Here is a 143,654-nt window from a genome sequence, read left to right on the forward strand (position 1 = left end):
AATAATATATTTTTTGTTCAAATTTTATAAGTGATAGTTGTTACATAAATCTACCGTACAAATAAATAATAATTAAAGTACACCAAAAAAAATATAATAATAATGATCAATAAAAAGTAAAAATATAAAATTTAGGTAAGACCAGAAGTAATTACGCCATTATTTAACAAAGAGGAGTAGACATATTAAAATGAGTCCCTGTTAGAATCAAATGCAAGTGATAAACTAAAAGTTAGTTGCAATAGATTGAGGCTAAAAAATTGAATAGTATAAAATAATAACAATGATCGAGAAGAAGTAAGTGGTTCTTTTATTACTCCTATAATTAAAAATTATCTAATCATGTTGCCATTTTCTTTTGCTGCTTCAATTATTATTTAATCTTTTGTATTTTATGCATTATTAGCATAAGAAATTTCGTAAAATAAATGTATTGATATTTATTCACTGTATATAAACTTTTATTATTTAATTATGTTTGATACATATTGACATCAAATTTAGAATTATTTAGACACAACTTTTTAAAAATAATTTTTTTTATGATCAATAAAATATAACTGAATAAATAGGATTAAGTACGTTTTTTTGTTCTTATGGTTTAAATCGAAAATTTTATTCATTTTCATTTTTTTTTTGTATTTAAATTTATTTGTCCCTAAAATTTAACTTAATTTTAAAATTATTCTTTTTACCTAAATCTTAAAATTTTAGACCAAATTACTCATAACAAAAAATTATAAAATTACAAAAAAAAAAGAAGAAAAAGAACAAAGAAAAAGAGAGAAGCCGAAAAGAGAAAAGCATGGGAGAAGAACAAGAAGAAAAAAAGGCATCTCCTGACACTGCAGCCTCCTTATCACTCTTTTCGTTATGCTCATCGTGGAACAAGAGAGCGATGGAGAGAGAGACCAAGATGAGAGATAGAGGAATGAAGAGAGAGAGAGCTCTTGCTTGCGAGAGATATAAGAGAAGGGGAAGGTGACGACGATGTCGGTGAGGGAGATAGCGTGCGCTGCTGTTGCCGTTTTTGCTCCTGCACCAGCACATCCATGAGTGAATGTGGTGGAGATGGCGTCGACGCAAGCAGATCAGATAGCGGAGTCAGAGTCGCGTAGGTGGCTCCTCCAGTTTGCTGTTTGGTAAAGAATGTTATTGGATAAGGGTTATTAAAGAATGGTATTTTGATCCAAAAGACAATTTTAAAATTAAGTTGAACTTTAGAGACAAATTTGAACTATGGTTATCCATTGTATTTTTTAGCCCGACAGGCAAAGAACTAATCTGATGTAGATCTTAGCTCCATTTAAGGATTTGTCGTTGGCTAATAAATTACTGCATACACAAAATAAAATTCCAACCTCTAACATTTATTTAAACAAATGAGTGAATCAACCACTCAAATGACTCAAGTTGGTTCAAAATTATTAGTAATTAATAACTTATAACACACTTAATCTTCATTCTCATTGGTCAGCTATTTTAATTTTCTCACGTGTACCTACATATGCATTCCATACATTAATTTTTATGACAATCAAATTAAATTTTGTTGTTAATTTAACTTTTTTTTTTTAACTATTAATAATTTAACTTTTGCATATCAAAGTTATCCTCTAAAAGAATACATATATAATTTTTTTTTTCAGGACAAAATTTCCATTATGCTTTGCATACCATTATATAACTATTTTTCTAAAAAACTAATATGTGTATTTTACCATTATATGATATAACTATTACTATTTATTTTACTATCAGCTAGGATTTAATTTAAAAATATTATAAAATAATTATAAAGCAGACAATTTGACAATGACTTATTTATTAGAATAATATTACCTTATTTATCAGAGAGGTTAACAGGTATCATGACCTCTGCCCAACCTCTCTCTTTGGCTAACACATAAGAGTCATATAATTATTTCTACCTCATTCATTCCTAATTTCATCATATTTCTATAAAACTAAGGCCTAAATGTATATTTCTCAGACAAAATGTCTTTTGGCCTCTAATAAAATAATAGAACTCATCAAAATGGAAGTTTAATTTTCTCATAGTATAACTTCAAATGATGCATGTGTCTTTATTCGAATTAAAGAAATACACATTAACCTGCAATAACAAAAGATAACGTGCAATCAATAAGATGAAAATAATTTGACAATAAATTTAAGAAAATGCATAATGAATTAAAATAAAAAACTTAATGAAAAATGAGAAATTTAATTAAAAATAAAATATGTAACAAATCAATTTTATATCAAAAGAGAAAATAATGAGATTGATGAACAATAAAAATAATTTTAATTTTTTTTAATAATTACACTAAAATATCACATCTAATATAATTAAAAATAATTTGTATTATTATTAGTATGTCCCTTTAATTTATATTAAATTAAATAATCTTTAGAATTTATTGCTAGAATTAATTATATATTCCTAATTAATTAAGTTAGATTAATCAAGAAACATTACCAAGAACATGCTATATCATCATGAAATTAATGGTAGAAATCCGATCTTAACTGTATATGAAATTAATGGTTATTAAACTTGATATAAAATAACGTAGATTTGGATTCTCTAAAGTTTGAATTTCACTTTAGAAAATAAAGTGTGATCTCTTACTATTTATTTTATAGGCAGGACCAAGAATAAATATGAGAGAGAAACCATTCAATAGGGGTGAGTACGGGTCGGTTTGGTTCGGATTTATGGTAAAATTAGAACCGAACTTATCAAAATGTAATTGGTTCGGATTAACATTTTTTTGTACATGTACCCGAACCAAACCAAACCGATTAAGAATGGATTAGTTCGATTTGGATAATTGGGTACCCGATGACTTTGAAATTCATAAAAAAAAAACCAAATTTTTATCTTAAAAATTCAACAAGTACAATAAACATGTAACATCAATAGAAATAATCCAAACATATTAAACACCAAATACATTAAAAATTAAACTCATTAAAATCCAAACATATTAATAATAAATAATCATTGTCTAATGGAAAAGTCATATTTTTTTTATTTAATTAATATATAATCGGGTTTGCGGATTGGTTCGGTTCCGCACCCCCAAAACTGATATCCGAACCAATCACTAACAAAAACTATCGGGTTGTACCCGATCACCCGTTGGTTTCAGAACCAATTTAATTGGTTCGGTTCGGATTTGGACGGGTAATCGGGTACCACTATCCGTGCTTACCCCTACCATTCAAGGATAAAAGACTATACTTTATCCTCTAAAATACAAATTTAAAATTTAGAGGATCCAAATTCAAATAACATTAATTTTTATATACGTATAAAAATTATAAACAAAACCTAATTAATTCATAATTATCGCATTTAATTTTAATATAAAAAAAAACACATAAATAAACCTAATATAATACATGAAAACAGAAAACCAAGCCAAGAATAATTTAATATTAGACATTGTTTCATCAATTAATATATATCATGTCATTTTTTAAAATTAATAATAAATATAACACATCAAATCAAATAACTAATTTCAATCTATTTTAAAATAATTATGTTATAGTCGAGATTCTCTCTAACACATCAAATCAAATAACTATTTTTAAAACTGTTCTACTAGAATTTTTGCTTGGCAGAATTCTCTTATCACAGCTGATCTCACATTGGCTAATAAAATTCAAGTTGCATTGTACTCCATCAGAGAGTAATGGATACTCCAGGCGAAGAAAGGAATGTGAGGGAAGAGGAGGTTAGGAGAGAAGATGAGGAAGGAGTTATTTTCTTTGATGAAAACTGTAGTGGCAGAGAGTTTGCAGACCTGTGCAAAAAGTCTAGTTGGCAGAATCCTTGCTGACAGATCGTTCAGCTAAGGTACAGTGGAAGGAGCATTGAGATCAATTTGGTCTCAACCTGATGGCTTTAAGGTGTTAGATTTGGGAGGAAATGTCTTCCAATTCTTTTTTTGAGAAAGAAACTGAGTTGATAAGAATTGAAAGAGGGGCTTCCTGGTTGTTTAAAAACTACTTAATCAACCTACAGAGGTGGTCTAAAGATTTTGATGCTGAACATAATGAATTGTATCTGGTTTCGATATGGATGCAATTATGGGGGATTCCTGAACACTATAAAACTAAGGAGCTTGAGAGAAAAATAGGAGGTAATATGGGAGAAGTGATTAATGTGAACTTTTTCTCGATGAAAAGCAAAGAGAATCATATTTTGAAAGTGAAGATCAGATTGGATGTCACAAAGCCTCTAAGGAGATAATTGAGAATCGCTGGTCCTAACAAAAAGATCATTGAACTCTCTATCAAATATGAAAAGATTGGGTGCTTCTGTAACTACTGCGGACACCTAGGTCATGAGGTTAGAAGCTGTGGACGTTTTTTGGAGGACTCGATGACAAGAGATGTTATGGAGGAAAGGTGGGGAAATTGGCTAAAGGCAGAGCAGATCTAATGAAAAACTTGGAGCAAAAGGAGAACTGTAACCCCAATATGCCTAAAGTTGAAACAAGCCTGAGGGAAAAATCACACAAACCAACTCCAGTGAGTTTGCTCAAAGGATTTGCTAATCTGTCCGTGCAAGAGAGTAGTCGAGAAAAGGAGTTAGATAATTATATATCAACTGGTCGAATAAGGGGGATGGAAAATGAGAAAGATAAAGGCAACTCGGAGGATGGGGATAGGCGGGTTACATGTGATAGAGTTAGTGTTCAAAAGGAGATAACCAGTAAAGAAGTCGTGCTTTATGAAGAGAAAGAGGGACAACAAGTGGATAAATGGCCAGAGATAGAAGAGGCTGTCAAACATGGTTTCACATTGGCAAACCATCCGGTGTGGAAAACTAGAAACACAAAACTGTTAAAATTAAACATATGGCGAGAAAGATGGGAGAGGGAGGTAGCAACAGATTGAGTGGAGAAAAAAGAAAGCAAGAGGAGGAAGGAAAAGGAGTAACAACGAGGAAGCAGAGCAATGATGAAGAATGAATGCTGAATACGGGGTGGGTGCCAACCCCAAAAATGGCACCCCACGGACAATGAAGACAGTAATGTGGAACTATCGGGGTTTGGAGAACCCCCTAATAGTTCACAACATACAAGAGATCCAAAGATCTCATTCCCCTGAGGTTTTGTTTTTGTGTGAAACTAAAAACAATTTCTCGATGGTAACTATGCACTGTAAGAAGTTTGGCTTTGAAAAGGTATATTGTGTAGAACCATAAGGGATAGCAGGAGGTTTGGCATTGTCTTGGAAAAGTACTGTTGATATTACAGTGATGAATAATGGAGAATACTTCATTCATTGGAGGTGGGAGGATTCAATAAGAAATTTGAAGTGGCATATAGTGGGAGTTCACCTTCATAGTGATGAAAATCAATGAAATCAGTAATATGAGGAGCTGATAAATCTAGTAGCAATGTTGGAAGGTGATTATGTGATAATCGGAGATTTTAATGCTATAACGGCATATTATGAAAAGGAAGGGGGCAGATCAAAATCAACCTCATCGATTGAAGGTTTCAATAATTATATCAACACAGGTGGTATGGTGGATTTGGGGTTTGAAGGGTGTAGATTCATATGGAGTAATAGGCAATATGGAGGCAACCTTGTCCGAGAGCGGCTTGATCGGTGTTTGGCTACACCAAATTGGTGCGAGGCCTACCCTAGATCTGCCGTGGTACACCTAAATTATCAAGGTTCAGATCATAGGCCTATTCTGTTGATTACGGAGGAGGAGTAGAGGAGGATCAAAAGATGATTTAGATTTCAGAAGAGATGGTGTAAGGAGGAAGAGGTTGGATGGATAGTTAGAGAATGATGGAAAGAAGCAGTGCAAGGGTCTCCAATGTTTCAGTTATTCACCAAACTCAAGAGATGTTGTCATCACTTGGTTGAGTGGCAGCGGATTAAGGGCAGCAACTCGCTGCAACAAATTAATGATCTAAAATAGTGAATTGATGAAGAGAAAGGTAAAGGCAATCAGGCGGACAAGCATCAGATTCTGGTTTTAGAAGAGGAATTGGCAGAAGCATACTTAAAAGAAGAAAGGTTCTGGCGGGAAAAGGCAAGGGTTCAATGGCTCAATTATGGAGATCAAAATACAACATTTTTCCACTCAAAAGCGCATATCAGAAACCGATATAATAGAATTCAGCAACTGGAGGGTGAAGATGGAGCAATGCATTCAGACCCAGAAGGAATTAGACAGGTAGCTCAACATTATTTTGAGTCTCTTTTCAATTTGTAAGGTGTACATGATCCTACAACAGCTATTTCCACTATGAGAAGAAAAGTAACAAGGCAAAATAACCAGTTGCTTATAAGACCAGTAATTGAAATTGAAATCAAGAAAGCAGTATTCTCAATAAATCCATTTTCAGCTCCAGGAGAAGATGGATTTACAGCAAAATTTTTTCAATTTTTCTGGTGTGTTATTAGAGAATAGACAGTTAGAGCAGTGCAAAGTTTTTTCTCAGGTGGAAGAATGCTCAAATCCTTCAATTATACTCATATATATCTAATTTCAAAAATTCCAAATGCTACGACAATGACCCAGGTACGATCGATTAGCCTAAGTTTGGTCCTTTACAAAATTATTTTGAAGATATTGGTGAATCGTATGCAATTTCTTATGAATAAAGCGATTAGTGACAATCAAAGTGCCTTCATTAAAGGCAGACTTATTACAGATAATGTACTAATTTTCCATGAATATATGCATTTTTTGAAGAATAAAAGAAATGGGGATTAGGATATGACACTTAAACTAGACATGAGTAAAGCTTATGACAAAGTGGAATGGAGTTTTTTGTGGAAGGTAATGGAACAACTGAGTTTTTGTAACCGGTGGATTAATTGGCTTAAAGAGTGTGTGATGACTGTTTTCTATTCTGTTACTGTGGATGGACAATCTAAAGGTTTGTTTAAACCTACAAGAGGTCTTCGCCAAGGGATCCTCTTTCTCCTTATCTTTTTATACTTTGCACAGAGGGGCTAAGCCATCTGCTCCACAGAGGAGAATAGAATCATGAGTTAGTTGGTTTAAAAATCAACAGTAATTGCCCTATTATAAGCCACTTATTTTTTCCTGATGACTCAATCATATTCACAAAGGCAAATTCTACTTCTTGTCAGAATGTACTAAATACTTTGCAGATATATGGAGGATTAAGTGGTCAAGAAATTAACCTGGCCAAGTCGGCAGTTTTCTTTAGCCGTAACACACCGCAACAAGAGAGGATACGACTGGCGAATTTGATACAAGTTCCAAATGTGGGAGCACAAGACAAGTATCTAGGTCTGCCTACAACTGTACAAAGATCCAAAACATCCACATTTAGTTATGTAAAAGAGAAAGTGACAAAAAAACTACAACAGTGAAAAAGATCATGACTATCAATAAGCGGTCGGGAGGTGCTGATAAAGGCTGTTGGAGCTACTATCCTAGTCTACACCTTTGGATGTTTTAAACTGCCTGAAAAACTCATAGAGGATATTCAAAGACAATTAATGCAGTTTTGGTGGGGTCAAAAACATGATGAATGGAAATTATAGTGGATCAGTTGGGACACATTGTGTAGACTAAAATGTCAAGGAGGTATGTGTTTTAAAGATCTCAAATCTTTCAATCTTGCGATGTTGGGAAAGCAAGGGTGGCGATTTCTTACAAAACCTTATTCACTGGTTGCAAGAGTCTTTAAAAGCAAGTATTTTAGACACTGTGATTTCTTGAAAGCTGGTGTTGGGAATAATCCTTCTTAGGTGTGGAGAAGTCTACTGAAAGGGAGAAAAATCATTGAACAATGAGCAATTTGGAAAGTAGGGAGACAGAGCTCAATACACATTTAGGAAGCAAACTGGGTTAACAACGAAGGGCCCTTAATAGGCAAACTACACATTCAAATTCAGCCAAACCTCATTTGGGTTTCTCAATTGATGATAAACTCATGAGAATGGAATTCTCAATTAATTAATAATTGTTTCCCATTAGAAATTGCACAGTCAATTCACAGAGTCATATATGAAGACGGTGATAAATTGATATGGAGCAAGGAAAGAAAGGGAGGTTATGGAATTGCTTTCCAGTTATACCATCCTCCAATTGAATTTCTTGCTGATAGATTTAAGAACAAAGATCTATGGAATTCTGTATGGGACTTAGAGACGCCAGAAAAGGTGAAAGTTCATATGTGAAAAACACTCCATGGAGGGCTCTGTCCGATTGAAACTGCACAGAAGAATAGCTACAATCTCTGAAATATGTCCTCGCTGCAACCAAGCTCCAAAGTTAATTATGCACTGCTTCGTCTCTTACCCACACTCGAAGGTTATTTGGTAGCTTGCTGACATGCATGGAGGAATTGGGGAGGAAGATAATGAGGCTTTTCGCACATGGTGGATGGAGGTTATAAGGGGGCGAACAGAAGATCTAATACTCGGATGAGGAGTAGTTTAGTAGCAACTCTGCTATGGAGAATATGGGCAGCAAGAAACAAATGAATTTTTGAAGAAAGAAAAATGGCACATCAAGAAGTATGGAAAGAAGAAGTGGAACTCAATGAAGAATATCGTTTCAAAACCAAGCTAATACAGTAGCACTAAAGTTTTCTTTTTTCTCTTAATGTTTGTTTTATTATCTGATTTTTGGGATGACCCTTTCTATTCCTTGTGCGTGTCCTGTAAGGACTTCTTTGTACTCATTTTCCCAATGACTGCAATCCTATCTTATTTAAAAAAAAAATTAGGTCACACTTTATTTACTGTATTCGGATTTTGATTTATAGGTATAATTGGAAAATGTTATAGCTAACGAAGTATAACTCACCCCTCTGTTCTCTCATTACCGAAGTATAAATCATCTTGACGAAAAGCATATAGTTACTCATCGGCGGACAAGCTATACAGCAGCCAACCTCCACAAGAATAATTGGTGCCCACCATGGGGACCAGAAACAAAAGTCCTTTTTTCCTTTAGGTCCTAAAATTTTCAGATCTGCCTATGGCTGACTAACCTCCTCCCACACCTTTCGAGCTTCTTCAGATGGTAACAGAGTTACAACAGGCTAATAAGCACATGGCAGAAGAAAACCAAAGAATGGCAAATCAGATAGCCGAGCTAACCAATGCTCAGAGCTAACCAATGCTCGGATTGCTCATAATGATAATCACAATGAATGATAAGATGACGAGGAAGAAAACTCTGATCCAACGATGCTCTGAAACTCAACAACCAGAGGAAGATTAACAAAACAATGAAGGCAATGAATCGGACAACGCAGTTGGACCATTCGCCGAGGTCATGGATTTTAAATTGCCCAGGAACTTTACGTTACCGATGACACTAACTCCTTATGACGGCATGGGAGATCCAAAAAAGCATATTAAAATATTCTGCACTTGATTAGTTTTTCTCTTTGCCTACAGATTCTATCTCACGTTTTTAGTCTCAAAATGCCTATATCTAACCGAATTATAGGTGCACAAATTGATGTCGTCTACAACTCACTCGAGCTTCCATCCTTAGCCGAGTTAGACCCACGAGCTGAGTTTCAAAATCGTCCCACCCTAATGGAGGAGTTACGAAAAATGCCTTTAACTAACGATCCAAACAAGTTCACTTTTGTAGGTTCAGCTATGTAGGAAGACGAGAAAGAGAAGCTCAACCGATTTCTTCAACAAAATGCCGACCTCTTCACTTGGACTTCCGTCGACATGCCCGGCATCGATCTTTCTGTAATATCTCATAAGTTAGCAATTAACTCATCAATCAAACCTATAGCACAGAAAAAGTACAACCTCGGCTTGGAAAAGAAACAAGCATCCTTGGAGGAGATAAAAAAGCTCATTGATGCCAATTTCATTTGAGAAATAAGGTTCACAACATGGTTAGCTAATGTTGTCATGATAAAGAAACATAATGCTAAATGCCGCATGTGCGTTGACTTCACTGATTTAAATAAAGCATGTCCTAAAGATGCATACCCTTTACCATTTATTGATGCTTTAGTTGATAATTCATCTAGCTTTGGCACTTTAAGTTTTATGGATACATATTCTGGTTATAACCAGATCCTAATGCATCAATCGGACCAAGATAAAACTACTTTCATAGCTGAATATGGTAATTTTTGCTAAAAAGTTATGCCTTTTAGCCTTAAAAATACAGGGGCTACTTACCAACGACTTATGATAAAATGTTTGCCAAGCAAATTGGTCGGAAGATGGAAGTCTATGTTGATGACATGGTCGCAAAAATCAAAATCGGCAAGTCTCACGTAGACGACCTTATGGAGATTTTCACACAAGTAAAAAAATACAACATGAGATTAAATCCTGAGAAATGTGTCTTTAGTGTTCAAGAAGGTAAATTTCTCGACTTTTTGCTTATGAGCCGAGGTATAAAGGCAAATCCTAAAAAATGCCGAGCTGTTATGGAAATGCAAAGTCCTCAAACAGTAAAAGAGGTCCAATGATCAATAGGGAGACTTGCTGCTTTATCAAGATTTTTACCTTATTTGGCTTCCAACTCTTTTTGCTTTTTTCAATCACTCAAAAAGAAAAATAACTTCAAATGGGATGATAAATATGAAACTGATTTTCAAATCAAAAAACTATTCTTTCAAAACCTACCATTTTGCAAAAATATGAAATTGGAAAAGAACTTTATCTTTATCTATCCATTACTAACTGGGCAATTAGTTCTATTCTTGTTATAGAAAGGGAAAATATGCAAAAGCCTATTTACTTCATTAGCAAATCTTTGCAAAATACTGAGCTTCGCTATCCAAAGATAGAAAAGCTCGCCCTTACCTTAGTATTCTCAGCTAGGCGTCTCCGACCTTATTTCCAGAGTCATATCATTAATGTTAGAACTGAGCAACCGCTACGACAAGTACTGACAAAACTAGAATTAGCTGTGCGATTAATAAAATGGTCCATCAAACTATCCGAATTTGATATCAGATATCGAGTCCGAGGATCCATCAAATCACAATACCTTGCCGAGTTTACTGCTCCCAATTTCGATGATATGCCAGCAGAATGGACACTATACGTTGACGGCACCTCTAACTCCCAATGGTCAGGAGCTGAAATTCTTCTTAAAGATGATAGTGGAATTGTTTTGGAACACTCTTTACATTTCTCCTTCAAGGCCAACAGCAATCAGGCCGAATATGAAGTACTAATTGCAGGCTTAAAGTTAGCCATTGAGTTAAATATTTTTGAAATAAAGAGACACCGTGACTCTTTATTAGTAGTACAACAGGTAAATCAATCTTTTCAAGTCAAAGATCCTCTCTTAACAAAATACTTAGATGTTGTCAAATCACTCATATATTATTTTTTAAAATTTGAAATTTATCATATTCCAAGGGAACAAAATCACCGAGCTGACATTCTGTCAAAACTTGTCAATACACAATCACACACTGCCACTCTCTTGCAATCCACTCTGATTACACCAAACATCCATTTCATTGATATTTGCAACATTCATAAAGACAATGAGTGACGATGGCCTGATATCCAGTATCTGAAAACTGGAAACATTTCGCCTGAAATTAATAATTTGAAGAAGTTCAGGAGACAAGTTTCATTATTTACATTGTTAAATGATAACTTATATAGGCAAGGATATACTCATCCCTTATTAAAATGTCTAAACAGGTCAGAGGCTGATCTCGCCCTAGCCGAGGCCCATGAAAGAATATGTGGTACACATGTAGGGGCACGAAGTCTATCCTAAAAAATTCTCCGTGCCAGCTTCTTTTGGCCAAGCTTACAGAGAGAGTATTATCAAAAGGTGAAAGACTGCACAAACTGTTAAAAACATGCTCCAATAATACATGTACCAGCCAAATTATTACATAACTTTGAAGTAAGTTGGGCCTTCTATCAATGGGGAATTGATATTCTTGGTCCATTCCCCATTGGACCAGGTCAGATAAACTTTTTAGTTGTAGCTATTGACTATTTTTTAAAATGGATTGAAGCACAACTATTAGCTAAAATCACATCACAACAAATGATTTCCTTTGTTAGAAACACATTATATGAAAATTTGGTATACCTCAACATATTATCACTGACAATAATCGCTTGTTTATCGATCATAATTTCACATTGTTTTTACAGAAGTTAAAAATCCAGCAACACTTCTCTTCAGTGGAGCATCCGCAGAGTAACAGATTAGCTGAAGCCACAAATAAAGTCGTCTTACATGCTTTCTGAAATAAATTGGATGATGCAAAAGGACTTTGGGTTGAGCTGATTCCTGAGATCCTTTGGGGATACAACACCACTACACATTCTACTACTAAGGAAACCTTGTTCTGTTTAGTCTATGGATCTGATACTATGATTCTTCTAGAGATCTCTGAATTCTTGCTAAGAACGCAAGCAATCAATCACAATGATGTTCGGAGGCTTGAGTTAGATTCAATTGAAGAGATCTGAGATATAGCCACTCTTCGTCATCGAACAATGCAGCTCAACATAGCTCGGCGATATAACCTCAAGGTCAATCTTCGCTCATTTCAAGTCGGCGACCTGGTACTCAGGAAAACTGAGCAAGCCAGACGACCTCCATCTCATGGAAAACTTGCAGCCAAATGGGATGGCCCATTGCAAATTGCCTATGTCCTAGGAAATGGAGCATATAAACTCCAATCTTTAGATGGTACAATTTTACCTAACAGTTGGAATATTTCATCTTTAAAGCAATACTACAGTTAAAAGACAGGGACAAGTTTGCACTCTTTTTTCTACTCATAAGATTTTTCCCAAAGAGGGTTTTGCTTGGAGAGGTTTTAATGAGGCAAGCCTACCTGAACCTTTGTAAACAAAAGTTATATGATAATCCATTATGGCTCAAGAAAGGCCGATCTATATCAATTATCTTCTTTCATCCGATCTCTATCAATCTGACCTATGACTATTTGCAGTCAACTAAACCATTCAATCACATACTGAATAAATACCAAAAGATTTATCCACTAATGATAACTCTTCAAATTCAAAATTGCAATGATTAAACATGCGCAATCAAACTCGATCATACTCAATTATCAAACAAAGTTCAACGAACAAGATATTCTTGTCAAATCTAAGTGCACTTACATCAAACCTATGATAAATAGGGACTAAAAGTTCGGTATAATATGATACCAACTCCCTGCCATCTAAAATAGTCATTTCCTAGTAATCAATCCACAAATCAAAAGTTCATGACATATCAAACACTCATTAGATATTATCCAAACAAAATAAGTTCAAAAAACTACTTATTACAATCTAAAATAGCCAAAATAGATTGGCAAAAGTTAAGTTCAAATTTATCAAATCATTGATGATCAAAAGTACTAAAACCAAATTATAAATAAATATTAATCTGTCAGATTGTCATCATTATCCTCGCTTCATCATCATCCACTAACACTCCATCTCGAACAACTTTACCTGGGTCCATCGCCGAAAGGTCACTATCCGAAGTTAATAGCTTTGATTGGGTAATAGCACGCTCAAAGTCTTTAGCAAAAGCATTGAGAATTTCAGTCTCCCGACTCTTCTCCATATTCTTCAACTTCATAGTCACTTCCCAATTTGATTATTCATATTAGAAAGATCACTTTCCTTTTTCTTCAACAATTCTATAACTTTGTCATGATTATTCTTCTCTGATTTCAACTCTTCTTCATTTGCAGCCAACTTCTTTCTCAAATCATCAATTACAATTTCTTTTAAATCAAGATCTTCCTACATTCTTCTGTAGTAGTTTCTTATGCCTCCTCTCCTGGCTCCGACTAATACTAGCCAAACGGAATCCCAAAACCTACACAATCATCAAAGTTATACAATATATAACTCATTACTATCAAACATCTACAAACAAATACAATCTAATACTTGTAGATACTGGTCAACCGCAATATCTCCAACCTCATCAATCAGTAAAACGTCAGAAGACGCCTGCAATACCTTGTCCGCCACGACCATAAATGGAAACTTTTTATCCCACACTGAGGAACCGTCCCCATCCTCGAAAAAACTATGCAGCTTCTCCTGCTTGCTCACAAACATAGTTATCTCTTCCAAAAGAATCTTCCTCTCTTTCTCAGCAATATCGTCACCTAAGTTGATAATATCGACCTTCCTTTTCTTGAAAATGAAGCTTTTCTTCTTGTGGCCGGTTGATTTACCTCTCCCTCTCCATCAATTTTTTTCAGGATTTGAAGATGACCCCTCTTTCTCAAAATTTCTCGTCTTCAGACGAGCTTTCAATCTCGCCGCAGATACACCTATATACTTTTCACCTATAAAACAATTAAATAATTTCAAAAATATAGCCAACTATCACATCTTCAAAAACAATTTATCAACTCTCACCGAGATAGTTTACCACTGACGTTCTATCTTCCTCCCATGGAAGCAAATCAAAGATAGATATTAAGTTTTCTCTATCAACAACCTCAACCAAATACCCTATTATACACTCATTCCAAGGAGTTATCTCTTCTGGACCCAAAATATGTTGTGACTGTGAACACCAAAACAGAGAGAACTTCTCACCTAAGTGCTCGTCCAAATAGAAGGAAAAATCTTCGTCGACCGACTTTACTTTCAAAAACATTTCCTTGAAATATTTAAAGGATAACTTATAGAGTTTGAAAACAGCAAAATCTAGAGCACTATTCAGATTAACCCAAACTCCATTCCAAACCCTTTTAGCTTGAAACAAAAAAGAACAACTCAATAGAGGGCTTTATTTCCAAAAACTCCATCAAAATTTCAAAACATCTAAAAAAAGCCCAACCATTTGGGTGAAGTTGAGAAGACGTACAGTTTAATTGTTTCAACACATCACATTCAAGAACAGTAAATAACAATTTTATGCGAAACTCTTTAAGAACATGGCTATGCATGTAAAAATACTCAAAATCTAATTTTCTATGAAAAACACTATTAGCCCTGGCGCGTGGCAGGAACTCAACCCTCACTCCATAATCTCTCCTAACTATTTTTGAAACGTCAATCTCACCCACACTATCCGTATCCACAAAAAGAGAACCTCGAATTTTAATATCCTCGCTAACCCATTTGTAAGATCCATCATCATCATCTTTTAGTTTCTCATTTTTCTTTTTCTCACCATAATTTTTTCGAAAGAAAAATGGAGAAAAAGAAGACACGATAGAACAGAGAAATAAATAAAGCAAACTAACCTCTTTTACTCATGATTTTATGACTTTACAAACTACTTCAAAGAAAGTAAAATTGTCTTTATGAATCCCTTCAGGATTCCAATAACAACTCAAAATACCATATTTAATGAAACTATTCAGTTCCATAAAAAATTCTTGACCGTTACTTCCCTTCTACATCAACAAATTAGATTGCATTGGAAAATGCAAACAGTACAATCAATGAAAAGACTACTACACTTTCTCATACACGTTAACTTCAATCATCTCTCGTTTTTAAATTATTTTATTTTAATAAAGTAAATTGATTTGGGGACTCCATACTTATAACTCATATCGCCGAGTTATAACTTAAAAAGCTCAATCTGGTTTATCAAAATATCACCAGGCCAATGTTGGGGGTTATGATATGACCGTTATAACTCGGTTAAAACGTTATAACTCGGTTATGAAAATATCAAAACGTATAATAATGTTCTAAAACATTATTATTCCTCATTCAAGTGAGTAACAGAATACATCTCATTTCAAATATAAAAGGAAGATAAAAAAATCATTTTGATATATTGCAATTTGTAAAGCTTATTATTCACTTACTAATTTAAGCGTCGGAGTGTCTTTTGCAGGTACCCATCCTTTGTTCTCTCATTGCCAAAATATAACTCATTCTGACGAAAAAAATTTGTAGTTACTCATTGATAGACAAATTATACAGCGGCCAACCTTCACCTTCACAAGAACAAGAATATTGTTAGTAGTTAAGAGCTCTTCCCCCTTATTAATAATTAGCCATTGCTAGTAAGTAAAAACAATCAACGAATTTTTATTTTTGTATATTGGATTATAAGTGATGAATTTTTTAAAAATGACCTTAATTATGTGTTATAAGTTGTGGGTTTTTACAAAATGTAAATGATGTTTTATCTTTTCATAATTAAAATAATATTTTTTTACAAAATATCAGCGATATTTTATTTTTAATAATTAAAATAATATTTTTTTACAAGACATCAGTAAAATTTTATCTTTTGATAATTTAATTTTTTTATCATCATAATAAGTTAAAATATTAGAATTAAATAATCAAATATTCTCATGTTTCACACTAAAATTATTCGTATGTAACAAATTTTAGTCACAAATTATATAGTATAAGAACAGTGATAATGATATTCACAACTAAAATTATTGGAACATCAGAATTTGTTCAGTACTTGAATTTTTCTATAGTATATGGGTTATTTTATTTTTTATTTATTTTAAGTGAAATAGGTTATTGTAAAATGTTACATTAAGATGGTAACAAATTAATAATAATAGAAATAAAATAAATAAAGATATACTAAATATAAAATAAAGATGTGTAAATAGAAGACTCTAGTATTAATATAATTAGCTCAATAATAATAATTCATATATTTATTTACTAATATTATATATATATATATATATATATATATATATATATATATATATATATATATATATATATATATATATATATAAAGAGAGAGAAGTATTCAGTAAAATTACAACGTAAAGAAAGAGAAAGAATTAATTTGTTTATTGTTGTGTATCGTGTTACTCAGTTGCTTCTCTATTTATAGGTAAGGAAGTTTTACATTTTTCAACTTCATTAATTTGGTTTGCCTAGAGAAGTTAAGTATTGAGAAAAAATTAGCCGTCCATATTAATGGGCATCCATCTTGACCATTTTGATCTTATCACAACACTCCCCTTTAGATGCTCATTCAGGATTATGTCTCGTTAAAACCTTACTAAAGAAAAATCCAATGGAAAAAAAACTTTAGTGAAGGAAAAAGAGTACAATATCTTTTGATGGGAACTGCCTCATCAAAAATCTTGTCAAGAAAAACCCAATGGAAAAAAACCTGACCAAGGAAAAAAGAGTACAGTCTCCCCTCTTGTCGACATTATTTAATATCTCGAAATCGGCGCATCCCAATCTGATGTACCAATCTTTCAAAGAAGGAATTTATGAGTGACTTTTTAAATAAATTTTCCAGATTGCCACTTGAGTGGATCTGTTGGACATCAATTGTCCCTTGATTTGGAAGATCATGAGTGAAGAAGAATTTGGGAGAAATATGCTTTGTTCTATTACCTTTAATGTATCCACCTTTAAGCTGAGTAATGCATGCTGTATTAGTTTCAAACAGGACAGTTGGAGCTATCTTATGATCAATCAGTCCATATGATGACAGAATATATTGGACCAAACTCCTGAGCCAAAAACATTCGCGACTTGCTTCATGAATCGCTAGTATTTCAGCATGATTAGAGGATGTTGCTGCAATTGTCTGTTTCGTGGACCTCCATGATATAGCTGTACCACCATATGTGAATAGGTATCATGTTTGAGATCTCCCTTTATGTGGATCAGACAAGTATCCAGCATTTGCATAGCCAACTAATTATGACTTGGATCCATATGGATAAAACAATCACATATCAACCGTTCCATGAAGATATCAAAAGATTTATTTGATTCCATTCCAATGTCTTCTGATTGGAGAAGAACTATACCTTGCTAGTAAATTCACTGCAAATGATATATCGGGTCTTGTATTATTAGCAAGATATATTAGTGCTCCAATGGCACTAAGATATTGTATTTCAGGACCAAGGATATCTTCATTTTCTTGCTTAGGACGGAATTGATCTTTTTCCACATCCAAAGATCTTATGATCATTGGGGTACTTAATGGATGTAACTTATTCATATAAAATCTCTTCAAAATATTTTCTGTGTATGTTGTTTGATGAATAAAGATTCCATTTTTTGTATGCTCGATCTACAGGTTGAGACAAAATTTAGTCTTTCCAAGATGTTTCATATCAAACTCTTCTTTTGGAGTTTTTATAATTATTGGAATCTCTTCAGGAGTTTCAATGATATTTAAATCATCAACGTACACAGCAATTACAATGAATCCAAATGCATATTTCTTTATGAAAACACATGGGCAGATATCATCATTTTTTGAATCCATTTTTGGCCAGATACTCAGTAAAACGATTATACCACATTCGTCCAGATTGCTTTAGACCATATAAAGATCTTTACAATTTAACTGAGTATAATCCCTGTGAATATTCATTGGATGGTTTAAATATCTTTAATCCTTCAAGGACTTTCATATAGATATCACGATCTAATGAGCCGTATAAGTAGGTTGTTACCACATCCATTAAATGCATATGTAGTTTATGATATGCAGATAAATTGACCAAATAACGCAATGTTATTGCATCCACTACAGGGGAATACATTTCTTCATAATCTATACCAATGGTCCTTTCCACCACAACGGAAACATTTATCCTCAGTTGATTTATTTTACCCATTGTTTCTTTCTTGATCCCACTTCTGGTGAGATCCTTTCTTATGAACATAATTCTTTTTCCTTCCATAATTTTTCTTGATACTAAAACCTTACCATTTACCTCTTCTGGGGTAATGATTTGCCGCATTTACTTCAGGAAATGGGGCGGCGCCAGATGGACATGCTTCATGATTTCTTAAAAGTAATTTATTATTGCGTTCAGCAACAAGAAAGTAAGAAATTAACTCAAAATTTTAAATCCTTTTTCTTGATACTGCTGCTGCAGGAGCACATTCGAGGCATGGAAGGTCGAGAAAATTTTCTCTAACATATGATTATCAGATATCTTTTCTCCACATAATTTTATTCGTGAGGTGATTCGAAACATTGCTGAATTATATTCATTTATGGATTTAAAATCCTGTAGACGCAAGTGCGTCCATTCATATCGGATTTGAGGAAGTATCACCGTTTTTTTATGATTGTACCTTTGTTCAAGGTCTTTCCACAGATTTGCAGGATCTTTTAATGTGAGATATTCATTTTTTCAATCCTTCGTCAATATGACGATGAAGAAAGATCATGGCTTTGACTTTATCCTTCTGGGATATATTATTTTTAGCCTTAACGGTATCTCCAAGATCCATTGAATCAAGATGGATTTCAGCATCTAGTTTCCATGATAAATAGTTGTTTCCAAATATATCAAGAGCATTAAATTCAAGATGAGAGAGTTTCGACATAACGAAAATTTGTTACCTGAGTCTTTCTAAAATTTGATTAGAGTCTCGTGCTGATAACGTGTTATAAAATAAATAAAGATATACTAGATATAAAATAAAAATGTGTAAATAGAAGACTCTAATATTAATATAATTAGCTCAATAACAATAATTCATATATGTATTTACTAATATTATAAGTTGTAATATATATATATATATATAAAAAGAGAGAGAAGTATTCAGTAAAATTGCAACGTAAAAAAAGAGAGAGAATTGATTTGTTTATTGTTGTGTATCGTGTTCCTCAGTTGCTTCTCTATTTATAGGCAAAAAAGTTTTACATTTTTTAACTTCATTAATTTAGTTTGCCTTAAGAAATTAAGTATTGAGAACAAAATCAGCCGTCTGGCAATCTATCTTGACCATTTTGATTTTATCACAACAATCTTTTTATTTTTATCTAAAAATTTTGAGTTAGAATCTCATTTCTAATTTAGAAAAAAAAAAAAACAATAATAGAAGGAGTGACGTGGTTTAACGCTCCCAGACACAAGCCGAGGCATTTGGCAAATATTAACGCTTGGCACTTTCAAGTTTCAACAACCATCAGTCCATTACTGATTCTTTCTTTCAATTTTCTCATTAAATCCTTCTTTGAATATCACACGCACACTAAACTCCCAAATTATACCCTAACCTAGAAACTAAAACACTCATAAAGTGAATCAAATTAAAGTAAAGGAGGTCATTTTACTCATTTATCATAATGACTTTTTGCCCCCTCCCCCGGTCGCTCTCTTAAGTCTTAATTGTAGACCTGACTTGAAATATTTATTATTGATAACTTATGTATTATTTATTATCTAATTATATTTTTATATATAAATGAAACATTTCTTGGTGTCTAAATTTTATATTTCTAAAATGCGTTATTTTTTAACTGTCAATTACATATGCATATATAGATATTTTCTTTTGAAAAGTTTATATTGAAAAATAAGATTTTAAATTAATAATTATAAATATAAATAAATTATTTATATTTTTATGTTTTTAACAAGCACATATTTGTTAACGAAACTATATATATGAATATTGTTGACTATAACGTTTTTTTCCTAATAACTTTCAAAATGTTACTATTTTTAGTTAGATTTGTTTTAACTTTTTAATAAACTTAAGCAAAGACACACTGTTAATTCTAACAAAAAGAATAAATTTTCATACTTAATACGCAAATAATTATTTTACTAGTATTTTTATTAAATACATATAATAATAAAAGTAAAATGAGTTAGGATAATAAATATTTTATTCTTCTTTAACACATATTTTAAGAATATTATTTAAAAATGACTTATTAAATTTATTTTAAAATATTAAATGTATTAAAAATTTAAATTTTATTATTATTATTATTATTATTATTATTATTATGCCGTGTGCCTGTTTCCTTAGTTGAATCTATATCTATATCCATAATTTATATAACCAAGTCACTTTCCAAGGTCATAATGGTCATCGCCTCGCCAATCTGATTCGCCACCTGAATCTGACGGCGGAGGCTGCTCGCCAACACGCTCCCTCGCATCTCGGTTACGTGCAAAGGGCCAGCGCGTGGTTTCACGCAGACAGTAACCTACCCTTTCTGTCGTTATTCACTTTCCCGTTACACGTGGTTTCGTCCGTTAATTATTTTCTATTAACTTGAGCTGTGCCCCTGACGCTCTCTGGCAGCAGCGTGAGATTCGGTAAGACACGGAAATATTCGCTACACCTCACTTCTCCATGCTTTCCTAGATCCTCATAATCCAAGCCACCCAATCACAGGAAAATTATTCAGACTGCAGAATCAAAAGGGAAAGAGGGCGAGAAAAAGAGTCGAACACCAGGATTCACATGAACCTCACCGCACTTTAACATTTCAACTTTCTTCTTTCTCACGAGAAATAATTATTTAATCAAATTAATAATTCATTAATAAAATAAATAAAGCTCCTCTGCACCATCGTGGTTCTTTCTCTGAGTAAACAAATTCCCATTGCGATCTTTCTCTCCCCGTGCGTCTCTTCAGTGAGAGATTTCTAGGGTTTTCACTGAGATTCAGATTTGGCGCGCTCGCAGAAAACTAGGGTTTTCGATTTTCTTCCCCTCATTTTGTACCATTTACCTTCATGGTGAAAACGAAAGGTCATTGCATTGGTTCCTGAATCCCAAGATTTTCGACAATAACCGAAATCGCGCGAAAAAATCTCAGCTCATTCCCTCAATGTAATGACTTCTGTCGTCAGCGAATGGCTCAATTTCGTTTCCGGCGACTCCGTACTCTTGCCATACTCGTCCTCGCCTTCGCCGGTGCCGCCGTTTTCGGCGATGGAGAGCAATGGACAGCCCCGACGATCGATAATAACGACATAGAGCAGGTGACTGATCTAGATTGGAGCAGGTTGTTCCACCATGACTACTCGCCGCCGTCTCCTCCACCTCCACCACCGCGCCCGCCGTCGGTTTCTTGCGAGGACGATCTCGGCGGGGTAGGTTCGCTAGACACGACGTGCCAGATAACGAACGACTTGAACCTCACCCGCGACGTGTACATAGCAGGGAAGGGAAATTTCAACATCCTCCCCGGTGTGAGGTTCCATTGTGAGATTTATGGGTGCTTTATAACCGTCAATGTCACCGGGAACTTTACCTTAGGCGCCAACTCCTCGATTGTGACTGGAGCCTTCGAGCTCGAATCGGAGAACGCCGAATTTGGTAACGGTTCGGTGGTGGATACGACGGGGATGGCGGGGAACCCGCCACCGCAGACTAGCGGGACGCCAGCAGGGGAGGATGGAGGCGGCGGGGGGCACGGTGGGAGGGGCGCGAGCTGCTTGACGGACACGTCGAAGCTGCCAGAGGATGTTTGGGGAGGGGATGCGTATGCTTGGGATACGCTTCAGAACCCTGAAAGCTTTGGGAGCAAAGGTGGGTCTACGAGCCTCAAGGTAGACTATGGTGGGTTAGGTGGTGGGATTGTGAAATTGATGGTTCATCAGGTTCTTGAGATGAATGCTAGGGTTTTAGCTGATGGTGCAAATGGAGGTAACAAAGGTGGAGGTGGCTCTGGTGGCAGCATCTACATCAAGGCTTACAGAATGTAAATAATTTATTCGTTTATTTTGCGTCTGTGTTTGTGTGTGTTTCTTGATTGACATAAGAATATTCTTGTTGATTTTGAGCTATTTCAGTTGTCATATATCTCGTGGTTCTCTTGTTGGACGATTTTGATATTCATCTTGGAATCTTCATTATTGCTGTTTTCACTTTTGTTTTCATTTTTTAAGATATATGTATATTATAAAACAAATAACAAAGAGCAAAGAATCTGTATTTTGATTTCATTTTTAAGTATGGCTACGTAAATTGACACGCATTTAAAGAACAAAGAATCGTTTGTCATTTTGTGAAGTTAAGACGCAAATTATCCCTAGATTTGAAGTTTATTTTTGCCTTCTAATCTGTTTATGACAATATCTACACACAAAATAGCATGCTGAGCCTGGAACACACCGTCTCTTGCTTATCGGATTCCATGGTCTTTTTCCCCATATTAATATGCGTTGAGTCAAAGACATGTATTGCAACTAGTGGAATGTTTGTACATTTGTTCTGGTTTTAATTGCAGCTGAAATGTAATTACTATTCATGAAAATTGCTTGTATGCTTTTTCATTGATCTCTTTAATTGTTTTAAAGAGCAGGACTGGTGGTGGGATGATCAGTGCTTGTGGTGGTGATGGTTATGCTGGTGGTGGTGGTGGCAGAGTTTCAGTTGATGTTTTCAGCAGGCACGATGAGCCCAAAATTTATGTACATGGTGAGGATTTCATTATGTTTAGTTCTTTATGAATATACCTGGCAGAAGAGCTTCTCTGCAGATTAAGTACTCATTTTATGCTATGCTCTTAATATATAGTGTGACATGACCCTTTTTTCCTGTTTTTTTTTTTTGCACCTGGCAGATGAGGAGGGAGTTCTCTCCTACTTTGCCAGTGAAATTTTAGTTGCACTCTAGAATTAACTTGCACTTTAGTTATAAACACCTAGGATTTGGGAATTACTCTCATTCTACTCTGGAGTTTTCTTTAACCAGTATCCTATTTTTATGGACAACCCTGGAAGGTTGGGCAAGAGATCTTTAACTTGTTGCATGAAAATTGATTGCTTTCTCTTAACTGCCAATTGATTTTGCTATTTCAGGTGGTAGTAGCGTGGGCTGTGCTGAAAATGCAGGTGCTGCTGGAACTCTTTATGATGCAGTTCCTCGAAGCCTCATTGTTGATAACTTTAACATGACAACTGATACGGAGACACTTCTCTTGGACTTTCCTAATCAACCTCTTTGGACCAATGTTTATGTTAGAAATAAGGCTAGGGCCACGGTTCCTTTGCTCTGGAGTCGTGTACAGGTTTGTCAAATTCAGCTCAACACCCATTTCTCTCTGGAGTGTGTGTTTTTATATCCCTGTGATCATTTGATTGATGTATATTGCTTTACACTGCAAGCTGTCTATGCCTCTCTTAATCTTAAAACCATATATTTGTGTTTTCTCTTATTCTTGATATATAAGAGATTGAGTATTTTTTCAAGAGCTTTGTTGGTATTCATGATCTAATGTTCTTGCCGTTTTGCCAGTGTATTTTTACGATGCAAGGAGAAGGGTTGTGGGGGGAAAGGGGGGAGGTTGTTAGGTTTGCATAGAGATCAGAAATATGAAAGCTCATATGACCGTCACTTTAGTATTCTGTTAATATTATTGGTTTGTTTCTTCTTAGTGGATGGCTTTTTTATTTATTGTTTTTTTCGTTTTTATTCTGTCTCTGTATTCCCTTATCTTTTTCTGGTGAATTCTTGTCTCTAAAAGAGAGAAAGTGAGAACCTTCTGCTCTTCTTTTAGGCCTTGCTTCTTTAGTTGGTCATAACCTAACTCGTTGGGTCATGAGGTTTCATCCAATGGCTTTGGGAGAAGTTTTATGTTCATATACAATCTATGCTACAATATGATGTACTTTGCTATAGAGCAAAGCTCTCCTACTTCTAAGGAGGTTGGAGGTTTCTAAGTGACCACCTTATATGGGATAAATTCAGCTGTTAGTGTGATATGGTTTGAAAGTTCATAGCCTTTTTATCAGGATGTCTTTAAATCCATGTTGAGGATTTCAAGGCTTTGTTACTGTGATATCTGCTTCCATGTTTGTTTTTTGTCCTCTTTCAAGGTTTTTTAGAGGAGTTCTTGTCTTCATCTCTCTTTGCAATTCTGTTCTGGCATGTTAATTCTTTACTCCCATGCAAAAAAGGAAGATATATTGTGATACCTGTCTGTTTTTCATCTGGTTTGGAGAAAAAAATATCTGCCATGTAAGGAAATTAGTTCAACTGTGTTTCACATTCATTATGTAGGTGCAAGGACAGATAAGTATCTTGCAGGGTGGGGTGTTGAGCTTTGGGCTGCGACATTATGCTTCTTCAGAGTTTGAGTTACTGGCTGAAGAACTGTTGATGAGTGATTCTGAGTTGAAGGTAGTTGGAATATCTGTCAGAATTTGTTTACTAGATCTTGTTTGTTGAATCTTCAGTCATTCTCAATCCACTAGCTGTTGTATCTTCGAAGTGTGAACTGAATGTTGACTCATACACTTCTTTATCTTCGTCACCTATTTTATCCAGAATGACTAGATATAAATGAGCATATCCGAAATGGGCTGACATTAATTTATGCCTTATATTCACTTATTTTGTGTGGCAAAGGTATATGGGGCTCTACGTATGTCAGTAAAAATGTTCTTGATGTGGAACTCAAAGTTGCTCATAGATGCCGGGGAGGGAACTGCTGTGGCAACTTCTTTGCTTGAAGCTAGTAATTTGATTGTTCTCAGGGTATTTAACAACTCTGACTCTAAAATGTTATTGCATGTGGTCTATCATTTAACTCATCTGGTTTTATTGACAGGAGTCTTCTGTTATACATTCTAATGCAAACCTTGGAGTTCATGGACAAGGTCTATTAAATTTGTCAGGGCCAGGGGATTGGATTGAAGCTCAGCGCTTGGTTTTATCCCTATTTTACAGTATTCATGTGAGATTTTATTTTTATACTGATCATTTTCTGTTTTTGCCAATTGATTCATCTAATATGATGAACTGGAATATTTCCTTTTCCAGAAATATTTTAATATTATTTCATTATTTTTTCCACACAACAACATTTTATGTCTATACCAGTGAAATATGAATATCTTACATTTGTTATTTTATTGTAATCATCGAATGCAAATTGTTCTTCCTGGATAATAGTTTAGTAAAAGATTGTAGTTGCAGTGAAGTTCTTCAATTCTCCGAATAGAATCCTTGTATTCAATCTATGATATATATAGGTCCATAATTCAATGGATACATCTGAAAACTGTTATTTGGCTCCATTCTTATATCCAATGCTATATGATCCATGTAGCCGACCTCACATAGTGGAATAAAGCTTTGTTGTAGTGGTAGTAGTATTCTTATACCCAAATCTTTGCATATATAGTTCTTAATGATAATAATCTCTTTACTACCTATATATATTTCTAAAATTTATTTTGAAGAAAAAGTGTCTTTCTGTTTATGCCAAAATATTTATATTTAGATAATGATAATAATCTTCCTAAATAAATTTTTTAAACTTAAATGAAGAAACTGCATCATTTTTGTTTATGCTGAAATATTTAGAAACTGTTAAGAGAAAAATTCTCTTATAGATTGCAAACTTTTGTTCCTCTCTACATTTTCATCTTATCAGGATCATAATCTTCATGTGGTGCTTATTCTTTACCTTTTAGATCAAATATACTGTCTTCCCCCTTTGGGTACCTTTCTTTTTTTGGTGTGTGTGTGTGGTCTTTGCATATATAGTTCATAATGATAATAATCTCTTTACTACCTATATATATTTCTAAAATTTATTTTGAAGAAAAAGCGTCTTTCTGTTTATGCCAAAATATTTATATTTAGATAATGATAATAATCTTCCTAAATAAATTTTTTAAACTTAAATGAAGAAACTGCATCATTTTTGTTTATGCTGAAATATTTAGAAACTGTTAAGAGAAAAATTCTCTTATAGATTGCAAACTTTTGTTCCTCTCTACATTTTCATCTTATCAGGATCATAATCTTCATGTGGTGCTTATTCTTTACCTTTTAGATCAAATATACTGTCTTCCCCCTTTGGGTACCTTTCTTTTTTTGGTGTGTGTGTGTGGTTCTGTTGCAATCTGAGATGTTCTTGGTACTATGGACTCTATTTGCCCTTGGGTTTTGGATGTTATCAATTTTCTCTTGTTTTTTAAGTAGAGCCATATTGTTAACTTGCTTTGTGGCAGTAGCTAATGTGATAATAGTGCATGTGTTTACACTTTGGTTAAGCAAGATTTAGTCTTAACTCCCGAACCTGAGTTTGCTTTTGGCATTTTCGGTAGGTTGGGCCTGGGTCTGTCTTGCGTGGTCCATTGGAGAATGCAACAACTGATGATGCGTATGTTTGGATATTGTTAAATATATTTGTTAATTTCTCATCTCATTCTGTACACTGATTTTTAGTTCTGCTAAATTTATGTACTCGTATGATTTGACAGGACTCCCAAGCTTTATTGTGACAATGAAACTTGCCCCTTTGAATTACTTCATCCTCCTGAAGATTGCAATGTGAATTCATCATTGTCATTCACACTTCAGGTACTTGTAAACTATCCTGAAGTGTGGTGAATTTGGTTATGCTTATATATCTTTAGTTGAAAGTTCTTGTGTATCTTCCTTTCTAGATCTGCCGAGTTGAGGACATTCTAGTTGAAGGCCTTATTAAAGGTTCTGTTGTCCATTTCCACAGGGCAAGGACCATAACTGTGGAACCTTCTGGATTAATATCTGCCTCTGGAATGGGTATTTTTCTTTTCAAGAGGCTATTATCAGCTGTCACTTTTTAGCTGAAACTACTGTGCATTTCTATATTCATTGTGTCCCTTGAAAATTAATGTTCACAGGCTGTACTGGTGGTTTGGGCCATGGAAATGTTCTAAGCAATGGTGTTGGTAGTGGCGGTGGGCATGGTGGGAAAGGAGGGGCTGCATGTTATAATGATAGTTGTATTGAAGGTGGCATTTCATATGGGAATGCAAACCTGCCCTGTGAACTTGGTAGTGGAAGTGGAAATAGCAGCTCAGCTAGTGGAACGTCTGGGGGTGGTATTGTAGGTAAGCTTATGTTTGGATCAGTTAATTAATTGGTTCATTTTAAATACTCAAAGATGTTGATTACTACAAATTTTCTCTAACTTCCAATCTTGTTATGTGTGCTGTGCAGTCATTGGATCATTAGAACATTCTTTGTCAAGTTTGTCCATTAAAGGTTCTATAAATGCTGATGGAGAGAATTTTGAACCAGCAACCAGGAGGGAGAATCTTGCATTTTTTGATAATTTTACTGGAGGTTCTGGGGGTGGATCTGGTGGGACCATACTATTGTTTCTCCATACCCTTTCACTTGCTGAATCAGCTATTCTTTCTAGTATGGGCGGTTATAGCACAAATGGAGGCGGTGGTGGAGGTGGTGGACGAATTCACTTTCATTGGTCTGACATTCCCACTGGAGATCTTTATCAGCCTATTGCTAGTGTAAAAGGAGACATTCATACTGGGTATGTTGTTTAGATTCTACTATGTGTGCGTTCTGTAAGTTTGCTTCTGAATTTCCTTAATATTTATGGCTGCAAGTAAATGGCAGTTCTCTGAGTTTTTTCTTTTACATTCATATGTTATAATGGTAATTTCAAAAGGTTATCCTTTTATATGATTATAATAGGGGAGGACAAGGTAAAGGACAGGGTGGTTCTGGAGAAAATGGGACAATAACTGGAAGGGATTGCCCCAAAGGGCTCTATGGGACATTTTGTGAGGTATATTTTCTTGACAGTTCCACAATTTAATTGTAATTCTTACATGTATATGTGGTCTTGCTTGATCATGAGTTTCCATGGATGTATGATCTTGTATGTTTCTTGGTGCTTTTGTTTACATCTGTGACTATATGTTGCAAGTATTGATAGAATTGAGGGTGGTGGATTTGACTTTTGTTTGTTTGTTGGGGGGGTGGGGGGGTGGGGAGGGGAGTAAAAGAAGAAATGAGTTTCATGGAACCTGGGCCTTCTTTTCTGCAATGTCAAAGTTGTGAGCCTTTTGTCCATCATGCCTTGCATAAGTTCATTTGATGTGGCTACTGCCCGTTGTTCGCTCTACCTTTCCTCAATGGCAGTGAGCTGCTTGACTGCATCCTACCCTGCCCTCAGTTCCTTGGCTGCCAATGCTTTTGACAATGTTGGATTGGAGGAAGCTTAGTCAAATTAATTGGAACTTTGATTTGTTTACCCCACTTCAATTCTAGGAGCATTCCAACTTCTTTGACTAATTGTTGGTTCCACTTCTAAATAATCTACTAAGGTTTATATTTTTTGCTTGCCTACAGGAATGTCCAGCTGGCACTTACAAGAATGTTACTGGATCTGATAAATCTCTCTGTCGCCAGTGTCCAGTTAATGAGCTTCCTCATCGTGCATCATATATTACGGTTCGAGGTAGACTAGACAACATAAAGGATTTTGACTGAATTAGCACGGCACACTATTCTGTTTTATTTTGAAGAATTATATTGAAAGTTAAAATGCACAAATTTTCATATTGTCCAATTGTACAGGTGGGAATGCTGAAACTCCTTGCCCGTACAGATGTATTTCAGACAGATATCACATGCCAAACTGTTATACTGCTCTCGAAGAGTTAATCTACACATTTGGTGGTCCATGGTTGTTTGGTCTTTTTCTTACTTGTCTACTGATCCTGTTAGCACTGGTGCTTAGTGTTGCTAGAATGAAATTTGTTGGGGTTGATGAATTGCCTGGCCCAGCACCCACCCAACATGGTTCACAAATAGATCATTCTTTCCCCTTCCTGGAGTCGCTAAATGAGGTATTCATCAAGCATGATTCTTGTTTCCTTGTTATATTTATGAATTAAGATGCTTATGTCTTTCTCTCTTATTAGTTTTCTTCTCTTTACGTCCTTGGCAATTGTATGGTGATGACATGATGTTCTGCAATGCCTAGGTCTTGGAAACAAACAGAGTTGAGGAGTCCCAAAGTCATGTTTATAGAATGTACTTTATGGGGCCTAATACTTTCAGTGAGCCTTGGCATCTGCCACATTCACCTCCTGAACAGATACAGGATATTGTGTAAGGAGAAATCTTCTCTGTTTGATCATTGTAGATTCGCTGGTTGGAATTTAAGAATCTAGCTAATTTATTTTTTCTTGGAATATGTTTTGTCATGATATTAAAATGGATATCTTTCAACAATTGTTATGACAGTTTTGAAGGTGCATTCAATACTTTTGTGGATGAGATTAATGCTTTAGCAACATACCAGTGGTGGGAGGGTGCAATCTATAGCATTCTTGCTGTTCTTGCATATCCTCTTGCATGGTCATGGCAACAATGGCGTAGGAGATTGATGTTGCAACGTTTGCGTGAGTTTGTTCGATCAGAGTATGATCATGCTTGCCTTCGTTCATGTCGTTCTCGAGCTCTCTATGAAGGGATCAAGGTTTGACTTGTTCATATGTATATTGAACCGGTGAACAATTAAGTATTTGATGGTATTTTTTACTTGTTGATGATTGTGTTGGTTAAATTGCATTTTTGAATCCTTTTGTATTGTGCATTCTATTATCAACAATAAATGTTAACTGTATCAGTATGGATAAATGGTCATCAGATGATCTAATGGTTTATTTTCATTTAATTGCCATCCCCTGATAGGTGTGTTTTATAGTTAAACCAACAATGATCTTGTCATATGAGATGCCTTCTAGTTCATTGCATTGTTGTTGATTGCTTTTTATTTTGTCTTTTTTTGCCCCCGTAAATGCTGAGAAATTCCAGTTAAAACCCCGGTGAACATTGATTACTAATCTGAGATAAAAATCTCATCATTGATTTAAAGTTCATTTTTTCATTGTATTTTAAATTGAAGAGCTGTTTAAAATAAAGATTTCTTAAGATATCTGTGCAACTTTTCTTTCCAATTGAAAAATCAGAATGCTAATTGACCTGTGAAATTATAAAGGTGAATGCAACTTCTGATTTGATGCTTGCATATGTGGACTTCTTTCTTGGTGGAGATGAAAAGAGGACAGACTTGCCTCCCCGATTACATGAAAGGTTTCCAATGGCATTGATTTTTGGGGGTGATGGAACTTATATGGCTCCATTCTCCCTCAACAATGATAATATTCTTACCAGCCTTATGAGTCAGGTTTGTATAATGATTTTTGTACTATAAAATGAGTTTGACAGACAGATACATTTTATTTGTTGCATTTTGTTCTATTTAGGGAAATAAAATTACTTGTGTTTGTCTAATATGTTTCAGTCAGTTCAACCAACAACATGGTATCGATTAGTGGCTGGACTTAACGCGCAGTTGCGCTTAGTTCGTCGAGGACGACTAAGAGTAACATTTCGACCTGTCCTCAAATGGCTAGAGACTCATGCTAATCCTGCATTGAGTATCCATGGTATTCGTGTTGATCTTGGCTGGTTTCAGGCGACAAGTAGTGGATATTGCAACTATGGGCTTGTGGTTTATGCTCTTGAGGATGAAGGCTATCCGTCCGGTGCAGAAAATATTGATGTAGCTTCAAGAACTGAGGAAAGATCACGGTAATCCTTTTTTTTTTTTTTTTTTACTTTGCAACATCACCTTCTTTTCATGTCATCTACAGAGAAACTATTTTTCTTTTTCTTGTTGATCTATTGAAATTTATGGTATATTTTTTGGTATGTGATAGTTGTATTATGATTTGGTTTTTGTTATTTTTGTTTCCAGGCTTAATATTAAGAAGGATCGACCCCCAGTTCTTCCAAGAAGCAGAGGTCACTTAAGCCCTCGTGGAAGAACTGAGAACAATTATATGAGGCGAAAGACACACGGAGCTGCTTTAAGTGTGAACAATTTGCATATGCTTGATGAGAAGAGGGATATCTTTTATCTTCTCTCTTTTATACTTCATAATACAAAACCTGTTGGCCATCAGGTATGTTGCATTGATCATTGTGTACTCACTAGATATAATTTATTCGTATTGTTTTTTAGAGCTGACATGTTCCCCCTTTCCCTTTTGCACTGTTGTTGCAGGATCTTGTTGGTTTAGTAATCTCAATGCTACTTCTAGGAGATTTTAGTTTAGTATTACTTACGCTGCTTCAACTGTATTCAATTTCGATGATGGATGTCTTCCTTGTTTTGTTCATATTGCCTTTTGGTATTCTCCTCCCGTTCCCTGTTGGAATTAATGCTCTCTTTAGTCATGGACCAAGACGTTCTGCAGGCCTTGCACGCCTTTATGCTCTATGGAACCTTACATCTGTTGTTAATGTTGTGAGTTCTCTCTATCAGGTTTCAGCTGATCAGTTGCAGTTATTCTTTTACCTTATGCAATGGGACAAACGAGGTTTATTCATATTTTTGGTTAGGGGAATAGGGGGTTTAAAATAGGCTGGAAATTTTCACGGATGGGTTTAATGTGTAAACTTACAGAGGTCTTCTATGAACGTTCTCATTCCATTTTTTTAACTCCAACTAAACATACCTTAAAAGAGTTGAAGATATCAACAGAGACCCTTTCCCTTTATTTATTCATTTTGGATTTAGCATAGCCCTCTTTTCAAATCTAAGGGACTTGGCTGTTTCTTTTGTTACTAGGTCATTGCATTTCTTTGTGGATATGTTCATTACTACTCTCAATCATCTTCGGGTAAAAAACAACCCAGCACTCAGCCATGGAGTATTGGCATGTAAGTGTATTCCAAGCTTATATATAACAGTTTTTTTGCTTGGGAAATTTGATTAGTAGAACTTTTTCTCTTTTCAACTTTATGTGGATGCAGGGACGAAAATGAATGGTGGATTTTTCCAGCTGGACTGGTGTTGTGTAAATTGTCCCAATCTCAACTCATCAATTGGCATGTTGCCAATCTGGAAATTCAAGACCGTTCCTTGTATAGTAACGATTTTGAGCTGTTCTGGCAGTCATGATGGTATGTTCACAGCATATATACATATATTCAACAGTAACTCATTTCCTCCTTCCCCTCCTTTTCCCTTGATCTAATACATGTTTAATTTGAGTACGGCCATCTAGAATTAGGTCAAAGATTGACATAGAGATGGTAGGAAAACTCAAGGTGGGGAGAAATAGCACTACAGAAAATCCAAAGTAGAGTTTTAGAGGCATTCATTACTGTAACACCTGATGTTCAATAGTTTTTGTTATAAAAAAAAAGAAAATTTTCACCTTGAATTTCCCTACTGTGTAAATATAAAGTAAATAAGCACTCTCTAAATGTAGTTGTAGATTAGTCTTAATGCATACTTCGTCATTTTTGTTCATTTGGGAAATGCCCTCAAGTTTAGTAAAAATCAACCATGAGAATTTGGCAGTCTTGGAATAAGATTTTTTGAGCTTCAATCCTCCGCCAACCTTGCCACAAAAGAGAAGTTATTGTTTCATATTTGTTGTTTCAGCTGTTGGTCATTTTTTTGTAATCAAACTTAGTTATACTACAATTGTATTACTTAGCATTTTTGTTTTAGATCATGGTTGGTTTTCAAGATTACGATTGATTATGCTACTGTGTATTTAATTATATTTAGACAGCTTCAATTATGCAGATTTTAAAGCTTTATTGGGTGGGGTTCTGGTTTACGTTTCTAGATTGATGGGGTGAGGGAGGAGCATATGGGTCGTTGAGGGCTTGTTTCGGTTTCAAACAGTTGCCAAGCTTATTAGCTGTGCTTAAATGAGGGCTTCTTTTGTGCTGCACCTGCCCTTTCTCTAACTCTTTGTTTGTATCTAATCCTTGTCCAAGTCTTTGGTAATATCTCACCCAACTTCCTAGGTTTTCCTCACAAACTAACATATTGTCATTTAATATTATCATTTTATTTTCGCGTAACTCCGTTTGGTCTGGTTCTTGAATGAATCCCCGCAATGAACGGCTGCTAGAGTTCTAATATTCGCATTGTTAACTTTTTGTATATTACGAAGTAATGTTTCTATAAATTTTATCCTCATCTGATCAGGTTAACACAGCAGACCATTTAGAAATGGTTACGGTAGGATCAAAATGTTATACGTTATGTCTCGATTTGCATGGATTGTATAGTCATAACTAATAACAGCACGGTACGGTGGATGTGGCAATGTGGCATGTGAATTTGGAACTGAATGCGTTATGCGTTATTAGTGTGTTAATGCATTACAAGATACCTAATTTATCATTCGCCTCCCTTCCAGACTTAAAAAAAACAAAAAGTTTTGATAAGGATTTAGTTAAAGAATGTCCTAAGGATATTAGTTTTCGATTCAAATTTTCTACTCGTAATATTTGTTGGGCACTAGCTAATAAGACTCTTTCGGAATAATTGTGATAAATATTCGGAAGGGAAAGAAATGTTTTATAGGTTCCACGTAACAAGTTTAAAATGTACATCTCTTTTGATAAAATGTTCAAACATTAATTGTCAAAATTATTGGTTTAAAATTAATACTTTAGGTGAAATTTTAAAAGTAAAATAGGTATATAAAAGATGATATTGTAATAAGATTTATATCGTAAAATCGATAAATATAATAGAAATTTTGTAAATTGATTGAGTTATTTAAAATTGTAATATCAAAATATTTTATGAGTTAAATTGACATGCAAACTATTATGTTTCTAACAAGAAGCCAACAGCACTGAAGATATCATCAATCAATTTAAAACCCCAACAGGGCCTAACCCACCGATAAGCAAGCTGGTAATATTGAAAGCGTAACTTAATATTCTCAAAATGGATGTGAATCTCCATTGGTTCTCTGGCTTCCCATTCTCCACTGCATGCATGGGTTTCCCATCAATATACTAAATGAATGACCAGAAGCAAACTGTCTTTTTAGATAAACATCCGTGAATGAGTTTGCAAACATAGCTTGAGCCTCGCTCGGCAACATGAAAAGTATAAGATCCATCCATTTTTTAACAAGGGAAGAAACGGTTTCTCTAATAACCTTATCGCCAAACTAACTTGAGTTGCTCTAATAATTAGCTCACTAATTCGCTTAAGTATCGGACATTTAAATTTCGTCTTGTGCATGTGACAACTCATTGGTCAACAACACCCTTAAATAGAGCTCCAATTTGTAACAGATTAATCATTGGCTAACCAGACTGAAAGATACAGTGAAAAGTGAAAAAAAATAAAAGAAAAGAAACCTCTGCCAGAAGTGCTTGATTAAAACCACATGAATCCTGAATCTAAACAATCAATCCCCCCATTCTTTGGATTACAAATGGATCTCTTCCGAACCATCCCTCAAAATGTCCATTTGGAATCTAGAAGCATCCCATTAAATAATTATGATCAGCCTGCGCCACTTAATTTAATTGGAAACTCTTTCACTGCTTTGATAGAACCTCCCTATTCATCGTTTGATTTTCTTCCAGACTTTCTAGAACAAAATTGAAAAATATACCTTGGGTCTCCCATCAAAAGTGTAGGCAAATGTACATGTAGGTAAAATAACCTTGTGCCAATAAACCTTAGCTCACATGGCATATTTTTCTCTCTCCACCTCAAAAGTCTCAAGCTCAAGTCTTATTGAGGAGAAAAAATTTGGTAAATGTGAGGAATGTGTGGATATATGATGTGTATCTAAAATTGGAAATTGTCCAATTCATCTTAAGTACTTAAGATTAGGAGTTATTCAATCTATTGACCAAAAAAAAAAAACCCTTGTGAGTAAATAATTAAATTAGCTCTCGAAAGATCACTTATTCTTTAAATTAGTTTCCAAATTTTTTTTTAATCAAATTCGTCTTTCAAAAATTTTAAATTAGTCATTTTAGTCCTACCGTTACCAATGGTATCAAAATTTGATGATGTGACTCATCAAGTGACACCACAATACACCTAGTAGTCCTAAGACGAATTTGACCGTTACCCCATAACCTTGTGTTGCGCTTAGACTAACAACCTAATTCAAAAATAAATAAATGAATAAAAGAAGGGAGAAATCAGAGCTATTCGTTGCATATTGCGCAGTTTTAACATCTCAACTAGAATCCTATTTACATTTTGCTGAATCTTTTATATAACACACCAAGATTTACAACTACTATCTAGTATCTACATCTTCAAGCCCTATTGGCAGAGCGCAGAAGTCAGGCGGCTATTATGAGATGTGCCTCGTAATTTTGTACAAAATCAATTTCCATCTGCATCTCCTTCTCGAGCTGTCAAATTGGTTCTTTCTGCATCATTAGTGGTATTTTGATGCAGGTGGGATGGAAAAGCAAAGAGATTCTTTTGAATCTCATCGGAACTCACGAAGTTCGTTGTATTGCTGCCAGGCAAAGAACCAGACCCGACTGCTGTGACTTGGGTAGAATCAACATCACTACATCCTGCAGAATTTTGTACACTTCTGCTGCTACCTACAACAAGCATGTAGTAGTATCATTAAAAATCATCGCTTTCTATGTGTATTTACACTACACTTATTTTTCCTTAGATCAGTATGTCTAAAATAATGGGAGTATATAATCACGATGTAGGGTAGAAAAATATCATGAAAAGATGTGGCGATAGACAATAATGAGTGGCACTAAACTCTGGCCTAAATAACATTATTGTCGAGGACAAAATAACCTGGAAGAGTCGAGGCAGCAGGTGAGTTTGAAATTCCGGGTGAAGTTCCACTTCCTCTTTTCATCTTTGACTGCAAAAAAGAAATACAAGTTAGGAATGGCGGTCAAATGATTCTCTTACTTCAGGATAATGTCTGACATTGTCAACTAAACATGAAAGAAAAGATTCTTAATCCTTTAAATATACAAGACAACAATAGCCATAGAAGTACTGCATAATTCCCCACTGTCCCGTGGAGAAGTACTCCTAATTCATACTGTACGGTGTAAATCCAAGGTCAATTAGGAACACTCGAATGTCGAGCGTCAAACAACTCCAGCAGAGAAATTCAGTTAGCCTACCTTTGTGAATTCTTCACAATGCTTTACAACAAAGGAGATATTTGCATATCGTCCGTGCAGTAGAGCATATGCCCACAAAAGAAGCTTCCTAGGGATGCTCAGATCAAGTGCTTCAATCCCACTCATATTAGGGTTTAATGGGGTCTCTGCTGCTAATTGGTATGGGATCAAATAAGAGTTGAGCCCAGAGGAAAGCACCACAGAAGAACTCTCCCGGTAAAAATTGTAGCAAGCCCGGAGCAAAGTGTTTGCAGTTTCCAAATTTTCATCGGAAACTTTGTTGATCACTATATTCTTTATTTTTGATAAAATCGCGATCCATTTTGTTTCAATTTTTTCCAAATGAGTTGGATCTTCAAAAGTTGTACTCCATAATTCGTGCGGTTGCAAGTCAATACAGAGCAGTTGGCCATTATCCATCCCACCATCTGTTGAATTCTGAACTTGAATTCTATTCGGGAATTCACATGATATTGGAGTAATTTGTGCCAAATTATATATAAGAGTTCGACACCAAGCAACAGAAGAATGCCTGCATACTTTTGCACAACTACTATTTGAGAACTTAGGATTCTTAAATCGTTTCCTAATCTTCTCATTTATTGCTTCAAGGGTTTCCAGTTTTCCATTTTTCTCCAATGATACAATGTGTTCATGCAGATATCTGAAAAGATTAGAAGATTTGAATAAGCTTTTTCATTGAAAATAATGTTCAGCATTTATGCTTAAGGACGGTCATTGTTGTTCAACATTTTATTACCCGTATATGATACTCTCTGATGTATCTGGGCTCTCAATTTCAGGCAAGCTGCATATTTCTGGCCATAAGCTCCCTTGCTCCATGAACAAAGCAAACATTTTTTCTAGCACATTGTCAGAACATACTGGACCAGAGCTTAAAGTCTGAGAATGGCCCATAGCTGAAACCAGGGCTTTCAAATATCTTCCAATGGCCACTGGTACAATATCTTCAATGCATAGTGAAAACTGCATATATGGTGGAAGCCAATATATAAACACAACCAGGATATGAATCTATCAGATCAAAAAACAAAGAATGCAGAAATAACAGCAGCAATTCTACAAATCAAAATCTAAAACAATTCTCAAATATAAAGTGAATATGCATAAGTCAAATCGTAACTTCAGTTTAAGCAGTAAATCAAGCTCTTTGTGATTTACCCGCTTATCTCCTCGAAGAAAAACATATGCACGTTCAAGAGTACATCTATCTCCAGTCTCTTCCAATAGTTTGAGATAAAACAGCACATACTTTCGAATGCAAGTAATGAATTTTCGCGAACTTTCTGGCAAGTTAACCTCAAGGGATTTTTTGTTCCCAGCTGATCCTGGTGCCTTGCGCCTGAATATTGTAAAATTGAACATAGATTAGGGTTACTACTATGTTGTTGACAATATTGCTATATCCTTGCTCCTTCATAGTGTAACAATAAACAAGTCATACTCATATCCAATGCTTATTTTTATTGAACAAGGAAACCCTAAAGTTACACGACAATTTGGGTATGATTTCTTTCCAATTGGGGAGTAAAAGAAAGAGAATCCTTCCAAGAAATCACATCTTTAAAATATTCAAAAGATTGTTTTAAACAGCATGTTCAATGTAATAGTCATTCATACTTCAAAATCATCCATTGTATGAACCTTGAATCGTGTGTGGTAAAATTCCATTTTGTTCAAGTTCAAACTTGCAGTAAGTTAACAATAAAGGAGTAATAATAAAACCGTACCTTCCTTTTTTAACCGTGCTATCAATTTCCCACATATTTATTGTAAAGGATGAGCGTGAAGATTTGAAGCAGAAAGAAAGCTGATCCTTTGCTCTCTCTGTATCACCGCTCTCACCTCTTTTATAAAGCCCCTGAGCTAATATGTATCTGGCCTTATGAAAATGTTTGAGATCTCCCTCCACACAGGTTTCGAGGGCCGAAAGGCAATCACTATAAAGCAAAGACCATGCAGTCTCCAATTTGAGCAACCCTTCATTGTTAATTTCTAGAGAATTGGCCTTAATGCTTCTCTCCTTTTCATTTGATAATGAGCTATCCACATCACAAAGGATACTCATGACAGCATCTTTTACAGATTGATCAAACGAGTGTGATGAAAGAACCTGCCAGAGACCAAAGTGTTGCCAATTAAGATTAGGTGCACCAGATTCCCTTCCTAACTTAAAAATTAACGATTACAGTTGAAAGCACAAAAATATCTTGAAAAAAAAAATTGATGAACAAGAATAAATACATAATAGCAATAAAACAAAACATACCAAAATAGAGTTTAGTGGTCAGAAAAGGGAACAAAAATAAAAACCTTAAAAATCTCCAAATTATGTTTTCCACACTTCATCAGCAGCTTCAAACGTGAGGCATGCATCCTATACACAGGATCAACAGCTGATGTGTTCAAAGCAATGGCTTTGCTATAATACGTTAATGCAGTTTCATGTGAATATCCAAGCTTTTCGCTGAGTTTACCCAAGTAAAATGCATGCAACCAATCTTGCCTGCACAAAGAAATCAATCATAAACACCACGAAAGAACCAAAGAGACACACAATAATCCATGGGCAAAGAATGTATACTTCAGCATGAATGCTTTCTTGAAATGTCTCATTGAATTCTTGCAAAAGATCTTCCATGCTGCATCCTTTAAGGGCAAAACAGATCTCTGATCATAAAATGGCACTACATTCTGAAGGCTGTCATAGTATACCAGTGCCAGTAACTCATGTATCTCACACTGGACAACACGTTCACAGAAAAAGTTACAAACATAATCAATATGATTCAACATTTAAAAAGATTCTAAGAGTATGGTTAGGGTTAAATAAACACCGCACGCATACAATTTTGCAAATCCATAAGCACTTGTATGTTGGAGATATCACAGCATAAAAGATAATTTTTTTGTAAACTTCATTCTTCAATATTTTCAGAAATTCAATGGAACCGCGTAGCTAGCATGAACAACGACTGCCATAATCTTGATTTACCATGAATATAACATGTGGAAGGAACCTTTTTTTCCATAGAAATTCTTTCCTTTTCTTAAGTTTTGTTTTGGATTAACCAAGAGAGTAATACCCCAGGACAGGAACTATGCTCCTCCAGGAAACGGAAATTATAATAGGCTTCATCTCCCACTTAAAAACTAAAAAGCGTAAATACAAAGAATGTAAAACCTGTTGCGCAGAGGTCTTAGCCAAAGCTAAACTCATTAGCAGGCACCGTCTACTCCTCCTTCGGCTTGTTTCCACTCTACTGGATAAAGTAGGATTCTTCCGCCATGCCACAACATTTACATGCTTGCTGCCATCATTTAGCAACAAATCTACTTCCTGGCTCAGTACAATCAAGAAACATTCATAAAACCATATATGGCAACATATGTTGAAATAAAAAAAAAGGGTTGCCTGTTGCAGAATTTTCAGGGTTTACAGTTTAGTGAACCAATTATTATTTCTAACTTGCCTCATCGTAAATATTCCCAAGTCGCTGCCAGCTTTCAAAACGTAGAGGATTGAACATGAGATCATATTTAAAGAGCTTTGCATTTTGTTCAACAAACTCTTCTCCTTCCTTGGTGAGAACAAATCCAGGCCATTTATCTGTAGCACTCATTTCCTCAGATAGAGCTAAGAAATAATATAAGTTACAGTAGACCTCCAAATATGGCTCAGACCTGAAAACAAATACACTTTGGTTTAACCCTAAGAAGCTAGAGGCAGGGAATATCATGGATACATGGCATAAAATATAGAAGAGACTGGTTTAGCATAACAGTACTTTATAAATGTTTACCTCTTCAATAATGTTGTGTTGTACTGTACAAGTCCTCCCTTATCAGGAAACATAATCCTTGTTATAGCTTCAAGAAATCCATCAGATCCAGCATCACCTGAGAGTTTATCTTCACAAACATTCGGATCATCTAAGAACTTATCTATCAGGTTTCCTAACAACAGGTCCTCTGGTGGCAGCATAAAGTGCTTCCTGATGGCTCTTAAAACTCTACGTAGTTTGACCAATCCAGTCCTCTTGTAAATACAAAATTTTTAGCAAAACAAAATCAGAAACAAAGTTCTATACAACATTCTGCAAACAAACTGAGCCACAGAAATTAGAGATAGAGAGCACTCACAGAAGATGCCTTTGCATAGGGAAGTACATACTTGAAAACATCAGCACATTGTTCTTTGGTCTGATAATCTCCCCGGCTTGTATTTTTGTGCATCACTATATCATCATCATATGATGAATCAGATCTTAGATTCAATCCATATAAACAGAAAAAGCATTGATCTAAGGCACTGTCAATTTTTGACTCAAGTTCCTCCATTTCATCTTCTGAAAGTTCATTCCCATCAATCAATAGATTGCTTGGATTTTCAACCTTACTGAAACTGCTGTCAGTCCCAGCCCCTCCATGATCTTCACACACCATTTCCTTACTGTCTTTTTCTTGAACTCGGCAAGATGCAATCCTTTCTGATATTGTTCCTTCAGAAACCTCCTTCCCAGAATTTAGTTCTCCTATTTTTGTCCAATCCATCTGGACATCTAATATATCTGACTTTGAATCTTCTGCAGATGAATTTACAAGACTATTCCTGGATACCTCTTCACATTGCACGGATTCTTTATTTAGATAGTTAAAGCTGGACTTAAGCTTCATATCCAAGGACAAGAGATGCTTTATTGCAAATCTAAGAAATGTTCCTTCTTCACCTTTTCCACCTTCACCGACACAGCACAGTCCATACTCAGCAAGCAAGTCATGCGTTGCAACAATTAAATCAACCTGAGTTAAGGGTTCAGAAAAGAGTAAAGAGATGTTTTTAATTACCCAAAAGAAAAAACCATAATACAACCAAATCATTGAAAGTAATTTTTTTTCCACAGGATAGCTCACTTGAGTTTTGATAGGTGTAGCTGGGCTGAGATGCTGGAGTTTGCAGAAAACAACGGCTGCATCAACAAAATAGTTGTTTTCTTCTTCATCAGAATGTACTGGTTCAGAGGCTTTGTTACAGACAAGTAAGTTTGCAACATATCTCATGATTAACAATAATAGAGACTGCATTTGGAAAATGCTGTTTGTTGGAACTGTAAGGCCATCCTGCCAGCATAAGAACATTAATGGTTTCACTACAAGTGATATTTGATAGTTAAATATGAAAATGTGTCATGACTAAAACCAGGCTATGTGAACCAGATTTCACATAACACATATTGCGGCTAATTTTATTTTTTAAATAGAAAATGAGAAAAATGCAACATTTAGGATAATAAGATATCCTCCATAACTGAAGAGAAAAGAAAATGAATGACGTATAAAAGAGAAATTAGAATATTGCATCAGGAATGACACAATGTCGAAGTCTTGTCCCACTAGATGGGCCCAGTTCCATAGATGAGATTAAAGCATTGATTGACCGTCATCTCAAGGCAGCAGCTCATGTTAATTTGACATATACTCACACAGTTTGGACAGCAAAAATTGCTTACAAATGTTGGAAGACCTTAAATTGTTGCACAGTGAAAATGTTACTAAATATTGACGACTGATTAGTACATCAAACAATTAAATAATTAGGAAAAAGTTTACAGAACTCCCGCAACTTTGAGTTATGTGCACTTAGGTCATTACTATTTTGCACATTTTTAAAGTAACAGGACCAAAGTGCACGTAGCCAACTGATGGGGATTTTCTACTCTTGCGTAAATAAGTACTTCCTGCTATAGTAGGAGAAAGAGCAACAGGGTCGCAAAACTGCTGTGCAGACAAAGTTCTGTATCTTTCCCTTAAAAGAGTCCAATAAATGGATGTCTGTATCAACAAAACCATTTCAAAACATAAAGCAAAAACCAAATCCTGAATAACGTTATGAAATCCAATTGTTATAAACCCCAAATGTTACTGAGTGAAAACAAGCTGATAATTTGGATAACTAACAGCACTGTGAGGTAGGTTTAAAAGACTCTCTAAGAGGAGGAATACAAAAGGAAAACCTAAAAAGATTCAGTTGATAATTAACAGTCTCCAGTAAATAATTCCAAATCAAAGAATCAGACCCCTTTTTTTCTTTCGAATTCCATACGGAACAAAAGAAATACATATTAGAGGAAAAGAACAAGATAAGCGGGAGAACAAAGCTCCAAAAGTAACTTCTGTCCTTATTTTTTTTCTTCAGATTTGGTAGGAGAAAAATAATTTCAGAGAAGAAACACTCCATGGAATAGAAAAATTATAACCAAAACCATCATATATACCCAAAAGGATAAAATGTAAAGCAGAGCCAATCAGTCTCCTTGAATCTAACACAAGAAATCTCTCACTACAGGGGAAAGAAAATCATGACCATACACAACAATGAAGTACAACCTTTTGGTTTTTACATGCAATGAGAAATGTTTTACCATGTTGACAATATCTAGATGTTGCTGTGAACATGAAGGAAACTTAATTACATTTGTAGTTCATAAACTTAATCCTGGGTGAACAGTGAGAATATTTTTCTCAGAAACTTGCTTCATGGCTATCACAGCTTAGAATCCTAAACTAATGAGAATGATATATACTTACAGAATCTCCACGATGGTCAATAACTTTCTTCACTTGAGAAATACAATCAGAGAGTGCCTTCACTTCCTGTGCAACCAAGTGACTACAATGCTTGGTTGAACTTTCATTTGAATCAATCTCAAAATTAGGAGATACCACTAAGTCAATAGTTTGATCAGAAAATTTAAATGATGTCATACATTTATTTAATCCCATTATTGCCATAAGTATTTTCAGCTTTTTATAGTGGCAATTGAAATACATTTCTACATCCATTGGCTCTATCTTCTGACATGCTTCTATTAGAACATCTAAAGCCATTAGTTCAATGGAAGTTATTTTTTCATCTTTTTTATCTGGCACTGTAAGAGAAAATGCATCAATGTAGACATCCTGTGTGGAGAATAGAAGTGGAGAGAGCAATGATATACACTCCAAATACTTTTCTTGTTCCATCAACTCAATGACAGAATTTTCCATCAAGAAATTGACCTTTAATATATTGATCTCGTAAAGAACTCTATCAATGTTCAGCTCTTTTACGGCCTTGCAATGCATACGACGGACTGAACATGGAGAATCTTCCATAGTTTCCCGCTTTGCCAAAAGTGACAAAGAAATACAAAATTCTTCACAACCTTTTGCCCTGTTACCATCAAAAACAGACATTCTCCCACTTAGCCAGAAGAATCGAACCCAAAATGCACTATTCTCCATCAGAAATGAGCTGTCTGAATTGCTCTCATTAGAGGTATCAACTGATATTCTATCCATCCCTTGGAAACTACCAAGCAAACCTTCATCTTCATTCAAGGCATGTTTCAAGTGAAATGGATAATCTAGAGCTACAGACTCTATGATCTTACAGAGATGATAAGATGTCTCTGACATATATTCTGATTGTTTAGAACCAGGGGAGGAGCATAATCCAAAGTCATGATACAACTCGGCAAGAAAAAGACTACATTCAGCAGTTCGTTCCATTCCCCAATGCCGTGTCAACCTTTCTAACTCAAGAAATTTGACAAAAGCATCTTGATATAGGAGGCCTTGTCTTGCAACCTCTTCCAAAAGCAAGTGCCCCATATGATAAGCACCGTAATTTTTTGAAGTTTGTAATAGAAATGCACAAACATTATTATTTTCAGAATTTACTGAATAGGATAATGCACAGTTATCACTATCAACAATATCTGGACTACCCAATCCACGATCAATGAATGGCTCTAAGTATTGAATGACAACCTTTGCCCGGTCCTTGCCACAAGAATCTGATTCTTCTTTCCCTGGTTTACGACTACGCAGCCTTTCTAGTCGAGAACTTCGCCTTTCATGTGGTTGTTCTTCTTGGATATTTGCTTCTTTACCTTTAGCACTTGGCCTTTCTATGTTACCATCACGCGAAGCACTGCTTTCACCACAGGGCCCTACCCCTTCCACGGTATTCATAGCAGCTTCCAAACAAGGTAAGCTTATGCTTAGTCTAACATCCGGAGAGATGCACAATTTTTCAGGGTTTACATCAGAACTTTGTAGGATTTCCAGCAGGGCATCAGCCAAAGCCACCCAGGAAGCTTCTGTCAGCTGCAGTTCTCTGTTCTGGTTTGGCTTTTTGAATGCAACACCCTCATCTGCATTCTCATTACTAGCTTTTCTCTTATCCGGAAATTTGAGGCGCACATGTTTTGGTTCAAGTTTGTCTATGCCTCTGGGAGCAAATGGCAATGGTTCTGACTCTTCAATGGTATTTTTAACATGCAATGCACGAGAATGTGATGGCCAGTGCCTCAAAATCAACTCAGTGACAGACAAGCAAGCAACCTCATCGCCAATAGCAATAAGAACTTCCAAAAGCTTTTCCATGCAATTCCCTGTAGTTACATCAAGGGCAAAAGATCACGAAGACATATACATATGTAATATGTGCATTACGCTCTATGTAATATGTACATATTTGGAGGGGATGACATGCACTGAATTACTATTGAAAAGAATGTGATTTGAAAAGAACTTTCAGAGCAAAAATCTTATTATAAGAAATAACTACCTCACCAATTTTGAAATAACTAGTTTTGCTTGAGTAAGAGGGTGATCTTCACATCGTAGTAAAATTTCAAACTTGAGACATGATAGTCATGGTGCTTAAAGGGGTAAAAGGGCGTCAATGCCTGACCTAATATCCCGTAACTGTAGGAGCCTTGTGCATTCGGACTCCTCTACTTATTTATGTTTTGGTAGGGTTAAATAGAAATTACTTGAGTGTATAATTACAAATTAACCTCCAAAAAAGGAACAAAGTTGAGCTATGTTTAAACGTTATGGTTGGAGTGGTTAATCCTTGTAAAATAATGTCAAATACGTAACATAAATTCTCCCTGATGTCCATTCAGTCAGAATAAATGAAAAATTACTTCTTGCTGAATAGCATTTCACATTTCTCCAGATATTAATTTCATATTTGATGCCAACTGAGAAGGAAATAAAAAACCAAAAGTAGTTCTATTGTCCATAATGCATTTGAACACTGCAGAACAAAGAGACTGAAGGATACACTCAATTGAAGGACAAAGATCATACAGAAGGGAAACAAACTCTGAATTTCACAGCCGGGAAATACTAATGAGAGCTCAACAAATAAAACCCCAACCAATGGACATAATTAAAAATATACAAGTGCTTACAGTTATTGGGGCTACACATGAGGCCTTGCTCAAATGCCCAACGGGAAATACTCAGTAAGTTCATTGAGCATGACAATGTTCCCAGCTGGTTCCAGACAACAGAATCTTTTGAATCAATCTCGACAGCTTGAAGATAACAGTGCAGAGCATTCTCATAATGTGCAGAACCTAGCTGAAGAAATACAGTGGCAAGGTTCTTCAGTGCCAAAAATCTGTGGAGAAAATCAATAGCTAACAGTCACATATACTTAAAGAAGAATATTGTTCAGAAGAGAATAAGAATAATATAAGCACGTGGGAGGCCAAAAACCCAGTTGCATAGAGAACTGCAACATGAATGACACAAGACATTTGTAGACATGTATTACACAAGTCACATAGGGCCTCGAAATCCACATCAAGCAACCCTGGCCAAGCACTTGGAAAGCACAATCTAAAAAAGTCAAAATTATGCCTATGTATGAAGCTATGCAAATAGTTCATACTCATCTGTTGATGGGGATTGCCAACCTTTGCTTTTGTTGTGTGAGGCTATGCAACCATTTTTACGAAGACCCACAGTGGTTTTATGACTAACATCCACCACCCATGCACTTTGTCAAAATGCATAAAGTAACAAAATTATCAGAATATCATAATCATGGTGAGCCCTTAACCCATGGCAAAGGAACTCATTGCAATATACTCGTGCCCAATGTCACTCTAACAGACTAAATGTTGAAAGAGGAGGTTTATATGAGAATACAATTACAGAACAATTGAAAACACAACATGAGATAGAATACAATACATAATAGAGTCAAGAACAAAACCTTAGTTGCAAAAGATGACTATCACTGACACTGCTATCCACCTGATGACAGAAAATACACCATTAGATCATTGTACTTCCAATTTAAAACGAAAGTGTATACAACCATGGAACAAAAAATATATGCACTAGGTGAAATCCAAAACCTGTGCATTAGCTAAAAGAGGATCTTTAAGTACTGATTCTAATAACTCGCGAGCCTTTTGGTAGTCTTTAGATTGTAACTTGAGTAACCCATCATGATAAGTTTGAGTCAGATGAAATTCCTGAAACAGCAGGGAAAAGAAAAATGATGCTGAATGAATAATGCTATGCAGCACTTGAGACACTCGGATATGTCGATCACAATTTCATAACCCTAGATTTTCAAACAGTAACAATGATTATAATTTTTTTTTTTAAAAAAAGCACATGAACAACAAGCCACGGAACATTACTACCTCAATGCTACTAAGATTATGAAGAACCCTAGTCACTGAACCCTAAACTGAATTTCCAATATAATGCCATAACCATTTATCATAGAAGTTAAGTAAAAAGGAACATGCCTGAGCTTCTTTGGTAGGAGCTAGTGGCTCCCATTTAGCTTTCGGGTCAGTATCATTGATAGCTGCAATTGAGAACTAAGAAGAAAAGGAAAAAAAAAAGGAGCTCTTATCAGATTCCAAATCGAAAACTTAGCATTTCATTGAAGACGAAGCTGGTGAGAAACGTAGAAGCTATCGCAGTAACGACACGATAAAGACGAAAATGCATGTACCATATTCAATGTTCAGAAATGCAAAATGTTAGTTTGTCACTGTTAGATCATCAATTTTTTAGGGTTCCAAGCTTCGATTTCAGTCTTAGCTTTCGAATTTTTTTTCTCTCTCCGTTTCCGGTTGTTTTAGCTTGTAAGCGAGGGAGAGCGGGCGCGCTCTCAGAACGGCCCTTCAACCGTTTAAGAAACGACATCGTTTTAGGGATTCTTGCTTTTTTGTCATTTTCTGTTTTTTTATCATTATTTTAGAAATACAAAAAGGAAAAGTTTAGGGACAGCAATTTTGTTAAATTCTGGCCAGCATGTAACCAGCAAAAAAAAAGTGAGCTATTGAATGAAATTTCACACCATATTATCATTGATAATTATTTGATAGCTACAAATCATAAAAATTGCTTGCCCTAACATTCTTCGTAGAAAAAAGTGCGAGAGTTCATTTGACTTCTCATTTTTTTTAAACGCCCATTCCAAACGACGTCGTTTTGATTTTTTAATTAACAAAAAAAAACCCTGGCTGAATCTGAAGCACCACCAGAGACACTGTCACATAGAGGCAGAGCTGGGAGCTCACCTCGGTACCGCCACTGCATGCTCGCCGCGCCTCCCTCCGCCTTTCCTCCGTCTCAGTGAGTGGTTGTTACTGCTCGTTCCTCGTGGTCCGTGCCTCCGTGGTTATTGCTGCCTGCACGCTGCCGTTCGTCGTCCACCTTCCGGAATCGATTCTGCCTCTGCAACAACAGGTAACCATTTTATTTTTTTTCCAGTTATTCATTGATGTTATTGCTGTTAATTTTATTGTTGCTTGGTTTATGATGCTGATTAGAATATGGCAGTGGTTGAAATATTGAATTGGTTTTTAAATTTGTTTATGAATATGAATATGAATATGCAGTTGTTTTGCTGATTATGAATATGCTGAGTTTTGTTGATTGTTGAATTGGTTTTTGAATTTGTTTATGAATATGAATATGCAGTGGTTTTGCTGATTATGAATATGCTGCGTCTTTGTTGATTGTTGAATTGGTTTTAGCTCCTTTGATCTCTTTCATACTTGGATTTGTTGAGTGGTTTTGATTGGAAAGTGTTCTGAATTCACAGTTTGTTGAAGTGCCAGTTATATGTTTTTTGATTGAACTTTTGAAGAAAATAATGTTGGGAGGATTCTATGTCGCTCTATTTGTAATATTATTCGTAGTTAGATAGGACTTGGTTGGTGTAAAGCCTCTCTAGAAAATATCAAATTTGAACTAAATTGTTTAGTTGACTTTGTCAGTGTGTGCTTGAACTGAAAACTGTATGCAGATAAAAGATAAAACGTTTTTATTTTAACTTTCAAATCAGTTTGAGCTTAACCAAATTAATAATTTGACTGTCACCAAAAAAAAATTAATAATTTGACTGTTAGCACCTTTTTCGTCAATCAAGTGTGCAATGCCTTGATTTATTATCTTTTTACCTATTTTTGTTTTCCCTTCCCTTGATTTTTAGTGCTTATGGCTAAGATTTTTTCAATTCCAGCTTTTAAGCTGGCATAAGTCTATCTTCATCAGCAAGGAGTGAGCTTTTTACAAGTTCAAATACATACTTGTTTTTCCTTTTGTTGTTTTGTTGAACTTCTTGTCTCAACGAGACTTTTGTTAATTAATATATTGTGTGACTTTAGTTTATGACTTCAAAAAATTGAACTTGTATTTCAAATTTTAATTTTAAGTTTTTTACTATTTTATATTTTTATTTAAATAAGACTGGTTCAACTGTGATCCACCGGTTGAACTAGTGACCCAATAGCCTGATGGGTTCGATCACCAGGTCGGTTCTTACACCTATGGGTATAATAACTAATTAACTATCAAATTTTAACAACGGCCTCTTTTTCCCTTCACCCGGTTTTGGCTTCTCTAAGTTTTGCATTTAAAGGTATGCATGTTTCTACCGCAACTGAAGATTTTAGTGTTAATTTTGATATGACTGGAATGAGCTTAGAATTTTTTATTTTGGTTCTGTCTGTAAATCATTGGCGAAATTAATTGAGTGGAAACTGAAGAGAAGGTGTTTGATAAAAGGCCTACGGAAAACTAGTCAAGGACATCTTCTTCTTTTCTTTTCTTCTTTTCCCCTTCAGCTGGGGGCATTTCAGCAGGTTCAATCCAAATTAGTTGCCAATTCTGAAGCTGCATTATCATGTCTTTTTTATTTCTCAAAGTATTCAAGAGGCTACTGTGTGTTATTGTTCTGCCTTTGTTTACCTTTCTGTGCGGAAGTTGTTAGTTACTTAGTTTAGTTAGCTCAGGGATCTGGAATCAAACATTGTGTTCATAAGATTGCTTTAGTAAGGGAGAGAATTGCTCACTCTCCATCCCACCATGATAATCAAGTAAATTCCCAAGCTCATTTTGGCCAAATACAAGAAGGACATAATCATTCTTCAAGATTTGATTTGTCTATTTATTTCATAGTGAAGGGCAAACTAGTCTAACTAAACAAATTTATCACTCTCAAATCGTAAAATCTTATATACATGTGATGTATTCTCCTCTTTATCTAGTCTCAGGTGACAGGTGGTGCAGTTTCATAAAAACAAAAACCAACAAACATGCTAAATTCTGCATACTATTATATGGTCAAGTGTGTACTAAAATACTGAACATTTTCAGGTATCGGATGAAGATTTGGATGTCATCTTCATCATCTACCCATCACATTTATATGTGTAATATGTTTATTCTACTTTGCATTCTCCAGATCATCATAAAGGGCCCAGCCCTCTGCTTTGGGAATATGTAAGCACCATATAAAAGTCCCCAGTTATGCTTCCATTATAAAATTTTAGAAATGATTGCATTAGAAAAGAGTTTTGGGGTAGCACCATCTTAAATAGTATGGATATGTTTGGAGAAGTTTTATTAAAACTCCAATAAGAAAAGTGGTTCAGATGGAAGACGACCTAAACAAACTTTAGAGAAAATTGTTAAAAATAGATTTAAAATATAAATAGTTTAAACATATATCATTTATGTAGGGCATTTTGACATTGACTCATGTAGCATATGATTTATTATGATATCGTTTGATCTATGTAGTCGATTATGTCTAAATAGACAATCAATAAGACAAGACTTTGTTGTTAACTAAACATACAATTTTTTTCTTCTTTTCACAAAGGAATATCTTTACCTGAGACAGTTATTTGCCAAACATGCTTTTGGTTTACATTCTACATATCAGAATTCTTGTTGTGAACTTAGTCTTAAGGTCAAATGCTCACTGTGGCAGGGATGAGGATAAAATTCTGAGAGTTGGAGAAGAGCTTGAGAGAGAAACGTTGCTATTACAAGGTGGCTCTCGCTTTTATCAATTAGAGAATCTGAGACCACACACTTGGTATGAAGTGAAGATATCATATCCAGCTTCTGTATGTATACATAGCATACCTTCATTAAGTTCTTTGCATGGAAATCTCTACTCTGGAAACTGACATATACAAAATTAAAAAACACCAGGTACCAGCTATTTTCTCCATACAACTACTTAAATCGAAATTGTTGGTGAACAGTAACAGGAGATTACTCAACACTGAGAAGCTCATTTTCAAATCCTATGGTGATGAGGTCCAATATTTAATATGAAATATGGTAGTTGAAATTTCTTAAACTTAAATGTATGCATGTGCTTAATTTTATTGTGTTCTGCCCTTGCAACATTGACATAATTCAGGATAAACACAACATATTATTGGTAACTGTGGAGCCAGAGGGGTTTCCAGCAATACCACATGTACAAGAGAGGGAGTTTATTATCTTCAACATTGGTAAGCTTTTTTGCAAAGTATCTGTATTTGCAATCTATGTATATATGACGTATCCCATTTGGTCCTTTTCTATTGTCTCCAATTATTTATTCTTTTTTTTTTTCTAACTACAGATATATAAGAACTTTCACACTTTTAAGTTAAAATTATGTAATTGCCATAAACATACTAATTGCTATTAGTAGTGGCTGCATCCAAAGGGGTTGATTGCATGCCTTCATTGAATTCTCTTTCATCTTAAGATATTTACATTATTTCCATGACTTGTCCTCATGGAATTCTGATATTGATATCTTGTATCCTCCTCTTTTTTTACTACAGTCTGTGACGAACTGTTATTAGGCATACCCCACAAAGCTTGGTGGGTAGTGGCGCTGGCATTACTCTGTCTATGCATTGCATTCGTCATCCCTTCTTTTCTTCCACCGTATTTGTTACCAAAAAACCAAGTGTCAAGGTCTACTCAACATGTCTCAAAAACTTTTTGACAAGTGATTGTGATTATAACATTATTTGAGGCACACCTACATATTCATGTTACACTGAAGACAAATTTGGAATCCACCAGGTTCTTTATATACCCCCATCATATTTTAGATGTATTCTGCATGCAAGAAACAGAGGTTCCATTTTTACTTTTGATGATGATGCTCCTAACATTATTTACTACTATTTTAGAAATGCGTTACTTCAGTTTTGTTTCTGATTACCAATATCTTGCATGGCTTTGAATTCACACATGGATAACCTGGTAAAATTTTTTTGGAGGGGTGACAAATATTTTTGATAAATCAAAAAATCATGTGGTTATATTTTAGCTTTTTGAAAAATTAAGAATGCTTTTATAAAGGTAGTATTGCCTTTTTGAAAAATTAAAATGCTTTTGAAAAAAAAAAATAAGTTTTAAGATACTATCTTGTAGTTTTCTAAAATTAAAATATAATATTAATAAAAATACATATTTTTTCTTACCTCGTTATTATTTTATTATATTTTTTCTATTAATGTCACTTTAATTATTAAAATCAATTTCACAAACATAATTTTTAACACACACATCTGATGTATATTTTTGCTTCCCCTACAGCTAGTTAATAGAGCAACAAAAATGGTGAAAAAGGAACAGTTCTAAGAAATAATCAAACACATATCTTAAGACGAGGAAATATTCTTACAAGAGTTCTGATTTATTAACATGATGACTACACAAATAAAGTGAGAGATTCATCCTCAGAAACCAACAAAGATACAATAAAAAGTGAAAAGACAAATACAGAATATAACACTGGACAGTGGACACAAGATACAAACATGATAACGTGACATGAAACTCCAACATGCAAATCTCAAAAGGGTGCCTATGACTTCGAGTACCACCTCCAACCTCACTCACCCACACATACACACAAAGCTTCCATTTTTCATCATCACAATGATGATCAATACCCTTGTGTGCCCTCCTGAGCCCTACCAGCACCAGCATAATCCTTGGCCCTGTCCTTAACATCCCTAGCCTTATCAGCAATCACCCCTTTAGCATAATCAAGCCTATCAGAGCCAGCAGGGTGTTTCCCAGTGACATAGCTGTACAACCATGACAATGCAGCAATGGCAGCAACACCACAGCCACCAGAGAACAAGAATCCACCAGCAGCCAGTGCAAGGGTTATGGCAGCAGGGACAAGGATAGGACTGAAGATAACAAGAAGTGGTGTTGCAATGATCAAACCTATGACAGTTCCAGTGAGGATCAACCCAGACAGGATCAAGAATGAGACACCAATGGCTGATGCTGTCATGAACTTGATGGCTTGGCGTATAGGTTGGTTAGTACTGGGGTCATAGGAGGTTCCATAAGATGAACCATAGGTGCCTCCTCCACCATAGGATGATCCATAGGACCCTCCTCCTCCATAGCCTGTCCTTGTTTGATCAGACATAATGGTAAATGGGTTTTGGTGGCTGGTGACTTTTGAGAATTTTTAGACAAGAAGTGATGGGGTTTGAGGAAGAGTGAGAGAGAAGTGAAGGGAATGTATAGCAATGAAGGGAGGTTAAGCTGGCAAAAGGGGAGGGTGCATTGCTGTGTCGTGGCGGCTTTGCATGAAACTGAGGTGGAGGTGATGCAACACCTGTCCCTTTAACTGACTGGTGTCTTCTAACACTGATCACCATACATTGTTACATTGTTACATTGTTACAGGACCCTTTCTCTGCTGGGGACCATGGCATGCTTTCGATAATGGTAATTTTGATATTTTTTAATAGAGTTATGTCTCCTTTTCTTTGAAATAACTGTCTATTTGGGAAAAAAAATTCATAACATTAATTAATTAACGGCTTAATTACTCTGATGAGTAAACCATAAATAAGTACTTGGTTTTTTATTTTAAAAATAAATAAATGTTTTACTAATTAAAAATTATACAATAATATATGAAAAAAAGATAATTTACTTTCTAATTTAAAAAAAAAAATCGACACAATTGTAATAATAATTAAAAAAAAAAAAGTTGCATGGGAATATTGGCTTCAGAGAAGAATCTTTTTGTGCTTGAGAATTGAGATAAGGCGAAAGACTTACAAAAGAAAAGTTATTTTCATGTCTTCTATGATTAAATGATGATACATTGTATTTCCAATTTTTATGTTTATACTTTATAATATTTTAAGGCATTTATTAATATTATATTCAATTATGTAAATGTTAGATGTTTTTTACTTAAAACCTAATAAAAATATCATGTTTAATATGTTAGAGAAGTATGTACGTTTATAAAATTAAACGTAAATTTAATTGTTAATATAGTTATAATAACAAGGCATGAAAATTAATTTATTAGTTAAAAGTTTACATTACGTATTAAATATACGATTATGATTAAACTACATGCGCGCGATCTCTATTATTAAAATACTATTACGATTGTTTTTAAGTACGTGATAACGTCGTTGTTCGAACTGTAATTTTGGTTTTACTCTCTCGTGTCAATGCAAGAAAGCTGACGAAGCTTCTTTTATATATTTCACAAGAGAACAACTAGGGAACCAAAAGCATATTAGCCAAAAACCAGCCAAAATATGTTTGGGTTCTATGAAAAATTGGGTTTTGGTTTGTGCTCCGTGATCTCAGGAACAGTTTTCAAACAGATTATTCAAAAAGTGATTCTAATTAAACGGTTTTGTTTACTTTTTGGCTGATCACTTTTTGGTTCCATATACTTTTCCATTTCACAAAGAATCTATTCATCGACGTTAGGCTGCGGAAAAAGAGCACTCGGACAAATTGAAATGGTATAGAGAGAATATAATTCATTTTATAGTTATTTTTTATTATTTTATTATTATTTAAAATGTGGGTCTTACCTTTATTAATTTTTCTTTTATTCTATTAAAAAAAATCTGTAAACTTATATTTTTACCATATAATTCACCGCAAAAAACTACTTTGCATGTTTTTCTTAAGACGCATAAAGAGTAGTTGAGCTGAACACCAAAAGAAAAACTATATAAAAATAAGTTTTTTTTCTTTACAATTAAATTCAATCGGGTTGGCCTAAATTCACAAAAACTAACCACGTATAAACACATACTTTTGCAACTGTTTAATAGTGCGAACATTAATATGAAAAACGATTCTTCTCGTTCAATCAAAACCTAAAGATCAAATTCAAAATTTATGCAAAAACTCAAGAAAATCTTAAAGTTACGTTCCAAATCTTCACCAAAAAACATAGAAACAGAAGATGAAAGATTATTGAAGGTATTGTTCACTGGTCGTCCAGTTTTTTCACTTTTTTCTTTCGCATTTTCGATCACAAAACACTAGATAGTCATATTGGTACGAAGAATAAGAAGCGTAATGCCAGGATTAGCAGGAGAGACACATATTGCTTTTGTGAAAAGGAGAAAGATACATGATAGAGTTTTGATTGCTTGTGAGACTGTGCAGTGGCTGAAGACGAGGAAGAAGAGTTCAGCGATAATTAAGTTGGATTTTCAAAAAGCATATGATAGAGTCAAGTGGAGTTTTGTAGATATCGTCATTCAAAAGATGGATTTTGGTATTAGATGGCGAAGATGGGTCAAGGAGTGTATTTGCTCGGCGTTTATGTCGATTCTGATAAATGGTTCACCATCTAAATCCTTTAGCATGGAACGAAGTTTAAGGCAAGGCAATCCTCTCTTCCCTTTTTCTTTATTCTTATTGTTGATGTACTCTATAGGATGATAGCTGAGGCTGTGAGAAATAACAGGATTTTTTTCTTGTTGGTTTGACGGGACAATATTAAATTGTCTCACTTACAGCTTGCAGATGACATCATCTTATTCTGTCCATAAGATGAGGTTACAATCATGAATTACAAGAATCTTTTGTGGTGTTTTGAGGTGATGTCTGGGTTGAGTATTAATTTTGATAAATCCACTTTGATTCCAGTTAATTGCGAGAGGGAATGGACGCAAAGGATGTGCAGATTGTTAGGGTGTAAGGAAGCATCCTTGCCAATTAAATATTTTGGTGTTCCATTTGGAGCGAATCTGAAACTTGTCAAGACATGAAAACCGACTATAAACAATGTAGAAGAGAAACTTAGTTTGTGGAAAGCGAAATTTTTAAATAAAACTGATAAGTTGGTTCTTATTAAATCAATACTTAATACTTTGCCACTGTACTAGCTTAGCTTGTACAAAATGCTAAAAATAGTGACAGAGAAGTTAATTTCACTGCAGAAGAGATTTCTGTAGAGAAATGAAGACGGCAAGTATGGGATACCATTAGTGAAATGGAAAATAGTACAAGTTTCAAAAAAACTAGGAGGTTTGGGAGTGGGGATGTAATACTTCAGATGATAGTGGCAGTTCTCTAAAAAAGATTGTCCATTATGAAAGAAGATTGTGTGCTCTTATAATAATTTAAATCCTAATATATTGTTTTCTTATAAAAATTAGATATATAGTGAAGGAGGTGAAAGTTGAACCCACAACCTCCCACATGTAATGACATGTAATAAGTGAGAAACTATTAAACTAGTTTGTTAATTTATTAGTTAAGAGCATTAGTTTTATATTTTTTATTTTATTAATATGTATGAAATTTGAAATGATTGAATTTTATATTTGCTTTAAAAAAATTTGATATTTCTGCGAGTATGGTAGGATAGGATAGGATTTAGAACTTTAGGGTGCGAGTAGAGTTAGGGTTGAGAGATTCTCAACTCACGGATAGGGTAGGATAGAGTTTTAATGAAATTTTCAATCCCCAAATAGGGTTAGGATAGGGTCCAAGTCCTATCCTACCCTACCCATTGCCAGCCCTACATAGAAGGATATTTGTCAGTTGCAAATAAAGGAGTAGGAGGTGAGGGAGAAGATGATCCGAGATTTATCTTTAGAGGTAAAAAATGGTAGAAGAGTCCGGTTTTGAGAGGACAATTGGTTACCAGCAGATGTATTGAAGGATACTTTTCCAAGACTTTTCTCGATTTCAAATCAAAATGGATTTATTATAGGAGACTGTAGATTTTGGGATGGGTTAGACTGAATATAGAACTTTCAGTGGAGAAGGGAACTATTTCAATGGAAGTTGGAACTAGTTAACCAACTTCTTGGAGTTCTACGATCATTCAACTTAATAACTGACAGAAAGGACCGACTGGTGTGAAAATTTGATAAATCAATTGTTTATTCTACTAACTCTTTTGTGCAGATTTTGCGGGCAAAAACATTTTCAGAGGATATTATGAACTATAACTTCACTAGTTTTATTTGCAGAGGTTTAGTACCTCCACAAATTAAGTTATTTACTTGATTTGTATTAGTTGATAGAGTCAATACTAAGGAGAGATTATGTAGATTAGGCATTATTGATCAGCATGATAATGTGTGTGTTGTATGTAAAAAGAATGTTGAGGACTTTCACCACTTGTTTCTTTTTTCGTTATGAGTTTACTTATCAGATGTGGTGTACGTGGTTAGTTGACTATACTAAATTATGATCTATTCCAAAAATAATTTAGTAACACTTTGAGAGTTGAACAAGAGTGACTGTAAAAAAAGAGGAGAATAATAGGTGATTAATTGATTTTTTTGGTTATCATTTGACATATATGAATGAAAAAGAATAATAGGAATATCAAAAGTTATTAATAGGTCGTTTAGAGATGACTATCCATTAAATTTTGCACTTACTATTTAATTTTCTTTTGTTCTATTGTTATTCTACTTTATTGTGTTGAGCTTTTTATTTAAAAAAAATATGTTTAACTATTTTAGTGTTTATTTGTTATCAATAAAATGAATACATAATAACAATAACATGTAATACAAATCAAACATGCACAAAGAGTCTAATAATAAAGTTTATACATAACAAGAAAGTCCAACATAAACTCTAAACATACAAATTGTTGGCTCGACTTCTTTAAGAGTTTAACCTACCTCGAGTACCACAACTGAGGTAGCTGTAGCTCGGGAATGAATTCTTTCAATTGTTAAAAAAAATTGAGGAAGTAAAATGTAATTTATAATTTTTTAATGTATTCTTTTTCATATTTTTTTTATCCCACTTATAATAATTAATAGTGAGAGATCACACTTTACTCTCTCAATTATTGAAAAAAATTGAGAGAATCCATTTCCACTAGTTCATACCTGAGTCATTATGGTGTGAAAAAAAAAAAAAAGAAGTTTGTATCTATAAAAAAAAATGTGTTTAACTCAAAGGAATCAAATTTTTTAAGAGATGAAAATTTGATTTTAAAATTCTGCCTTAACTGATCAAAAATTAATTTCACAATTTCAATTGCGTAATGCCGTAATGTCTTTACAATACATAAAAATGTATTTTTTTATTTTTATGTAAATTAAGAAAAAAAAAACCCCAACATATCCATCTACATAGTACCTAGTCAAAAACAAAAATTAATAATTAAAAAAAAGGCATACGTAAAATAATACTTATTCACACCATCACATCTAAGAATTTAGTTGACAAAAAAATATCGCGTTGTTAACAGAAATTAAATGTTCTTTAACTTTTTTTCTTCGAAATTTTTTTATTATAAAATTAAAAAAAAACTTTATTTTTTGAAAAGAATAATTCTAACATTATATCTAGAATCCAACTTTTTTTTTAGTAGAGGGCAAGTTCGCACATAATTATTTTTTTTTGGAAAATAACTTTTTTATTTTATAATAAAAAAATTCCTCTTTCTTTCATAGTAGAATAATTTTTTTTTAAAAAAAAAATTTTCTTTTCATGTGATTGTGGGTGAAAAAAAAAAATTGATAATAAACATGATGTATTACTAACTTTTATACGACTATTAACAGCAAACCTTTACATTGGTAAATTAGTTTTTGATCTATCGAATTAAAAAATACTATACCAAAAAAAAAAAAAAAACTTTTATACGACTATTCATAACTTTAACCCTTTCATTATCTAATTACCTTTTTCCTTTCTATGTTTTCTTCATGTCATTAAAAAAAGCAATTATTCCGTTTATAATTTTATCAAATTTAAAATTAAATTTTTGTATTTTTTAATTACATTTTTATACTATTTTTAATTTTATAATTACATTTTTATTAATATAAAAAATATTAGAGTTAACAAAATATTTTTTTACAAATTAAAGATATTTATAATTAAAAATTTAATTAAATTTTTTATTAAATATTTTTTATAAAAAATATTTTATTAATTTTAATATTTTTAATACAAAAAAAATTTAATTATAAAATTAAAAATAATATAATAATATAATTAAAAATATAAAAATCTAATTATAAATTTAATAAAACTATAAAATTAACAAAATAATTAAATTTAAAAAATAAATAATAAAATGAAGATAACAATTCACTTTTACTACTATGGTTATTAGTTATTACCACGATGTCACTTCTCAGATCTAAAATGGACGCTCCCAAGTCCCAACAGAGAGAGAGAGAGAGATTTCAAAATGCGTTGACACGTGGCAGATATCCGTTACTCGACCGTTGTAGATCTCTATTTTTGATCGTTAGGGATTCATTCATTGCAAAGAAGAAAGGGGTCCTTGGATTCAATTGAATGTAAGAAAGACGAAGACGAAGGCGAAGAAGAAGAAGAACCTCCCTCGTCTTCCTTCCTTCCCTTCCTTCATTCCTTCCTAATCAAATTCCTCTCTCTCTCTCTCTCTCTCTCTCTCTCTCTCTTTCTCTCTCTCTCTCTCTCTCATGGCGATTGCAACAGAGCAACCTCAAGAACAACATCAACAACAGGTATAGCTTATACAAACCCTTCCTATGTCACAGTTTTAATTACAATCCCTCCCTAGGGTTTTCGATTCGCCCCAATTCTAAACCCCTAACCCTCCCCCTTCCTCTGATTCGTTTCCGTTACCGTAATTTTTGCCATATTCTTTGATTGTTCAACGTCGAGGTTAATGTACATTAAAAGAAGATTAGAAATGAATTTCTAGAAAGGTAAAAAAAGATTCTAGTTATTATTCTTTCGCTTCGGAAATCGGCTTGAATTTGTTGTTATTTTAGACAATCAGCTGCGGATTTTTAACAAAAGACGTTGAGGGCGTGGCCGGGAACCTTGATTTTCGAAATTTAGGGATTTGTGTTTTCTAAAGATAGTTTAGTTCTCTCAATTTCTCGGCGTTATTTGTGGCAGGCTTCTTCGGAGGTTTCAGCTGGGGAGCAAAAGAGGTGGACACTTAACGATTTCGACATCGGGAAACCACTTGGAAGGGGGAAATTCGGCCATGTCTATTTGGCCAGGGAAAAGAGAGTGAGTCTCTTTTTCTCGTGGGTCTCAGTCTGCTTCAACTTCAATTATTTGTTTTGTTCCCACAAGTCTCTTTTTTTTTTTTTTCTGCAAACAATTTACATCATTGCCGTTGTTTTGATTTGTTCTTCTAAAGTGTTTATTCATAATGTGATTGTATGTGTTTATGAAACAGAGTAATCATATTGTTGCTCTGAAAGTACTCTTTAAGAGCCAGTTGCAACAGTCCCAAGTTGAGCATCAACTTCGGCGAGAAGTGGAGATTCAGAGTCATCTCAGACATCCTCACATCTTACGCCTTTACGGCTACTTTTATGATCAGGTATACTTTTTGCTTTGCTGATATCTTTAGAATGTATCCTCCATTAATAATGAAGATGGTTAAATATATCACTAACTATGTACATTTCATGCCTGAAATAACTTTGCTGCAGAAACGAGTTTACTTGATTTTGGAGTATGCACCTAAAGGTGAACTATACAAAGAATTGCAGAAATGCAAATATTTCAGTGAAAGACGTGCAGCTACTGTAAGTATTATGCATATAGCAGTTCTTATTCTCTATATATTTTTTCTTCTGAGATATTTCATACTTTTGCCTGAATATTTCTCACTTGAACATTTGTTTGAGATAGACGACTTAATTTGATTGCTACCATTTTATGGTTGAGACAGTATGTTGCATCATTGGCCCGAGCCCTGATATATTGCCATGGAAAGCATGTAATACATAGGGATATTAAACCAGAGAACCTCCTTATGGGAGCTCAGGTATTCTCCAGCACCTGTTAATTCTGAGTAGACCATTTTTATGTTGTCTTCATCTTTAATTCATTGTATTAACCTCGTTTTCAGGGTGAACTGAAGATAGCAGATTTTGGGTGGTCAGTGCACACCTTCAACCGAAGGCGAACCATGTGTGGCACACTGGATTACCTTCCACCTGAGATGGGTATGTTTTTCACATTAATTACTCTGTCGTATATTTATGCACCATTTATCTCTTTCTAATGTATGCTTTTGGGGTTTCAACAGTGGAGAGTATAGAACATGATGCGAGCGTGGATATATGGAGTCTTGGTGTCCTGTGCTATGAGTTTCTATATGGAGTCCCCCCTTTTGAGGCTAAAGAACATTCTGATACTTATAGGAGGTAAGCAGTTTGATATAAAGGGTGGGAAATATAGTTGATGTTTGGATTTCCATTGCAACCCAAACAATGGTTTAGACCTTTGCAAAACTGAAGACAAAAATGCTAGGTGTAAGTTTGGACTTTGGAAGAAACTGTTTGAATGAACTAGGAAGGAAGCTAATGAATTTAGTGTGCTTCAAGCTACTTTGTTCCGATCAATACTGAATAGGAAATCATGTTATGTTGCCATCTTTTTATTTCAAAATTTATAATCAAAATTCAAATTCAAATGAATACATTTATATATTGCAGGATTGTACAAGTGGATCTCAAGTTCCCCCCAAAACCCGTTGTGTCTTCTGCTGCAAAGGACCTCATCAGTCAGGTTAGTTCATTACTTCTTTGCATTATGTTTTGATAAGATCCGAATACTAAATATTGATCGGTTAGCTAAGTGTGCGCATTTGCCTGATTATTCAGTTTTCTCTGATTATTTTTACCAACAGATGCTGGTCAAGGACTCTTCTCAACGTCTACCTTTACACAAACTGCTTGAACACCCTTGGATTGTTCAGAATGCGGAGCCCTCTGGTGTATATAGGGGCTAAAAAAAATCCTATCAAATTCTTTGTAATTTTAGCAGTCATTCTTTGATTGAGAGATCTAAATGGCATACCTTCTTAACTATTGCCTGTTGCTTCCTATGTTTCAAAATAAATGTTGTTTTGTAATCAAAAGCAAGGTTGCTTAAAGGTGGTCATATATTTAAAGGTCATATACATTCCCCCAAAACCCTATAGATTTCTAATTTTTCGTTTTTATTCTTGTTTTTTTTTTTAATCCAATATCAAGAAGTGTACAACTGCCCTGCCCTTGCAGAGGAGACATGGATACCGGCAAAAAAAAGGATGCGGGACATAATTCATAAAACTAATGTTTTTATGAAATTCTTTTTCTCTGTTTTTGATAGTTGGTCAAACTTCTCACACACCGTAAGAAACATTGGGAGAAAAAGTAGGAGAATGGATTCTCTTAATTATTTGAGAAAATTATATTCTCCTCTCCTACGAGATGCTAAAATGACACATTCTTCCCTTCTATTTTATAAATGTACATTCTCCTTCCCTCTATTTTAGGTGAAAACTCAGGTGCAGTCGACTTCACGTGAAGTTGATAGTTGAGAGCCGTTAGATAGTTTGACTGATTTGACTAAATTTTCATCTAACGGTTCTCAACTATCAACTTCAAGTGACTGTATCTGAGTTTCCACCTTTATTTTAAACTTTTTGTGTTAACTAATGTTAACTTTATCCCTTTTTTAAGAAAAAATAAATTATTTTTTAAAAAAATACCCATTAGTAAAAATTTTATCTTTTATTATTAAATTTTACTTACCAAAATATCCTTTAATAAATTATTCTTTTATTAATTAAATTGTATTTTTTAAAAAATTTAATAATTATATAATTTTTTTCTAAAATATTCTTCAATAATTTTTTAATTATTAAATTATAATTTTACCAAAATTTTCGATAACAATTTTTTTATATCTTACTAAAATTTTTTATTTAATGTTAAAATAATATATATTGAAATAAAAAAATTAATAGTAAAATATAAAAATAATTGTTAACAAAAATTTTGGTAAAATCACACTTTAATAATTAAAAAATTATTGAAGAGTATGTATCTTAAAAAAAATAATTTAATTATTAATTTTTTTAAAAGTATTTTAATAAAAATATAATTTAATCAATAAAAAAATTATTAAAAGGGTATTTTGATAAGCAAAATTTAATGATAAAAAATAAAATTTTTACTAATGGGTATTTTTTTAAAAAAAAATTTATTTTTTCTTAAAAAATGGATAAAGTTAATATTAGTTAACACAAAAAATTTAAAATGGATTAAAGAGGAGGTTTTTTAAAAATTAAAAGGGAGGAGAATGTACATTTATAAAATAGAGGGGAGGGGAGTGGAATTTTCTCTAATTATTTTTTAATAATTGAGATTGTAAAATATGATTTTTTATTATTAATTTTATAAGTGGGAATCAAGTGAAAAAATGAGAGAAATCATTGAAGGATTATAGTAGAAAACAAAAAGTAGAACGAAAACACATTACAAATTGGACAATATAATGCTACGATGTCAGAATACGGAGAGCAGGTGTGTTTATAAAGTATAGGAAGATGTTCAGGTATGGCGTTGTGGCGTTGCGGAACGTGATATTCCACGCTATTCAGCCATACAGATATAATTTAAAAAAGTGGAATGGTGAGGATTGGAGGCATGCTGTCTTTCGTGAAGGAGAGTGTGTAATACGCATGGTGGGGCCTCAACGGGTTTGTAAAGTTATGCGTTGAGGGAGAAAGCGGTTGGCATGTTTGCCCATAGTGAGTTGATGCTTGAAAGCTGTGGAGGAGTGATATGGCGAAGCTGAGTGGAGCCGATCTGGTTTTGGGCGAATTGCCTTTTTGGTTGCTTGTCTTCTATGATTGGGCCATGTTTTATGGTTTGGGCCAGTTCAATTCTATAAAACAAAAATGCTGTGTTGGACCGTTGTGAATGAGTGTGTTCCAAAAAAGAGTATTGAGTGGGTAAAATGTTATGTGACCGGGTTACCTGTTTTCATTTTATTCTAATGCTATTTCATGAGTTAGAGTTATTTGTGGATTTATTTGTTATGTGTACAAAATTTTAATAGATAAAATTATTTTTGTGTTTAGAAAAATATGTTTAAAAAATTCAAAATATCAAAAGCATCCGATGTTTTTGTTGTTTTAAATAAAGTATGGTTCGCTTGTAGAGAAATTTGTGAAAGTGGTTTTTTTTTATAAAAATATTTTTGCAAAAACAAATTCATGAAAGTTAAAAGTTAGGCATTATTTAGTACAATTTTGACCTTTCTAAAAATTAGGCTTAAGTTAATGTATGTTGTTACCAATTTAAATGGTTATTTTTTGTTTTAAATGTTTAAGTTGAATTGTAAAAAATTAATTGGTTTGAAATATGTTATTTATTGTGGTATAATCTTTTGATTTTAAGTTATTTTGTTGAAAGCGTAATTCTTCTGTTTATTGCTGTCGTTATCCTTTGTTTTGTTGTGTGACGTTCGTTATCAATTAATTATAATGACTAATATGAGCACGAAAAGTATAATTTTTTATTTTATGTGAAAAAAAAAGTCATAATAACACCACATAGCGGATGCAATTTTTAATGTAAGTTAAATTTTGTCAGGTACATTTCAAAGGAAAAAATGTGAGCAAATTAAGTCGAAGCAAGTCTTAGTTTTGATTGATTTGTCCTGTGCATGAAAACGTTTTTAAAAAAATTATTGATTTTTTCTAAAAGTGAATTATATGGTATTTGCAAAAATAGGAGGAGGAAAAATATGCTTTTGTGGTTGCAAATTTTTTTTAATATTTATGTAAATTTAGAATATTTTTTGTTTACCAAAATTTGCAGTTGATAGGTAATGGATATTTCTTTAAAAAAATTTCAAATAAGTGAAATTCATGAAATAAGATTAAAATAAAATTAGAAGAAATGAAGGAGTAAAGTAAAATGTTACTCAGTCATTATTTATTGGATGGGAGATGTCGCAGGAGAATGGCTCCAAGCAAAATGAGGAAATGCTCCCAAAAAAGGGTTTAGGTAGTTATTTTGGTATGATTAAACTTAAGTATATTGTAATTAGCACTTAAGTAGGGAGGAATCGTTAGAGTACAGAGTGATTAGTACAACTTAAGTTGTTATTTCGTCCAGTTAATACCAAATTTTAAAAGAGATGATGGTTAAGAATGAGATATGATAAAAATGGTAAACCCATGCTGAAACTCATGACAATAAAAAAAATTTGTTACAACGTGATTAGCATTGCATGACAATAAAAGTATTGGTAGAAACTTGCAGAAGTTTAAAGACAGAAACTGGCATGAGGGAAGTAGTGAAGGTAACCATATGGAAGGGAGGATGGGACTGGTAGAACAACATGTGACATAGAAGAGAGACGACTTAAGGTGCGGGAACTTATATTTAGAGCCGGGTGGAGATGCAGTTGGAGCAGGATGCGGCCAGAAAGATTAGTCCGAGTCGGGTGGGATGGCGGAGCTGGATGCACCCATCCTGCAGTTGGTGATGGCATCAAGGTCAAAAACCTTTTCTGGGGGTTCTTCAGTGTCGTCGTCTGAGTGTGCGACGCTCATCTTTCCCTTTCGCTCGGTGTTGCGAAAGTGATTGGCTAGGTTAGCATATTTGTCCGTCAAAGCCTGGACAATATCGTAGTTGTAGTCGTCGACGGCGACTTCTAGGCTGGCACAGAGTGCGCGTAGTGTCATTCTCGCGGCGTCTTCTATGCTGGTATCGACATCGAAGGCAATCCGGCCAGACTCGACCAAAGGTTGTTGACAGGGGGAGGGACCAGTGAGGCGAGGTGGCGGTAACATGTGCGACCATCGCGAAAGGTTTTTGTGATGACTCAGTACAGGGGTTCCGGAATTTCAAGCCTGTCACATGCATCACTAAGCAGTTTTCTCATGCTGAAGGTGAGAAGGTGAGCGTTGGTGGGTTTTCTGGGGGCAAGGTCGTCGGCTACGAAAACAAAGAGGAGTATTAGGTGCTACTAGCAAGGAAATGTGATTAGAGTATGAATATAAAGCAGTTTAGGTGTGACAGGAACTTACCTCGCAGGTAGTAAGGAAGGGGGATCTGGTCTTCGCAGCGAAACTGTTCATGCAAGGCTCGCAATGCGACACGCTGTTTTTCACGATAATGGTCCAGGGTAACTGGCTCTGGCGCCAAGCCATTGTTAATCCGGCTTAGACCACGATCGTAGTCCCCGTCGCCGAAGAAGAGGACCCATGCTTTATCGGCATTATCAAGAAATGCAAACTTACACCAAGATGGACCATGGAAGTCATTGATCTGTTCTTGAACCTCTTCGAAGGAAGTGTAGAACCTAGGCACCCAACCGGCAAAAACGCAATAATAGTATGGTGTTGGTTCCATGCGGCCCGTGTGGGTGAATTTCTTTTTTGTTTGTGGTTTGTGTGTGGCCTCCACGACCCTGACGTCAAAATGGCAGTTATATAGGAGTAACTAAAATGAATAGGAAGAATGTGTAGCATATGCGAGGGTGCAAGGATAAAAAATTTAGATTTTCAAATGGGTGTAATGATATAGATGGCATTGGTAGAGAATGAAAATATATTCTACTCTTCCTGACAAAGCATGGACAGTTTGACTAAGACTAGACATAGCTCTGGCAAAAAAAGGGCTGAAATTGTTGCCAGTAGAAATTCATGTTGAGTAACATGCAAATTTAAATCACTTGCTCGTTAATTAAAACAATTTTATTAAAAGGTGTAAAATGTTTTGGTTAAAAAATGTGGTAGTCATAAGAAGTAACAATAATAAAAGTAATAATAATTGTTATAATAATAGCAATTAATGTGCGTGATTAATATGAATAATAATAAGATGTATTATAATTATAACAAAAAATTTTGTCTCTTTAAAATTGAAGTTTAGAAGATTTTTTTTTCTCTTAAAATGAAATTTAGGTAAATTTCAGTCTTTTTATAATGAAATTGAAACATTAATTTGTAATACAGTCAACTATGTTGATATCTAAAAGATATTTTGGTATTTTTTTAAATTTTAAAAAAAATATTTTTATTTAACTTTTAAAAAGGGTACATTAGTCATTTAAATGAGTATTTTATTTTTGTTAAAAGTGAATTCGAATTTTTCAGTTCTAATACGATCAAACAACATAAATTTAATCTATAATGGTATATGAATTTTTTTTAGATCAACCTTAAAATGTTATTTTGTTATTTTAAAAATTAATTATATGAATATTTTAATTGTATCGAATATTAAATTTACAATTTCTAATACGATGAAGCAAATTTTATTCCGAAATGGTATTTTAGTTTTTAAGGTAAATGCTTAAAAAAAGTTGTTTTCGTATTTTAAAATTTAGTTATAGAATGTTTTAACTTTTTTTTAAGATATAAATTATGATACCATATAAGAATAAAGTCAGACACGCTGGATTCTCAAATACTATTAAGAATAACGTTATTTAGAGTACTAGAAAAAGAGTACCATGCTAAGAAGAACTTTTTTTTAGAATAATCAAATTTTTTCTTCTTGAAAGCTAACAAAATGACAACTTTAAAATGTTACTGTTATTTTAGTTAAGAAATATTAAATTTATTGTTAAGCTAATTAATAACATCTAAATAAATACGGTCACTTCAATGATAGGATAATATAACAAAATTATTTTACTTGTTGCTTGATTGGGGTACATTCTTATTGAAAAGCGATTATAAGTTGTGTACTCTAAGCAATATCATTTTATATTTTTTAGCATAATACAGTTTCATGTAAACATTGCCAAACATAAATGTGTGTTGAAGACATGCTTAGCGCACAGTTGGACTAAAGTTTGCAAAATGAATTGCATGCAACATCTCGTTGTAAACTGTGACTTCTACATTGACCTGTCTCTTATAGTTGGTATTCGTGAGCCTTGTTTTGTCGTCCAAAACGTTCGTATTTAAACCACCCACCTGTGAACAAAAATATTTAGGTTTTACACAAAATTTTAGTTCGGCAGTTGATGTTTTGAAATTTTAATTTTGATGGTATTGAAATGTGTCTTATAGTTGTGTTATAAAAAAATTATTGATCTTGGAAAAAAGAATAAATTAGTTAAAAAGGAAATCCCGTGTGGCCGTGTGAATAATTATAGTCGATTGTGACGATATTTTTAATTTTTTTTGCATGTGGGTCTTATTCATCGGGGGATTAGTTGCGATGAACATTGTTAAGGAAGCTTGCGCTACTTTTTATTGGTCTCCTTTAAACGTGATTTTTAAATTTCAAAATGAGTTTGTGGTCACTCCTTTAAAAATCGAGATGTGTATCCACCAGGGACCCCAAAGCATAGCTGCAGACCGAGCACGTGGGTCTGAAACGGACACGAAGGAAGAGACAGGCTACCCTCTATGACAGGTGAGAATGATTTGCCTACCATAGCAGATGCAGAAGTTCATCGGAAGACGTTTCCATTCTCATTCTCCCAAGGAACAGAAATGTGAAGACGAGGAACATTTAGTGGACGATAATTGTAGCATATGGACCTCAAACATTTGGTTTTTTAATTTTTTTGAAACCCAATTTGTGGATTAAGTTGTATCCGTCGCTGCCAATGGGCCCAAAGTTAAGGCCCATCTTCGTAACAGTGGATAAGCTGAGCATGTGTTGCGTGGCTTTAGGGTTAACAGTTCTAAGGAAAAGCCATGTGTGTTGGCTTCTATCGCCTACCATTCTTTGAGTATGTGACAGTGGTTAGTTTGTTGGCTTTTGTAAGAATGGTTTAGGAGCAGCGAAATGGGTTGGAGTATTGGTTGAAACGTTTAAATTTCCCTGATCCTAAATGTTCAGAAATTCATGCCATGCATGGACGAATCTGTTATGCTGTGTGTTACCCTTAGGTAGTTCGGTGAGTGAGGTTAGTGAATATTGGTGTTAATGGACGGAAAACTTGTGTCCACAAGGTTGGTAGTACAATACCCCTAATTGATGTGTTACTTTCCGTATGACTTTGCTACTACTGTGCTTGCTGATGCTCCCATCCCACAATTGCAGAACAGTTATGAAGGACGTTGGATGCCTCAAACCGAAAACCTGGAACATGTAAGTTTGTTGTTTACTAAAATACAGTTGTCATCCATGTTTGTGAAAAAAAAAGGCATTCTGCATATAGTACCACTGAGGCTGAATTGCTATGTTGCCTTCATTGCTTGTTCGGGGCATGTGTTTGTGCCAATTTGGAAAGCCAGAGACGCATGGTATGTTATGCTGCTGGACGTCAAGGCATCGAAAATATATGCGCTGGATGTGAACCGGTCTCCGGAGAGCATTCTGCGAAGGGAGTCCAACATGACTAAGATCGTGAGCTATACTTTGTCTACTATTTTATTCGGTAACCACAGTTTTCATTCCTTCCGGACGCCATTCATGGGTTGACTTGTTTCTTCTTATTTTATGTAGTGTCATGCTTTGGGGAAAATGTTCGTCCACAGCAGGAACCTCGTTAACTTCCGCCACACAAACCCTGACCCCTCCAATTGGGGACACTTCATCTACCCACAGGGTCTACCAAAAGACCTGGATAGGTTACTCACACTCACTGCCTCAAAAAGGACTGTTTTCAATTTTGCCTGGTGTAAACAATTTGATAAACTTTTAACTTCGGTCAAAATTTTTTGTAGCACAGAATCTGCAATATGGTGTTTATCCTGGCTACAACACAATGGGGCTTTTCTACTAAATTATTCTGCCACATAGTACGTCAACCAACCTCCTCCTAACCTTATTTCTTTTGTTAGCTGTTGCTGGTAGCCTACTGCCATGTTAATATAATTGCAAATAGATTTAAGGCAACATGCAAACCTTACTTTTGTATTAGTAACCCACCCTTTGGTTGGAATTGTTTTAGGGGAACAACGAGCATGTGCGCATGAGGGCCGCCTTAAGCATTGTTCAGTCGGATGTCAACCAGTGTCGTGGGTTCATCGACAGCAAGGCTGAAGTTGTTTGGCGACTTATCACATCCTGCAATGACAAGGATTCCATGAGCAGGGGCGGCCTGTAATACATGCAGTTTGCTGCATTCAAACCGCTATAGATGCTCCATTTTTTTATTCGGTGGCTTGTCACTATGTATAATGTTGGAACAAGTTACTTGCATTTTGGTAAATATGTTGTATGATGTCAGCATGGCCAGCTTGCATTTGGTGTAGTGCAGTTTAGGTTGGTCTATAAAACTAAATTAAGGATTTTTTGTTGCAACTAAAACATGGCCACACATGTGTGTAGTGGGTGGCCTAATTTTAGTTGCCTAACTATTGGAACCCATGTAATTCATCCTAGCTGTGGAACAATTATCAACATTTCATGTGACACTACATCTAATTATCAACATTTCATGAGACTCTTGTTGGCGCAAACTCCTACTTTTATATATCTGGTTTGTTTTGTTACCTGACACCAAAAATTGTGCTATTTTCAACAACATTGCTCAGTTGACTGTCTATCTTTTGACTTGTTTTATCTAACTATTGAAATATTTGATGGATATCAACTTTTACATATGTATTTTATGATTTTTCTGCATGATGGGTTAATGTTCCCTGCTTAGAAACGGAAATTTATTCTAACTAAATAAAAAGTTAATTATGTCAATTCTTCCTTTATTTACCTAAAGCCATTAGGAGCTTTAATTTAGTAAGAACGTTTCATGGTTTCATTATCCTTTCACCCATCAACTCTCTACTTGTAGACTACACATATCCTGCAACAATATCATGCATCAAGAAGCTAAAAATAAAGACGTAACACATAATGAGACTGTCAATTTTATATTGCAAGGTTTTCATGACAGCTGTTTTGCCAAACAAACAAGTTTTGGTCATTTGTTTTGCTGAATGTTGATAACATCATAGTAAAAATGAATACATAGAAAAGTTCTCCATTAGCTATTCTATCCTATTCAAGAACATAACTTACCGCAACCACAAACATATGGAGCAATACACAAGCGAAATTAGCTAATTAGTAGACAAACATTCCACTACGGTTTAGTTCCCAACAACATGAACTCCACCTGCTGGACTTTAGTTATCGGTCAACGGGCTTGCAATCACACGCACGGTCTTGCTACCTCTCTGGCTTTGGTCTTTGTCGCCGGCATCCTACGAACCACACACAAATTAGGATCAAATTCCCCACTTTATGTCAATGTTATTGCATGCATATGAAATGGATCATTATCATCTACTTAATTAACGGACCCACCAATCAATCCATTAATAAAGACGGATCTGTCATTTCAAACCAATACTCATGCTGCAGATTTGAGTATGCCACACAGTGAGTCCCACAAGGTTATTTAGTCATTCAATAAACTCTACTTAGTATACTGAACTGGTTTGCCCAGAAAATTATTTGACATCCATATAGCATATCATAAACACAAACTTTTTCTACTAAAAAGGTTAGTCACTGTACGTACCAAGGCATGGCTCTGTGATTCACTGTGGGGTACAATATCTTCTGTCGGGTCTTGGCTACATGTTGGCTGACTTGCTGGACCGCTCGGGCAACGAGTTCGGTGATGTCCAACTACACCACAGGTGCTGCACTTGTGCCGCTTTCTTCCTCGGCACCCAAAAGGCTCTTGACCACGCCCAGTTCCCTTACTCCGAACCGCAACGGGATCGCGCACTCCTTCTTCGGTACCATCAACGCTGCACCTGCCGGCAGTCCCAACACCATTCTTCATTTTCAAGAAAGCGGTTTCTTCAACTATCTTCTCCAAATAACTCTTGAAATCATTATCTCGCATACACGCAACTCTTGCCAGTCACTTACAATGCTACAGGAAAGCACCCACTCGAACCTTGTATACTGCATTCACATCCCCCTCTTCGTTCATGGGGGAAGACCCCTCCAGCTCAACCTTGGCAGTCTTCGACCAGCATTTCAACACTATGCTTTTCGGAAGACAACCTATGTCCAACTGCACCAACACCGCAAGTATGTGCACACAAGGTAGTCCGAACGACTCAAACCTCAAGCAACTACAAAAAAAGGAATCCTCTCGAAAATGGTGGGCAACAGTCCACCGGAACTGTGGCCTACGATACTTCTGTGTCACATAAACCGTCTGATCGTCCAATTTGTTGCACTCTACAATAGTAATCCGCACGCTTTTCTTTAGCGCATCTCTAAAGCGCACAAATATTTCCTTCGTATAGTTCAATGCACCTGACTTCTCTAGCTCTGGAAACTGAGTTTGGAGAACGGGGCTCCCATACAACGACCTGAAGTCAAGCTCCTCCTCATTATTCCTTAGGAAATCAACACACCGTTGGAAGTTCGTGACAAACTCCAAGATTCCGTATCTCCTTTCCACAAACCTGCCCATTTTTGCATGCAGTCGATGTTGTCCTCAGCCCAGCATAAAAGCATCCGCGTATGTATGCCGTTGCCCAAGACATCTTCTTAGCATATAAATCCTTTACCCACTCTACTTCCCACACCCCACATTCATCCATCATTGCATCCCATTGCCTCTCAAACTCCTCAACCTCAACATTAGCAAGCATGCAATTTCTAAGCAGAGTTGTGAAGCGAGGCTTACACACATTCACGGTTGCATTTTTCAGTAGGTGCCATGCACAAAGCTTGTGATGAGCCTCTGGAAACACTTCCTGAATGGCAAGCCGCATTGCTCTATCCCCATCAGTAATAACTGCCTTAGGCGCTTTCCCTCCCATGCACTCCAAAAACCTTCCCAACACCCACACATATGCCGCTTGTGTTTCAGAAGACACCATGGCTATGCCGAAAACACATGTTTGGTTATGGTGGTTCACCCCAGAAAACACAATCACCGGCAGATTGTACTTGTTTCGCCCATACGTCGCATCAAATGCCAAAATATCACCAAATATTTTGTAATCATGTTGACTACACCCGTCACTCCAAAACAGATCACACATTTGTTGCTCATCCCCAACCTGGTATCGCCAATACATGTTCTCATCTGCCCTTGCACAAGAATTGAAATACCGTAATGCGGCATTCACATCGCCGCAGTGCATTGCACGTTGCCGCCTAACCACATTATACATATTTCTCTTCGTGAATGGAACTAGGTTAAACCCCCCCCCCCCCCCCCCCGCGCCTGGACAGCAATAGACTCATAAATTTTTGGAATTGAAATCCCAACTTGCCTCAAACTTTCGATGTGGGCTACATCAACATCTAATATTTTCCTGTAAGCTGGCAAGTATAACACAAACTTTTCTGGAAGAAGGTCGTGGTTATGCTCATCCACAAAACGACACACATACCAACTGGTGCTATCAGCTTTTCGCTTTATCCTCATCTCAAACTGACACCCGCAACGGGTTATAACCTTGTGCTCCCTCTTCCGATCTTGCATCTGAAGCCATTTTCTATGTCTAAATCCTTCTCTATTACACAGGTACGTGTAGCGAACAATTTCACCCTTCCTATTCTTCATTTTCTTCCCTTGTCGCATGGCAAAACCCTTTGCTCGACTGTATTGCTCATAGAAAACACACGCCTCATCCAGGTTAGCGAACTCCATCTCTAATATATGTGCACGACTTAGCATTACATTTTCAGCACTGCCATTTTGCTCACGTGTCGTTCATCCGGTGATTCTCCCTCCAACTCCTCTGCCTCTGCCTCCATCCCTGTATCCATCGGCGTCTCCTGCACAGAGACAAGCTGACTAGTTAAGGTTACCACTAACAATCCTAAATTACAATTACTATACAACCTACTAAATTATACACCAAAGCCACTCATACCGTTGCATCACAATTCTCACTATCCTCTGAGACGTTAAAATTCTCTTCATCCTCTGCATCCAACTCGTGGATCGTTCTGCTACAAAAAGACATTAAAAAAAATTTTGCTCTACCTCTGCTGCCCCAACTTCTCCCGAGACTCTGTACCTCACAAAACCATTTAGCAATACTGTGGCAAATTGAGCAAACAGAATATCAGTTACGTCCGGAAGGAAGAACATGGATAGACCATGAATGTGACACCACCAACACTCCAAAGTAAAACATGCTATACTTACACTAATAATCATCTTCCTCAAAAATCACATCACAAAGTACCTTGCTTAACTAACTCCCAAAATAACTCGGTATTCCATACCAATAAACTCTCCACAATCACAGCACCCTTAGGCTACGCAATAAATTTACTATATAAATTTATATTCTTCCATTATCGGTTAAATCCATCTACACCATCAAACCCATACCATCATCTACATTTCTAAGCAAAAATTTAATGGATCGACATACACTGTTCCAAACCCATGTGCCCCTCCCCCCAAAATACCCACTGAGCATAGGCAAAATCTTACCAAAATCTAAATCACATTGAACATCATATAGGCAACAGCTTACTGACCTTATCCTTCACTGGCATCCCACCTTGGTCTTCCTTGAAATACGTCATTCCGAAATCAACACAAAATGAACGCACTACTTCGGAGCTGAACAACCCAACACTGGATCGCCACATCCACTCTCTCACTCCATTTTACCTTCGATCTGATTTCGCTCTTGCAAAACTATTTATTACAACAATCAGATGGGTTTTCTCTAAACCGGCTGAGGCCCAAAGCTTCTGAACTCACGCTAGCTATGCTAATTAAGAAGCTCCACTCCAACTTTACTTTCACAGCTGGTCCTTAATGTAATTTTAATAGAATGTTTGAGGTTATTTTGGATTATCTGCCCTTCACTAATGGACAAATTTAAAACAACCTACTTGATGGTACAATGAATACCATATTCCACACTTATGTCGGCATACCGGATAACTTTCCTAAAGTATATGGAGGTGGGTTTTTTTTTTAATTCAGAAGAACAAATCGGATGCACCGATTTAGGGAGGAGAAGAAATCTGAGGCTCCGAATTTAGTTTGCTGAAAATTGAAATTAGATAGCTCACAATTCGGAGCTTTCGAATTGTGTGTAAACAATTTTTTTTTTACTTTTAACAAATTGGTGGATCAATTTTTAGTAATAAAAAAATATAAAAATTAAAAATCCAAATCGATCGGTCAGTTTTGCAAATAAAAAAAATTAATTATAGAAAAATTACTATCTGAGACTCAGATATATATATATATATATATATATATATATATATACACACACTAACGGCCTACTTGCAGAAATTTTATTTTCTTTCACTCATTTTTTTTCTGGTTCTTTACCATTTTGAGTTTCTTCCTTTTTTTTTTTGTCCATATGAACTATTAGTGAAAGCATAATTTTTAAACAAAATGGAGGAAAGGGTTATTTGTGAAAGAGTAGACCCGCATATATCAAAGACGGTATCGAATATTTTGTATCGGCATCCTATATCAATGTTTGGTGGGTTCGTTCATTTCCAAACGAAATATGTCACTGATGAAGTGAGTATGCGAGAGATGTTTTCAATCTATTGTCAAACTCGAGAACAAGTGTCGTGTATTGAGTTATACATTGAGTTCCAACAATCTGAAGCTGATCAGAATATCGAATGGAGAGATTACAGCAGTGACAACAAAGATGAGTTTGAAGGCAACTATAAGATTGTTGGTCCAAATAAAGATGATGATGAAGCTGATGACACTATGGAGACAGATGTGAGAGAAGTGGCAAATGCATTGACTAACCAAGATCTGTTCCAAGAGCCATTTTTCATGTGCGTGTTAGATTTGGAGGATATGCATACACTATAATTTCCAGCATACTTCAATATGGGTATGTGGTTTAAATAATCGTATAGTAACTTTACAATATAAATAATTAATTTTGGTATAAAATAAAAATAGTATGATTATTATTAAATTTTTTATGCAATTAGAGATGTTTAACTGTATTTGTAGAATAATAACAAGATTGGCATTATTTAATTATATATGGAGTATAAAAAGTATTAGTGTGTAGATTTTATGGTTTTGGTTATTTTATTATTTTATATGTGTAATTTTATAAATTTATATCTCATATTGAAATATATAAAATGTATATGTATGTATTTAATAATTAAAATTTTAAAATTTAATTATATGTTTAGATAATATATTTTTATATGTATACTATATATTTATATATTTAAAACGTATATATTTATATTATATATGATACATATTTAAAGTGTACTTCTAACTATGTAAGCATTAATGTAGGCATATATATATATATATATATATATATATATATATATATATATATATATATATATATGTATAATCATATTCATTTAGGAATGTTATAAATATTTAAAGTTTAAATTGTAAATTTATTTATGATATATTATATATTTTATACTAATTATATAAAATTTAAAATCTACGTATATAAAATATTTAAAATCTACGTATATAATTATTTATGTTATATATTATATATTTCATACTAAATATTTAAAATTTAAAACGTATAATTATTTATGTTATATATTATATATTTTATACTAATTATATAAAATTCAAAATCTAAGGTTATATATTTATATATTTATTGATATAAATTTAAACTACGTGCTTATTTTTGTATAAGTACACTTCTAAGTTTAGGTCATGGTGTTGTTGTCGCGGAGTTTCCTGTTGTGACAGACGGTGAATTTATCGTGGGAATGGAATTCAATTTTCGGGAAGCTGTGATTGCGGCAGTTAAAGATTATGTTATTTGTAGATGCGTAGACTACCGGGTGTGTGAATCGGAACTCCAAACATTCTATGTCAAATGTACATAGTATAACACTAGTTGTGATTGGCTGATTAGGGTTAGCATGATCCAGAGGAAGTATTGTTGGGAGATAAGAAGATATAATGGAAGTCACACTTGCATTAGATCCAGTATTTCTCAAGACCATTCAAAGTTAGATTCCATCACAATTGCAGAAGCAATTCAGCCATTGGTGGAGGCTGACCCATCCGTAAAGGTGAAATCTGTCATTACTGAGGTTCAATCAAAGTTTAATTATACCATAAGTTATCACAAAGTATGGTTAACAAAGCAGAAGTCAATTGAAAAAATATTCGGAAGGTGGGAAGCTTCTTACGAAGATTTGCCCAGATGGTTTGAAGCCATGTGTCACAAGGAGCTATCAGCAGCTGTCCACTTTGAGACCATGCCTGTATACCGAGGGGATGACTTGGTCCCTGATGTCCGGGTGTTACATCGGGTCTTTGGAGTTATTATCCTTGCATTAGGGCATTCAAGCACTGCAAACCAGATGTGCAAGTAGACGGGACTCATCTATATGGAAAATATAAGGGTTGTTTGTTGGTCGCAGTTTCACAGGATGGAAATAACAATATCGTACCACTTGCATTTGCCATTGTTGAGGGTGAAATTCTGATGCGTTGCATTTCTTTCTTAGTAACCTGCGACAACATATGGTGACATGGGATAGAGTGAGCCTTATCTCTGATTGACATGATTCTATTAGCTCAGTCGTGGCTCGCAGTAATAGAGCTTGATCGCCTCCGATAGTGTTTCACATGTTTTGCATCAGGCATATAGACAAATAAAAAGCTCGACAATCGGATTATGTGATTCCAGTGAATTCCTTTGGACACACCTCAAATTTCTTGTACCCTACAAAATATAGACAAATAATAACTCAAGTTGTCTTACTTAATTAATTATATATAAGTTAAAACACGTAATAATTAACATTAAATTTATTTGAACGTACACAAAATTATCAAGTAAATCAATATTTACTTAATTGTCATTATAACTAGGTATCTTATCAACAACATCCAGATAAACATATTCAATTTGTTTATAACAATAAATAAATTTTTACCCTACACAGAACTGTAAATAAAAAGGCCATAACTAATTATGATTTAACACATAACCTAATTAATTATTATCTTTAATAACTTAATTATTTTTTGCAATAATTAGTTCAAATTCTTATCTATTCTACTACAAATATAATTTATACATTAAACCAAAAATTCTAATTCATATTTGCATATAATTTAAAATACGGAAAAGCTCTGCATACAAGCCATTAGGGCTTGTATGCTTTACAAGTTCATTAAACAATAAAACAAAAAAACGCGCTGCTACACATACGTTGTATACACGCGCTATATAAGATCCCGCGTATATCTAACTACCAAATTTAAAAGATTTGTTTCCTTCTTCGTTTTTGTTATTTGGAGATTTGCTTGTTCTTCTTCTCGCGCGTCTTCCCTCCTTCTTCTCCATCGTTCTTTTCCTCTCCTTTTCTCGCTGGTATGTTCTTCGTTTACGTTACTTTCCTCTCTCTGTGCAACTCGAGCTTCGTTTTCTATTTTGATTTGTTATTTTCTGAAATCAAAGTTTGAACTCATTTTGAAGATAACGGATCATTCAACCTCAGATTGTCAGCTGAATCCAGGTGAAGTGGATTATGAATTTGAATCTAACGAAGTTCCTGAGGTTTGATTTACATAGGATTAGTATGAATTTTCTTGCAGTAATTTGTATAGCATTGTGTAGTTGAAAAATTGTTGAACATCGACTGTGAAACTAACACGTTAACATGAATCTGTCGATTCAATGTATTAGTTTTGATTAATTATCTGGAATTTATAGCAGACGCTCGGGTGTAGATCAGGTCTTTTTTGGGTGTATTTTTGCTAGAAGTGTGGGTGTATTTACACTTTACTGGTTTTTTGTTATTTTAATTGAGTTGTTGTTGTTCAGGTGTATTATATCAGACATGATTGGGTGTATTTTTAGTTTTTGACATGGTGTATTTTGCAGCATGTGTATTTACAGTTTATGGCTTTATTGTCATTTTAGTTGAGATATTGCGGTTCGGGTATATCATATTAGACATGATTGGGTGTATTTGAATCATATCTATGGGTGTATTTGAATCATATCTATGGGTGTATTTACAGTTTTTGACATGGTGTAATGTGCAGCCTCTCTCGGTTGTTGATGACGAGCTTGTTCCGAAGGTTGGAATGACCTTTACCACCCTTGAAGATGCTGGAAAATTTTACAGGAACTACGCCAAGGCTGCAGGTTTCTCTACAAGAGTTCGATGCACAAATAGGAAGGGAAACGAGATTAAGAATCAACTGATTACATGTAGCAGAGAGGGAAAATGGAAATCTAAAATATCTTCGACCGAGAAGACCAATCCAACAGCCGGTCTAAACTGTCCTGCAAGAATTTATATACACACATTGAAGGATGTCGGTGCTTGGATCATTTCAAAGGTTGTGCTGGATCATTCACACCCCTGCTGTCCAAGTAAAGCAGAGATGCTCAAACAGCACAGGGAACTAAGCATGTCCATTCGTCGTACAATAGAGAATAACGAGGAGGCCGGTATCAGACCAAGCAAAACCTACCAATCATTTGTTGCGGCTGCCGGGGGTCACCGCGAGTTAAATTTTATCGAAAAGGACGTGAGAAATTACATTACCAGGGAAGTGCGGAATGTTTTCGAACAAGAAGATGCAAAGGAATTTGGAAAATATTTGTTAAGAATGAAAGAGAAGAATCATAATTTCTTTTTTGAGCTCGAACTCGAGGAGGATCAATCTATTAAGCTGGCTTTTTGGGCCGATACAAGAAGCAGAGCTGCCTTTGAGTATTTCGGAGACGTCATTTCATTCGACACCACCTACAATACAAACAGGTAACAAACTGCCCCTGTTTATGATGCTAAATTAATGTATTTTTATGAATTCGCAGCAGAGGTGTATATTGGCTGTTTCTTTGGGTGTATACGAAGAATCTGTTGGGGTGTATTTAATGATTTTGCATTCTGCACTATGGTAATTTGTTTCAGGTATAATTTGGTCTGTGGTTCTTTTGTTGGGGTGAATCACCACGGTCAGTCAACACTTCTCGGATGCTCTTTGATGAAGAACGAAGAAATTGAATCATTCAAATGGTTATTTCAATGCTGGCTTCGTTGCATGGGAGGAAACGCTCCGAAAGGGTTTCTCACCGATCAATGCGCATCAATGAAAAGGGCTTTATAGGCCTGTATGCCAACAACAATTCACCGTTGGTGTATTTGGCACATCATGAAGAAGATTCCAAGAAATTAAACGGGTACAAGGGACATGCCGATATTGAACAAGAAATGAGCCAAGTTGTTTGGAACTCTCATAGCAAAGACTTATTCGATAGGAATTGGAATGATTTTCTGTTGAATTTTGGTCTTGCAGACAACAAGTGGCTTTCAGGTAATGTCTTTTTAAAATCTGCAGCAGAGGTGTAAATTGCATGTTCTTTCGGGTGTATTTATAGTCTGTGTTTGGGTGTATTCTGCAGATCTGTACGAAGACCGTCACATATGGGTTCCTATCTATCTGGATCACCACTTCTGGGCAGGGATGAGAAGCACACAAAGGAGCGAGAGCATGCATTCATTTTTTAACAAGTATATCACCCGGAACAACTCGCTTATTCAGTTCGTCAAACAATACGATAATTGCCTCGGAAGCAGGGAGCAAGAAGAGAGAGAATCAGATGCTGCAGATTTTCATACGGTCATACCGTGTGCAACCAAATCCTCCATTGAAGCTCAGTTTCAAGATGCGTACACTCATCAAAAGTTTAGGGAAGTCCAAGCACAATTCAGAGGAAAGGCGAATTGCATCACCAGATTAACGAATTCCGCTCTAGGCTATTCAGTATACGAAGTCGAAGAACAAGTTTCCAGCTCAATATTCAACAAGTTTGTGGTTACTTACAACTCAGTTGCAGCCGAGGTAAAATGCCAATGCTTATTATTCGAGTCGAGAGGGATACTGTGCCGTCACGCACTAAGCATGTTAAGTTTCGAACAAGTAAGCCAAGTGTCACCTAGATATATACTGGAACGATGGAGCAAGAAGGTAAAGAGGTGACACGCACACATTAAGAGCAGCCATGACGAGCCACTGATGGAGCCACGAAGCAAGAGGTTCGACCAATTGGTTTTTCGTTCGCAAAATATTTGCGAATTTGCATCTGAATCGGAGGAGCTGACTGTAATTCTGCACCGTTCGTACGATAACGTCATGGCTGAGATGGAATCTTTAAAAGCCAAAAGGAAGGGGACATCTTCTTTATCCCACGAAAACGCCAACTTGGAATCCGTTAACGAGCTTCAAAGCCCGCCAAGGATTCGAACAAGAGGACGTCCAAAAAATAGGCTAGGTTCAAAGTTGGACAAACAGATCGCAAATGCCACAAAGAAGAAGAAGACGAAAGTTTTAAGCGAGGTAAAAGTAATGTTCTTTAAATTTGTGGTGATTGAGTTTATTTTTCTCGTTAATAGTTTAGCTAATATGTGAGTGTTATATTCAGATAAACCTGTTTGATGCTGCATCAGCGGTGCATTCAAATTCCAGCCAATATCAAGGACATGTTATGAATTATCAGTTCAGGGTACCAGCAGCAGGGGATAACTCTTTGGGTGTATAGTTTTTCAGAATATGGGTGTAGAAGCACTGTGCTTTTAGGTGTATTTTTGTTAATTCACAATTTACATATAGATACATATATATAATATTTGTGTTTTAGGGTTTACAGGTTAGGGGTAAGGGTTTAGGTTTTAAGTGTTTAGGGTTCAGGGTTTTAGTCTCAAAGCATCAGGGGGGGATAGATTTCAGGGTGTATGTTCAACTTTATTTGGGTGTAAAAATTCGCAGGTTATGGGTGTATATTTGATTTGATGTTTTTCTTCATATTTTAGTACCTGTAATTCATACATTTTGAATACAGCACAGACAGTTTAACAGCACAGACAGTTTGGGTGTATATTTTATGAAATCTTGGGTGTATTATTACACTTGCGTTGGGTGTAAAAGTTTATAATTTGCGTTTATATATGCCTTGATTTTTTCCTTCATATTTTACCACCTGTAATACAGCTTTTGAATACAGCACAAACAGTTTAACAGCACAGATAGTTTAATTATGGAAAAAAATATACATGGAATAGAAGTTGTTGATAAATGGAAAATATTTACAACATTTGTTCAATTTACAAACTACCCAGCAGTTGGATTACGCAGTTTCTATATCAGCAGAATTTATCTGACAAAACGGACTCAATAATACAGAGGATGGCTTCGACAGCCTTATAGCATTACTCTCTCTAATTGCCTGATCTCTCTTTTTATTCATCTCACTGAATAGTATCCGCGAAGCATACTCCACTCTATAGTGGTCCACCTCCTCCTACAATTAAAAAGTATATTCTATTTAAACAGCAATATTAATTCAGTAAAGTAATACAGAGTTATATAGTTCTAAAGACAGTTACCTGTTTCCAATTATCCCATCCATACTTCCCCTTTTTAATGTTTTCCGGCTCAATTAACTCAAGCCACTTCATAACATAGATACCGCAGTCATAGCTGAAAACGAAGAAAATAAATTACAAATCTCATTTAGGAAAGTTTAATGTTCAGAGTCACAAATTTATACCTTGATTTTTGGCTTGATATTTTAACATATGATGCTTTAATTTCCTTCTCCTTCTCGTCTTTCTGCAGAGGTTCCCCGCCAGCATATGCTCTCAATCTTGAAAATACATATCCCTTAAATACCAAAACAAATCAGTAATACACCCGAATGAATGCACAAGATACAACCAACTGAATGGACAATATACACCCAACCCAACTAACGAAATACACCCAACTTGATAAACAATATACACCCAAATGAATACACAAGATACAAAGGCAAATGGTTCCACAAAATACACCCAACCCGACGAAGAAATTACACCCAAAAGAGAACATAATTACACCCAAAGCAAAACATACATACACCTTATATTGAACTGAAATAGACCTATCTATTAAAGTAAAGAACACAGAGGCAACATACAGTGAATTTATTAAGCTGCTTTCTCTCATCGCTTGGAGCTTTCTTGTGTAGCGGGTCAAGTATACGACATCTCCGCTTTGTTGTATCAATCACCCATAACCACCAATGGCCCGAGTAGCAAACAGGTGCAAAAATCTGAAGGATTGCCACATTTCAACAGTGTGTTGTTTTATTTAGCATATAAGTAAAGAACGGTACTAACAAATTTAGCAAATGAAAACTTACATATGGATGAGAAGTTTTTTTTTTTTGCATCTATGAAGGGAATAAAACTCAGGTAGTCTTCCACCCTGAATTCTTTATTGGTTTTCGGTGATATGAATTCCCCCTTTGGGTGCTTCGAAAGGGCCATGCTCTGCAACAATTGCGAAACAAAAAATGAAATACTGAAAATACACCCAAATAAATACTTTAAATACACCCAAATGACTACACAACTTACCACAATATCAGGGGGCAGACAGTATACTTGTTCTTGAAACCTTTTATCATTTTTCCGGTTGAGGATGTGGCACATGGCAGATACAATCTAGAAATATATGCCAAAATCAATTTATGTTAATAAACATTGCAGTAAACTTTGGTGTAAAACATTAATGTTATTCTAATATTACCTCAGATTCTATATAACTTTATGCCTGGAGGGATGCAAGGTGCATTCTATATAAAATGTAATTATCTTGGGCAATCAGAGTGCACATGTGGTCATACTCGTTAGTACCGCCATCTGCGTATGTCTTCAGTCGCGTCCCCCAGATGTAGCACTTTTCTTTCATATCATCCGTAATCTGATTTATTCCCTCAGGAGTTTCAAACTTCCCAGAACTTTCTCCCCTAGTCTCCCTTTGAATTTGTGGACTTTTAATTTTTTCTTTCGCCGCACTGCTTGCTATTTTTTGTACCAAATCGTCTAATTGTTCTAGCAAATTTGCAGTTTCTGGAGATTTTGCCCTTTCTGTCTCCTGCGTTGACGCTCCCTCCTAGCTTGAATCAGTCAAGCCAAGGCTGAATGATGGCACTGGATCTGTTTTAGGAACATAGGATGTTGTCCGTGCCATCATCATCAGGGCAGCAACGTCTTCTGCGTCTGGATGACTGCGTCATCATGTATAACGTATTATAAGAGTAAGAATATACGGATGATAAGTAAAGATTGATTTTAGTCTGATGAACTTACATTTTAGATGGAGCTGGGGGAAGTGTGGGTGTGGTTTCTTCAAGTTGTTGGGGGGGTTCAAGAGTGCTGCACAGTTACACAAAATTAATAATGGCGTAAAAAAAACTAATCAGGAACAATATACACCCAAACTGTTAGCAAATATACACCCAAACTCTAAACAAATATACACACAATACTATTTCTTACGTTTCTGTAGTTCCTTCAATCTGTAGCGGAGGGGTTGGTTCAAAATCTGTCTCAGGTGTTTCTTGAAGTTCCGACACAGTGGTTGTTTGGGACGCCGGCACAAAAACTTGAATCGGGACTCTAAACAAGAAGAAAAATGAAAGGTTAACAATGCCTTTGAAAATAATAAGGTTATAAGGTTGAAATATTCTTGGAAAACTCACATTGCAAGCGCATCCGACGGTGTCTGTTCCCTCACAACCATCATATTCGAATCAGCTGGACTCAACCTAAAATACACCCAAAGAAAGTCAAAAAATACACCCGAACAATTCAAAAAGAAGACAGGCTTTGTTTTTTGAGAACTTACATACTTGCAGTTTTTGCTTTTTTTTCCTGCCTTTTTTTCTTGAATAAAATAATAAAGGGCTTTTTTTCTAAAAAAATATATATATAGAATTAGAAGTAGAAGTTAATAGAAGAACAAAAGTAACGATTATCTGAAAGAGAAATTACATGCTCTCTAACGGCTGGTTTACACTACTCTGTTCTGTGCGTCCTTGAGAGGAAGGATCATCACTTCCCAAGTTCACAGCCGGTATTCTAAACAGATTTCATGTTATTCAGACAAAATAAGATACAGGTACAAAATACACCCAAATGAATGCACAAGATACAACCAATCGAATGGACAATATACACCCAACACAACAAACGAAATATCCCAACTTAATAAACAACATACACCCAACTTGATCAACAAAATACACCCAAATGGTTCCACAAAATACACTCAACTCGAAAAAGAAATTACACCCAAGTATGGTACTTACTTTTTCCCCTTTTTGCTGGGGCGTTTTCTTGCTGAATTCTCTGAGTCTTCTTGAGTCTCAGACTCAGAGGTAGAACTGTCACTGTCAGTAGTTGTTTCTTCCTCCGAAGACAATGTTGAACTTGCCTTCCTTTTTTTTGTTTTCTTGATTTCTTGTTTTTTTTCTGTTTTCTTTATTTTTTTTCATTTTCTCTCTTGTTTGCGCCATGTTTACAATCCCCTGAAATATCAGATAATTTATTTAGCAGCATTCAGATAAATAAATATACATCCAACATATTATGTTCAACTTACCAAAATTTCCTCTGTTTCTGCATTCATTCTTTCGACCAACTGCTCCTTACTCCAGTTGGCAATCCATGGTTTTGGTGGTCTTTTAGCCCTCTTCTTGCCTTTGTTTTCTGAAAGATGAAAGTATATTATCATCAGGGCAAAGAGGCAGCCATCAATTGCCTTCTTCTTTTTCTCCTTGTAGTCTGTGATGCCCTTGACGATGAAGGTCAAAACATGGTCCCCCCCAGTTTCGCTCCGAGATGCCGTCCATCTCAAAAATTGGGGCCAGGTATACAGGCGAGATTTTGTTTATTGTCGTTGGCAAAAGGAACGCCATCTGTATATAGAGGATGAAAATCCTCTTGAACATTAGGCGTTCCTCTTCGTTACCAACGCCGATATCCATCATCTCATCGATAAGACTTTTGAGGGTCTTACCCTAGAATCTTCTAAAAATTATTTTGTCATCCTCAGAAAGTTTCTTATACTCGACTTTCTGAGGAAACAGATTTCCTACAAAAAGGAAAACAACAAAGTATCAAAGTCGGTTCAAATACACCCAAGCATTAACCTTAAATACACCCAAGCATCAACTTAATATACACCTATAATTTTGAGCTAGTTACCTGTTGCATTGATGCCAAGCGCATGACCTATCTTTCTTGGGGTTATTTTGAAAGAACCATATCCTGTTTCCAGTCTGTTCTCCCCAAGTTTGAAGTTGTTTGCCAGCTCCCTTAACAGTTGGTGATGCACCCTTAGTGGTGGGATGTGCATCAACCCACCGAATCCTAGATCCCTCACAATCGCCTTCTTCTCCTCAGTCATGTTTCTGAATTTATCACTTAGGAGATGTGTGGCACACTTAAGGTCTTTTGTTTGGTTTCTTGCTGCCATTTTCTCTGAAATGAAAAATACACCCAAAGACATCAGTAAGATACGCCTATATATATGAGTCAGATACACCCAAAGATAACAGTAAGATACACCCATAGATATGATTCACATACACCCATTGATAACAGTGAGATACACCCATAGATATGATTCAGATACATCCATATATATCAGTCAGGTATCACTCAAACATGCTTCAATATCAAGCAACATTACAAGGTCAAGCAATATACACCCCCCAATCTACGGAATATACTCCCAAAAATCAGTTACCAGAAGATCTAGAACAACAAGAATAACAGGAGAACCTAGAACAACAATGTAGAAGAACAGTGTAACAAAGAAGCAAGAATAACAGTAAACCCTAGAACAACAACGTAGAAGAAAAGTAAAACCTAGTTCGTAATCTGGAAAATATACAGGAATCGTCATGTAACGTACCTTGAGTATTGTTGCTTTGTTTTCGCTGGAGATTCTTGATGGAGAGTTTGATGGTGTGTTGATGGAGGTTTCGAAGGTTAGCGACGAGTTGTATATTTTGATTTTCGATTTTCGCTCGAAAACGGAAGAGTAGCGTTTTCTTCGAATTGCTTTGAGAAGTGGAAGAAGTGGAAGAGTCTGCCATTACTCGAAGAGAACGTAACCGTTTTGAGTGGGAGCGCGTGAATGTTACGCTCCATTCAATCCCTCTTCATGCGCGTGAATTCTTTTTGGGCTGGGCCAAACTTGTAAAGCTTGTAACTCGTTTTTGCTTGTATGTGTAACAGGCCGTTTAAAATAATTACTCAAATTATCGACAAACTAAGCTCTATTAATTTATTTGTTGACATTCTTTAATTAATTCATAATGACACTAACATTAAATAAATACTACCAACAACCTCAAAATCCGGTGATATAAAATCTTTCAACCAACAAACTAAATTTCAATTACAGATTCTACTAACAAATACAATTAATAAATTTATAAAATAATTATAATTATAGCATAACAAATATAATATTAATTATTATTCTCAACCATATTATTATTATTATTATTATTATTATTATTATTATTATTATTAACACCGTAAACTAGCTACTGTGATAGACATATATATGCATATTATTATTATTAATGTAAACTAGCTACGTTACTGTTATAAACATATAATGCATGTAAAACTAACAACGATCTAAATAATGTTAATATTATCATTTATTTACTATAAATAATATTAACTCACAAATATTATTATTATTATATTTATATTTAAAAAAAACTAAAAAAAAAATACTTACATAATTAATTTGGCTAAGATAATTAATAATGTGAAGTTCAGAACGATCAACTTCTTTAATTTTTTTTTTAGGCATTATGATTAATTTGTTGGGTGAGTAGGAGATGAATTACAAGAGTAAATAGGAGTGTTGCAGAGAAGAAATTAAAGAAAGTAATATTCAGATAGGAGCGTGACTTTAGTCTTCAAAAGTTGGAGTGCATGGGCGATACATGGGAATGGCCACAAATCTGAGGCTCAGATTTGCGGAGCTGTTGGATTTTAAGGGTCTCAAATCTGAGGCACAGATTTCACCAACTCTATCATCACTGTCCGATTCTCTTCAATTTAAATCTGGCCGTTTGAGGCTTCTCTCAAACTCAAAACTCAAATCTAAAGCTCTGAATTATAACAAAACTGACCCTCCAATTTTATTCCCTTAAAAATCTGCGCTTCCGATTTGTCTTCCACGCCGTCACGAACCATTCACACTCATGGATAAGACACACCGGCAATAACAATAAAAAAACATCATTAAATATTAAAATTAAAAAGCGACCATGTCATTGTACCCTTTAAAATGAAGAATTTTTTTTATAAACAATATTTTCTACAAATTTAGTAAAAAAATTTACTCTTTTAGTCTTTTACTAGCACTATACTTTACTAAAAACATTTTTCCCTTACAAATTACATAATTAATGGCCGTAGCCAAACATTAAAAATTATTACGAATCTGCTCAGGAACTTATATCCTCATGCATGCTATATTTACATTCCTTCTCTTTTTACAATACTTTCAAGTTTCAACGTCATTCTTTTTGGCTAGAGCTTTCCATTCCCTTTCGAATTTGATATTTCTTTCTTTTTAACGTTTAGTTGGCAAAATTTTTCGAAAAACACACTATTTTGTGTTTAGTAAATTTAAAAACTCATGTGCTTGCGATTTTTAAAAGTTAGCATGTACATATTAAAATTAAAAAAACTAATATAATCTCGTATGTTAATTAGGATTTAAATCCTCTAAATTTTAAATTTTATCTTAGAGAATAAAGTGTAATTTCTTATCATTTATTTCATAAGTAAGGCAAAAAAAATATAAAAAAAACATTCAAAAATAAAAAATTATAGTTTATTCTATTAATTAATATTTAAATTTAATTCTTACATTAATGTCTATTATAATATTTTTTAAATTTTAAAAATTATTTTATCAAACACATTTATTATTGTTTGTGCTTATTAAGTCATTTTTAATTTAATTTACTAAATATAAATGTTATAACTTTTAAAAAATAAAAATTTTACCAAATCAAACCTAAATGCTTCAATGAACCACTCAGCACACTGGTGCCTATGAATTCTTTTCCCTTGATCCATATCATAATTTCTTTGGATCTGGATATCAAAGTTATTTCCCCTTGAATTAGGAGTGGCAACGGGGTGGGTAGAGGCGAATTTTTGCTCTATCCGATCCCGCCCCGCCGTACAACAATTCGCGTAGAATCCGCCCCGCTTCTACACGCGAGAAGTAAAACGTTGAACCCTAACCCGCCCCACTCCTACCCGCTCCTATAATTATTAAAATCTAATAAATAAAATTAAATTTCAAAATTTATATAACTATCATCACATACATAACATAAATTAAAATAAAAATTTAAATATAATACAATATTATTAATCATTTACTAATTATTTTACATATATTATACATATTATATATTAAAATTATATATATTATATATATACCGGGACGGGTAAGGACGGGTAATACCTAAACCCGACCCCGCCCTGCCCCCTAAGAACCCGTCCTGCTAAAAACCTGTCCCGGTGCGAAGCGAGTAATTATCCGCTTCAAGCGAGTAGGGACAGAATGGGTACCCGCGAGTTCGGGTGGTATTGCCACCCCTAACTTGAATGTTGCTTTATTCCTCAAGCAAGAATTATAGTGAACTTTCTAAATCTCATATGACTCTCAAATCAAACTACAGTATACACGTACGTGTACACAGAAAACATACTCACATATTAATATTAATTTGGATAAACTACTATTTTAATTACTAACATTTGAATCAAATTATAATTTAATCTCTAACTTTTTAAAAGTTTTATTTCAATCTCAAAAAATTTTAAATAAATTTAATATTATTGTATGTAAGTTAATCAACTCACTAATAATCACTAATAAAAAAAATTTCATTAATTATTCGAATCAAATTTAATAATAGGACAACATTGAATCCGTTTAAAATTTTTTAGAATTGAAATAAGATGTTTAAAATATTTGGAACCAAATTAGAATTTAACTCAAATATTAAAAACCAAAATAATACTTTAGCCTACTAATTTTGATAAAACTCAATTAGCACACAGTTTTCAACAATACTACCTGATAAACTAGTAAACCTCATTTCCAGAACAAATAGTTACATGTCATGGTTATTAATCCCCGGGATATTTAGCAACAGAAACATCTACATACTGAGTAGGTGCTGTAGAGTGATCTTGATACAAGGGCTTTCCAACTTGCAACACATGGAAATGGTCACAAATGTAACATCCCTTCTGCTATACGCTTAGTTCAAACTGGTGCCACCAAATACAAAAAATTAAGGAGTTGGCATGAGATTTTATGCCTTGTTACTACTGTCAACATGGTTTTCTGAATTTTGTCCAACTTTAGAGTTGTCCACTCCGAGGATCTGAGTGGGAGGTTTCTCTGCTTTCTTGACTTCAACATCTTTGCAATTTTTCCCTTCTGACAACCGAGTAGGATGCTGTTCTGTTTTCTTGATTTTCTCCCCATCTTTGGGGTTTATAAAGCTTGGCTGGTTGGTCGAAGAAAGAAGTCTTGCCCACATCCTATCGGTAATCACAACCTGGTTCTGCCTCTCAATGATTCTCTGTGTATCAAAATTTTTAACATTCATCCACAAAAGTCGGAATTATTGTATAGCAGGAAAACACAAACTATCACTTAAAAATTGAAGTAATAGAATGCAAATGCATGTGGGGTGAAAACATCACAAATTTGTTCTGTGTACAACAGTAAATCATTCTTGGTTCTCAACAATATTAGCATATACAAATACCTATGCCTTCATTTTTTACATGCAGGTAGTAGAAGAATGCTAAGTTATAAAACAATTCAGAACCTGTGTAGGTATATGGAGTAACTTAGTAACTTACTTGGAATGGAATATAAGTTTGTCTTCCATTGACAAGCCCACTTGTGTATCCAGTAAACCCAGCCATTGCTCCATGAACTGCACTCTGAGCAAGAAGCGTACAGTAGACATTGTCTGATGCATTACTTGGAACTGCACGTATCATGTAAGTGGGATCTGCCATATAAAACAGTTAAGAACTCAAATATTGTGGCCAAATTTAGAAGAGGATATCTATATTCCCAAACCAAAATGGTTGACAAAATAAGAAACAAATAAAGCAAAAGGGCAAGGGATGAAGTTGGATAAACTTACCTATATATTTAAGAGTGATAGCCATCTTATTTTTCCTGGCAAAATGATCCTATTATAGAAGAACAAACATCTACTAAGAGGGAGAGATTTGCATAAACTGAATAGTCTATAAGAAAGACATTCATCAGAGATAGGTAAGAAAGTTAAAAGGTTAGACAATATTCAAATCCAAGCAAACACACACAAACCATCTAGTATAAAGTCAAACCATGCTGGTAAACTGGGTGTGCTTTTGAAATTGCATCTGCCATTTTCATTTTCCTATTATCTTCATGCAATGCGAATATGATGAAGGTTAAAAAGAAAAAATAGGTGAGAAGGAAAGAGCACCGAATATGATGAAGGTTCCCATTGAGAAACCCAAATAATAAACCAAGATCCTGAGATAAACCATGCAACAGTGCATGGCATATAACAAGTTAACAACACTAGCATTATGTTGATTAAATTACCAAAGGTTCCAATTAGCACTTAATTAGTTAGCATTATGTAGTGTAAACAATTACATATTACACAAGATGTCCAATTGTGGCGTCGAAGAAAAATCACCAACAACTATGACACTAGCAATCCGTGACTAACATCCCAATACCAGCACCCACGATATATAGTTGGGATAATATGTGCTTAACCACTGCCAGTGATTAGGTTAGGTTATGACCTTATGGATAGAGATTAGCTTAGATATGGCCTTATGTGCCTGAAGCAGGTCTCATGAAAGCCCCAGTCAAATCAAATGAATCTTTGTCTATATAATAATGATAATAGCTACTAGTGTGACTAGTAAGAGCTCACAGAGCATGTAACTCTTCAATTCTTAAGGGGATACAGACAAACAAATGACCAAAAGTATTCTACTATACATTTCTGAGGGGGCAAAAAATTAGTTTCAAAGATTTTTCATATGAACAAGTAAATTACCTTGATCCTTTGGGATATCCATAGACCAACGTCTTGAAGTAGCTTGTTTCCAGAAGCATCTTTAGCATTCATGGCTTGAGCATTTTCCTCTGTAAGAAGATCTTGACCAGCCCCCTCTGCTATAACTATAACCATATGACCATTTTCTTTTAGCCTCTTCTCAATAAATTCAAACAGCCCACCATTTCCTTCAAGGAAGAAGGGTGACTCTGGAATCAGGCAACAGTCCACGTCTCTACTAGCAAGAGTAGCATACATCGCAATAAAACCTGCAATGTAAGAAATAAATAAACAAATAAATAATAACAAATAACCCTGTTAAAGGGAACATCATAGTCGTAACATCAAGTCAAACCCAAGGTTTTGAATAATTTTATCAGAGGCTTGAAAGACATGTGAGGTGTACTTACCACTATAGCGCCCCATAAGCTTTACAATGCCAATGCCATTCTCAACACTTTCAGCTTCAACGTGTGCTGCATTAATGGCACGTTGAGCCTCCTCAACCGCAGTATCAAAACCAAATGACTTGTCAATGACCTGCAGAAAAGCAAGAAAATCCACATTAAAAATCTCTTCAAAGTTCAAACATAACATAGGTAAGTGACTATTTAGATAAACTATAAATGGTAAGAGTTCAGCGAGAAAATTTATGGGATTGTGATCAAGCATTACCGGGATGTCATTGTCTATGGTTTTAGGAATCCCAACTACTGCTACTTTCAGCCCTCTCCGTCTAATTTCCTGTGCAATGACTAAAATCAATTTAGAATGCCAGCTTAATATATCAATAGATGCCAAGAATGTTGATGATCCACCATGAAGTTGCGAAATTCAATCAATTTATTTTCGGTTTCCAGAACAGCCATATGCTCCTAACTTGTTCCAATTGAAATTACCATAAAGCTTGATTTAACCCACGAAAGCAGTATTACACCATAAAAACTACAGTCTTGGAATATAACTAAAACTGATGTGTTTCATTGCCGTGATTACCTACTGAAAAAAAATAATGACTATATTACTACCCTTTGTTTTTGTTGGGTCTTGAAAACTCAAGGCATGAATGTGAAACTTGACAGTGATCTAGTTATACCTAATATAATGTTTGAATTGATTTTATTTGTACTCTGTACTGTAAAAAATGAGAGTTTATGTAATGTTTATTTACTGAGATATGGCCAAAAAGGAAAGGAGGCCCCAATTGGTCTAGATTTTGTTGAAACAAAAGCAGCCAGTTTCACATATAAACATTTATCAAACTTATTCTTAGAATGTTTGGAATTGCTCGAGATAATTCCTCTCATCCCTTATGAATTTGTAGTCTAGGATTACCAATCAACAATAACCAACATAAAGAAACAAACCATGGACACATTGGGCCTATAGCAGTCATGAACTTAACATGAATCTTTGAATGAAATGAAATTCCCTTTATTTCTCTTATTAGAGAGCAAAGGAAGGAACATTTTATCATGTCAACATTTGAATCACTATACCTCATAAATCACAGCTGCTCCTCTCTGTGTTCCATCACCTCCAATAACATAAACCTACAACCATACCCAAACAATGAAACCCAGGCACTGACAATACCTCCAATAAAGAGTATTCCTGGAAGTATATTTATGACCCATTAATACAATTGACACATAGGAAACCTGATTTATTCCACGATCCTGGATGCTGTCAACTATCTTGTTAGTATCATGCCCTCCTCGTGATGTCCCAAGAAACGTACCCCCACGTTTATGGATATCATTGACCACCTTAGGTGTTAAAGTAACGGTGTTTTTTGAATAAAATCCTCTATAACCACCCTGCATAACATTGGATACAATTTAGTGGTGCAAACAATGAAGTACAGTAACTTAAGTTAAAATTGATTTCACGGAATGCAATAGAGAGTTCAGTTGAACTTGCATCAATAGGATATTCTCCATATGAGCATCTTTGCCAACACAAATCATATGCTAAACAATATAACGGAACCACAGATAATCGATCCAACATGAATTAACAGAGAAAGTATCCACTCACATCTATGCCAATGACACTGTTGACACCGTACATGTAAGAAAGGCCACAGACAATTTCCCTGATGACGGTGTTGAGGCCAGGGCACAGACCACCACAAGTAACAATGCATGCCCGCACATCATCCGATTTAAAATACACCTAATCATCATATTCATTAGGAAACCGTTAGTCAAAGCAAAAGTTTCATTGCTTCTAATTCATTCATTAACCAAAAGTAAATAAATATGTGTACAGATTAAAGAAAAAAAATTTAACCTTTTGTCGAGGCCCTGCACGTCGAAAATGCACACCCCTGGGACTATCCTTGTGAACAACAACCTACAGTAAGATGTACCAAAGTCCTTAAATACGATTGCAGCTTGTTAACGCCGTTGAATACGAAACAAATGCATTGCTTTTTATCATTTTGACTTATGTAATGTTTTGGTTTATCCTTCATTTGCTATGAGAACTAAAAAATGGCCCTTTTCTTTCCCTATAATTCAGAAATATGACAAATCAAGTTTAAGTGGAGAAAAAAAAAACTGCACAGTGGATGAAGAAAACGAACAAACAGCTAGAATGCAATGATTTCAGAGATGTAAATTGAACCTTCTGAGGAACGGTATCGTCCACGTGCACGAAATATTGCCTAATCAACACAAAAACACAAAGAGAATCAATACTTCAAGCATAACACACATTGCAATCTCAGATCACACGACTATACAAAAAAAAAATTTTAAAATGAAAAGAAAAACTAGATTCACACTCACTTCACAACTGAGTAAGCTGGATTCGACCGCAACGGATTCGGATATGTCTGCAAAAAAATAGAAAAAATAAAAAATCATAATCATCAACTGTAACTTGAGAGAGAGAGAGAGATGTACAGGAAGATTGGGAATGTAGTCGGATAAGTGAGGAACGTCTTCGAGTATATAACCAGCTTCGCCATGAACGATCTTCATATTGGCATCACTAGAAGCCATTGCTACCTTCTTCACTGCGATTCCTTCAATACTTTCCCTCTTTTTTCTTTTCGTTAACGCTCAGATTCTTATGGAGAGATTTTGAGAGTAAGAGACGAAAAACAAAAATATCAAAACGACGAAGAAATATAAAGGAGGAGACAGAGAGTGGAACGAATTGAAACGAGTGGGACTAGCGATAACTTGTTGCGGCGATACGCTCCTAGAATATTGACGCAGACAGATGGAGCTGGATCTGGGCCGTTGGTTGTGGAGATGGACGGTAGATATTGGATCACTTTTGTTATGCAGAAGTTTCGCCAGCAGGGACGATGCGGTGGTCTTGGAAAACCAGTGGCGCGGTTTTACTGGTTAATGTTCTTATGTACCGTCAATCCGTTATGCCACCCCGGTTTACGATATTCTTCATATTTTAATTGAAAAAATGACAAATAAAATTTTTTTATATTGAAAACAAATAATTTATCGAATAATTAAAAATATAAAAATATTTATTATTTTTTAATATGTAAAATATTTAAATTTTTAAAAAAAAATATTTATTTTTATATATTTAAATAAAAAAATTAGATGTTTTATGTTTTAAAAAATAATAAATATTTTTTATATTTTTAAAAAATTATGTGTCTTTAAATTATAACATGAGAAATTTATATATCTTTTTTTATTTTAATTTTTTTTCCTTTAATGTAACAATACTACAATAGTCATCAAGCTTTAAACCATACAGGTAGTCGGGACTAAGCAAAATCTTGTTGGCGCTTTCTTTTCTCCTTTGTTTTTTTACTTTTTTTTTTTTGTCATCTCTTTATCTGGATAGCATTTAGTTGGAGAGAAGAGATACAGTGTAAAAACAAACTAATATCCAAGAATATATTGTTTTTTATTATTTTTTATGGATAAATTACTAAAACCGTAATTAAATAATTTTATGTTCATAAAAATATATTTGAATTTTATTATTAAAAATATTTTTAAATAATTTAAAAATACAACAAAAATATTAAACATTAAATATGTATTTTAAAAAAAATTAAAAATTAAATTTTAACATAGTATTTTACAGGTTCATGAGATAATTTTTATCTTTAAAATTTAGTGTTTTCTGTTAAGTATATTTTTGTGATTTTTTTATCAACAATTAATAATATTTTTAAAAAATAAAAAATATAGAGATCAAATTTTTATTTATTTTTTGTGTATATTTTTTAAATAGTTATCTAAATATTTCTATAAGATTTTTGTTAGAAAATTATAATGAAGAAGAAGATAATAAAACTTATATTTGTTGTGATTTTAAGGTATGATTAAATTGTTTTCTTTAGAAATATATTTATCCCCACACTTAATTACTATAAAATTAATAACAACACTCTCCAAAATATAATTAAACCTATAAATTTTTTATTTAGCAATTATAAAAAATTCTCCACTCTTGAACAAATAAATATAACAATATTTAGTAGATGAATGATTGCACACTTAGTATTAAATCTTTTGAAATAATGGGCAATTATATAAATATGAATAGAGTTCTACGTCCAAGCAAAATAGTTAACTTAAATTTAACTAAATTGTTATAACAATTTTTTAAATTATGCGCCTTCTTCTCCTTTTCCATCTCCTTTTCCGTTTCCTTCTCATTCTCCTTTTATATATCTTCTTCTCCTCCTCATCGTATTTCTTCTTCTCCTAAATTCGCGCACGCAAGTTCTCCTTCTGCTCCTCCTTCTCCAATGTTGTGTCTTCTTCTTGTTACTCTTTAAGTAATTTTTTAATTGTTTGCTCAAATCTAAATCGAATTACTAATAAATTAGAAGCAGAAATTTAAAATAGATAAGGCAGAAACAGATCGCAGTGTTTAAAACAATGAATGATTCAAGTTCAAATCAGTTGAATAAGAGCAATTTAGATTTTTCTTCTGAATCGAATCAAGTGGATGGGGTTTGGATTATTCAATTTTAAATTGAATGGAATGGAATGCAATCGCTAAATTCAGTTGTTTATGAACACTATTTTCAGTTCATTTGGTATTATACAACGGTTTCGTTTTGATAATATTTTCGGTTCATTTGGTATTATACAACGGTTTCGTTTTGATAATATTTTCCATTCATTTGGGACGCAGGTGTTTCTGGATTCAAATTTATATAATGGACAATTTTCGGTTTATTTGATATTATACAACAATTTCGTTTTGATAATATTTTCGCTTCATTCGAGACGCAGGTGTTTCTGAATTTGAATTTATATAATGGACTATTTTCGGATCATTTGATATTATACAATGGTTTTATTTTGATAATATTTTTGGTTCCAAAATTATTTAATGATGTCACCACAGAGAATCAAAATCAATAAAGATGTTAGCAAAATGTTGGTGTTGTTGGTAATGACAATAACGAAAAAAAAAAGATAACGAAGAAGAAGAAGAACCTACGTGCGCGAATTTAAAAGAAGAAGAAGGAAGATGATGAGGAGGAAACAGAGAAGGAAAACGAGAAAATAAAGACGAAGAAGTTGCGTTATTGAAACGCGCGTGTGATATACACTGGTGTGATGAAAGTAATTTTTGTTGAGTTTGGTCCTACTTAGTTGGACTTGGTTGCCAAAAACAATATATATATATAAACATTTAGCAGAAGGCATCCATATAAGTCACCTATCTTTGTTGGGTAAATTATGATTAAGGACAAAATCTTATATTTATTTTGATTTTAAGGCACGATTAGATCATTTTTTTAGAGAAATATTTGTCTCTACACTTAGTTGTTATAGAGTTGATGACAATACTCTTCCAAAATATAATAAAACCAATAAATTTCTTAGTTAACAACAATAAAAAATTCTTAACTCTTTTGAATAAAGAAAAACTCTTAATAGTTAGGGTAAAGTACTAAATTGGTCCCTTACGTTTGGGTGTAATTATGTTTTGATCATTAAGGTTTAAAATGTCCTATTTGAATGCAAAAAAGTTTCATTTAGCTTCAATGTAGTCCTACCGTGAGGTCAAACTTAAATAATTAACGAAATGTCCTATATGACAGCAGTACAAGAATAAGATCGATAATATGGAGAATAATTACAAGTTTCAGATGCACAAAATCAACTGTGAATGCATCAATACATTTATTTATCATTTTTTCTTACCATTTAAATGAAATAAATATATTGATGCATAAATAAATATATTGATGCATGCACGGTTGATTTTGTGTCTTTGGAGCTTGTACTTGTTTTTCAGATTATCGACTTTATTCTTGTACTGTTGTCATGTAGGACATTCTGTTAATTATTTAACTTTGACCTTACGGTGGGACTACATTGAATCTAAATAATTTTTTTTTTAATTCAAATAGGACACTTTAAACCTTAAAGACCAAAATAAAATTACGCCCAAATGTAGGGGACCAATTTAATACTTTACCCTAATAGTTAAAATACACACTTTATTAGTATATTTTGAATGATGGATAAGGGTTTTTACATATATATATATATTTATTGTACACAGTAATTATAATTTTTCACATATATAAATTGTTATGATTCTTCTATTGACAATAGGTAAAATATTTCAAATATACACTATTCTTAAAGAGTTGTGTTCTTTTTAACTAAAAATATAATATTTTAAATATACACCATTCTTAAAGTAATTATATCCTTTTAGCCAAATGATACTATATACCATTATTATAATTGACAATGTATAAATCGTTAATAGCTATTTATTAATATTAATAATAATATTATTAATAATATTAATTAATCAAATTTATAAATACTTTTTAATCCTTCATTATTTACAAAATTTAAATATTATATACAAGTATATGCATAATAAATGTGTCACTAAAATTAAACATTTTTTAGTGTAAATTTTAAATTTCTAATAAAATAGTAGGTATCTAATCGAGTAAATTTATACTTCATATGTTATATGTTAGTACCAAAAATTGCACACATTACTTGCATTCTTCAAGTTTAAGAGCCTATAATTTTACAAAAAAATGCTACTTATCCTTTAAAATTTATTCTTTGGTCAATTTTTTTAAAGAATTATTTTATTTAATTAATTTAAATACCTACTTTTACATATTATTTGTTTAAAAAATAGGAAAGTTACTTTTTATTTTCTCTCTCCTCTAAGGGCTGAATAAAGGATGATATTTAAAGGATACCTAATTGTAATGTAATTTTAAGCACTTATAATGACTTTGTACTCATCCTGGTGTCATGAATATTTACGAGAATAAAACCTCTAAAATTTTATATTGGAGCGGCACCACTCCTATATTCATATAGGTGAAATCCTTTGATAAATAATATTATCATTCCATTAAGAATTTTAACCCACACTCCTAATTTATTGTAAATAGCACTAACTCCTATACCTTATTGTTCCAATTGTTAAATAGCTTGTTATTACTTATTAAATCTTGAAACTACTAGTCTATTAGAATAAGATTGGGTTTTTATCATTTAACAACAATAGGTTTTAATCCCATTTTAACAGTAGTCTTTTTTATTTTATTCCTTGACAAACTTTTAGTCAAAGAATCTGCTAAATTCCCTCTAGATCTTATATAAATGATAGTAATAATACCATCATCTATTAATTACCTCACAAACTTATGTCTCAAACTTATATGTCTAGACTTTTCATTATAAACCTTATTATATGTTCAATACATGATTGATTCACTATCACAGAAGATTGAAATGACTGTCATCTGCTGTGGTCACAGCTTTATATCATATAACAAATTTTTGAGTCATTCTACTTTTTTACCCGTGACTGATAAAGTTACAAACTCATCCTCCATGGTAGAATGTGAAATACACATTTATTTCTTTGAGGCCCAACTTATTGCTCCACTACCTATGGTGAAAATTCATCCTAAAATGGATTTGTTATCACTAAGATTTGTAATCCAACTTGTGTCGAAATAACTTTCTAAAACTGCGGGATAATCACTATAATGTAATCCCAAGTTTATGGTTTTCTTGTGATAACCAAAAATCCTAGGTTATATAGCCTTCTAATGCTAATTGCTAGGTTTTTTTGTAAACCTTGATAATTTACACACAACAAATGCTATATTAGGTTTGGTGCAATGCATTGCATATACTAAACTTCCAACAGTACTAACATATTCTAATTATGCTACAGTCCTCTCTATGTTTTCTTCTAATTTAAAATTATGATCATAGGGTGTATTTGATTATTTAATTGTAAGGTGATCAAATTTTTTCAATATCTTTTTTATATAATAAGCTAGAAGCCAATTTTATTCTTATGCACCTTTATGCCTAATATTATATCAACTTCATTCAAATTCTTCAACTTAAATTTAGAAGTTAGATATTTATTCGTTACACGAATTCTTTCTAAATTTATTCGGATGATTAACATATCATCAACATATAAACAAACGATTACTCCATAATCCAAAGTAAATTTTGAGTAAATACATTTATCCGCATTATTATGTGATAAGTCATTTGATAACACAACTGAATCAAATTTCTCATGCCATTGTTTAGGCACTTATTTTAAACCATACAAAGACTTAACTAATTTACAAACTTTTTTTTTAGGGTTAAGTATGATTTTGGTCCCCAATGTAGGGGCTGAAAATTTTTTTCGTCCCTCGCCTTTTTTTCGCTCCAAAATGGTCCCCAAAGTTTCACTTTATTTTAAAATGGTCCTTCGGACAAAAATACCCCTCCCTCTCCCCTCTTCTTCCTCAACCAGTTCCTCAACCAGAAGCAGAAGCGCAAACCTCCCTCCCCTCTTCTTCCTCAACCAGAAACACAAGCAAAAACAGGCAGAAGCAAAAGCAACCAAAGCATCAAATAAAAGGCTTAAACAGAAACAACCAGAAGCATCATCAACAACAATAACAATGGAATCCTTTGAATCTGAAAAATTAAAGAAAAAGAAATAAAAAATTAAAACAGAGGGAAAGGGTTGCGGTGGTGGTGGAGAGGAGGGGCTGCGGCGGTGAACGGCGACTGCGGCGGAGTGGAGCTGCTGCGGCGGCGACCTTTCCCCTTCCCCCTTTCCCCTTCCCCCTCTTCCCGAAACAACACCCCTCCAGCTTCTCTTTCTCCCGCCTCCCCCCGTCTCGGCGGCGCTGTGTTTTTGTTGAAGAAGAAAGGAGTGGCGTGGAGGAGCAGTGGCGTGGAGCGGCTGCGGCGGTGTGGAGCTGCTGCGGCGGCGACCTTCCCCCTTCCCCCTTTCCCCTTCCCCCTCTTCCCGAAACAACACCCCCCTCCCGCTTCTCTTTCTCCCCTCTCCACTTCTCTTTCTCCCCCTTCCCCCATCTCGGCGGCGCTGTGTATTTGCTGAGGAAGAAAGGAGCGGCGTGGAGCGGCTACGGCAGTGTGGAAGAAGAAGAAGAAGAAGCGGGCAGTGGCGGGATCGGCGGTGCGGTGGTGCTCTCTCCCTTCCCCCTTCTTCCCTTCCCCTCCCCCCCTCTCGCCCCACCCCCCCTTCTTTCCTCCCCCGATTCTGTCTCTCCCTTTCTTTTCTTTTTTTTTATTTATTTTTTATTTATTTTATATTTATTTTATTTTATTATTTTTTAATAAAGGGTAATTTAGTAATAAAAAAATAAAATGGGTAAAAAGGATCATTTTAAAACAAACTGAAACTTTGGGGACCATTTTGGAGCGAAAAAAAGGCGAGGGACGAAAAAAATTTTCAGCCCCTACCTTGGGGACCAAAATCATACTTATCCCTTTTTTTATTTTTGGATAGCACATAGTGTAACACCCTAATTACCCTAAGCCTTACCTCGCGTCGTAAACCAAAGGTTAATCAAAGGTTAAGACAAGTCTAAAGCTTATAGGCATTTATATATAGAAAGAAATAATAATACTAGAAACCTGATGAAGGATTAAGCTCAAAAACAGAGTTTCAAAGTGCAAAACATTCACACGAAGCTACACTACTCGAGGCATAAAATATACATACAGCTATCAAGACATATATATAGATATATCAAAGTATAATAGTCATAAGAGTCTAGCCACGGCTCGCGGAGTTTAAGCCGGCTAGTTATATACAAACATACAGAGTTTAGAAAATAAAACATCTTATACAAACTTCCTCTCAAAGTAAGCCTCTAAGGCAAATATAAATAAAAAAGGTGAGAGAACTAAACAAAATAATCAAAAGACTTCAAAACATAGTGAAGATCCTTCGCTCTGTCACCATCAAGCAACTCACCGAGGTGGGTTGTGACCTGCATCTGAAAAACAATAACAGAGTATGGAATGAGAACTGGATATTCTCAGTATGGTAACAGTACCCAGTGATGTAAGATATAAGACTCCGGGACGCCAGAGGCAATCCTAGAACTTCATATACATTACATGAATCAAGCTTAAACCATAAGTAAACTTTAAAACATACTTTCAAACCATAAAGAGAAAGGGATAATCTAACTTAGTGAATTTCTAATCTAACAATTTTCCGCTGTCCTACAGCCTTCGCCAGCCTAACCTCCATGTGATCCCATCGCCACCGCCTTCCAAACCTCCTCAATCCCAGCAGAAAATACAAATAATACAATGCAAGTAAAGCACAAGTATAAGCATGTATATCAAGTAATTCAAATAGGCAATTAGGCATGTTATACAATTAGACAAGCAATTCAAGTCGGCAAAGCAAGCAAACAGATAAAAGATGCACATGATGAATGCCTGTCCTATCTGGCTGTGATATCACATCGTCGGTTCAACTGCCAATCCGACACACCTCCATGGAGATGTCGCCCTTCGGTCTCATAATGAAAATCCCGAGATATTGTGCCCGGATCATAGTCCAGGATGTCAGTGCCTGCATACTATAGTGATTCCGAAGGGATGCGAGCGGGATACTCTTGCCACGGACCTCACATCTCAATGTAAGCGAGACTAACCACCGCCCTTACGCCGCCGCCGCGACCTCGACAGGCGGGATTAACCGCCGTCCCCGCCAGGTGCATAATGTCTCAATAATCTCAGTTTAAAAACATTACATCAGTGGTTTTCAAAATCATTTCATTTAATACTCAGTAATTCACCACTTTCACAATTTTTTGTCAGTAATCATCAATACAATATCCTGCCTTCTCACTCAACCAAATTCGTCCTCAGTACTCTAGAAACCTAAGTCTCCGTTTTCTAAAATTTTACAAGAAAATACCTAATTGATTTCACCTCGAGCCCTCTCTATGTTCTGACACCTAAAAACAAGCTAAAGAGTCTTATATAAGTGTCACAAAAGTTTACAAGCTTGTCGGGAAGGTAAAACAGTTAAAAACAAGATTTTTATTGAAAAACAAGGCAGTGTGCGTATGCATAGAGTTGTGCGTACGCACTCCCCAAAGAGTTTTCTAAAAGTGTACGTACGCATAGAGGTGTGCGTACACACAGTAAGTAAAAGTTTTCATTCTGCGTACACGCACAGATACGTGCGAACGCCCTCGACAGAATGCACCTCCCAGCGTGTGCATGTGCACGAGGTTGTGCGTACGCACAACTTGCAAATTTCACAGGGTGTGTGCGGGCACCAGAATGTGCGATCGCCCTCAACAGAATGCATGTACCTGTTAGGGGTGTAAGTTACCGAACCGAACCGAAAATTACAACAACCGAATGAAAAACCGAAAAAACCGGTTTTTTGTTTTTTTAATTAAACCGATCGGTTCGGTTCGGTTTTCGGTTGGTTTGGTAGAAACCGAACCGAACCGAACCGAGGCAGATGTGGTCTAGTGGTTGTTTTTACTGGTTTACCCTTAGTTTAACCTAGGTATAAAAGCTTAAATCTGAAACCCCTTCACCCTCTTCCCCTTTCACTCGCGCAGCCTTCACTCACACAGACACCCACTTTCCCTTCCATCTTCCATTCTTCCTCCTCCATGCGGCCATGACTGAGAGAATGAGAGGTTGAGAGAGCCAGAGAGCCAGAGAGCGTCATCCACTATCAAGGAAGCCCTCCACCGTCGCTCGAAGCCGTCGCAAGTCATCCATTCATCTCCGACGCAGACTCGCAGGCGTAGCAAAGAGCAGCGCCGTCGTGTAGCCAGAAGCCCAGAAGCATCATCCAGTTCGCACCCTCCACCGTCGCTTGAAGCCGCCATCCAGTCATAAGCCGTGGCAACAAACCCTAAGCGGAGCAGCACTCTGGTCGCCGAGCAGCAGTCCAGTCGCCGAGCCCACTCCTGCAAAAAGCAACTGAACAATATCTTCTTCGAAGGTTAGAATTTGTCCTTGGTTATAAGACCCACATTTCCATCCGCTTGTTATTTGCTGAATTGAATAATTGTTGTGTATAAAGATCGTTTTTGAATGAATGTTTTTGCTGGAAATTTTTGTGATAGTTTTAGTTATAATTATATGTTAATGTATTGGTTGCTGGAAATTTTTGGGATAGTTTTAGTTATAATTATATGTGTGTTTGCAGGCAAGCAAGAAGATAGCAGATGCTAAAGTCGCGAAAGATTTTCAGGCAGTGTTGAAAAAATTTCAGAAGGCACAGCGTCTTGCGGCAGAGAGGGAAACTGCTTACACCGAACCCCATTTGTTCCACAAGCTGCTCCATTCAGGTGACTAATCAACCATTAGTGAAATCTAACAGTGGAAGACTGTGTTTATTTGTGTGGCGTAATGCTTATGTTGATACGATTTTATATATTGAACTCATTCTTAAAGAAGAATATGTTACTGCTGATTATTAATTTTGCTTCTCTACTGGCTGTCATCTATGCACATAACACTTATTATTTGGAATTTTATTTTTGCAATTGCAGCTATACAGCTAATGAAGCAGATGCTAATTCTGGTAAGACTCCAGAACAGCGTGCCCTTCTTGTGGAATTCAGAAGGTAATTTTTGTATATCAGATTACTTCTTAAATGTAACCTATTTGTCGTTGGAAATTATGCTATAATCACGTTGATGCTAAAATGCTTCTTTTTTCTTTATTATTTTCCTAAGTAAAGATATGTTGTAAGAATTTAATTATTTCAAAATTCTAATCTATACTTAATTGAAACACACTGCATTTCAATGATAATATAATGAATGCCCAAGCTACCAAATGGAAGTACTAACTTGTTATAACATTTTTTATTTTAAGGTTGAAGGTATTAGCAAATTCTTTTAGGGACTAATATTGAATTCCAATTTTGTCATGGACCAAAATGTATTTTGACAATTTTAGATTTGACCTAATGTAATATTTAGTATCTTATCTATTACATTATCTTACTGCAGGCAAGAGGTCTTGTTTTTAGATAATGAGATTGTCTTCAATGAGGCTATCATTGAAGAAAGAGAGCATGGCATTCAAGCAATTCAGCAGCAAATTGGTGAAGTAAATGAAATTTTTAAAGACCTTGCTGTGCTTGTGCATGAACAAGGAACTATGATTGGTTTAGTTGTTATTTAGTTGCTAAATGTGTTTGTTAGTTTGTTTGGTTTTAAGATTGTATTTGTTAGACATTTTTAAGTGTTTGTTTTATGTTTATTTGTGTGTTTGTTTTATGTTTAGTTATTAGAATGGATTGAAAATCTAATGAATTTGGATGTAATGTACCTTGTTATTTCAGTTTATTGACTATTTTAAACCTCTAGTTATTGTGATTCTTATTCTGTTCATCAGGAATTAAAAACCGAAAAAACCGACCGAACCAAACCGCTATTGGTTCGGTTCGGTTCGGTTCGGTTGTTGTAAAAGTAACAAACCGAACAGTTGTGTGTTTGTAGGAACCGAACATATCGGTTCGGTTGGTTTTTGGTCCAAAACCGAACCAAACCAAACCGATAACACCCCTAGTACTTGTGTGTGCGTGCGCACCAATGTATGCGTATGCACATTTTCAAAAAATTCACAGATTGTGCGTGCGCACAAAGGTGTGCGTACGCACAAGTCACAACATTGCCCCTGCTCCGAGCTCGCGCACAGCAGTGGGCATGCGCACACAAATCAAAACTCAATTTCTGCAACCTTCACAGAAATCATATTTTTTACACCAACTTCCAACAATCATATCTTTTTTTACAAAATTTCAATTTTTACAAAATCTATACCGTTTTAAAGCTCTTTGAATTATCTTTAATTTAATATAAAATTTAATCAATTTCAAAAATCGTAGCTCAAGATATGATCTGTCAAAGTTAGCCTAAAATTTATTTTTACCAAAAATATTAAAAACTCAAATTTGCCAAAACTCTCAATTCAAATCACCTATTCCATATCCAAAACAGTTCTAATGCAGCTAATTTATATACATACACCTTCTCATCAATTCACAACTTAGCAACCTATATTATCATCCATTTCATACACCAAATTCCACTTATAAAACTTCAAAGCTCAATAATTTAACATCATAAACCATCATTTTACCTTCCTCACATTTATCAACATCCACAAGCCTCATAATTCATTATCAATCCTCATAATCTTCATTATCCATCCGACATCATAAATCAACATCATCATTCATTAAAATAATCACAATCATCATACATCAACAATCATCAACAACCAATTCAATCCTATCCTAAGGTCTACTAGCCTAAGTGTCCAATATTATACATTACCTAGAGAAAACCGAAACCATACCTTGTCCGATTCTCAATTTGTGCTATACACCAAAAATTTGTGCCCAACAAGCTTTCAACCACAACCAAGCTACCAACTCAAATCCAAAGGCTCTCAAAATCACAATAATCAAGCTATACACAATTAATTCATAAAATCAATACTTAAGGTTCCATATATACATAAAACCACAAGTGATTTGGGATTTCTTACCTTGCCTAATGTGGATTGGGACAAAATTCACTAATTATCCGGTGTTAGATTGTACCTAAATAATCAAAATCACAAGAACCACTCATTCATCATAGCCAAAATTCAAATATGTTATAGAAGGAAGAACTGGACAGAGATTTTCGAGAAGCTTACCACAATACTTAGCTAGAAGTGACGGGCTCGGCAAGAGCTTCGCGTAGCTGCTGACAACACGCGAATCAGAGCACCATAGCTCGATTTATGACCAAAAGAGTGAGGAAGTGAATAGTATTTGTGGAGCCCTAGCTCACTTCTCTCTCAATTCATGTTGCTTTAGCCTTCAAGTGCTGAAAGTGAGTGAATTTGTCACTTAAGTGACCTTTTATATGTGGGGCTTGGGTCCAATTTAGGCCCGGTCCAACCCGTTAGTATTTTTGACCCGTTTGGCCCAACTTTGGGCCAAACCTTTAAAATTAGCGCCTGATTTTCAACTTTAATTTATTTCTTAATTTTTTCTACTGTTTTTATCATTCTCGCAAAGTACCGGATATACTTAAGTCGGTACTGCCGGTTAATTTACCAGTACGTATTTTTACGTAATTTTTCAAAGAAAATTACATTTTCCAACTCAAAAAAATCTATTGAGTTCAAATATCATATTTAAAATTTATAATTAACATTTTAAATTTTTGGATCCCATTTTGGGCAATTAATTTAATTTAATTAAGCGGTTAATTAGTCGCAATTCTTACATTCTCCCCACTAAATAAGAAATTTTGCCCTCAAAATTTGGTTTACTCATCATCACCATTAAATGTTCCCTCAAGTTAAACCTACCTCTCACTATTCTTCTTTTCATCCCTTCGTGTCAGCTCAAATTCCTTTCTATATCCTTTATTCTTATTTATAACGCCCTATTTTAACCGAATTCAAGCCTATGTTGTACTCATCCTTCTTACTTTTAGCTTCCCTCAATTCAACTTCAATACTACATCAGCATTTCAACTCAATATGTTCCAAATCCATCTCTCAAATAAATCATTTTCCATTTTAATCTAAACCCAAGGTCACCAAGATCAATTATCGCAATCCATATCCTTCAAACTCTACAATTGCACTCACTTATCACCCAAATCTAATTTATTTACCTATCTTCATCTCCATAACCTATCCCAAATCATTCTAATCTTACAGCCACAATCAAACTTAGTCTATGGGTAATCATTATTTACATTAACCCACCAAACTCTTCCAGTATTCAAGCCTAAATTATTTTCAGTCACCATTCTACTACTTCTATTCACAACTATCATGTACTATTGCATTCCACAAGCTTCTGCTGCGCCACTCTGATTTTTCTGCCACTAATTAATTAATCAATCCCATTATTCAATCAAGTCATACATCATTATCAGATTACAAAATCTAGGCTTGCTTTTAAACTTCCTCAACTCAACCTAAATAGGGTTTACGCTCATCTTAAGACTAAGTAATAACTTAGGGCCTTATAGCATCTCTATGCCTAACTCAAGGTCTCATTAAATCTCCAATCTCAATACTTGTATTACCTAGGACCTCAACAACAACTAGAGTGTCCATTCCGGTTATTCATCTTTACTTTAAGTGCAACACTACAACTTGACATACTAAACAATTAATGAATTTTCACTTGTCATAACTAAAATCAAATACCACTTAATGTCAAACCCAATCAAAATTAGAGCCTAATTTCATACCCACTTATTTTTCTCCTTTTCTACATACCTCTACACTTAAATAATTCACTAAGTACCAAATGTTATATCGGGATGCACCCCAAGATTTTCAACAAAGCGTCATCGTAGATCCCAACTGGTTTATGGGGTTCCAGCAATACAAACATTAGCTCTGTAGTTAATTTTTCTTTCAACTTTTTCCCCACAATTGACATCCGTACCAACGAGGCACCCATGTGTGTTAACTTAGTCACAGGTAACTCTATTTGCCAAAATCAAAACTTCACAACTCCTTGTAAGGTTGCACGCTCACCGGTTTCATCTTTCGTGTTCATAATTCGTGTCCTAAGAAACTAATATATCAATGGTTGCGTCTAAGGATTGCATGCAATGTCGAAATGAGCTCAAGTTATCTGAAGGGATACCAAGCTCAAAGGAGAACAAATAATTTGAATGGTATCCGTGAGAAATTGAAAGGATACATTGTTTTATGATCAGACAAGGTTGTAGAAAATAAGAAAATGCACCAGAAAGAGAATTAGAGTGCATCTCAAAAAGGAATTCCAAATTAAGAATCTTTGAAAGAAATAATAAGGCACATTGAATCAAAATATGTCTCTATTGATGGTTTATCTCAATAGAAATCTTCCTCACACTTGATTAGGTCAAAACAAATTTAGGCTCAAGCCAAGGAGTACGAGTTTCGTGCAAAGACATATGCAAGCAAGGGTTTGGTTTAGGGAACGTTCAATTTAATTATCAAGAAGAATCGTGGAATAAGGTACTTCAACGCGGATTACAAAAGGAAGACAGATCGAGTCACAAGCATTTATTGGTAATCCCTCTCGTATTAGGTCTCCCACTGCCATCCTTCTTCACCCTTATCTGATGGTAACTGATTCTTAAATCAATTTTTCGAAAACACTCCAACTCCTTGCAACTGATCCATTAAGTCATCTATCCTTGGCAACGATACTTGTTCTTCACCGTCACTTTGTTCAACCGTCGGTAATCCACGTAGAGTCGCATTCACCTCCAAGAGTATATAACCTTCAGCTACAACTGTCCTTCCTTCCACGAAGTGTTCTGATACTTAATATCGTCAACCTAACTCAAGTCGTTAATCATCTTTCATAATTCTACCGTGTCAATGCTCCCTCACGCTTTCCGCTGTATTACTCTAATTAGTTATCACTAAAAACCCGAATTGCTTGGTTGCATCCACCAGACTTATCTTCTCACATTAGTTCCTCGAACGCTAAGTTTGGCCAGCCCTAAGGGCAACGTTCTAGAAAATAAAATTAAGCTAAACTCTGGTCCTAATCTTGACGTTCACTCTGATATTCCTAGTTCTAAATCCTCGTCCCCGTCACAAGCTACTAAGGAGAGTCGGATTATAACATCCTCCAATGTAATTAAAATTTGGTTATCATTCGTTACCTCAAATTGGAGATCTTTAACCCCATCATTAAGACTGATCCGCACCTTGGTCCTTCCTATAAGGACAACGTACAGAGATATGTCCTGATAATCCGCAGCGATAACATCCACTGAACCCAGCCATACACGACGTTTTCGGATGGTATCTTCCACATCTCGGGCACCTTAACTCCTCTTGTTGAGCCCACACTTGCTTATCTCCTCCTCTCGCCTAGTGATATTTGTCATGGTTAATCTCTCCAACATGTCCTCGACCTTGGGATCGCTGAGGGGCATGTCTTCCCTTCTTGAAGTTCTGGCCTCTTGATGGAACGTACTTCCCACGAACTCTGCTACTACTACCGCCATAATCACCTCTCACCAAAATCGTCTTCTTGGAATAATCTTCAATAATTCTTGCCTTGTTCACCAGTTCAGAGAATCTCTGAATCCCTAATGGAACCACAATAGTCATAATAGTTTTCCTCATACCTCCTTGGTATCTTTCACACTTCCAACCCTCATAGGACTCAGGAGCTCCTTGACATACCCTTGAGAACCTACAGAGCTCCTCGAACTTACTCGTATATTTGGCCATAGACATTGAACCTTTTTTCAGCTGTATAAGCCCTAACTCTCTGGCCTCCCTCACTGACTCAAGAAAATACTTCTTGTAGAAAGCAGTCCGAAACAGCTCCAATGGAATATCCATATTCTGTAGTTGCAAAAATCGACACTCTCCTTGCCACCAATGCTGAGCTTCTCCCACTAATTGGTAAGTCGCATATTCCACGAACTGATTGTTTGAGACATGTTGAGTTTGTAGTGCACACTCCACAGCAATAAACCATTTGTCTGCTTCACCAGGATTTGTTGTTCCCTTGAAAATTGGGGGATTAACTTCTAGAAAAGAGGTTAGTGACATCGGAACACCATCCAAATTGGTCCCGGTCCCTTCTCCATTCCCAGTACCAGCTGATCGTCATATCCTTTCCCCATTTTGAATCATGGAAGTAGTGTTCGCTTGCATAGAGTTAGCCAACTTAGTCATCACCGTCATAAGTTCAGCATGATTGTCCGTCGACGAGTTACCCTCATTCTCTTTTCGAGTACCTGTCTGACCTTGTCTACGAGTCGCTATTCAGGGTCCTGTCCACACCAAACAATCGATATCAAGGTGATCGGTCTCAATATCAAAAGCCTAGTACTTCAATTATCCCAAAAAGACACTCACAAATAAGCATGCTACATATATATCAAGCAGATAACCTAAATAGCATGAAAGAAAAATGACCCAGAGTATGCAATGAAGCACAATCGGTCCATCCCTCAGGCTCACGAGGATAAACCGCTCTGATACCACTAAATGTAACACCCTAATTATCCTAAGCCTTACCTCGCGTCGTAAAACAAAGGTTAATCAAAAGTTACAATAAGTCTAAAGCTTATACGCATTTATATATAAAAAGAAATAATAATTCTAGAAGCCGGATAAAGGAGTAAACTCAAAAACAGAGTTTCAAAGCGCAAAACGTTCACATGAAGCTACACTACTCGAGGCACAACATATACATACAGCTATATCAAGACATATATATATATATATATATATATATATATATATATATATATATATATAGAGAGAGAGAGAGAGAGAGAGAGAGAGATATATCAAAGTATAATAGTCATAAGAGTCTAGCCGCGGCTCGCAGAGTTTAAGCCGGCTAGTTATATAGAGACATACAGAGTTTAGAAAATAAAACAGCTTATACAAACTTCCTCTCAAAGTAAGCCTCTAAGATAAATATAAATACAAAAGGTGAGAGAACTAAACAAAATAATCAAAAGACTTCAAAACATAGTGAAGATCCTCCGCTCTGTCACCATCAAGCAACTCACCGAGGTGGGTTGCGACCTGCATATGAAAAATAACAACAGAGTATGGAATGAGAACCAGAGGTTTTCAGTATGGTAACAGTACCCAGTGATATAAGATATAAGACTTTGGGACGCCAGAGGCAATCCTAGAACTTCATATCCGTCACAAGATTCAAGCTTAAACCATAAGTAAGCTTTAAAACATACTTTAAAACCATAAAGAAAAAGGGGGTAATCTAACTTAGTGGATTTCTAATCTAACAATTTCCAGATGTCCCACAGCCTTCGCCAGCCTAACCTCCATGCGATTCTATCGCCACCGCCTTCCGAACCTCCTCAATCCCAGCAGAAAACACAAATAATACAATGCTAGTAAAGCACAAGTATAAGCATGTATATCAAGTAATTCAAATAGGAAATTAGGCATGTTATACAATTAGGCAAGCAATTCAAGTCGGCAAAGCAAGCAAACAGATAAAAGATGCACATGATGAATGTCTGTCCTATCTGGCTGTGATATCACATCGTCGGTTCAACTGCCAACCCGACACACCTCCATGGAGATGTCGCCCTTCGGTCTCATAATGGGAACCCCTGAGATATTGTGTCCGGATCACGGTCCAGGATGTCAGTGCCTGCATACTATAGTGATTCCGAAGGGATGTGAGTGGGATACTCTTGCCACGGACCTCACATCTCAACGTAAGCGGGACTAACCACCGTCCTTATGCTGCCGCCGCGACCTCGACAGGCGGGATTAACCGCCGTCCCCGCCAGGGGCATAGTGTCTCAATAATCTTAGTTTAAAAACATTACATCAGTGGTTTTCAAAATCATTTCATTCAATACTCAGTAATTCACCACTTCCACAATTTTCTGTCAGTAATCATCAATACAATACCCCGCCTTCTCACTCAACCAAATTCGTCCTCAGTACTCCAGAAACCTAAGTCTCCATTTTCTAAAATTTTGCAAGAAAATACCTAATTGATTTCACCTCGAGCCCTCTCTATGTTTTGACACCTAAAAACAAGCTAAAGAGTCTTATATAAGCGTCACAGAAGTTTACAAGCTTACCGGGATAGTAAAACAGTTAAAAACAATATTTTTATTGAAAAACAGGGCAGTGTATGTATGCACAGGGTTATGCATACACACTCCCCAAAGAGTTTTCTAAAAGTGTGCGTACGCACAATAAGTAAAAGTTTCCATTCTGCGTACACGCACAGATACGTGCGAACGCCCTCGACAGAATGCACCTCCTAGCGTGTGCATGTGCACGAGGTTGTGCGTACGCACAACTTACAAATTTCACAGTGTGTGTGCGCACACCAGAGTGTGCGATTGCCCTCAACAGAATGCATGTCCCTGTGTGTGCATGCGGACCAGTATATGCGTACGCACATTTTCAAAAAATTCACAAGTTATGCGTGCACACAAAGGTGTGCGTACGCATAAGTCATGACATTGTCCCTGCTCCGAGTACGCACACAACAGTGTGCGTGCGCACACAAATCAAAATTCATAATTTTCTACAACCTTCACACTAATCATATTTTTGACACCAACTTCCAACGATCATATATTTTTTTATAAAATTTCAATTTTCATAAAAGTCGATACTGTTTTAAAGTTCTTTGAATTATCTTTAATTTGATATAAAATTTTAATCAATTTCAAAAATCGTAGCTCAAGATATAATCCGTCAAAGTTAGCCTACAATCTATTTTTTACCAAAAATACTAAAAACTCAAATTTGCCAAAACTCTCAATTCAAATCACCTATTCTATATCCAAAACAGTTCTAATGCACCTAATCTATATACATACACCTTCTCATCAATTCACAACTTAGCAATCTATAGTATCATCCATTTCATACACCAAATTCCACTTATAAAACTTCAAATCTCAATAATTTAATATCATAAACCATCATTTTACCTTTCTCACATTTATCAACATCCACAACACCAAATTCCACTTATAAAACTTCAAATCTAAATAATTTAATATCATAAACCATTATTTTACCTTTCTCACATTTATCAACATCCACAAGCCTCATAATTCATTATCAATCCTCATAATCTTCATTATCCACCCCACATCATAAATCAACATCATCATCCATTAAAATCATCACAATCATCATACATCAACAATTATCAACAACCAATTCAATCCTATCCTAAGGACTACTAGCCTAAGTGTCTAGAAATATTATATATTATATAGAGAAAACCGAAATCATACATTGGCTGATTCCCAATACGTGCTATACATAAAAAATGTGTGCCTAACAAGCTTTTAACCACAACCAAGCCACCAACTCAAATTCAAAGACTTCCAAAATCACAATAATCAAGCTATACACAATTAATTCATAAAATCAATACTTAGGGTTCCATATATACATAAAACTACAAGTGATTCGAGATTTTTTACCTTGCGCAATGTGGATTGGGACAAAACCCACTAATTACCCAGTGTTAGATTGTACCTAAATAATCAAAATCACAAGAACCACTCATTCACCATAGCCAAAATTCAAATTTGTTATAGAAGGAAGAATTGGTCATGGATTTTTGAAAAGCTTACCACAATACCTAGCTAGAAGTGACGGGCTCGGAAAAAATTTTGCGTAGCCGCCAACGGCACGCGAATCAGAACACCGTAACTCGAGTTATAACCAAAAGAGTGAGGAAGTGAATAGTGTTTGTGGAACCCTAGCTCACTTCTCTCTTAATTCACGTTGCTTCAGCCTTCAAGTGCCGAAAGTGAGTGAATTTATCACTTAAGTGACCTTTTATATATGAGGCTTGGGCCCAATTTGGGTCCAGTCTAATCCGTTAGTATTTTTGGCCCGTTTGGTCCAACTTTAGGCGAAACCTTTAAAATTAGCGCCCGGTTTTCAACTTTAATTTATTTGTAACTTTTTCTATTGTTTTTATCATTCTCGCACAGTACTGGATAGACTTAAGTTGGTACTGCCGGTTAATTTACCAGTACGTATTTTTACACAATTTTTCGAAGAAAATTACATTTTTCAACTCAGAAAAATCTACTGAGTAAAAATAATATATTTAAATTTTCCAATTAACATTTTAAATTTTTGGATCCTATTTTAGACAATTAATTTAATTTAATTAAGTGGTTAATTAGTCGCGGTTTTTACACATAGCCTTTCGGTTGCTTCATATAATTTTTTCATTAAAATATTTATTTAAAAAGCCGTTTTAACATCCATTTCATGTATGTGAAACTTGTAAATGGATGCTAATGCTATTAGAGTCCTAATAAAAATCATTCTTGTCACAGGTACATAGATATTAAAATAGCCTAAACCTTCTTTTTGTCTAAACTCCTTGACCACTAACCTTGCTTTAAAGGTTTGTAGTGAACCATCAGTATTATACTTTCTTCTAAATACTCACTTACATTTTATAGGCTTTAAGCCTAAAGGTAAATCAAACTAAGAGCCAAATATTATTTGATAACATCGAGTCCATTTTATTATTTGTTGTTTCTTTCTAAAAGACAGAATTCCTAGAAGACATTACCTCTTTGAATATTTGAGGATCACCCTCTTTGTTCATCACAATAGAAATCTATTTTGTTATAGAATTTTTAGTTCTTTTTACCAAAAAAGTGATAGCCTGAGAAGAAATAAAATATGGACTGAAGTTCTTTTTTTTTCTCATTTGCAAACTCTTCCTTATTTCGATCAATTTTTTTGTTACTTAGACGTTTATTATTTTTATTGTTTATTTCTTGCGAAACATTAGTATCATTTCAGCGATATTCTGAATTAGAAATTGAATTATTCATAAATTTATTTTTAATAAATTCTACCTCTCTTGATTCAACAACTACATTAGACACTAAATCTAATATTCTATATGTTTTAGAATTTTGAGCATATCCTATAAATGTGTCTTTTTATAGATATTAGCCTAATTTGATTTTTTTTATTAGGAACTCGATAAAAAGACTAAACACCCCCACACTTTTAGATAATTCAGATTAGGTTTCCTTTATTTCTATATTTCATAAGGAAAAACCTTTTTATATCTTGACGATATCTTATTATGGATATGATATGCTGTTAATAATGGTTCACCCCACAAATTGTAAGATAATTTTGTATTTAGTAACATTGAATTAACTATATTCACTAAGGTACGATTTTTTTTTTTTGCCAAACTATTTTGTTGCAAAATATACAGAGTAGAAGATTTATGCACAATACCATATAATTCATAAAAGTTGTCAAATTCATTAAAAAAATATTCTCCACATCGATTACTATAAAGAACTTTTATTTTCCTATCATACATATTTTTTACTTCTATTTTATATTTTTTAAACATTTCAAAGCTTCATCTTTATTTCTAAACAAATACACATAAGTAAATTTAGAACAATCATCAATAAAAGTTATAAGATATATTTTTTCTCCTCTAGTAATATTATCATTTAATTCACAATATCACTATGAACCAATTTTAATAAATATGTATTTCTTTCAACTTTAGAAAAAAATTTCTTAATAATTTTGGATTGTATGTAAATATCATATTTTTTATTAAAATCCTTGTTACTAAGATCAATATAGTTATTTTTATGCATATATTTAATTTATTTGTACGTTAAGTGTGATAATATATTATGCCATAAATTACAAGAATTAACAACATACAAAGAAATATTTACTTTATTATCAATACTAAATTTAAACATGCCTTCAGTACAATATTCTTTTTTCTATGAATACATCATTCTTAAGCAAGATCACTTTATCGAATTCTATTACAACTTTAAATTATTTCTTACACAAGAGACTAATAGAAACTAATTTTTTCTCAAATCCAGAATACGAAGTACATTTATTAAGCTTTTTTTTTCATGTGTAAAATTTAATTTCACACATTACTAGAAAACTATTTTATTACAGATAGATTTATAAACAGGTTTGGTCTTCATTACAGATAAATTTTTTGTTATAGACGGAATTACCGACGGATTTTGTCCATCGACAAAAGTCTCGCAAAAAATTATTTACCGATAAAATTTTTTCGTCGCTAATTTACTGATAGATTTTTCTCTATTACCGACAGATTTTTCTTCGGTGATTGTCCCCTCTATCTCACTAAAAATGTCAAATTTTTTGACAGATTTTTTATAGATAACTAGCATCAAACTTTTCAACAAATTTTTTGTCGGTAATTAGAGCTTGGAAAAGCATTCACAACTCTGAATACAGATGGATTTTCTGTAAATCCATTAGTAAGATAAAATAAAAAATTTTTTTAGATTTTTTCAATACAAAATAAACCTATTTCATACAAAATAAATATAAATATAATCAAGACAAATTTTTATCCAATTTTTATCTAATCTGTATTCGAACATTCATAATAATTTAAAAAATAAACAAGTTCATCGTATTATCAAGGTAGAAGAAAAGTACTATAAACAAGTAAGTCAATTCAAAACATAAACAAAGTGTATTGATATATCAACTATAATTCTCAGTGTCATCTTCATCTTAAATTTCTCATCATCATCATAGTTCTCATCTGAATAGATGGAGGGTGCCGACAGCAGTGGCGATGATAGTGGAACAGCACTATAACTATTTTACACTTTAACCTTCTTGTAATAGCTAACATATGCCTCATTCAAATTAGTCAAACTGCATAAATGATGTGAAATAAGTAAATTACATAAAGGACCAATCAAATTTCAATCAACATAAAGATCTACAAGGCAAAATTGAGATGGTACATATAATTAAATACTAAACTAGAACACGAGTAAGAGGTATTAATAGTCTAAGACAAAATGCAAGTAGAACGCCAGATTTAAAAACATCACAGGTCATCAAACTAAAAAAATTCACATAAACTTGTGGAGCTTTAAAAAGAAAAAGAAGCTTTAAAAAAATGTAAAAACCAATCAAACTAACTAAGTAACTAACTTGAAGTGTAAATTTCAGAGTTTACTCATAAAACTCATAAGAGCTTACGAGTTGACTTGAGAGTATAATGATTGATGACCTCGAAAAATATTAGCACTTTATGGAATAGAGATATAAAAGACTAATTTAACGGACGTCTTTAAAAATTGGGAACAATGTTGATGATTAATTTTAATTAGAGACTAAAATATTCGCTTAGAAATTTTTTAAAAATTAATTTGAATAAATATTCTAAATTATATATCTTAGAAAATGAAGGAGGATACTTAATATATAACGAAAGGAATGTCAAACATTAGCATAACTTATTTAGATTTTTTATATGTACAGGATATTTAGAAATCCTAATAAGTAATCTTTTTGTTTAATTGCTAATAATTAATTTATAAAATTTAATTTTAATGTATTAATAGTATAAATTATTTTATATATTTATTTAAAAATTTAGTTTTGATATATTGATAATATAAATTTTTTTACATAATATCTATTTAAATTTATCTATGTTTAGATCATTTTTTAAGTAATGAATTTTATGATTCAATGTATATATAAAATTATTTTATATAATACATAGAAATTAAATTCTTCATTTAGTTATATATATTTTTATAGATGACTATTGACACACAATGATACATTATTAGGTGTATATGTAAAATTGTTTCATTAAAAAACAAAATGTAAATTTACTGTTGCTAAAACATAAAAATTAAACTATTGATATATTCACTAAAACTAAGAATTTAATGTATATACTAATTATTAAGTATATTTTTTACATAAATATTATTATATCAACAACAAAACATTAATTTTTATATTTATTACTTAATGGTTGCAACTCTTTTCTTAAGCGTTAGTTCCATTATCAATAAAAAAACCCACCCTAAAATTTAAAAAAGCTGAAAATTAAAATGATTTAAAATTGAATTTAGGGTAAAAAACGTAAACAAGCTAAAGGGAGATCAATTTGACACAAATAAGTCAAAGTAAAATCTGATTCATCAATCAACCAAAGCACATTTCTATGTAGTTCGAACTAATATGGTTCGAACTCACTTTCCAAGTAATTCGAACCAAATAGGTTTGAATTACACACATACCACATTGCCACATATTTCGAACCAAATTGGTTCGAACTCTAACTTCATAATTCGAACCAAATAGGTTCGAATTACACTCCTCAAGTAATTCGAACCAGCTTGGTTCGAATTAGTGAGGATCAGAGTTCTATATATATGGTGTGAACGTGAGTTGCTATCATTAGAGGGGGGTAACATGGCTAGTGAAGAGAGTTTCGCAGTGTTGGTTCACCACAGAGGATCCATTAAGAGGAAAACTCGTTCCGGTGTGAAGCTCACTGATAAGGATCCTCTCTGTATTATCGTCAGGCCTACGACGACGTATGAAGACCTTGTTAGCTCTGTACTGCAGAAACTAGGTCTGAAAGGTGTGAAACGGGTTAAGAAGTTTTTTTATCGATTTCCAATCACGATGCTCCAGGAAACCGTAAAGTACGATTGTTTCACGATCGGGAGTGATGAGGACTTGCAGGTCATGTTTCATTGTCGCCGACAGTTTCCAGATGTGAGGACACCAGAACTGTTGGCAAAGTTGGTTGACACGGTGTCCAGCTCGGGGGGTTCGAACCGGAATACCACCACTTTAGCCACGGTAGCCGGTTCTAGCTCCATACCTACCGTTGCATCTTCCTCCGTCCTTGCGTACGAGCCACCCGTCCAACCTGTCGCCTCCCCTTCGTTCGCTGTTGATCTCAACGGTAGTGTAGGCGACGAGGTCGGCGAAGGGAAATATCTGCGGACCTCTTTACAGTGTGCTGCACCGGCTGGGGTTGGAGATGGATTCTTGGATGATCCAGAGGACGATGATGTCGAGCCGGATATGATTGCTGATGACAGTGGCAATGATGTTGGAGCAAGTGAGCCTGCTGGGGCGGGCGGCGGTTCTAGCTCTGGCACGCAGCAGTACCCTCCACATTTTTTCTCTTTGGACTTGGATGCCATGATGCAGGAGGGGGTTCCTGGGCAGCCGGCTGGATTTGGCGCTAGAGATGCTGAAGGGTCTGCAGGTCTGACAGAGTTTCAGGTTGGTCAGCAATTTCCGGATAAAGAAGTGGCCCTGTTAAGTGTCAAGACTTACAGCATCCGATGAGGGGTAAAGTACAAGGTCGTGGAGTCTGACTATCGCCGGTATGTGGGCAAGTGTTCTGAGTTCGGCAATGGGTGCACATGGTTGATTCGGCTTAGTCTCCGACAGCGCAAGGGGATTTGGGAGGTCAAATGTTACAACGGACCGCATACTTGTCTCGCCACCTCCATTTCCAGCGACCACAGGAGTTTGGATTACCATGTGATATCGGCATTCATTATGCCAATGGTTAGGGCTGATGCATCCATCTGCATCAAGGTGCTCCTAAATGCCACCGCCGCACACTTTGGGTTTAGGCCGACTTACAGGAGGGTCTGGTTGGCGAAGCAGAAGGCTGTTGCCCTCATCTTTGGTGACTGGGATGAGTCATACAACGAGCTCCCAAGGTGGGTGTTAGGAGTCCAGTTGACGATGCCTGGTACTGTTGCAGTGCTAAGGACGAGCCCTGTTTGTGTCGGTGGACAGTTGGACGAGTCTCGAGCTTATTTTCACAGACTATTCTGGACGTTTCCACCATGTATCGAGGCATTCCGTCATTGCAAGCCCCTAGTTAGTATTGACGGCACCCATCTGTATGGCAAGTATGGGGGAACGTTGCTTGTCGCGATTGCACAGGACGGGAACTCCAACATACTCCCTGTTGCATTCACATTAGTCGAGGGTGAGAATGCTGAGTCGTGGTCCTTCTTTCTCTCCTACCTGCGTGAGCATGTGACACCGCAGCCGGGTCTGCTGGTTATCTTGGACAGGCATAACGGCATCAAGGCCGCGCTTGAGGCTCCTGACGGAGGCTGGTTACCTCCGTCTGCATACCGGGCATTCTGCATTCGACATGTTGCGGCAAATTTCGCCCTCACCTTCAAGGGCAAAGACGCAAGGAGGCTACTTGTGAATGCGGCGTACGCTAAGACCGAGGTCGAGTTCCATTACTGGTTTGATATTCTTAGGTCCGAAGACCCGGCGATGTGTGACTGGGCGAACCGGATTGAGTATTCGTTGTGGACACAACATTGTGATGAGGGACGTAGATTCGGACACATGACGACGAATATATATGAGTGTGTGAACTCGATCCTCAAGGGTGTCCGAAACCTTCCTGTGTGCTCGCTAGTGAAGGCAACATACGGAAGGTTGGCCGAATTATTTGTTCGCAAAGGGAGAGAGGCTCAGGCGCAGATGGGAACCGGACAACAATTTAGTCAGCACTTGGTGAAGTGTATAGAGGCCAACTTGAAGATGGCTAGGTGCTTCACGGTTACTGTGTACGACAGGGATAACTCCGAGTTCACCGTCGCAGAGACAACTCCGACTGGTTCTTTCTCACTGGGTAGCTACAGAGTCTCGCTTGCATCTCACACATGTGACTGCGGATACTTCCAGGCACTTCATTTCCCGTGTCCCCATGCACTGGCATGCTGTGCCTACTCACGGCTTACATGGGAGCCTTACGTCCACCAGGTGTATCGTCTTAGTTCGGTCTTCAGTGTGTATCAGATGAGTTTCACACCTCCCATTCCAGAGGGTTTCTGGCCACCATATGACGGGCCGACTGTCATCCCTGACCCCAATAAGAGGCGTGCGAGAGAGGGTCATCCCAGGTCCACTCGGATACGGACCAATATTGACGAGACAGATCCGAACCGGCCAAAGAGATGTGGGCTTTGTCGGCAGCCCGGCCACACACGTCGGAGTTGCCCACAGCTCGGAAGAGCAGAGCACACACGGGGACATGATTAGGTGTATTGGTGGCTTTTGTACTTTTGTTATTTCAATTTCGCGTTTAGATTCCACTATTATCGGTTTTCTTACTTGTAGTTGGTGACTGATAGAATTTGTTAACGTTAGTGCGATGTACTTTGAATGGGATTTTAGTTAATGAATATGTTCTGTCTCCGCAGTTTTAAACGAAATGTATGTCTAATGCACACCGGAATAAATAACTGTACGAGTTTTATTAAGACATGATGCAGAAACTATGTTCGTAACTTAAATTGCTGTGTGGAACGAATTCTGAGTAATTCGAACCATGTTAGTTCGAATTACTTGGTGACTATTTCTTCAGTGTAATTCGAACCTATTTGGTTCGAATTATGAAGTTAGAGTTCGAACCAATTTGGTTCGAATTATGTGGCAATGTGGTATGTGTGTAATTCGAACCTATTTGGTTCGAATTACTTGGAAAGTGAGTTCGAACCATATTGATTCGAATTACATAGAAATGTGCTTTGGTTGATTGATGAATCAGATTTTGCTTTAGCTTATTTGTGTCAAATTGTTCTCCTTTTGGCTTGTTTACATTTTTTACCCTTGAATTTAAATAGATTTGATTAGGTTAATTATTTAAAATTTTAAATATAATGAAATTAAACCGAAACTGAACCTCGCGTACACGCTAGACAAAGAAACACAATGGATAAGAGATCCGAAATTTCTAGATCAAACGAAGACAAAAATATTATTGTTTTCTCTTTTCTTTTAACTCCAAAAAATATATATGTGTTGTAAAATAATTAAATAAATAAGGAAGAAGTAACAAATATAATTAGATAACTCAAGTAGTAATATTCACTGGAATTACTATATCAATATAGTAGATATAATTAATATATTTAATAATATTAAAGTATATAATAGAATAGTACGAAAGATAAAGAATATTATATGTTATATATATATATATATATAAAGATAGAAAGAAGTATTAAAAGTAAAAAGAGAGAGAATTGCATTTGCTTTTATTTTATTATTGCTGTGTATTACATACAGGGGCTTAAGGCTCTATTTATAGTATTCATGAGATAGCTTTTCCAAATTCTCATTAAATATTCACTTCTTTGAAAAAACTGAACCGCCCATCATAAATGGGCATCCACGTAACTAAGCTTATCACAACACTCCCCCTTGGATGACCATTTAGGATTATTGCCTCGTTAAAACCTTACTAAAGAAAAACTCAATGGGAAAAAATTTTAGTGAAGGAAAAATAGTACAATATCCTTCGTGATGGAGATTGCCTCATTAAAAACCTTGTCAAGAAAAACTCAATGGGAAAAAAAATTTGACCAAAGGAAAAAGAGTATAGTCTCCCCCTCTTGCCGACATCATTTAATGTATCGAAATCGGCGCATCCCAATCTCATGTACCAATCTTTCAAAGAAAGATTTTGGGAGTGACTTTGTGAATAAATCTGCCAGATTATCACTTGAGCTGATCTGTTGAATATCAATTGTCCCTTGATTTTGAAGATCATGAGTAAAGAAGAATTTGGGAGAAATATGCTTTGTTCTATCACCTTTAATATATCCACCCTTAAGTTGAGCAATGCATGCTGTATTATCTTCAAACAGGACAGTTGGAGCTATCTTATGATCAATCAGTCCACATGATGATAGAATATATTGAATCAGACTCCTCAGCCAAAAACACTCGCGACTAGCTTCATGAATCGCTAGTATTTCAGCATGATTAAAGGATGTTGCAGCAATCGTCTATTTTGTGGACCTCCAAGATATAGCTGTACCATCATATGTGAACAGGTATCCTTTTTGAGATCTCCCTTTATGTGGATCAGACAAGTATCCGGCATCTGCATAGCCAACTAGGTTTGACTTGGATCCATAGGGATAAAATAATCCCATATCAACCGTTCCATGAAAATATCGAAAGATTTGTTTGACTCCACTCCAATGTCTTTTGGTTGGAGATGAACTATATCTTGCTAGTAAATTCACCGCGAATGATATGTCAGGTCACGTATTATTAGCAAGATACATTAGCGCTCCAATTGCACTAAGATATGGTACTTCAGGATCAAGGATATCTTCATTATCTTCTTTAGGACGAAATTGATCCTTTTTCACATCCAAAGATCTTTCGATCATTGGAGTACTTAATGGATGTGACTTATCCATATAAAATCTCTTCAAGATCTTTTCTGTGTATGTTGTTTGATGAATAAAGATCCCATTTTGTATATGCTCAATCTGCAGGCCGAGACAAAATTTAGTCCTTCCAAGATCTTTCATCTCAAACTCTTCTTTTAGAGTTTTTATAATTGTTGGAATCTCTTCAGGAGTTCCAATGATATTTAAATCATCAACGTACACAGCAATTATAATGAATCCATATGCAGTTTTCTTTATGAAAACACATGGGCAGATATCATCATTCTTAAATCCGTTTTTGGCCAGATACTTAGTAAGACGATTGTACCACATTCGTCCGGATTGCTTTAGACCATATAAAGATCTTTGCAATTTGACTGAGTATAACCCTTGCGAATATTCATTGGATGGTTTAGATATCTTTAGTCCTTCAGAGACTTTCATATAGATATCCCGATCTAATGAGCCGTATAAATAGGCTGTTACCACATCCATTAAATGCATATGCAGTTTATGAGATGCAAATAAACTGACCAAATAACGCAATGTTATCGCATCCACTACAGGGGAATACGTTTCTTCATAATCTATACCTGGCCTCTGAGAAAAACCTTGTGCTACAAGTCGAGCTTTGTAGCGTACAACTTCATTTTTCTCATTTCGTTTTCTCACAAATACCCATCGGTATCCAACAGGTTTTACATCTTCTGGTGTAAGGACTACAGGTCCAAAGACTTCACGTTTTACAAGTGAGTCTAATTCAGCCTTCGTGGCTTCTTTCCATTTTGGCCAATCATTCCTTTGTCGACATTTTTCGACTGATCTTGGATCAAGATCCTTATTTTCATGCATGATATTCAATGCCACATTATATGCAAATATTTCATTGACAATTGTCTTATTTTGGTCCCATTTCTCTCCTGTAAAGACATAATTTATTGAGATCTCATCATTTTCACAATTTTCAGGTACCTGAACGTCTTCTGGCGTTAACACTATATCAGAATTTTGGACAACTGCAGGTGTCTTTACTATGTCTTTTTCAACAGGAATTGTATTTACCTCTTTTCTCTTTCGAGGATTTTTATCTTTGGAACCGACAGGCCTGCCACGCTTCTGGCGTGTATTTGCTTCAGTGACTACTTGTCCTACTGGAACATTAATTCGAATTAGGGCATTTTTCGTTGGTATATAAGATTTGGTCAGGTTAATTATTTAAAATTTTAAATATAATGAAATTAAACCGAAACCGAACCGGCGTACACGCTAGACAAAGAAACACAATGGATAAGAGATCCGAAATTTCTAGATCAAACGAAGACAAAAATATTATTGTTTTCTCTTTTCTTTTAACTCCAAAAAATATATATGTAAAGTGACAAGAAATAAAAGTTGCAAAATAATTGAAAAACACAAGTCGAAAAGAAGGACATGTGGGATGGTTGGAGTGGATACAACGTTAACATGTAGTCCACTGCATGCGCAATAAATAAATAATTTTTTTTAGCTTATAATTCTAAATAATTAAATAAATAAGGTAAATAAACAATGAATTAGTATAAATAATAAATAATAAATGAGTTTTAAGAGTTGTTATATGAATAAAAGAATAAGGATGATATGAATGATCATTATTCCCCAAACGCTCCCTTAACCCACCCAAACCCCGCCGGAAATCCAAAATCCCCAATCGTTGTTATTCCTCAGATATTTTTCCTTTGATTCATGTGCTTCTTCTTGTTTGAGTTTGGAGAGCCCTAAAATCCCTTACGATTTGATTCGAAAAGATTGCGATTTGCGAAGTAAAGGGTGGGTTATAGGGTAAGGGTAAGGGTGAAGGGTAAACTCTGCTTTCTCAACAAAAACAAAAGGAGAAAAATATCTAGGTCGAGAAAAAATGGTGGTTTCCGATGCTTCCAACGGCGGTGGCTCTTCGTCTCCGCCACTGGTGGTGGAGCAAACCAACACGCTTGGGATCACGAAGCCTATCTCTCTCGCCGGTCCCACCGACGCCGATTTACATCGGAACGCCGAATTGGAGAAGGTAGGTTTTTTTTTTTTATAAACAATTTTATTTTAATTGAATTGCTTATTGACTTCACGTTCATGCTTTTGATTTGGTGGGGAAAAAACCTTTTTTTTTTGGGGGGGGGGGGTCTGTTTTGTTTGGTTTTTCCTAGTTTCTGCTTGATTCGGGACTCTACGAGAGCAATGAAGAAGCTGCCACCAGGAGAGAGGTTCTTCAGCGCCTTGATCAGGTTATCAACTCCTTCGATCTAATTGTAGATTACTGTTTATTGAGGTGTTTCTTCAATGAGGGGTTGTGGAATTTGTGTTTTGTGTTTTATGTTGTTGCATGTCGATGAATGATGAACATGTTTTTGAACCTTGATAGATTGTTTTCTGATGCCCTTTCTGGCTATGATTGGGGTACTGTTTCAACTTTGTAAAGTTCAAAGTTTTTTATTTTTGTTGTGTGACAAAGTTGACCTGTGATGTAGACTGTTAAAAGCTGGGTGAAGCAGTTGACGCGTCAACGAGGCTATACGGATCAGATGGTTGAGGATGCCAATGCCGTTATTTTCACTTTCGGTTCTTATCGACTAGGGGTGAGTATGAGGTGTAACTTTCTCCTGATTGATTCTTAGTGTAGTGGTTGCTTTTGGCAAAGAATTGAATCGAAGGGACAATTTTTTAACTATTCTTCTATTAGTGTATAATGTAGTTTATCTAAAAAGGATTTTTGGTGTATGATGTGCTTTAATTCAAGGTGTGCATGGTTGTCTTTATTTGATACATCATATGAATTGGCAATAACATGATTTGACAAGAATTGAAGAAGTTTTAGATCAGTATATTGGATGATGACTTTATGGGAAGGGTTATATATACCAATATAAGGCTTGTTAATCATATTACAGAAGGGTATTTAATGTTGTTGGGAATACGTCTGAGTATAATTTATCCTGGGCTCTCTTTCTTCTTGAGCTTATCACTTAACTACTTTTATAAATATATCTATAGCCACCTCTCCAGAAATAGACATGTCATGTTTTATGGTTTATGCCGATGTCTAAAAATTCTTGAGTTCCCAGGTTCAGGTAGTGCTGGAGTCCTAATATTGTTGGTTTGTTTGTACCAATAGTCATGCTTCACTCATTGTCAGGAAAATGACTGACGGATGATGACCTCAATTGAATTTCATTTTTAATGTTATGGTGGAATGTCTTAATCATTGTGCATGAATGTTAACAGTTTCTTCTCCACACTTTCCCAGTTCTTTTGGTTAATTTGTTCTCGTAGCAAAAAACTACTTTTCTTTTTCCCCAAATTAAGTAGCACAACTAGCAATGTAGTCAAAATATTGTTGGATAGTACATTGTTGTCGTCTTCAAGTCACTGTTCCATGTAAAATTGGATATATAGCAAAAATTGAATTGTTTGCAGGTACATGGACCAGGAGCTGACATAGACACTTTGTGTGTTGGCCCTTCTTATGTGAATCGGGAGGTGATGACATGAAGTTGGTTGTGTTTTTCTTAATTTACTGAAATCCATGGAATTATGGGATATCTTAGCCAATATTTCACTTGTTTGCAGGAAGACTTCTTTATCATTCTGCATAACATCTTGGCTGAAATGGAAGAAGTTACTGAACTTCAACCAGTTCCAGATGCTCATGTCCCCGTAATGAAATTCAAGTTCCAGGGAATATCTATAGATTTGCTTTATGCAAGTATATCTCTTTTGGTTGTGCCTGAAGTAAGTTTGGTAACCTTATTTAACAGGGCTTTATATTGACTGCATTTTTGTGGGCAACAATTTTATTAAAATCACTTGTCTTATTGTTAAGAATCTGAGGGCTTCCCTAAGATAAGTACCAGCATCATTTATTAAGTCGAGCTCAGTGATACTTTGGAAAATTGATGCAATGATTCTTCTCGTGTTCTTGTGTGTTTCTAAGAGAAACATGATCCTTTGGTTATTCTTCCCCTTCAGAGTTTTTCATCTCCTCTGTTAGAATCTATTTTTCCTTTCAAGCTGGCTCACATTTGATATCGTTTTCAAACTCATTTATGTACAGGACCTGGACATCTCACATGGCTCAGTGCTGTATGATGTTGATGAACCTACTGTTCGAAGTCTTAATGGCTGCCGGGTGGCAGATCAAATTCTTAAACTTGTTCCAAATGTTGAGGTTAATATACATGTTTTTTGGTTTGCTAATTGATATTTTAGTAGATTTAATTCTCTTTCATCTTATTAATTTGATAGTCTGTTAACCCTTGACAATGATAGCACTTCCGAACCACACTGAGATGTTTAAAGTTTTGGGCTAAAAGGCGTGGTGTTTATTCAAATGTAAGAGAGCTACACTGAAAATCTTTGTAGTTCGCTATTTACTATCATTAATGGCAATAGAATCCACGTTTTTCTTTATTATATGCTCTATTCAGGTTACGGGATTCCTTGGAGGCGTGAATTGGGCTCTATTAGTTGCTCGAATTTGCCAGCTTTACCCTAATGCAATCCCTAGTATGCTGGTTTCTCGATTCTTTAGGGTATATACACAATGGAGGTGGCCAAATCCTGTCATGCTGTGCACAATAGAGGAGAATGAACTGGGTTTCCCAGTTTGGGATCCTCGTAGAAACCCGCGGGACAGATATCACATTATGCCAATTATTACTCCTGCATACCCTTGCATGAATTCCAGCTACAATGTCTCCGCAAGCACTCTTCGTGTTATGAAGGAACAGTTTCGCTATGGCAACAAGATTTGTGATGTAAGAGGTGTTATCCCATTTAGTTTTCTTTTTTATTAAAAGAATTTGTGACTTTTTTTAATAAATGGCTTTAATTGTAGGAAATTGAGCTCAATAAAGCCCAATGGAGTGCACTTTTTCAGCCATATTTCTTTTTCGAAGCCTACAAAAACTATTTACAAGTGGACATCCTTGCAGCAGACAATGATGACTTGTTAGCATGGAAAGGTTGGGTAGAATCTCGATTGAGGCAGCTCACCCTGAAGGTACACCACTGTTACTATCTTATACAAATTTCATCTGGTGGGTTTAGTCCCCCTCTCTTTTCCCAACCAAAGAAAAATGAAAAAGAAAAGAAAAAAATGTATGCTTGCACCTGTTGTAGTTTGTGGAGGATGGATGTATTTAGGATTTTAAATGTGACCAAAGGCAATAATAGCCTTTTTTTTGTGCCAAGGTTCAGTCTCTTAGTCCATATCTCTTTTTGAATTTGACATACCTACCAAAAGGGGAAAGGGGAATATCTTATCTAGGGATATTATGACAAATTCTATTAATTTTATTGGTTATACATTAATGCATGCTGTCTATTTCTAAGCAGATAGAGCGGGATACAAATGGGATGTTGCAGTGTCATCCTTACCCACATGAGTATGCAGACACATCCAGACATTGTGCTCATTCTGCATTTTTCATGGGCTTGCAAAGAAAAGAGGGAGAAAAAGGTCAAGAGGGACAACAATTTGATATACGTGGAACGGTTGATGAATTCAGGCAAGAAATAAATATGTATATGTACTGGAAGCCAGGGATGGAAATTTTTGTTTCCCATGTACGTCGAAAGCAGCTCCCTTTATTTGTATTTCCAGATGGTTACAAACGCAATCGGATGTCAAGGCACATAAGCCATTCAGCTGAAAAAATGGGTGAGGATGCCGCAAAGTCCAACCTAGGGTCTTCTGAAAGAAGTGTCAAGAGGAAAAATGACCATGAAATGTTGGATGAGAAGCTAGGCAAACCAGAGAAGAGGGCCTCTATCAGCCCGCAGAGGCTAGTGTGTGTCTCTCCAGAAAGTTGTTCATCTCAAATGAGTATTGATGGTACCAAAGGGGTTAGGTTAGCCAAGAATGCTGGCACCAAATGCGAAATTAAGTCATCTAATGGACTCCTAGAAAATGGAATAAGTACTGAAGGAGCTTACATGCATATTAGTGAAACAGGTGGTGTTCATCCCAAAAATGATAGTCAGAACTCAAGGTGTTCAGAAGTTCAGAATGAGGTAAGCTTGCTGAATCACTGGAGCAAACCGTCCTGGGAATGTTGTTTGGTTCGTTGCAAGTTCCTTAATAGAAGTTGGTAATCTATTTCAGAATGGAGTCAATAGGAACAAAGCTGGGGAAATGGATCTGGATTGCTTGGAAAGTGCAGAAACTGCATCTTGCAAAAGCTTGTCAAACTGTAAAGAGAGTGCTGTTGATATGGATCAACGACTAGACAATACTCATAATTTCCAAAGAACTGAATATTCAGATTATGTACCAACTGCGAGCTCCCAGGCCCTCAATTGCGAGGTGAGTTTCTTCACTTGAGGACTTTTGGCTTAGAACTGTTGTTGGATGGCAGTGAAAAAAACTGGGAAGTCTGGGAGGTAGTGAGAGTCGGGAATCTTTGCAGGGTGATGATGATTGTGTGGCACATCCAGATCAGTTCTGAGAAGTGGGTGTTTTCATGGAAATAGAGTATTTCAAAATATCATGACCAAATTGAAGGTTTTGAATTGTCTGATATCTCTGTTTTCTCCATAATAAAGATCATCTAATTTAGAACACTTCTCAATTCTTTGCTTAAATAGTAGGAAATTGAACTTTATCTTACCTGGCCTTTCTGAAGAATTGTTAACTTTTTTTTTTTGGGGGGGGGGGGGGGAATTGGCAACTTAGTATTAACACTTAACAATTATGGCAGTCAGAGTGTTCTGTTCCTGTTCTCTTCATGTTTTGATAAACTGTTTTGCATTTCCCACTTTTCATTTTTACATTGTATGTTTTCGCTGTTTGTTTCAAGATAATTTGAACGATCGATTTCCATGGCCATTGAATTTCTTAGTCAATTTTCTGACTGGTGAATATGTGGTCGCAGGTCCTGCACCACTATACGTGCTATGTTTCCAGTAACTGCTTAAGAACCTGACTTGTTTTGTGTATAGAGACTCCCAGAGACCGGACTTTACCTTTTTTTTTTCCTGTTGAAATTATAGTTTTACAGCCAAGTTTAATGCTTTATTGGATTACTAATCATTAATACTCTCTATTCTCTATATTGTGTATAGCGAGATGTCAGACTTGGAAGTGTTGTATAAATTCAAGAAGGGGTTAGGTCAGAATCTTTGCAGAAGCTAGTAAAAGGCATGCTTTTTCAACTCATTCCAACGTGAATAAGAATGTGTTTATACTGTTCTGTTTGGTTCTGGTTTTTTCTTTTGTAGGAAGATGAGTTTGAATTGAATCACATGACATTTGGGAGGTGAATTGCTGAAATTATTCATAATGCTATACCTTGTATAACTGTGCTGGGGATGTTGCTGTGCTGAGATAATTTGAATGGGACTGAGGCTGTTTTGGACCCTCGAGTCAGCTTGAAGAGAAATGATGAAAGGAGAAACAGATTGGGGTTTTGGGGATGGCACTGTGTTGATCGTTTATGTACATAGATGAAGAGCATGATGGAGATGCCTAAAATGGTCACATCCTGTTGTCTGTGAAACATGGTCTAAACTCATGTTCAGAGCTCTCAATGTCTCAAAAATCCTTTTAACATATTTACCTACTTTGATTTTTAAGGAGTTGGAACTTTGTTGTTTTCCTTTGCGATGTGGTTGATACATCGTGTAAATGTAGTTTAGTAGTTTATTTTGGGTAGGTGGTTAAGAAGAAAAAATGCTTGGCGGAAGATTAGAAATTGGGGTGGATAAATCTGTTGATGAGTTTCTTTGGTTTTTCCAATTTAGTGAACTAGGCTTGTGAAAATTTGTATCACTCATCATTAGTGCTTCTAAACATTTCGTTTCTGAGTACTTTGTTGTTCATTTGATGATTCTGAAGCCTAAGAATTCATATTATAGGTCATAAAACGATACATTTTGAATGATATCCACTAAATCAACCTTGCCAATTGTATTTACGGAATAAAGCTGAATGTAAACCATTAATAGACTTGACGATTATAATATACATTACATTTTATGTCTTGGGATTATTCTTAGTGTGGATTACCCCCGTTACACACTATACAAGCGGCTTTCTTCGTTCTCGCTTGTAACATTACTGTCCTTGTAACTGGCTATGTACCTAGCATCACTAAGTAGGGGAGTTATGTCAAAGTCAGTTGCCACTCTCTTACGTGAAGAACCTGGGTGACAACACTGACGAAGAACTTGCAAAATCTCCCTTGTAGAAGGCCTAGATGAGGGTAATGAGCTTGTGCAAATGAGCCCTAGTTTGTAGGCAGTAGTCATATCTTCCACGTGGCATGTTTCTTTGATATCCTCATCTAAGGCATCAGCAAGACACTTCCCCTCACTGTATTGCCTCCATGCCCAGTCAACTAGGCTGCTTCCATCTTCTCCACATTTAGGCTCTCTTCCAGTCACAAGCTCTAGGAGCACAACCCCAAAACTATATACATCGACTTTCTCATTGATCTTGCTACAATAAGCATATTCTGCAATGCAATTGAATCAACGTTAGATTACTCCACCAAAGTATCAGTTGACTTAAGTTTTCAATTGGCATTGTAAGATATAAATTCATTCATTTATTTCTAGCCAACAGAATCAGTGTTTGAGAAATAAGCATTTTATGACCAAGTTGTGACAGGTCTTGTTTACCTGGTGGAATGTAGCCAAAAGACCCTGCTAAAGCAGACATGGTGTGCAGCTCCCCTGGCTTTAACAGCATCGTGGCGAGTCCAAAATCTGCTATACTAGCCTTGAATTCGGAGTTTAGTAGTATATTGCTAGACTTAACATCGCGATGGATGATTGATGGTGAGCACTCATGGTGCATGTAACATAGGCCTTGTGCAGCTCCAATGGCAATCTTCAACCTCGTTGGCCAACTCAACACTGCATGAGTCCTGTTGGGTGTACTCAAACCAATTGGTGACTTTTTATTCTTTCCATGTAGCCATTTGTCAAGGCTATGATTTTCCATGTACTCGTATACAAGAAGCTTTGAGTTCTCACTTGAGTAGCAACACAAGAGTTTCACTACATTAGAATGCCTAATGTTGCCCAAGATTTCAACCTCAGCCATAAACTCTTTCTCCCGCTTGTGATCCACATCCCTGTCACTCCAAATCTGCTTCACAGCAACATACTCACCTGGGCGATTTGAAGCGATCCGGTAAACTTTTCCAAAGCCTCCACTTCCAATAAGGTTGCTGTCTGTCAAACTTGAAAAGAGATTAATTTCTGTGAGGTCAAGCCTCTGGAATGAAGTGAGCCTCCATGTTGAAAGCTTACGGCCACAACGCAGCTTTTTACCCCGTTGCTTTGTCAGCTTGCACAATGCCAAGAGGGCAGCGGCTAACAATACAATGAGGATGACCCCAAGAATCAAGGCAAAGATTTTTTTAGATGAATTGCTGGAGTGGGATGAGGTTTTAGTCAAGCAATTAGATAGATTGACTTTTGGATCATAAGCACACAGATTGGGATTGTTCAAGAAACTACTTTCATAGGCGAGGTTGTTAAGCTCATCTGGTATGTTCCCAGAAAGCTTATTATAGGACAAGTTGAGAAAAACAAACCTCAAGTCGCCTAACTGAGTTGGTATTTCACCAGACAACTCATTTTCAGACAAATCCAAGTAAACCAGACTAGGAAGAGTACTCATAGCTAGTGGGATTTGACCTGAAAGGTTGTTTCTTGATAGGGTTAAAGTGTTCAACGACTTCCATGAAATTATGTCGGATGGAAGCGTACCGGAAAGTTGATTCCCATCAAGCATGAGAGTTGTCATCTGAGAAATACCGGTCAATTCTCTTGGAATCTCACCGGAAAGCATGTTGTTTCCTGCCTTAAAAACCACAAGATTCACAACAGAAGAAACACCAAGCAATATTGGACCAGAAAACTTGTTGTCTCTGATCTCCAACCTTGTCATACTCCGGGACAATTCTCTTGGAATCTGACCGGAAAACGAGTTGTTGCTCAGCATCAAGCTCTCAAGGCTCCTCGAAGTCCACAAACTCAAAGGAACCTCCCCTGAGAACCTGTTATTGTGAAGCTGAACTGTGACAAGAGAACTACAATTCCCAAGCCATTGAGGCAAGTCACCACTCAGATCATTGGAGAAAGCCACCACACCCCTCAGAGCACCGCCGTCGCACAAATGCTCCGGCAGCCCTCCACTCAACTGATTGCTGTCAACCTCAAACCCCACCAGCCTCGAATGCCTGCCGAATTCCGGAGGCAGAGTTCCATTCAGTTTGTTCCCAAAAACACTAAAATTACTAAGCTTTGGTAATAATCCTAAACCATTTGGAATCTCACCACTCAACTGGTTATAATACAGCAGCAAAGCCGTCAAGTTGTTCAACTTTCCAAAATCTTTTGGTATAGAACCTGTCAAATTGTTCATGCTCAAATCAACTCCAGCCAGGTTCAAAGCTTGCACCGAATTTGGTATCTCACCAAACAACTTATTGTGGTACAGATACAAAAACGTCAAATTTCTTAAAGAAAACAAGCTAGTAGGAATTCTCCCTGTTAAGTTGTTCATTGACAAATCCAACTTTTCAAGATTCTCGAGTTTCGCGAAATTCTGGGGAATCTCTCCGGTCAAGTTGCACTGTCTCAGCCACATGAACTTCAGGTTCGTCAGGTTCCCAAAGTCGACCGGGATCGGCGCAGGGGCAAGACGGTAATTAAAGGCAAGACCAAGGATTTCCAGATTGGAGAGGTTTCCGATTTCTTTTGCTAACGTTCCGTTGAAGTTGTTCTGGAAGAGGTGGAGGGTTCTGAGTTCCGGAAGGTTTCCGATGGCCGGAGGAACGTCGCCAATGAAGCTGTTGCCGCCAAGGTTGAGGTACGTTAGGGTTCTGAGGCGGTCGACGTCGTCGGGAATTTTTCCGGCCAGGTAGTTCTGTGAGAGGTCGAGGTAGTTGAGATTGGAGCAATTGTAGAGTAAGGTCGGAAACTCACCGGAGATAGAGTTGTTGGAGAGGTCGAGCTTCGTGAGGTTCCTGAGGCCGTCGCATATCGTCGGCGCCGGGAGGTTCTTCACGGTGATATCCTTATTGGCGAGGAGAAGCTCCGTGACTGTGCCACCGGCGCACCGGACTTCCTGCCACCCGCACGGAGACGACGACGGCGACGGTTGCCATGATTGTAGTGACGGCGGATCGCCTAGTTGGCGTTTGAAGGTGAGAAGGGTGGTTTGTTCGGTGGTTTGTGAAATGACATCGGAGGACAGTGTGAGGGTAAGCAAGAAGAAGAAATGTAGAGAGAACTTGCGAATGCGGAGGGGTATCTTGGACATTTTGTGTGTGGCGTTCATATTTTTTGCCGGGAAGTCAACGGGGGAATGTTTGGTCAAAATTTTAACATCTTTCTTTCTCTGTCTCTCTCTTTATACGCTCTGAAGAAAATGTTTTGAGAATTTGTGTATATAATTACAAGATTATAATCATTATATATTCTTAAACAAAAGACCTGTTGATGGGAACTATTTGATGAAAATGATTGAAGGGAAGACTACAAATAACTTTGGTTAATATAAAGAGTTTCATTCAAACACGAGTGGTTGAAAAGTGGCACGAGGATAAAAATAATAATGTGATATCTCATAGCTCATAGGCCATCGTTGAAATTTCTCACTAGACTTTAGTTAGTTAAAATTACAATCAGTATTTATTTCTCTAATTTCCTTTCTACTTTATTGTATTTTGTTATGTTCTAGATTATTATCTATTGTATGCACTAATATTGAACTTGCTGTACTCGGGATATTTTATTTGCTTCTGAAGACTGAAGAGGCCAAAAAAGGTGAAACAAACTAAACTAGCAAGTGAAGTCAACCTAAGTAGACTGTTTTGTTTTACATTAGAAATAAAATAACCTAGTTAAGTTATGGGGGAGTGTAGAATTAGGGGTTGGCAATATATATCCTATCTATAAATATTCAATTCAATTTCATCTGGTCGGATATGGTAGGGTGTGTGTTGGGTAGGGTGCGGGTTGAGCCTCATCATCCCTATTCGACCAACTCGTATCTTATATATGCATATATTATATACTTATATATAAATATATTTCAAGTGGATATTGAACCAAAGACCTCTCACTAAATACAAAAGATCTTTAGTCATTAAAAGAATATCATTAATTGATAATTTAATATTTTTTTTATATAAAAATCAATTCTATTTTAAATTATTACCAAGTTATATAATAATGTTGCATTTTTTTTATAATTCGCGGATAGGATCGGATACCTGCAAGTTAAGAGTGGGTAGAATTAGGATTGAGATATTCTCAACTCACAAATAGTGTTAAAATTAGCTTCAAATTCTATTCTATCCTACCCATTATCGCCTGTACTTAGAAGCATGCGGTTTCCTATATACCAATGTGAAAAATCAGGAGCTATGATCAAAAGAAGCTGTTTATTCTGTTGTCCAAGTGCGGTTTATGCTTTCTTTTGATACAATATTTAGTTGCATGAAATCATGAACACATGTTTGTCTTCTAATTAAATCATATTGGAAAGTTATGGTTTATTCTTAAATTTCATTATTAAGTTCAAAATCCGTTAAATTATTTATTTCTTTATCAATATGTTATTTTTTAAGGAGTGTTGTCCAACTTTTGATAAAAAAAAACGTAAATATTTATTATAAATAAAATGTAGATGTTTATTATAAATAAAAATAAATAGTGTAAGAAATATTTATTAGTAAAAAATGAATATTTTTACTTCTATTTTAATAATATTACTCTTATTTCGACAAATTTATGCACACATATAATGTAAAAAAACACATATGTAAAGTAACATTATAAAAAATAAAAGTGACAAATATCTATACTTTTATATTATATATAATGAAAATATGAAAAGAGTTAGTACACAATTTTTTTTAAAATGCCATTTATTTTAAAAAATAAAAAAAGTAATCAATATATAAGTTAATACCTACTTAATTAATATACTAGTTGTTAAAATAGTACTTGATTTTTGTTATTAATAAAATGGTTCCTAAAAAATTTTAAAATTTGACAAGCGTACCTTCAAATTCGTCGAAGTACATTTCTGATTAGTACAATGCTGACATAACTACCGTATTTTAGTGACCTGGCAAATCTCTCCTTCTCCAACCTACTCCCCTTTTATGTTTTTTATTCTTCTTGGTTACTAATTTAAATGTGTTGGTTTCTAGAAAAATAATATGCTGATTTTAAATGAACAATTTCAAATTACGTGATACGACCAATCATTTAAAATTGCTCATCTCTCTTATTATTTCAAAACCATCCATCTTCCCTATCATTTGAAACCATCCATATTCCCTTTTAAAAATCGAGTATAAATAAACAAAAGTTATTAATTTAAAATTTAAAATATAAATGAGATATAAATTAATTAAAGTCGATCTAAATAGTAATAAAATATATCGATTTTTATTTTTTAAATTTATCCAAATTAAATTATTAATATTTTTTATTATTTTCAAAAATTATATTTTTATATTTACAAATACATGTCTATTTACAGCGTAAACGAAATAATTATGAATTTATCTCGTTTACACGGTAAACAAGATATGTATATTTTTTCAAATTTCACATATTTTGTTTGCAAACGAGATAAACCCAAATAAAATTAGGACTACACACGGATTGGATATAACCTATAATTCTATCCTATCCGCACTGCATTCATCGGATACGATATCCACATTTTTTCATGTCGGATCGGATCAGATGCCGGTATATCCGCATAATTAAAAAAAAAACTGTTTTACGACCCTGTTTGACTGTTTTTACAAAAGAGTTATGCTACGTGTACACTAAAATCAGTCACTAAAGTCAGCCACCAGTATAAAATACATGCTAGAATACAAATACACATTGAAAATAAATTAAACTACACATGTATTTATACACAAATACATTGGTGGCTAATTTTAGTGGCGGATTTTGGTGTACAAATAGCATTTTGTTTACTACAAAAAAGGTCCAGAAAAATTATTTTTTCACCTGTTTAAGTCTATTTACTCCTAAAATATTATCAATAAAAGTTCATTTGAATAAAAAAAAAAACAAAATACAAGATCTAAGTTTAATTATTTTATGTTAAAGTACAACATAAAAAATTAAAAACAAGATATCATAAAATTCATAAAACAACACATTAAAATTCATATCACATTAGAATTTACTTTCTTAAACTATGTTATTTATATGAGACGTGCAGATATGCGGATCAGCGAATCGGATCCGCGGATATTACTGTCAAATCCGCAATCCGATCCTACTATAGTGCGGATTGGATAATATTTGCAAAATTTGGATCGGATACGGATAATTACCGCGGATATGCGGCTATTATCCGATTCATGTGCAGCCTTAAATAAAATCATATCTTAACTCGTAACAATCTTAATTCGTTGATACTGTAAATAAAATATATAAAAAAAATAAAAATTACTAAATATATTACAGATTATCTATATCCGTAAATAAAATATTAAAATTATTTATTTAAAAAAATCCTAGATATAGGGCATATACAAAACAACAAGTATAAATGTTAATTAATAATTACGAAGAAATTATTCACAGCATAATCCGCTTTTCTATAATGACTTGTGTCAAAAAGTTGACGCAATTGGCTGATTTTCATTTACTACTTTCCCTCCTTACATGTAAAAAAACATAAGCACTAATCTTCAACTTGGCTAGACTTCGTAGCATCATAAAATGCGATTATAACTTTATTTGGGGTTCTGTAATTATAATAAGTTAGACTATTAATCAACTTTATTTAATTCTATATTTTATGTTTGATATGGCGTATCTTCGATCGTCTTTGGTTTAAAGGTTTAATATATAATTTATCTTCGAACAAGTCAAAAAGTAGAAAAAGTAGGAGACTATGGCATTTCCCAAGCTTTTTGAATTATATTTTATAAAGCTCTACTACAATAATACTAGTTTAATTTTAATTATCTGAAATTTACATATTAAAATAATAATAAGTAATTGAGAGTTAATAATTAATAAATAAATATTCGTAAAATTAGTTAGTAATATCTCTATATATATGACTTAGTTTTTGTATCAAACAACAATAATAAATATATATACAATATCAATTCTTTTTATATCTTTTCTTAGATTTAACATTGCATAATAATCTAATCTAAATACTTTAAATATATAACCAATTAAGTAGTGAGTATAAAAATTTAACAGGCAAGAATAATGTTACTAAAAGAATAAAAAATTACTAAAAAATGCTTTAAAGATATTTTTTAATTAAATGATAATTTTTGTGCTCAAATAAGTTTGTAATTCCTATAAAATACTTATCTTTTAGTTTTTGGACTTATAAAGAATTTTCTTTTAATTTTGTTCCCGTAACACTTAAAATGTTGTGGTTTTATTAACAATTTTTTTTTTCCTTTCGCTAACATAACAGGTTAAATATTGATGTGTGACATGTTCTCTCACATCAATGGTTTAGATCATACCATGTTATTATTTAACTTATCAAGTTAATACTTAATCAAATAATTGAACTAGTGGACTACAAATAAAAATTTTACAAGTATCAAAATTAAAAAAAAATAGTATTTTATAAGGACAAAAGTTTATTTAAGTATAAATATTTTTATATTTTTTATATATTAAATCCATAATAAAATTTTAAAACTTTATTATTATCTTTTTATAAGCGGTCTTATTAATATATTTTTTAACTATTTCTTTTTATCTCCAACAGTATAAATGCCTTTTTATTTTATACTTACTTTATCTAAAAATTAACTACTTTGTTAGGTGTATATTATAATCGATCAAACATTAAAATTAGTCACTGATAATAGAAAATATACGTAGAAATATAAAATATATATTAAAAATAAATTAAATAACACATATTTATACATAAATATATTATAATTAATTTAATAATTAATTTTAGTATACAAATAATACCTTTAAAAAACTAAAGTCATTATGCAAAACAAACCATTCAAAGAAAAAAAATCTCGAAAATATTGTGCTTGATTACAGTAATAATATCTAGGGGAAAATTTTAAATATTTTATTTTAATTAATAAACGCATTACAAGTAGATTAAAAACTTTAACAATGTTTAACTTATTACAAAAAAAATATTAAATGCTTTAACTAATATTTTAGCACACTTATTAATAATACTCCAATATCTAATATGCTCGAAATCAAACAAGAAATAATTAGTCATCCACTCTTTCCACAAGCTAGTTGAAGATATCATCATGGGCTCACGAGGCACTCATGATTCATGACCCAATTTACACCAAGTGGTTGTGTTAGTAAGGTTCCATTATCACATCATTAATCATTAATTAATTACTGTAATGAAAATTATAACTAGAAGGCTGCATCTTCCTATGAGTCTATCATCATCACCACCTAAAAATTGCCTTGGTCAAACTTTATTTCCAAGGCTGCATATTCCTTTCTATTTCTCTTATGAGTCTTATCCTTATAAATTGATTTATTTCAATTTCGAAAATGATATAAAAACACTCTATCAATAATGTACCAAATTAAAGCGAAAGCCAAAGAAAATTAAATTAAGTGGTCAAAATTCAAAATACTCGTGCTCTTGCATGTACTTTATATGCACTTTCTCGGTTTCTCCTGCAACTACATTCGGAAAATATATTATGATTTATGTGGTTAACAATGTATAAACTTAACTGAATATATAATAATTAAACTAGAGTCATTAGAACTAATGAATTATAGTTCAAATGACATAGAGCTTGTTTGGGTGAACTTTTAAAAAAAATCTTTTTTTGAGTTATTTTTTTTAAAAGATTTTATGAAAAAGTAAAAATAATTTTATGTTTGGGTATCTCATGCAAAAAGATTTTTTTATCTATCAATTATGTTTGGATATAACAATATAAAAGTACTTATTTGTTTATTTATTACATGAAAAATATTTTTTTTTTAAGAAAAAATATCTTTTAAAAAAAGATGTAAATTACAGTTTCTCAAAAAAGATGTTTTTCTGATTTTTCTAGTACTTTTACTTTTACTACTCGAAATTTGCCAAACACGCTAAAAAATAAAAAAAGATCTTTTTTATCAAAATAAAGGCGCCCAAACAAGCACATAATCTTCTCATATTCACCTAGAAATAGTGAGTTCAAGTCTTATAACTAAGGGTTAAGTTCAATTTTGGTTCCTAACGTAGAGGTCGAAAATTTGTTTCGTCCCCAACTTTTTTTTTGCTACAAAATGATCCCCAAAGTTTCAGTTTGTTTTAAAATCGTCCGACGGACGAAAATACCCCTCCCTCCCCTCTTCTTCCTCAACACCCCTCTTCTTCCTCAACATTAACCTAGAAGAACAAACCCAGAAACCAGAAGCAAATGCACAAACCCAGAAACCCATCTTCTTCCTTAACATTAACCAGAAACCAGAAGCAGATGCACAAACCCAGAAGAACAACAATGGATGTAAGCAGCATCAAAATTCCAAATTCAAGCCAACATCAAAACTCAGAACTCAAAAAAATCAGAAATCATCAAAACTCAGAAAAAATCATCATCTGAAATCAAACAAACAACAATAAAAACAGCAAGAAATAGAAGAACAAGAGTAATAGAAGAACAACAACCCAGAACTCAAAATCATCATCATCTTCAAAACTCAAAACCCAAAATCAGAAAAACGAAAACCCATAACTTAGAACAACAACAACACAGAAACCAGATTGATAATCATAAGCATGCAGAAGCAGCAGAACCAGAAGAAACCACAAGAAACCAGAAACCAGAAACCGGCGAGGAGCAGCGACCCCGGCGGCCGAGCGAAGAGCGGCGGCATCCGTGAAGACCGGTGGCGGCGGCGGTCCCCCTTCCCTTCCCCCTCTTCTTCCCGAAACCCCCTCCCCCCTCTTCTCCTTTCGCGTTCCCTTCCCCCTTTCCCCGAGGAGCAGAGCGGCGGCGGCAGCGAAGAGCGGCGGCGGTAATGATGAAGACCGGTGGCGGCGAGAAGAAGAAGAAGAAGAAGAAGAAGAAGAAGAAGAAGGTGGTGGTGGTGGTGCGGTGCGGTGTCGGAGGGCAGCAAGGCGGCGGACGGCGGTGCGGTGGTGCGGCGGTCTCCCTTCCCTCCCACCTCCCCTCTCCCCCCTCCCCCTTTTTCTCGCGCCCCCTGCTTTCTTTCTCTCCCCAGTCCCCAGCCCCTTCTCTATCTATCCCTTTCTTTCTTCTTTTTTTATTTATTTTATATTTATTTTATTTTATAATTTTTTTAATAAGGGGTAATTTGGTAATAAAAAAATAAAATTGGTAAAAAGGACGATTTTAAAACAAACTAAAACTTTGCGGATCATTTTGTAGCAAAAAAAAAGTTGGGGATGAAACAAATTTTCGACCCCTACGTTAGGGACCAAAATTGAACTTAACCCTATAACTAATGACTCTAAAAAAAAAATAGTTATCAGAATTTTTTTTTAAATAGAAAAGGAAAGAGGCCATTAGGAGGAAAAAACATGGACGTGTTTAATATATTTTCTTTGAATAAATAATATAATAAATTAATCATATTATTTATTCTATATTTATATTAATTCTAAAATAATAAGTGATTCTTGTTTAATTCAAATTATTCAAAAAAATTTATTTTTATTTTTACCACGTAAGATCAGTTTAGAATTAGTTCTTATAAAGGCAATTTACGCAAATAAAATAAATGAACAAAACCTTTATGCAAATACAATATTGGCAATTTTCAGACGCAAATGCAACAAACGCAACTATATATAATTCGCTACACCCTGCAGCGGAACTCAGTTGCACGTAATCCGCTACAGGGTATCGCGGATTACGTTGAGAGATGGTTACTCATAAACCGCTACACCCTCTAGCGGATTATGAAGAGTGTGGAAAATCGGGTTTAGATATAACCAATATTTACCTAAATTACTAAGATGTTACAAACTTTTATAGTACTCCTAACATTTTTTAAGTCATTTTTTAAAAATTGTTTTGCATAGAAAATGGCTTAAAATGGCTTAAAATGTCCTTTATTCTATGCAAAACAAACCCGGTTTTAGAAAGTGTAATTTTTTTAAACATAAACCAACCCGGTTTTCCACACTCTTCATAATCCGCTAGAGGGTGTAGCGGATTATGAGTCTTGCATCATATGAGCATAAACCGCTACAGGGTGTAGCGGTTTATGAGTAACCCTCTCTCAACGTAATCCGCGATACCCTGTAGCGGATTACGTGCAACTGAGTTCCGCTGCAAAGTGTAACGGATTATATATAGTTGCGTTTATTGCATTTGCGTCTGGAAATTACCAATGTTATATTTGCGTAAAGGTTTTGCTCATTCATTTTATTTGCGTAAATTGTCCTTCTTATAATTGCCCTTCTTATATATATATATATATATATATATATTTGAACGACAATGTATAAAATTAATTTAAATTAATTTAAAATTATTTTATTTTATATTCATTAGTTATTTTTAAAATAAATACATAATATTAAATATAATAAATATGTAATTTTTAGATATTATATATATTAATTACTGCTCATTAATATTTATCTCTTTGAATGGAAATCTTTTTGAAATAAATTAAAAAAATATTTATTTTCCAAAACAAATTTTTTTATCTTTATTCTTTCGAAATTTATTTTTTTTAAGTTGGAACAAGTTTGTTTGGTGAACTTCATTGAAACTAACAAATATGTTCATTAGTACGGTAAAATTGTTCCTATTTTATACAAATTGAAAGGTATATTTTTATTTTTCTATTTGATTCACATACTTTTAAATTTTAAAATTTTTAATTAAAAATTTAAATAGTTATAATTTAATTTAATTTGATAAAAATAAATGTAGTCATATTATTATATTCATATGTTTATTTAGTTTCAAAAAATTAATGATTTAAAATCTATAATTTTAAATTTAAAAATCAATGTACTTATATTATTTTTAAATTAAAAAAATTATAAATAAAAGCACTCTTTCAATGGATTAGGTACTTAGTGTTCGGATACCTAATTAAATAAGCAATTTAAATTTTCTAATAATATAATAATTTGATTACATGATTCTACATAGAGATAAATGGATAATTTTAGGAAAATTGTATTAAAATGGACAGGTTATGTGAAGATGAATGTTAGACTTATTTTAATTTAATAAATTTTTTAAAATATAAAACATTGAATTTAAGATGAGAGTTATAACATTTTA

The 143,654-nt window shown here is 34.8% G+C and overlaps 13 protein-coding genes and 1 pseudogene across 22 annotated transcripts; 7 read left to right on the top strand and 7 right to left on the bottom strand.

The window, feature by feature from the left end:
* The first annotated feature begins 21,249 nt into the window (after positions 1-21,249).
* On the top strand, positions 21,250-33,495 carry LOC107606271 (uncharacterized). Of its 5 annotated transcripts, none has more exons than XM_088493299.1 (23): positions 21,250-22,426; positions 23,030-23,145; positions 23,529-23,737; positions 24,730-24,849; positions 25,078-25,206; positions 25,280-25,405; positions 26,787-26,842; positions 26,943-27,042; positions 27,129-27,246; positions 27,348-27,557; positions 27,667-28,000; positions 28,165-28,258; positions 28,825-28,933; positions 29,053-29,324; positions 29,462-29,589; positions 29,725-29,959; positions 30,482-30,670; positions 30,788-31,077; positions 31,244-31,451; positions 31,553-31,795; positions 32,120-32,211; positions 32,305-32,454; positions 33,071-33,495. In XM_088493299.1, the coding sequence occupies exons 1-22, from the start codon at positions 21,576-21,578 to the stop codon at positions 32,450-32,452; spliced, it is 4,377 nt and encodes a 1,458-aa protein (XP_088349425.1). In that variant the 5' UTR covers positions 21,250-21,575; the 3' UTR covers positions 32,453-32,454; positions 33,071-33,495. The 5 variants fall into 5 exon arrangements, with proteins under 5 accessions (XP_088349425.1, XP_088349422.1, XP_088349423.1 ...); XM_088493296.1 differs by having other exon boundaries at positions 33,075-33,495; XM_088493297.1 differs by having other exon boundaries at positions 33,132-33,495.
* Positions 33,496-35,438: 1,943 nt separating this feature from the next.
* On the bottom strand, positions 35,439-47,482 carry LOC107606272 (Tetratricopeptide repeat (TPR)-like superfamily protein). 4 transcript variants are annotated; one of them, XM_016308308.3, is made up of 20 exons: positions 47,291-47,461; positions 47,079-47,153; positions 46,677-46,796; positions 46,532-46,572; positions 46,205-46,312; positions 45,720-45,931; positions 43,060-44,909; positions 41,386-41,592; positions 40,615-41,274; positions 40,275-40,510; positions 39,945-40,155; positions 39,656-39,811; positions 39,056-39,213; positions 38,785-38,977; positions 38,202-38,584; positions 37,633-37,813; positions 37,211-37,437; positions 36,451-37,114; positions 36,110-36,179; positions 35,439-35,895 (listed from the first exon to the last, which is right to left on the bottom strand). In XM_016308308.3, the coding sequence occupies exons 1-20, from the start codon at positions 47,291-47,293 to the stop codon at positions 35,666-35,668; spliced, it is 5,985 nt and encodes a 1,994-aa protein (XP_016163794.1). In that variant the 5' UTR covers positions 47,294-47,461; the 3' UTR covers positions 35,439-35,665. The 4 variants fall into 4 exon arrangements, with proteins under 4 accessions (XP_016163794.1, XP_088349039.1, XP_016163795.1 ...); XM_088492913.1 differs by having other exon boundaries at positions 39,656-39,807; positions 39,941-40,155; XM_016308309.3 differs by lacking the exon at positions 46,205-46,312 and having other exon boundaries at positions 47,291-47,482.
* Positions 47,483-47,729: 247 nt separating this feature from the next.
* Positions 47,730-53,103, top strand: LOC107606273 (uncharacterized). 2 transcript variants are annotated; one of them, XR_002350595.2, is made up of 7 exons: positions 47,783-48,030; positions 49,945-50,070; positions 50,564-50,702; positions 50,791-50,898; positions 51,005-51,098; positions 51,420-51,666; positions 52,186-53,103. XR_002350595.2 is itself a non-coding variant. In XM_021106576.2 (6 exons), exons 2-6 carry the CDS (start codon positions 49,952-49,954, stop codon positions 51,584-51,586), a joined length of 627 nt encoding a protein of 208 aa, XP_020962235.1. In that variant the 5' UTR covers positions 47,730-48,030; positions 49,945-49,951; the 3' UTR covers positions 51,587-51,807. The 2 variants fall into 2 exon arrangements, 1 of the variants encoding a protein (XP_020962235.1); XM_021106576.2 differs by lacking the exon at positions 52,186-53,103 and having other exon boundaries at positions 47,730-48,030; positions 51,420-51,807.
* LOC107606274 (oleosin Ara h 15.0101) lies at positions 52,267-53,038 on the bottom strand. The gene has a single exon (XM_016308311.3). The coding sequence runs from the start codon at positions 53,036-53,038 to the stop codon at positions 52,538-52,540; it is 501 nt and encodes a 166-aa protein (XP_016163797.1). The 3' UTR covers positions 52,267-52,537.
* A 6,035-nt stretch (positions 53,104-59,138) lies between the features above and the next one.
* AUR1 (ataurora1) lies at positions 59,139-61,750 on the top strand. Its single transcript, XM_016308312.3, has 9 exons — positions 59,139-59,366; positions 59,767-59,883; positions 60,056-60,202; positions 60,315-60,410; positions 60,557-60,652; positions 60,737-60,833; positions 60,917-61,034; positions 61,326-61,398; positions 61,520-61,750. The coding sequence occupies exons 1-9, from the start codon at positions 59,322-59,324 to the stop codon at positions 61,619-61,621; spliced, it is 891 nt and encodes a 296-aa protein (XP_016163798.1). The 5' UTR covers positions 59,139-59,321; the 3' UTR covers positions 61,622-61,750.
* Positions 61,751-70,711: 8,961 nt separating this feature from the next.
* Positions 70,712-73,337, bottom strand: LOC148554351 (protein FAR1-RELATED SEQUENCE 5-like; annotated as a pseudogene).
* Positions 73,338-81,673: 8,336 nt separating this feature from the next.
* On the bottom strand, positions 81,674-82,856 carry LOC148554352 (uncharacterized). The gene is made up of 5 exons (XM_088495123.1): positions 82,794-82,856; positions 82,505-82,639; positions 82,097-82,209; positions 81,933-82,026; positions 81,674-81,847 (listed from the first exon to the last, which is right to left on the bottom strand). Exons 1-5 carry the CDS (start codon positions 82,854-82,856, stop codon positions 81,674-81,676), a joined length of 579 nt encoding a protein of 192 aa, XP_088351249.1.
* A 6,636-nt stretch (positions 82,857-89,492) lies between these two features.
* Positions 89,493-94,962, bottom strand: LOC107606278 (ATP-dependent 6-phosphofructokinase 6). The gene is made up of 13 exons (XM_016308314.3): positions 94,435-94,962; positions 94,318-94,364; positions 94,154-94,193; positions 93,818-93,880; positions 93,563-93,700; positions 93,184-93,342; positions 93,022-93,075; positions 92,198-92,266; positions 91,933-92,062; positions 91,523-91,791; positions 90,602-90,650; positions 90,309-90,463; positions 89,493-90,022 (listed from the first exon to the last, which is right to left on the bottom strand). Exons 1-13 carry the CDS (start codon positions 94,531-94,533, stop codon positions 89,750-89,752), a joined length of 1,545 nt encoding a protein of 514 aa, XP_016163800.1. The 5' UTR covers positions 94,534-94,962; the 3' UTR covers positions 89,493-89,749.
* Positions 94,963-103,878: 8,916 nt separating this feature from the next.
* On the top strand, positions 103,879-104,980 carry LOC148554353 (syntaxin-21-like). The gene is made up of 4 exons (XM_088495124.1): positions 103,879-103,884; positions 103,994-104,112; positions 104,340-104,414; positions 104,806-104,980. Exons 1-4 carry the CDS (start codon positions 103,879-103,881, stop codon positions 104,978-104,980), a joined length of 375 nt encoding a protein of 124 aa, XP_088351250.1.
* Positions 104,981-109,696: 4,716 nt separating this feature from the next.
* On the bottom strand, positions 109,697-110,389 carry LOC107607934 (uncharacterized). The gene has a single exon (XM_016309827.1). It carries the CDS (start codon positions 110,387-110,389, stop codon positions 109,697-109,699), a length of 693 nt encoding a protein of 230 aa, XP_016165313.1.
* An 8,217-nt stretch (positions 110,390-118,606) lies between these two features.
* LOC148554354 (uncharacterized) lies at positions 118,607-119,500 on the top strand. Its single transcript, XM_088495125.1, has 2 exons — positions 118,607-118,632; positions 118,720-119,500. Exons 1-2 carry the CDS (start codon positions 118,607-118,609, stop codon positions 119,498-119,500), a joined length of 807 nt encoding a protein of 268 aa, XP_088351251.1.
* A 408-nt stretch (positions 119,501-119,908) lies between these two features.
* On the top strand, positions 119,909-121,234 carry LOC107607935 (uncharacterized). The gene is made up of 2 exons (XM_088495126.1): positions 119,909-120,046; positions 120,113-121,234. Exons 1-2 carry the CDS (start codon positions 119,909-119,911, stop codon positions 121,232-121,234), a joined length of 1,260 nt encoding a protein of 419 aa, XP_088351252.1.
* Positions 121,235-124,936: 3,702 nt separating this feature from the next.
* LOC107606280 (nuclear poly(A) polymerase 4) lies at positions 124,937-131,220 on the top strand. 2 transcript variants are annotated; one of them, XM_088494089.1, is made up of 13 exons: positions 124,937-125,425; positions 125,562-125,639; positions 125,883-125,990; positions 126,829-126,891; positions 126,982-127,143; positions 127,466-127,579; positions 127,681-127,743; positions 127,839-128,168; positions 128,249-128,413; positions 128,749-129,426; positions 129,518-129,718; positions 130,477-130,552; positions 130,633-131,220. In XM_088494089.1, exons 1-12 carry the CDS (start codon positions 125,279-125,281, stop codon positions 130,504-130,506), a joined length of 2,139 nt encoding a protein of 712 aa, XP_088350215.1. In that variant the 5' UTR covers positions 124,937-125,278; the 3' UTR covers positions 130,507-130,552; positions 130,633-131,220. The 2 variants fall into 2 exon arrangements, with proteins under 2 accessions (XP_088350215.1, XP_088350214.1); XM_088494088.1 differs by having other exon boundaries at positions 124,942-125,425; positions 130,477-130,523.
* A 103-nt stretch (positions 131,221-131,323) lies between these two features.
* LOC107606279 (kinase family with leucine-rich repeat domain-containing protein) lies at positions 131,324-134,820 on the bottom strand. Its single transcript, XM_016308315.3, has 2 exons — positions 132,034-134,820; positions 131,324-131,867 (listed from the first exon to the last, which is right to left on the bottom strand). The coding sequence occupies exons 1-2, from the start codon at positions 134,705-134,707 to the stop codon at positions 131,425-131,427; spliced, it is 3,117 nt and encodes a 1,038-aa protein (XP_016163801.1). The 5' UTR covers positions 134,708-134,820; the 3' UTR covers positions 131,324-131,424.
* Positions 134,821-143,654: the final 8,834 nt, after the last annotated feature.

This window comes from Arachis ipaensis, chromosome B7, assembly GCF_059453495.1.
Source record: "Arachis ipaensis isolate K30076 ecotype BB chromosome B7, ASM5945349v1, whole genome shotgun sequence".
In the NCBI taxonomy this organism is placed as follows: Eukaryota; Viridiplantae; Streptophyta; class Magnoliopsida; order Fabales; family Fabaceae; genus Arachis; species Arachis ipaensis.

Coding starts and splice junctions, on each gene's coding strand:
- LOC107606271 (XM_088493299.1), top strand. CDS start 21,576: ATGGCTCAATTTCGTTTCCGGCGACTCCGTACTCTTGCCATACTCGTC. Junction 27,043..27,128: donor CATTGTCATTCACACTTCAG/GTACTTGTAAAC, acceptor CTTCCTTTCTAG/ATCTGCCGAGTTGAGGACAT. Junction 31,796..32,119: donor TTACATCTGTTGTTAATGTT/GTGAGTTCTCTC, acceptor TTTTGTTACTAG/GTCATTGCATTTCTTTGTGG.
- LOC107606272 (XM_016308308.3), bottom strand. Junction 44,910..45,719: donor CATGTGTAGCCCCAATAACT/GTAAGCACTTGT, acceptor ATGTAACTACAG/GGAATTGCATGGAAAAGCTT. Junction 37,438..37,632: donor TTCTTCGAGGAGATAAGCGG/GTAAATCACAAA, acceptor CCATATATGCAG/TTTTCACTATGCATTGAAGA.
- LOC107606273 (XM_021106576.2), top strand. CDS start 49,952: ATGAAGATTTGGATGTCATCTTCATCATCTACCCATCACATTTATATG. Junction 50,071..50,563: donor GCCCTCTGCTTTGGGAATAT/GTAAGCACCATA, acceptor TCACTGTGGCAG/GGATGAGGATAAAATTCTGA. Junction 50,899..51,004: donor TCAAATCCTATGGTGATGAG/GTCCAATATTTA, acceptor GACATAATTCAG/GATAAACACAACATATTATT.
- LOC107606274 (XM_016308311.3), bottom strand. CDS start 53,038: ATGTCTGATCAAACAAGGACAGGCTATGGAGGAGGAGGGTCCTATGGA.
- AUR1 (XM_016308312.3), top strand. CDS start 59,322: ATGGCGATTGCAACAGAGCAACCTCAAGAACAACATCAACAACAG. Junction 60,411..60,556: donor GTGAAAGACGTGCAGCTACT/GTAAGTATTATG, acceptor TGGTTGAGACAG/TATGTTGCATCATTGGCCCG. Junction 61,035..61,325: donor CATTCTGATACTTATAGGAG/GTAAGCAGTTTG, acceptor TATATATTGCAG/GATTGTACAAGTGGATCTCA.
- LOC148554352 (XM_088495123.1), bottom strand. CDS start 82,856: ATGGCCCTTTCGAAGCACCCAAAGGGGGAATTCATATCACCGAAAACC. Junction 82,027..82,096: donor ATATCAAGCCAAAAATCAAG/GTATAAATTTGT, acceptor CTTCGTTTTCAG/CTATGACTGCGGTATCTATG. Junction 81,848..81,932: donor GATGGGATAATTGGAAACAG/GTAACTGTCTTT, acceptor TTTTAATTGTAG/GAGGAGGTGGACCACTATAG.
- LOC107606278 (XM_016308314.3), bottom strand. CDS start 94,533: ATGGCTTCTAGTGATGCCAATATGAAGATCGTTCATGGCGAAGCTGGT. Junction 93,701..93,817: donor GTGCAGGGCCTCGACAAAAG/GTTAAATTTTTT, acceptor TATGATGATTAG/GTGTATTTTAAATCGGATGA. Junction 91,792..91,932: donor GCTTATGGGGCGCTATAGTG/GTAAGTACACCT, acceptor CTTACATTGCAG/GTTTTATTGCGATGTATGCT.
- LOC148554353 (XM_088495124.1), top strand. Junction 104,113..104,339: donor GCTTACACCGAACCCCATTT/GTTCCACAAGCT, acceptor TTGCAATTGCAG/CTATACAGCTAATGAAGCAG. Junction 104,415..104,805: donor CTTCTTGTGGAATTCAGAAG/GTAATTTTTGTA, acceptor ATCTTACTGCAG/GCAAGAGGTCTTGTTTTTAG.
- LOC107607934 (XM_016309827.1), bottom strand. CDS start 110,389: ATGTCACTAACCTCTTTTCTAGAAGTTAATCCCCCAATTTTCAAGGGA.
- LOC148554354 (XM_088495125.1), top strand. CDS start 118,607: ATGGCTAGTGAAGAGAGTTTCGCAGT. Junction 118,633..118,719: donor AGTGAAGAGAGTTTCGCAGT/GTTGGTTCACCA, acceptor TATTATCGTCAG/GCCTACGACGACGTATGAAG.
- LOC107607935 (XM_088495126.1), top strand. CDS start 119,909: ATGCCTGGTACTGTTGCAGTGCTAAGGACGAGCCCTGTTTGTGTCGGT. Junction 120,047..120,112: donor TCCGTCATTGCAAGCCCCTA/GTTAGTATTGAC, acceptor GCGATTGCACAG/GACGGGAACTCCAACATACT.
- LOC107606280 (XM_088494089.1), top strand. CDS start 125,279: ATGGTGGTTTCCGATGCTTCCAACGGCGGTGGCTCTTCGTCTCCGCCA. Junction 127,144..127,465: donor CTCTTTTGGTTGTGCCTGAA/GTAAGTTTGGTA, acceptor ATTTATGTACAG/GACCTGGACATCTCACATGG. Junction 129,427..129,517: donor GTTCAGAAGTTCAGAATGAG/GTAAGCTTGCTG, acceptor AATCTATTTCAG/AATGGAGTCAATAGGAACAA.
- LOC107606279 (XM_016308315.3), bottom strand. CDS start 134,707: ATGAACGCCACACACAAAATGTCCAAGATACCCCTCCGCATTCGCAAG. Junction 131,868..132,033: donor TTTTGGCTACATTCCACCAG/GTAAACAAGACC, acceptor ATTGCATTGCAG/AATATGCTTATTGTAGCAAG.